This window comes from Phocoena phocoena, chromosome 1, assembly GCF_963924675.1.
Source record: "Phocoena phocoena chromosome 1, mPhoPho1.1, whole genome shotgun sequence".
Taxonomy (NCBI): Eukaryota; Metazoa; Chordata; class Mammalia; order Artiodactyla; family Phocoenidae; genus Phocoena; species Phocoena phocoena.
This window is the reverse complement of record NC_089219.1, coordinates 56045324-56189502: the sequence shown is the minus strand read 5'-3', so window position 1 is coordinate 56189502 and position 144179 is coordinate 56045324. Positions and strand designations below refer to the sequence as shown.

The following is a 144179-nucleotide window of genomic DNA, read 5'->3' as shown; positions in this document are numbered from 1 at the left end:
CCTGTGCGTGGTCCAGGCTGTTCAGAAGATCAAAAGGGAGAACAGGTGGTACTTTGTAAACTAAGTTCTACATAAGTGTAAAGTATAATTATCAACATACTTGGGCACATTAAGAGAACTAATTGCTAGTGTTTACCTGCTCACTATGGCAGCCCGAGAGTCAAATATAGCTATAGAGGGAAAGCCTGTCGTGGCCACTAGGGGTCCTGGAGTTGATTTCTAGCCGCCACAATTTAAAGACTCCCTTAAAGTTTGGGGAAATTTTATTTTGTTTTTGTTCCCATCTTTCCTTGACAGTGGATAATATCCTTATGCATCCTTGACAACTTAAGGCCAATGAGGAAAATCTGCCTTCATTGGAACTCTTCACTGGCCACCAAATGAGGCATGTTAGCCCATAAACCACATCAAAGAAATGGGCATCTCCATCTCCAAGGGCCAAGGCCAGGGCAGCCAAAACGTACCCAGTTAGGAGCACCTTTAGGGGCAGATAGGGTGAAGGAGGGGGCGATGAGAAGACACCATCCGTGTACTCTTTCTTTTTTTTTTTTTTTATGCGTTACGCGGGCCTCTCACTGTCGTGGCCTCTCCCGTTGCGGAGGACAGGCTCCGGACGCGCAGGCTCAGCGGCCATGGCTCACGGGCCCAGCCGCTCCGCGGCATGTGGGATCTTCCCAGACCGGGGCACGAACCCGTGTCCCCTGCATCGGCAGGCGGACTCTCAACCACTGCGCCACCAGGGAAGCCCCCGTGTACTCTTTCATCCAATAAATATTCATTATGCCAGACACTGCTCTGAAGACTGAGAATGACACAGTGCTGAACAAAACATTCTGTCCTCAAAGAGCTTGTGGTCTCAGAACAAGAGGTTTCTACAACGTATGCTGATTTCCTGAGTTAGGCCGAGGACTGGGTCTGAATAGTAGGGCAAGGGCTATAAAGCAGGAGAGACCAGGTTCAAACATGGGCTCTGCCATTTCCTGGCTCCTAGAGTAAGCTGGGATACGTTCCTGCACCTCTCTAAGTCTCTATTTCCTGATCTGTAAGATGAAGATACTGAAGGCACCTACCTCCTAGGGTAGGATGAGGCTCAAATGAGTTAATGCATGTAAAGTACACAGCACAAAGCCTGACACATAAAGGGAGGGCTCCATAAATGCTGTAAGACTAATATTATCACCTACTGACCTGGATCAAGTGTACCCCTCTGCACCTCAGTTTCCTCATAAAATGCAGAAAATAATAACTAGTTTATATGGCTATTGTGAGAATTACATATCAGGAAGAAGATAAAGCCCTGGTGTAAAGGATTAGCTCACCCCCTGCCAGGCTCACTCCAGGCCCTTTTTCATCAAGCAGCCTCCCCAGGAAAAAAGACAAAGTCTGGGAGGAGTGAGGAAGTGGGAGAGAGCCTGCCATTTATGTTAACAAGGAAGCAATTTTCTTACAAGAGTATGATCATTTCTAGGGTTACCTGCATTGTACTCAACACTGTATTTTGAAAAGTTTCAAAATACAAAGAGTTGGAAGAATTGCATGGCAAACATCTTCAAGTACATTTTGCTAAATTTGTTCTGTCACATAGATGTTCATCTTTCTATTCATCCTTAATAGGTTTTTTAAAATTAAGTTGAAAGAGATTTGAAGTCCTCTTCAGATAAGAAGAGCCTTTATTTTCCCTGATACAAATTTTACAGAAGCCTTACACTGGCTGATTTTGTGGCCATTCCAAGCAGGGTCAGGTAAATTCTTAGAAGCCTTGTCTTGCCCACAGTAAACCTCAAGGCCACACCCAGCTGAGGGACAAGGATAGACTCAAGCCTTGGAGCCTTCCAGAACAGAACAAGGCACTGCCTCATGCTTCCAATAAACTGGTACCAACAACCATTATAAACATCCATTAATGGAAATGATGCTCCATCTCAATAACCAGGTTTAGGGAAAGCTTCAGGCAGGCTCCACTGGCCACAAGTCCCTTCACAGCTCTGCACAGTCCTTGTCTTGTTGGATGCCACTTCTGAGTCATTAGACCGGTGAGTCATGCCCAGCAAGGGAGGCCATCTTGAGAGCAAAACCAAAGAGAATTTTCAAGAACAATGAGTGACACCCTGAACTGAAAGAGAATAAGGCTCTTCATTGTCCTAGCAAAACAAAAATGAAAGAAAAAAAACGCTACTGTTAACACTGTGGGTTCAACTTCCCAGCTGTATATTTTACTCCGAAGAAAAACTCAGCAAAAAAGGCTTTTATATTCCCTTGGAAATCTGAGAGCAAAAGAGACTGGGAGGATATTTCTCAAATTGGGCAGACCCAGTGATCTTTCGGTAACTTGCCTGGACCCTCTCTTCTGGATTAGTCATTCATTTCCAAAACATGCCAGGGTGGGGTGACAGGAGAATGACTTCACCTGCACCACCACATTCGGTCTTCCCCCAGCCACGCCTGTCTGGTTTGCTCAGAGCATCCAAGTGGCCGTAAGCGAGATGAACTGGAGTGAGAAAACTGCTGACTGGGGGCTGGGGAGGGGATGGGGCTTTGTGATTAGGGTCACCGCAGAGAAGGGCAGCATGACTATAAGAAAAGCTGGGTGTGCTCCGATGAAGCCAAGCCACAAGGCAAGGGGAAGAGAATTAATACATGGAGTACCCACTGTGTGCAAGGAAATCTTCTTATCATCATCACCATCCTTTTAAAGAACTTATTTGCCAAGCATGGCCTTTAAAGCGAGGACTTTCACAACACACTGCCTGGGTTTGGATCCCAGCTTACTAGTTGCGTAACTCTGGAAACGTTACTTATCCTCTTTGTGTTTCGGTTTTCTCGTTCATAAAATAGAGACTGTAAAACAGGGTTATTGTAAGAATTAAATAAAATATTCACAGGTTTAGGACCATGGCTGGCACACGGTAAGCAATGCGTGCACATTAACGCTTGCCAGTCCGTTTTTTTTAGATGAGAAAAATGAGGCAGAAAGAAGAAAGGAGACTTGCCAAAGGACACATAGCAAAAAAGTAGCAGAGCCAGGATACTGCCTGTCATTTACTTCTCACAACACCCCTGTGACGGAAGTGACATCATTTTCCTTCTATTGATGAGAGCTTGGAAGCCCAAGAGCTTAGTAAACTGCTCATCGCACAAGCTGGCAAATGGGAGAGTTAAGACTGAAAAACTCACATTCACTGTCTTTAAAGCCTTTGCACATCCCACTAGGGCCAACGGTTCTCAAAGGTTAGCACACACCAGAATTACTGCAGGGTTTGGTAAAGCACAGGTTGCTGGGTCCCACCTCCAGAGTCTCTGCTTTGGTAGCTCTGAGGTGGGCTCCAAAAATTTGCATTTCTAGCAAGTTCCAGGAGACACTGTTGCTGCTGGTCTGGAGACAACCCTTGAGAACTACTACTCTACAATCAGGCACTTGTATGCAGAAGAGAGGGTAGGAGAAGGTATGGGGCCTAAAGGGAATAGGTCCCACTCCGGCATAGGGTTGGCTACTTCACAGAGCCTAGCAAATATATTTTGCATTTATGGTCCTTTCATAGTTATGATATCATTTGATCTTTCCAATATCCCTAGGTAGTGACCATTATCTCCATTCAATGTGATTTGTTTTTAGGGACATATGGCCAGAAAATGGCAGTAAGAATAAACCACAGGTCACCTGACAAGTGTCCTGTCCTTTCCTCCAGGTAACTAGTCCTGGAAAGCACTACCTGCGGATAGAGACTGACTCCAGGTCCAACCTGTGTCTTCCCAGGGAATAACTGCAGTTCAGGAAAGGGCACTTCGGCCCACCAGCGTTTGCAGGAGGCTATTTCTGGGGGGAAGAGCTCAGGACTGGTTTTCTACCATCATTTCAAGGACTAGGAAAGCCTACTGCTCACAAAATACTTCCACCAACTATCCGCTCCCATCTCTATAACCTAAAGCTTTGATATTGACGTAAATCTGGTTCTCTGCAAAAGCTGGAAGCAATTTAGGGGCTTAATTTCTACTGGACACAGCTTGTTCATTTAGAACAGCTTGCATGGTTAGATTTTTTTAAGTTGCTTGGACATATAAACAGGTAAATCATTGGTATCCAGAAGATTTCAAGAACTCCTATGAGCAGATTTTAAAAAAAACATGAACCACCGAAAAAAAAAAAAACATAAACAAGCGTTCACACATGTCTTGGTCACACATGGCCAATATTCATGTGAAAAGATCTCCAGCTTCATTATTCGTCAGGGAAATTCAATATAAAAGCACCATGCAGTACCACTTCATACGCATCAAAAAATTCTGACAGTACTGAGTATTAGCAAGGAAGTAAGGAATCAATATATACATCCCAGAGGATTCATTCATTACTTAACCATTCATTCATTATTATCCAATAACTAAATAAACATATTTATTGAATGTCTTCTATATTCAGGATACAATATTAAGCTGAACAGATGCCAGAGGTCCCCAGAAGCTATGCTACTTCTCATCTGTAGCCTCCTGCTGAAAAAAAAAGGAAGGGAGGGTAGAAAGAAGGATACTGATGTAGAAGGCCTTCTGATTGGTCCAGAAGGGATTGCGGCCCCTGAAGAGCTTCCAGCCATGTTTTATTCCCGCCACTCATTAAGCTTTCCATATTTGGGGTGTGATCATATGGTGCAATATCTGGACTAATATTTATAAAAATAACAACCACCACCTTGTGAGCTACTATGTACCAAGCACTTTATATACAATAACCCATATAATCATCACAGGAACATTATAATATAGGAGTATCATCCTTATTTTACGTATGATAGATAACTGAGTTTTAGAAAGATTTAGCACCCTGCCCAAGATCACACAGCTTATTAGTGGGCCACTTACTAGTGGCAGATTCAAATCATCGTCTGTCTGGCACCAAAGCATATGATTGTAGATGCCCCAAGTGACGCTGACATCATCATGAGAAATTCAGGCCACCTTTAAGAAAAATTAAATAAAATTGGGATATGGATTTCATTCACTGCGTAATATTTATTAATTTTACTTCTTCCCTCCATGAGTATAGATACTGGAACATGTTTATTTTGTGCTGATGTGGCAGAAAGGAAGCTGTGTGGGTAGTCAGGCCTGAATTGGCCACACACCAGTCCTATGACCTCTTGCAAGTTACTCTGTCTCTTGCTTCACTTTCCTCATCTACAAAATGGGGGAAATAAATACCATCTGTCCTCCCTCCTTCCAAGGTTAGTTAAGATCTAAACAAGACCTTACAGTTGACCTACTCCATAAACTGTAAAGTATCATATAACATAAGACATTACAATGGCCTCATCTCCAGGTTGTAGGGGGGAAGGGGAAGTAGGGAAATACAGTGATCTGCCAAGATCCTACCTAAGAAAAGAGAGGTGTGGCGTGGCAATGGGCCCCGGGTAAGCCATGGGTGAACTCTACGATGGGAACAAAGAAGAAAAAGAGAGGATGGTTGTGTACACAGTATACACCTGGGTTTAAAAATTATAAAACTAAAAAACTTATTCTAACCCAATTTACTGCAGTGGGAATACCCATTTATTCCTCTTTTGTAAAACATTCACGCAACACCTGGAATAACAGTATGCATGTAAGTATCACTCAAGGAATACTTGTTGCAATTACCAATCTATTCAACTACTCAGGCAAGCTAAAGAAAAGGGGTGGTCAGCCTTTAGACCTACTAAGTTTCCGCAACAGTTCTTGATGCAGTGTGGAAGGAATTTAATTGGCGCATTCACTAAAAGTAATAACACATCCTTTGAAAGCCGGCAAGATGACAATGCCAAGCCACAGAGCCTCCCTAACCATCAACAATAGAAAAGCTTGTTTCTAACACAATAAGTTGTGCTGTTTCTAACACAAATATTTGAAGGATAATTATTTTTGCTCTTTGTCAAATTTCTTTTTAGAATGCTTACTATGTGCCAGCACTTTACAATTATTAACTCATTAATTCATTTAATCTTCGTAACAACCCTGGGGTGGAGATGGGGGTGATGCGGCCCTGTTGCAGTCTAGCTTCTGCCCTGGCTCAGGTCGGCCATTTTAGAACTCAAGGCATGTCAGCCTCTGAAGAATCCTCAGATGATGGAAACAGACGAAAAGGACATGATAGGACACACAGACAGACAGACACACACACACACAAGCAGACAGGTATCTACAAAGTACCCAGCTCTGACTTAGCCTGGTGGGGGATGCAAAGATGAAGTGGATGAGAACCTGCCCACATGGAATCTATAATAGCAGATGAACAGTGACAAATGCCCTATGGATGATGAAATACCAGCAGACAGGTTACAGGTGGCACCTATCCCAGGAAAGGCTTCACACAGGAGATGCATTTGTGCTAGTCCTAACGGATGGGTAGGAATTGGCCAGGCTGAGAAACCAAGGTATGGCCACTGCAGATAGAGAGAAGGCAATGAGCCAGCAGATCATGTCATGTCCCTGTGCTCAGAACATGTTAGTGGCTTCCCAGCTCACTTGGAATAAAATCCAAACTCCTCATCATATACTACCCAGTCCCTGACCCAGGCCCTGCCTGCCTCACTTTCCCCTTGCTTAGCTCAGGCACACTGAGAACCTTTCCACCTGCTATTGCCTCTGGCAGGAAGCTCTCCCCTGGCTCCATGCTGGAGTAACTCTGAATCAGTCTGCAGGCTCAGCTGTAATTGCATGGCCACAGAGACGCCTTCCCTGTCCACCCCCCAAGTAAGCTAGGGCCCCTCTACCTTTTTTCCTCTCCCAGCAGACGATTTGATTCCTTCCAAGCACACAGAGCAATCTGCAATGGAGACTTTTACCTATTTGACGTGTGTAACGTCTGTTTCCCCCTTTAGAAGTAGTTCCATGAGCTGCGGCCTTGCCTATCTCGTTCAATCCTGGGCCCTGACACACAGGGGAGCTCGATAAAAATTATGGAATGAATGAATGCAGTGAGTCAGTGACTGAATAAATGTGAGTTAAGGCCCTGGTGAGGATAGGGTGGAATGTGTTTGGGAAATAGTTAATTGTGACTAGAGCTTACAAGATAACAGATGGGTTGGAAAGAGGGTGGGTCCAATGGGGAGGACCTCCAAGGCATAGTTGGGTGCGGATTAAATCCCCCAACGGGTACTGCATTGCAGGTGCCGGCCGGGTTTTGGGGGGAGGGGGATGCAAACTGTTTTCCAGAGGCACCCCGGATTCCCTCTGTCCAGAGCCAAACGGACAGACAGGGACTTGTGCGGGAAATTAACAAGCTGCAACCACCTGGGCCAAGGGGAGATACGCTTAAAGGGTGGAGGGGGAAGCAGGGACTGTCGTCGAGCGGTCCCGGGGGAGCTTGGGGACTGGTGTAGTCCCCGCGGCCGAGGGTCAGGGAGGAGGGTCGCCCAGGCAGGGCCAGACGTCCAGGCGGCGCGGCCCCCGCCCGCGGGCCCCGGGGGCCGAGAACCCAGCGGGAGATGCCGCCTACGGCAGCAGCCGGAGCCACCGCGGCCCCGCTTCAGCGGGAGGCCGGCGCCCGCCGCTCGTGGTAACAGGTCCCGCGGCCGCGCCCACACTCACCCTGCGCCGCCTTGGAAGCCGAGCGCGTCCGCCACAGCCGCCGGGTTGCCTTCCACGGCCGCAGCGAAGAAAACAGCCTCCGGCTCTTCTTGCCGCTCTTCTCAGTTGCTCCCATCTGTGCGCCCGCGCCCCTCCCCCGCCGCCCGCCGCCGTCCGAGGATGGCCTCCCGCTTCCCCGGCCGCCGCGCTTCTGCCAGGTGCCAGGCAGTCGCCGGGGAGGACGCGGCCGCGGGGGGAGGAGCTTGCGGCCGGATGCGGGGCGGGGAGGGTGGGGACCTGGCTCGCGCTGAGCCTGCGGGTGCGGCCGACCGAGGCGGGGACGCTGCAGGGATGCGCCAGCCGGGGGAGCGCTCAGCCCCTGGCAGCTCACAGGTGAATGCTTTAGTCTTTCCCCCTTCGTTCCGGAGATGTTGACGGAGTGCCCAACTACTGCTAGGCATCATTAATTAACACAAACCCGCCTGGGATGTGCACTGATTTTTATCCCCAAATTACAAATGATAAAATTGAAGCTCCGAAACGTGAAGTAATCTGCCCAGAGATCACACAGCCGCTAAATTATGCCGATATCCAAGTCCTGGGCTCTAGCTATATTTTTTTCATCCCTTTCTACTGCCTCAGAATGATTCCACATTATGTTGGATTTTTTTTTGAAGTTTTGCTTTTTTTATGCTTCTATTTTTTCTTTTTTTTCTTTTTTTTTTTACATCTTTATTGGAGTATAATTGCTTTACAATGGTGTGTTAGTTTCTGCTTTATAACAAAGTGACTCAGTTATACATATACATATGTTCCCATATCTCCTCCCTCCTGCATCTCCCTCCCTTCCACCCTCCCTATCCCACCCCTCCAGGTGGTCACAAAGCACCGGGCTGATCTCCCTGTGCTCTGCGGCTGCCTCCCACTAGCTATCTATCTTACGCTTGGTAGTCTATATATGTCCATGCCACTCTCTCGCCTCGTCACAGCTTACCCTTCCCCCTCCCCATATCCTCAAGTCCATTCTCTAGTAGGTCTGTGTCTTTATTCCTGTCTTACCCCTAGGTTCTTCATGACATTTTTTTTTCTTAAATTCCATATATATGTGTTAGCATACGGTACCTGTCTCTCTCTTTCTGACTTACTTCACTCTGTATGACAGACTCCAGTGGATTTTTTTTTTATTTAAGTCTGATAGATATTCCTGTTTTCCTCATGCAACAGATTTTTTTTTAAAAATTTATTTTTGGCTGCATTGGGTCTTCGTTGCTGCACTGGGGCTTTCTCTAGTTGCTGCGAGGGGGGCTACTCTTCATTGCGGTACGCGGGCTTCTCATTGCGGTGGCTTCTCTTGTTGTGGCACACGGGCTCCAGTAGTTGTGGCTCACGGGCTTCGTTGCTGTGCTGCATGTGGGATCTTCCCAGACCAGGGCTCGAACCCGTGTCCCCTGCGGATTCTTAACCACTGCTCCACCAGGGAAGCCCTTTTTTTTTTTTTCTTCTTTTTTTTAAGAACCTATTCTATGTGCAGGCATTTTTACACATATGCCATGAAACCTCACAGCAACCCTGTGGGGTAGGAGGCGTTTCCCATTCACCAGATGAGGAAACTGAAATGTCAGAGCTGAGGTGGCCCAGCCCCCACCATTTTATCTCTGTCGTGATTTTGCCTGTAGTTGAGAGTCGGAGAGGAAGAGCAAAACCACGATCCCTTAACACTGCCTGACTGAAATAATAATAGCTAACATTTATGGAGTGCCAAATTTTACATACATTACCTTATTTAACTCTCCCAATGATACTCATGGGAGAGAAATTATTAATATCCTCACTTAACAGATGGGGGAAACTGAGTATCAGAGAGGTCAGGTTACCTGCATAAACCCATATAAAGCTTATATGTTAGGTTGAATCATGAAACTACCATTTTTGTAGGTTCAAACAAAAGGTCCAATTCATCATATGACAGTTTCACCAGATGATCAAAATTTAAATCACCAATGGAGGGAGATGATAATCCAGTGCATCCAGATGATACACTGAGAGACACATCACCTTTGTAACATTCTGGCCAAGAATGCACAACCTGAATCTAATCATGGAGATATATAAGTTAAACCCCAAATGAGGACTTTACTATGAAAACTGGGGTACGGGGGAGGGGGCGTCAGGGCAGGGATGTTATATTCGTTAAAAATGTCAATGATATAAAAGATGAAGAGGGACTTCCCTGGTGGTGCAGGGGTTAAGAATCCACCTGCCAATGCAGGGGACACGGGTTCTATCCCTGGTCCGGGAAGATCCCACGTGCCGCGGAGCAACTAAGCCCGTGCGCCATAACTACTGAGCCTGCACTCTAAAGCCCACGTGCCACAACTACTGAAGCCCGCGAGCCACAACTACTGAAGCCTGTGCACCTAGAGCCCATGCTCCGGCAACAAGAGAAGCCACTGCAATGAGAAGTCTGCACACAATGAAGAGTAGCCCCCACTCGCCACAACTAGAGAAAAGCCCACACGCAGCAACAAAGACGCAACACAGCCAAAATTTAAAATAATTAATTAATTTTTTTTTTTTAAAGATGAAGAAAGGCTGTGGAGGTGTTCTAGACTAAAGGAGGCTAAAGAGATATGACAGCTAACAGTAATACCTGACTCTAGAATGGACTGTGTTGGAGTTTGGAAAAAAGACTCCAAGGGACATTACTAGGTCAATTTAAATATATATATATGATTAAATAAGTGTCAGTGATAAACTACTGAAGTTGATAACTATACTGTGGTTATGTAAGAAAATATCCCTATTTTTAGAAAATACACACCAAGGTATTTAGGAGTAAAGGGTCATGATGCATTTATTTTACCTTCAAATGGTTTACAAAAGAAGTTTCATATATATGTTTGGGGAGAGGGGGAAGCAAATGATAAAGCAAATACAGCAAAATTATAGTAATAGGTGTATCTGGACAAAGAATATATGGGTGTGTTTTGTACTATTCTTATTCTTGCAACTTTTCTGTAAGTTTTCAATTTATTTCCAACTGAAAAAGTTATAAAAAAAAACCTTTAAGTTTCATAGAAAAGAGAAAATAAAGTGGGAAGACTGTACCTGATATTAAGGCCTACTATACAGCTATAGTTATCAAAACAGTGTGGTCTTGGCAGAGGGATAGATGCATAGATTAATGAAGAACCCAGAAACAGACCTGCACACATATACCCAGCTGATTTTTGACAAAGGTGCAAAAGCAGTTCAATGGAGGAAAGACAGCTGTTTCAACAAATGATGCTGAAGCAATTGGACATACATTGGCAAAAAAAAAATTAACCTTGACTTAAACCTCACACCTTATACAAAAATCTAGAAAAATGGATTATGTTATTTTATTGTATGTTATTCGACAGAAAATAATAAGAGAAAATCATCTAGGATCTGGAGCTATGCAAAGAGTTGTCACCAAAAGCATGCTCCATAAGAGAAAAAAGTTGATAAATTGGACTTTATCAAAATTAAATACTTTTGCTCTGCAAAAGACCCTTTTAAGAGGATGAAAATACAAGCTACAAAATGGGCAAAAATAGTTATCTGACAAAGGACTAGTATTTATAATATATAAAGAATTCTTAAAACTCAACATTAAAAATAATCCAATTAGAAAATGTGCAAAAGACATGAGCAGATATTTCACTAAAGAGGATGGACATACAGATATCAAATAAGCACACGAAAAGATATTCAGCATCATTAGCTATTAAGGAAGTACAAATTAAAACCACAATGAGATATCACTGCATACCTCAGAATGGCTAAAATGAAAAATAGTGACAACACCAAATGCTGGTGAGAATGCAGAGGGAGAAACTGGATCATTTACACATTGCTGATAGGAATGTAAATGGTACAGCCACGTTAGAAAAGAGTTTAGCAGTTTCTTATAAAACTACCATAAGACCCAACAATGGCACTCTTGGGTACTTATCCCAGAAGAAAATGAAAACTTATGTTCACACAAAAACCTAGACAGCAATGTTTATAGTAGCTTTATTTGTAATAGCCCCAAACTGGAAGCAACCCAGATGTCCTTTGGGTGAATGGTTAAACAAGCCGTGGTATATCCCTACCATAGAGTACTAAACAATAAAAAGTAACAAAGCTATTGCTACAGGCAACAAACTATATGAATCTCCAGGAATTATGTTGAGTGAAAAAAGCCAATCCCAAAAGTTATGTACTATATGATTCCATTTATATAGTATTCTTGAAATGGCAAAAATTATATAAATCAAAAACAGATAGTGGGACTTCCCTGGTGGTCCAGTGGATAAGAATCCACCTTCGAATGCAGGGGACGCGGGTTCGATCCCTGGCGGGGAAACTAAGATCACACATGCCGTGGGGCAACTAAGCCCGTGCGTCACAACTACTAAGCCCGTGCCCACTGGAGCCTGTGCACCACAACTAGAGAGAAACCCACGCACCACAATGAAGATTCCGTGTGCCGCAGCTAAGGCCCGACACAGCCAAATAAATAAAAGATAAATAAATAGACTTATTTAGAAAAAGACAGATAGTGGTTGCCAGGGAGGAGGGAGATGAGCATGGCTATAAAAGTACAACAGGAAAGGCCTGTGGTGATCGAACTGTTCTGTATCTTGTCTGTATCAATGTCTACATACTGGTTGTGATATTAGACTATAGTTTTGCACAATGTTCCCACTAGAGGGAATGTGTAAAGCTGTACGTAGGATCTCTGTATTATTTTTTACAACTGCATGTGGATCTACAGTTATTTTTAAATTAACAGTTTAATTTTTAAAAAGCCACATGTCTGCAATTTCATATAGTTCACTCTAATATCTAAATCGTGCTTGAGCCAAGATTCCACCGAGGCCCACGCCTTCATGGCTACACTCAGCTTTCTTGTGACGGCTGGCTCACTGTGGGAGACCAAGGACCATCTGCCAGGTTCCAGGGCCGAGACATGGAAGACCCGGAAAGGTCACAGGAGCATGGAGACCCAGGTCAGCCAGGGAGTGCTAAACGACTCTCCTGTTTGGAATGAGTCCCTTGGGGGTCTAGATAAGTGACACTCTAAAAGTAATTATGGGCCAGACCTATTTTGTTCTTTCTCTAATCCAAGAAGAATAGGAAGATATAAATATGAAATAAAGAAGGGGAATGAGAGAGACCAGGAAGAGGGTGGAAATTGAGAGGTGTCCTCTCTATCAGCAGTAAGCTGCATTTTCTTCTACACCAGCCTTCATTCTCCATGCCATCTAGACTAACGTCTAAAGAAACAGACCCTTAGAAGAAGCAATCTAATTAACAAAGCTACTCAGAAATACCAACCACATGCCAGCAACTCCTACCCTAGACAAGGGTTGCCCTCTGCTCCTGGGACTTCTTACTTGGCCTTGTGGTTAGGACACCTAAAATCGAATCCTGGTTACCAGGACCACCTGCAAAATATTGGTTATGTCCCTTCCCCTCCTGGCTTACTGTTTTAATCACCACGACCTCCACTCCCATTAATGAATGGGATTTAACCACATGACCTAGAAGTTTCCTTCCAGAGTTTCCCACCATCCTTCCCTGCATGTCCTAACTCTCACTAGTTTTGGAATACTGCTATGTATCAGTAACCCCAGTGCCTGGCTTAGAGACTCACCTTTTCTTCTAGTGTTTGGTATATCCAGTGGATTACAGTAGCTTCTTGGAGGGGCGCATTTGCTCACTGCTTAGACGTCACTGGTCAGGGTGGGATGAGAGAGACATTCTTCAGCTTGCCCTTTTAGTCCAAGCATCATGTGATTTCATGGCACCCCTCCAGCTTGGAGCTGAAACCAGCCAGAAGTCTCTGGCTCCCACGGTTACAGCCTGCTCCAGTCAGATCCAGTGGGAAGCCTTCCCAGCAGTCCCTGGAGCCCATGGGAAAAGAATGCAACCTGAGAGAAGATCTTCCACCCAAGTAGAAACATGCAAGTGCCCTGCGGCACATTCATAAGCACTAGCAACATGGAATTTCTTTTCAAATGTCGAAAGTGCAAAACAAATATTGGGCATAGGACAAAAAAAAGACTCCCCAAACTCTGAATTCCATTCATGTCGTTTTGTTTACAAAGCTAAGTCCAGAAATTCAAAGATGGCAGTGCTCAAAGTCAATGGGATACAAGGCTGTGTGTGTGTGTGTGTGTGTGTGTGTGTGTGTGTGTGAGTCTGCGTGTGTGCAGTGTGCTAGAAAGGAGCTGTGTGAATCCTGGCTCTGTCACTAACTGTGTGACCTTATCCAACTTGCCTAACTTCCCTAAATCTCAGTTTCCCCATCTGTAAAATGGAGATAGTAAATAGTACCTACCTCACAGGGTTGTGATAAGTTTTACTATCACATGTAAAGAATCAAGTAGGCTAAATTAAACAAAGGAGCTTATTATAATACTATGTCCATTTAGAGATACAGATAAAAAAGAATGGCATCTCCTTTCACAATGAATAAATAAATTTTGTGTGTGTGTGTGTGTGTGTGTGTGTGTGTTTGCATGTGTCTCGAGAGAGAAAAATGGGACGGTTGATAATTGGTGAAGATCACATCCTTCAAACTTCATGATTTAATTCCATGTCTGTCTTCTTTTACGCCTGAGGTGTCCTGTTACTCACCCTCCCTTACAGAAAGTTCCAGAATGTAAACTAAACTGTATGACCTAAAGGCAGCTCAGGTGCCTTTGGAACCACTGGATGCTGTTTCACGTTACCCCAATGGCAACGCCAGTAGGACTATCATTAGTACAGGAAACAACTCGGTAGTCTCCACTTTAAACTTATTTTTCAGTCTGAAGTTCTGAAGTTCATATTGTATTGAAAATAAGTGCATAAAAATCTGTCTTTCCTCCACAGACTAGAGCTCCCATTTTTGCATCTGACACCTGGCTTATTAATCACAGGATTCTCTGCACTCGGCACAGACTTGGCAAAGTAGACGTTCTCATTAAATGTATTCTTATTCTGTTTGCGGTTTACATCAGAACAAAGGGACTTTATTGCAGGGGAGTGGTGATCATGAGGCAGTACAGAGAAGAGTCATAGTAAAAAGTCACTACCACTCTAGGCTGGAAGGGCAGAAGGAGAAGGCGTTACAGCAGCCCGGGGGTTGGGGCCACCGGACGGAAGATGGAACCAAGGGGATGGATGCCTAGGAAAAGAAACAGCCTCTGCAGGCATTTCAGAAAATGTTTTCTGACCTGTACCTCAATGTGCAGCCCCACGTAGCCCAAACATCCCTCACTTCCAAGGAGCTTTTCCAGAAATCCTCCTTCCCTGTCTTCCCTTATGTTATCTGGGATTTAGGAGCAGTGGAGAAGAGTGATGAAAGTCACAGAATTGATCACTTCTGGGCAACCCTTGGCAAGTTACTAGCCTCTGTGTGCCTTAGTTTTCTCCTCTGCAAAATAGGGAAATTCATATGTGTCTCGAAGGGGCACGCTGAAGATGAAATGTGAGATTACATTTACAAAGCATCTAGGCTTGTCTGGCATAAAGCAAATGTTCAAATTATGCTAATCCTCTCCCTCTCTTTTTAAATGACACAGAACATGCTGTAACAAAAGGTTTTTGTATTCCTCTCTTTTCTATTAGAGAAGAACTGTTGTGTGGAGCCTGGAAAATCTATCAAAGGGCAAAAGGGATCTTTCTGGAAATGTTGGCCCCATGGCTCAGAGTTTAACTGTAGGCTTTGATGGAGGGGAAATGAAATACAGGGTGAGTGGTTATCTACAGACACATAGTTGGGGAGCCTTCAAAGTAGAGAAGGACAGGGCCATGGGAATGGCTGATGGGGGCTGAGGGAGGGTGATTTGGGGGTCCCTCCTCCTGTCTTCAATCTCCTTGTCAGAGACTTTTTGGAAAATGACAGTCCAATTGTGTAATGATAAATGATTTTTTTCTTCATGTCTTTCTAATTCTTTTTTTTTTTTTCAAGCTTTCTGTGTGTGAATCTTAACTTGTATAATAAGAAAGAAAAAATTAAGTGCCAAGTTTTAGGCCAACTGAAAAAGCTGACTCTGTTGGTGAGGCTTTAAAATGAGTGGTAATAGGAAAATGGAAGAAGGTGGGTTCTACTAGGGACTCAGCTGCAGCCACATGGGAGAGCGGTGGCCATTTCAAACCAGTCTCACCTGCTGGGTCTGCAATCCTCACATCTTTTGTTCTCTTGGAGAGTGCCTTTGCAATACTTAGTATTGCGGTGTAATGCCTTCAGGGAAAGCCGGCATGCTTTTAAACCTTAGAATGTGTACATACTCCCCCCTTTTTTTTTTCCGGTTGAGGTATAATTATAGTTAAAATTGGAGTTTTTAACCCCTCCTTTGTTTGCTATCTATCTCTGTTATCATAGTATTAATTTGCTTTTGTGACAGAGATGGCTGGTGCTCACCAATATCCATGTTTCTCTTCTTCCTGGGCACACAGCTGGACTACTTTCCCAGCCTAACTTGCAGGTGGTCATGGCCATGTAACTGAGTCTGGCCAAGGGAATGGGGAACAATGATGTAAGCCACTCAGAAGCCTGGCCTCTGAAACTTTTCACATAACCCTCCAAGCTCTCTTTCTTCACATATCAGCTGACTGGAAGCTGAAGATCCAGGTACTGATTTTGAAGCCCAGAAGTATGGTGGAGCTTTCAGATGGAGGGAGCCTGGGTCCCTGAATGACTGCATGAAACAAATCTCTCCCGCTCCTGCATCAATCTCATTGGACTACAGTGTGAGCAAGAAACACCTCTGTCATGTCCAGAATTGAGATTCTGCAGTTGTTTGTTACAGCAGTCAGAATACTCTTACTAATACACCTAAAGAGACTGCATACTGGGGCAGAAATATCTAATTCTGAGTGGTATCCCGGGTGACATGATGCCAGAAGGACACTTCCAAGGAAGATTCTTCAACATTGGACTTGAGCATTTTATGCACATGCATGGACTTATAAAGAGGGTCTGCTTGCTGTGCATGTAAGTTAAGAACAAAATCACTGATAAATTAGGGTATAAACATTGGAATCACATCTGCAAATTGTGGTGGCGGTGCTCTACTGAAATTCATAACTGACCCTTTGGGATTTGGTCCTATTTCGTTATCTTAACCTTTGGGGCTTCTAACAAATGCGCAAAGGTTTGTAATTGTTCTTCACTATATATCAGCTATCAAATGCTTTTCAGATCGATGAATGACCACATAAAATTATGTATTACACACAAAATGTTAAAGAATGATTACTTAATAAATGTTAATTTATTAAATGTTAATTTATTGACACACAAAATGTTAATTAAAGAATGATTACTTAATACTTGAATTGTTAATTAAAAATAATGATTCAATATTTTCTTTTTCTTCCAGATTTACGTTGAATATTGTTAATCGACCATAGCTGGAGCTGCATATCAACATCTCCCAAGGGGCCACAAAAAGCAAATAAGATCATTGGATGTAACATCTAAGGACAAATTTCTCTCAATTACATTTGCTGGTTTACGTTTCCCTCTTCCATGAAAAACTACCTCTGCTTCTTATTTTCAACTGTGGGTCATTAATGATGATGGAGAGAACTGAACTGGGTGGATAGTAAAAGGTGTTACAAAATGGAGAAGACTTTTGACAGTTTGAATATTTGAGAGGGTTTGCTTCTGTGAGCTTGGCTTGAAATATTACACTGCCTTATCCTGTGATGCTGACATGCCTCCATGAATTCTTTCTTTTTTTTTTTTTTCATGAATTCTTTCTTTCATTAAACAACTACTCTGAACAAATATCCCGCTAGTCCCTTAGGATATAACTCTGAACAACTGAACAACTGTGGTTCTTTTACTCAAGGAGCTTTTGGTCTAATGGAGGAGAAAGACATTAAATAACCAATTACCCAAACATAATCATGCAAGTGAATAAGTGCTATGAAGGAAAAGCCCAGCGCAGCAGCGCTGTTAGAACATATAATGGCGGAGGTGGAGGAGGGCGGTGACTAAGCTCTCTGAAAGGGAAACGTCTCCCTGAGAAAGTGAATGGACTTCAAGACCTGCAGGATGACCAGTTGCCCAGGCAAAAAATATATAAGATATAGGAAGCAAATCTTAATGCAGGAGGACTATTATTACTGATAATACTAACCAACACTATTATAATACTTATTATATGTCAGGTAGTGATCTAAGTACATTACGTATAGTCACACATTTAATCCTTCCAGCAACCCAATGAGGTAAGTACTATTATTATTTTCATTTTACAAGTGAAAAAACTGAGGCAAAGAAATGTTAATAAGTTACTAATAAACGGCAAAGGAAGGATTTGCACTCCAGCGATCTGGCTCCAGAGTTTGTACTCTTAGTCACAATGGTCTGCTGAGATTTGGTGCATTCTAGGCAGGAACAGAGAAGACCTGCATGGGTGAAGATTGGTGAGCAATGGAAAAGGTGGCACAAAGTGAAACAGGAAAGATATGGATTTGAGATTCCTGTGGGGTTGGGGGAAGCTATGGCATGCACTAAGAGGTCAATAAAGTCCCCTAAAATTCTGCAAGCCATCTTGATCTTTGTTTTCTCCACGTGAATTTGGTGACCCATGAACTTCGGAGGGCACGACCCCAGGGGCATAGAGAGGTTGTCCTGCCCCGTTAGCAGCTTGCACATCCAATCGGCCATGAGTTCTTCCCTATGGAGTTTAGTTTAGTTCTTCCCTCTGGCTGATCTGCCTGGGGGCCACCTGGACATCCTACCAATGGGTTCAAAGTTCCTGCGGCTCTGAGAAGTGAGTTTTGCTGATGCTGCCTGTGACTCCTCAGCCAGCCTGATACACCCCCCGGATGAGCCCAGGGCACGCTGACTACATCTAACTCAGCACAATCATTAGCCTTGTGTACCCTCCTCACGCGGTTCACCCCTCCTGCAGTCAAGTGCAGGAAATGCAAGAAAAATCAGTTTCTAGAATTATGTTGTTCAATACAGTATCCACTAGACACATGTGGCTATTTTCATTTAAATTTAGTTAATAAACTTTAATAGAATAACTTAAAAGTCAGTTCCTCGGTTGAACTAGTCACATTTCAAGTGCTCAATTGCCACATATGGCTAGTGGCTACTATATTGACAGCATAATTGAAGAACAGTTCTATTGTTGCAGAAAATTCGATTGGACAGCGCTGCTCTAGAAACACGCTTCGTGTCTCTTGGGCTCATCTCAAGATCTGTAACCATGGCAGAGTGCATTTTATTCCAAAGCCCATTCTTATTACACAGTGCTTCATTCCCATTCATAGATTACTATTTCTGATTCAACTAACGCACACTGAGCATCAACTGTTGTCAGACTCTCTGCTGGATGTTGAAATAGGCTGAACTATCAATTTGCTAAAAAAGTCTTAGATGACCAGAACAAAAAGTGTTTGAAATACGGATGTACTGGACTATTCCATTTTTTATGGGTTTGTGGGTAGGCAATCAAACCTTGGGCAAGTTACTTAAGCTCTCTCAGCCTCATAGCACTGTTGTGGGTATTAAATGAGATAATATATGAAAAACACTTAGTAAATACTCAATAAATGGTAACCATTATTGTTCACATCATCATCATCTTCCCAGTTGACAGGGAACACAGTGGAAAGGGAACTCAGCCTTACTCATTGTGGGATAGTAATAACTGTTATAGGCCTTCTTTGTATTGATCATAGATCTAACATCTTTATAGCATTTAGTCACCAGTCTTAGCTCTGCCTTGGGCTTCTCATTAGATATCTGAAAAATATGCCCTCTTGTCCCCTCCCCACACTCAGCGCCAGGTCCTTCACCTACCTACCCCCTTTCTGCGGCTTCTCCTTTTCACTCTCTTCTGAATATTTTCTTCTTTCAAAATGGCTTTCTAAAAAGTAGAACCCAGAACCTCCCCAAGTACTTCAGGTATTGCCCAAACACTCTATATTCAGTGTCTATCAAGATACGTGGCCATGCCAAGGGATTCACTTAATAATTTTTTAACATTTAAAAAATTCATTTTGAGACTTCCCTGGTGGCACAGTGGTTAAGAATCTGCCTGCCAATGCAGGGGACACAGGTTCGATCCCTGGTCCAGGAAGATCCCACATGCCACAGAGCAACTAAGCCTGTGTGCCACAACTACTGAACCCATGCACCACAACTACTGAGCCCACACACTGCAACTACTGAAAGCTGCGCACCTAGAGCCTGTGCTCCACAACAAGAGAAGCCACCGCCATGAGGAGCCTGTGCACCGCAACGACGAGTAGCGCCCGCTCACCACAACTAGAGAAAAGCCCACACCCAGCAACAAAGACCCAATGCAGCCAAGGACAAAAAAAACATTTATGAAGGTTTACTTTATAACCTGAAATTTGAAACTGAAATTTGAAAATTAAATATAAGACTTAGTTCATATCCACTACACACATACACACACACGTTTTTTACATAAATAGTATCATAGTCTACATTTTGTTCATAATTTTTGTTAGCAATATATCTGGAAATATTTCCAATACTGAGTACAATATAACTCCTCCATTAATCTGAACACAAAACTATTTTCCTATTATAGGAGCGAAGATCCTATTAGCTGTTTTTTAACGGGTGGAGGAGTTTTAAACCTTGGATTAGGCTAGTGTATAGTTATCTAAAATCTCAGAATTTTTTTTCATAAAATTGTTATCAAGCCAAGTTCCTCCCATTCTATACTCTGCAACTGAATGTTTTAAACCTAAATGTAGGACTTGGCATTCATTTCCATTAAATTGCATTTTGTTGTTTTGACCTAGCCTCAAGGTCTTTTGAATCTTGAGTCTTTTATCCAGAAGGCAATCTCTCCCAGCTATAAATCTAATTAATATAATTTTACTTCCACTAAATCACTGAAGCATCCTAGGCCAAGAACAGAGGCCTATAAACAATAAGACAGGTGTGACCTTTCTCCAAATACATGGATCTGTTTCCCCTTCCACTAATCTTTGCAGGTATTTTGTCCTGGGACTATGTGTTTTATTGGATCCTGACCCTTTGCTTTCCCCCTTCCTCCTTTTAGGTCTTCCTCTTTACATTTGAACCAAAGACTGTGGAGCAGCTTGCAGCTGAGAAGGCATTCGTTTACTTTACTACTCCTTAACAGGTTTGGTGACAAAAACAAAGTTCATCGCAAGAATTTGAAACAACAGAGATAAAATAGGGTTTTGGGGTCCACTAAAGATTCCAACTGGAAATTAAATATAGATCAGAAACTCATTAGATGAATCCATTATTTATTAATCCTATCCATTAGGAGGCGATGAATGAGAGGTGACACCCACTCTGCTTGTAAAGAGTCAGCAAACAAGGAGGGGAAAAAAGGAGTATCTCGTAATGTCACTTTTTCTAAACCTCTAGTTTGGAGTGTGTGGAGTCGTTAGTGGGTTCTCAAATGTCATTCTCTTTCTCCTGTCAGGCATGCAGCAGGGTTGCAGCTCCCTACTCTTCACAGCCTTCCCCAGAGGCAGCAACTGTTAACTGTTTGACATATACCTTTCCAGACCTTTCTTCTACATTTCCACATATGAATAAATATGAGTAAAAAATATCACTAGAAAATATTTAGAGGGACTTACTTACCTGGTGGCGCAGTGGTTAAGAATCTGTCTGCCAGTGCAGGGGACAGGTTCGAGCCCTGGTCCGGGAAGATCCTACATGCCGTGGAGCAACTAAGCCCATGCACCACAACTACTGAGCCCACGTGTTGCAATGACTGAAGCCCACGTGCCTAGAGCCCATACTCCACAACCAGAGAAGCCACCGCAATGAGAAGCCTGCGCACTGCAACAAAGAGCCGCCCCCGCTCACCACAACTAGAGAAAGCCCACACACGGCAATGAAGACCCAACGCAGCCAAAAATTTTACAAAATATAAAAGTAACTTTAAAAAATAAAGAAGATATTTAGAAATATTAACCAAATTCCTTTCTTGCTGTAACTCTCCAATTCAAACACCTTGGCTCTTTTGTGCTCGTTGAGAGAAGGATGAGAAAAAACAAGTATGAGGGCTGTGAGGGTCTTCCCCTGGCTCTGGTTTTCCAAAGTTTGAAACCCCGGGAATGAGGATGAATCTTAGTTTATACATACGATAAGTAAGAAAAGTAGAGGATTTGAGGACAGAGGGATGGCCCACTCATCTTCTCCTCATGCTTGGATGTTTCCCTGGGAGGAGGGGAGCAGGGAGTCTGAAAGAAAGAGGTGAAGATATAGATTTTGGAGTGTCCTGGAATGAGGGGCTTGGCAGCCTGTCTCTGAGGCAGCATCCTGAGACGTTGCCCGTAGACAGTCTCTCAGACATTCCAGTGCCATGGTAGGGAAAGGATCAGCAAAACGAGTCCTGGGCCTGAAGAATGATTTCTGTGCCCATGGGCAAGATGGAGAAGAAGCAGGAAGAACATCTTGAGCTGACAGGATGGAAACACCTATGTGACTGATGACCAAGAATCACGAAGATGGATATCTTGGCAGATGCTTGTGTTGACAGAGGACCTCGAGTATCAGAGGGACCAGTTGCTATCCCATCTCCCAGTTCCTTGGAACTCAGATGCAACCCTGGAGAGAAGGAATGAGAAACTTCAAATTCATTGAGAGTATATCTACAAGGTTGATGTGGTGAGGATTAGAAACAGAAATTAGACCAAATTATAAGAGAAAATTATAAAAAATTTTTAAAGTTCTATTTCGGAATCCCCTGGTGATCCAGTGGTTAGGACTTGGCGCTTTCACCGCCAAGGGCTCGGGTTCAATCCCTGGTTGGGGAACTAAGATAACACAAGCCATGAGGTGGGGGCAAAAAAAAAAAAAAAGTTCTATGTCTTGTACACCTGAGTTATGGACTTACTATCCATCACACACATACACAAACACACACACAATTTTTTACATAAATGGAATCATAAACTACATATTGTTTATATTTTTCATTAAGAATATATCTGACAATTTTTCCAGTACACATTGTTCCACATAAAGATAGAGTATGATTTATGTATTACTTAACCATATCCTTAGTGTAAGATATTTAGGTTGTTTCTAGTTTTTGCTGTTTCAACCAAGACTTCAATGTACATTCTTATGTATATAACTTTGTGCACATATGTATTTCTGTAGGAAGAATTCCTTAAAATAAATAGTATATAGAATCAAAGGACATGTGAATTTTTTTTTTTTTTTTTTTTTTTTGTGGTACGCGGGCCTCTTACTGCTGTGGCCTCTCCCGTTGCGGAGCACAGGCTCCAGACGCGCAGGCTCAGCGGCCATGGCTCATGGGCCCAGCCGCTCCGCGGCATGTGGGATCTTCCCGGACTGGGGCACGAATCCGTGTCCCCCGCATCAGCAGGCGGACTCTCAACCACTGCCCCACCAGGGAAGCCCTGGACATGTGAATTTTTAATATTGATATATACTAGCAACTTGCCCTCCATAGTCACTCTATCAACTTGTATATCCTGTGACAGTATATGTTTCCCTTTACATTATAACCTCACAATGCTGAATATCATCAGTATTTTTAATTCTTGAGAGTTTAATAGTTAAAAATGTTTTTCATCGTTCACTTCAGGGTAATTGTAAAATATGAAATTTTCTTCCTCTTTCCAGCTTTGGCCAACTGGCATATCAGACCTTAGGAACTGAGAAAGTACAAACTTCTAACAAAAAAACAGTGGTTAGCCAAACCAGATTTCGAGTAGAATCTTATGTTAATATATTGCAATGTAATCCTGATTAAAAATCTCATTTTTCTCAGATGCAACACTTAATGAATTTAATAACAGAACTCACTTATAGTTGTCCATAAGTTAAATGCAGATATGCAATAATAGAGAATATGTCTTCTTTTCAAGAATTCATGGAGAGTCACAAAACTTCACAAAAGAATATTCAAAAGTTCCATAAAGTAGAAATCATACCAAAAAATTTTTGACCACAATGCAATACTGCTAGAAATTAATATCAAAATTAAAAATCAAAAGCCCTTCCACATAGAAATTTAAAAGAAAAACTATTAAACAGCCTTTGTGTGAAGAGAATATACAAAGTAAATACTATAATGAAAACACTGCATCTCAGAATTCGTGAGATATTCCTATGACAATAATCAGAGGAAAATTCACAGTCTTAAACATGTATAAAAATAATAGAATGAATATAAATGAATTAAATTCTCAACTTAAACAGCTAGGAAAAAACAACAACAACAACAAACTGAACCAAGAAAGCACAAGGAAGGAGATAATAAAGACAAAAACATAAATCGATGGAATATGACATAGATACATAATTAAAACTTCTTAGGAAAGAATCAATGAAAGGAACATAGCTAACTTTTGAAATGGAGAAAATTTAAGAAGTCTTATTTATGGAGAAACATGAGTCTAAGGCTAGAAACAAGATAAGGTTGCCATTGTCTCCACTACGACTTAACACTGTATTGGAAATATCAGCCAACGCAGTCAGTCAAGAGAAAACAATTGGAACTAAAAAGTGGAAAATAAGTAGAACTATTTCTATGTACAGATATTCTACATGAAAGACCCAACAGAATCAATACTATAACAAAGAAATAATAAAGGAATTCCTTAAGATAGCAGAAAATAAAGCTAACATACAAAAATCAACAGCCAACTGCTAGTGGTCTTCAAGAAAATAAGGAGCTAGAACCAGATGTAAATCAACTAGGCCTCTAGGCACACTATTGAACTGGACTAGCAATTTTTTTAGAAGAAAAACTTCCTAATTTCTGAAGAACAAAATGAGTTGATTTGGGCTTCCCTGGTGGCGCAGTGGTTGAGAGTCCGCCTGCCGATGCAGGGGACACGGGTTTGTGCCCCGGTCCGGGAAGATCCCACATGCCGCGGAGCGGCTGGGCCCATGGGCCGTGGCCGCTGGGCCTGCGCATCCGGAGCCTGTGCTCCGCGGCGGGAGGGGCCGCAGCGGTGAGAGGCCCCTGTACCACAAACAAACAAACAAACAAACAAAATGAGTTGATTTATATAACACTGGGAGTAGCACTGGGATAAAACAAATAAATAAATATATTAATGTGAATAGGAAATAAGATTTTCAGTCGGAGAAGAAAGATATAAAAGAGGGTATGGAAAAATTCTGTAATGATTCAATTGGAATTAGAAATATCAGTATGAACTTATAACTTAAAATGTATATATTTCTTAATTCTATCTAATGTCACCACAGTAACGATGAGCATACATGGTGCCAAGATCTTGGTGGTTTCTAAATACCCTACTACCCCACTAAAAGAGACCAGAGCTCTGTGAAGAAATGACTAATTCCAGGTTTTAGAAGGGAAAGTACAAGATGACACTGTGAACTCTTATGCCAACAATCAAGTAAGTGTTCAGTCACCAATGGAGTCATGTCAAAAAGAAACAAGAACAACTTGAAAAGGATCCTACTTGCCAAATTTGGGATGATTTGAGCGTGAGAAAGAATAATTATTAGAGCTAAAAAAGGCATTTAGCAAGATGTTGGGACACAACATCAATATACAAAAACCAATTGTATAGCTGTACTAGCAAAAAAAATCTGAAAATGAAATTAAGAAAACAATTCCAGTGTTACAGTAACGTTAAGAGAATAAAATACTTAGCAACAATTTTTAAAAAATAGCAAAGGATTTGTACACCAAAAGTTACAAAATATCAGTGAAAGAAATTGGAGAAGAATTAAATAAATAGAAATGCATTACATGGTCATGGATTGGAAGACTTAATATTGTTAAAATGGCCATACTCCCCCAATGGATCTACAGATTGAATACAATCTCTAGCAAAATCCCAGATGTCATTTTTTGCAGAAATTGAAAAGCTGATCCTAAAATTCAAATGGAAATTCAAGGGACCCAGAAGAGCCAAAACATTCCTGAAAGAGAAGATCAAAGTTGGAGACTCATCAACTATACTCCAATAAAAATTAAAGAAACAAACAAAAAAAAGTTTAGAGACTCACATTTTCTATTTCAAAATGTACTGCAAATCTACAGTAATCAAGACTGTGTTGAGGGGCTTCCCTGGTGGTGCAGTGGTTGAGAGTCTGCCTGCTAATGCAGGGGACACGGGTTTGAGCCCTGGTCTGGGAGCATCCCACATGCCGCAGAGCAGCTAGGGCCGTGAGCCGCAACTACTGAGCCTGCGCGTCTGGAGCCTGTGCTCCGCAACAAGAGAGGCCGCGATAGTGAGAGGCCCGTGCACCGTGATCAAGAGTGGCCCCCACTTGCCACAACTAGAGAAAGCCTTCGCACAGAAACGAAGACCCGGCACAGCCAAAATAAATTAAAATAAAAAAAAAAAAAAGACTGTGTTGAACTGGTTTGCCAGGCAGAAATAGAGACAGAGATATAGGGAACAAATGTATGGACACCAATGAGGGAAAGCAGTGGAGGGGGGGGATGAATTGGGAGGTTGGGATTGACATGTATAACTAATATGTATAAAATGGATAATTAATAAGAGCCTGCTGTGTAAAAAAATAAAAAGTTTCTATGACCTGGGAGGAATGGTTCTCAAAACAGAATTTAATTTTAGGTATAGAAAAAAAAAAAGACTGTGTAGTGGGCTTCCCTGGTGGTGCAGTGGTTAAGAATCCGCCTGTCAATGCAGGGGACATGGGTTCAAGCCCTGGTCTGGGAAGATCCCACATGCCGCGGAGCAACTAAGCCCATGTGCCACAACTACTGAGTCTGTGCTCCAGAGCACGCGAGCTACAACTACTGAGCACACACACCACAACCACTACACGCCTATAGCCCATGCTCCGCAACAAGAGAAGCCACCGCAAATGAGAAGCCTGTGCACCACAACAAAGAGTAGCCCCTGCTCACTGCAACTAGAGAAAGCCCATGGGCGGCAACGAAGACCAACACAGCCAAAAATAAACAAAATAAATAAATTTTTTAAAAATTAAAAAAAGACTGTGTAGTACTGGCATAAGGATAGACGTATAGATCAATAGGAGAGAATTGAGTCCAGAAATAAAACCATATATCTATAGTCAGTTGATTTTCAACAAAGGTACGAAGACAACTCAATGAAGAACAGTCATTCCAACAAATGTTGCTGGACAATTGCATATCCACATGCAGAGGAATTGGAGCCCCTACCTTATGCCATATACAAAAATTAACTCATAATATTTAGATCAAAGCACTAAATGTAAGAATTATAAAATTCTTAGAAGAAAACATAGGGATGAATCTTTTAGAACTGTGGATTAGGTAATGGTTTCTTAGATATGACACCAAAACACAAACAACAAAAGAAAAGTTAGGTAAATTGTACTTCATCAAAATTAAAAACTGTTGTGCTTCAAAAGACACTATCAAAAAAGTGAAAAGAACAACCCATACAATGGGAGAAAATATTACAAATCTTATAACTGATTACAGTCTAGTATGCAGTACATAAAGAACTCTTACAACTCAACAATAAGAAGACAAATAACCCAGTTTTTTAATGGGCAAATTATTTAAATAGACATTTCTTCAAAGAAGACGTACAAATGGCCAATAATAAAATATGGAAAGATGTTTGACATCATTAGGGAAATGTGAATCAAAATCACAATAAGATCACATCCACAAGAATAGCTATAATAAAAAATACATAATAGCGAGTGTTGGCAAGAGTGTGAAGAAATTGGAACCCACTGGAACTCATTGCTGGTGAGAATGTAAAATGGTAACAGCCACTTTGGAAAACAGTTTGGCCATTCCTTAAAAAGTTAAACATAGGGTTACCATATGACCCAGGAACTTAATTCTTTTTTTTTATTGGAGTGTAGTTGCTTTACAATATCGTGTTAGTTTATACTGTACAGCAAAGTGAATCAGCTGTACGTATACACATATGCCCTAGTTTTTGGATTTCCTTCTCATTTAGGTCACCACAGAGCACTGAGTAGAGTTCTCTGTGCTATACAGTAGGTTCTCATTAGTTATCTATTTTATACATGTATCAATAATGCATATATGTCAATCCCAATCTCCCAATTCATCCCACCGCCCCCTTTCTCCCTTGGCATCCATACATTTGTCCCAGGAACTTAAGTTTTAAGTATATAAGCAAGGGAATTAAAAACGTATGTCCACACAAAAACGTGTACACAAATGTTCATAGCAGCGTTATTCATAATAGCCAAAAAGTGGAAACAACCCAAGTGATGACTGGATGAACAAAATGTGGTATATCCTATATAATAGAATATTATTCATCCATGAAAAGGAATGAAGTACTGATCCATGCTACAACATGGATGAACCTTAAAAACATGATGCTAAGTGAAAAAGCCAAGCAAAAAAGGCCACATATATTGTTCCATTTATGTGGAATGTCCAGAACAGGCAAATCCATAGACAGAAAGTAGATTAGTGGTTACCAGGGGCTGGGGAGAGGGAGGAATTAAGAAATCAGTAAATACTCAAAATAGTCAATATATTTTTAAAGTTAAAATTTTTTTGCCGCCTAGTAATTAAAATTTTTCCCATCTGTAGAAAAGTTAAAAGAATACTATCCCTGGTGCCCTTCACCCAGAGTCATCAACTATAAACTTTCTTTTTTTTTTTTTTTTTGGCCGCATCTCCTTGATAAGTGAAGGTCAGCTTGGCTAGATATGAAGTCCTTGGTTCACACTTTCTTTCCATGAAAATATTGTGCCATTGTTGGTTTGGTTTGTACATTGAATCACTTGGTCTTTTTGCCTGAAGGCTTAGAGGAGTTTTCCTGGACATACAAGAATATGTCTTAGGGAGATCAGCTCGGTGCTTTGTGACTGCCTGGAGGGGTGGAATAGGGAGAGTGGGAGGGAGGGAGAGACGCAAGAGGGAAGAGATATGGGAACATATGTATATGTATAACTGATTCACTTTGTTATAAAGCAGAAACTAACACACCATTGTAAATCAATTATACTCTAACAAAGATGTAAAAAAAAATATGTCTTAAAGTTGACTATTCTGAATCAATTTTCAAAGTGCCATGGTGTAGCTTTCAATATACAGTGTCCTTTTCAATATATAGATTCAGGATTTATTTATTGCTAAGTTTTTATTGAATTATAGCTTTAAACATTGGCTTTATTATTTGCTTTTCTTCTTTACAGAATCCGTTATAGGTGTATGAGGTCTTCTTTGTCTATCTTCTATAGCCATTATTTTCTTTGAGCTTTTCACTTTTTCTTATTTTGTTTCATCCTCATGGAAATTTTCATTTCACGTTTCCATATCTCCTTCGTATACTTTGTTGAATCTATTCCCTCTTGTACATCTTGTAATTTAGTCCTCATTTTGGAGATCGTTGTCATTTCAATCACTTTCTTTTCTGCATTCAGTCAATTCTTATTCCACACCTCTTTTTGTGCCCACTTCTCTTTTGCATTTGTGAATTACTGATTTGTGATGTTTTTTCATAACTTTATGCCTTGTCTAACAATATATGATTCATGTTGGAGTGTTGTACTACAGTGTCTTCTGGTTGAAGGTTGGGTCTTGGGTGTTTTCATCAGCTGAAGATTTTTGATTCTCTATTTCCTTTTGAAAGTGACTTTGTGTGGATGTTGGCTGCTTTCACCTGTTCATTTTCAAGACTTTTGGATTTTTCTGGATGGACCAGATGTTTCTACGGATAGGGTTGAAGGATTTGAGTGACTTACTAGTTTCTTAGTTCAAGAGTCCCCTCTTCAGTTGGTACAGTGAAATACAATTTCTCTAACGAAGAGGCTCTGTGGGATAAGGGAGGATGATTAGGGAGAGTTTAGAAAAACTAAATTTCCACCAACTTCTTTATTCTTCCCTCTTCATCACTAAATCTCCTAGAGATACCTCCTCCTTCCAAGCTCCTTTTTCTCTCCCAGAAGCTACACCTCTTCATACATGTTCAGAAACATTTAGCCCCATGTACCTTCAAGCCCCTTCCTTCCCCCATTAGTGAGGTCTCTAATCCAGCATGGCTGTTCTCAGTATTTTTCCACTTAATGTGGGACACTCTGGGATGCCACTGCACTCTCCTTTTTCCAAATAATCGCTGCCTCACTCTCCATTTCCACATGGGCTCCATGCTACTAATTACAGATATTTATTTCTCCACTCAAATGCAATGAGAGTTTGCAGTCTTCCGTTTCCTGGTTATGTGGTAGATTTAATTGTGTTATGTGGTGAGTTAATTGTTATTTTGTTTGCTTTCCTCGATCTCTATAGTTTGGGGAAGACATGTAGAAACAGTAAGATTGAGGCATGTCATCTTCAAAGAGTCCTCACCATCTAACCTCTATTGATAAATACCAACATTTATAAATTTTTAGGTAAGGTTTTCATATGAACACTAAAAATTGGGCTGTTTTATTGGCTTCATATGGGGGAAACAGTTTATTTTTATTTATTTATTTTTTAATAAGTTTATTTATTTATTTATGGCTGCATTGGGTGTTGGTTGCGGCGAGTGGGGGCTACTCTTTCTTGCGGTGCGCGTGCTTCTCTTCCTTGCAGTGTGCGTGCTTCTCATTGTGGTGGCTTGTCTTTGTTGTGGAGCAGGGGCTCTAGGCACGCAGGCTCAGTAGTTGTGGCTCATGGGCTCCAGAGCTCAGGCTCAGTAGTTGTGGCACACGGGCTTAGTTGATCCGTGGCATGTGGGATCTTCCTGGACCAGGGCTCGAACCCATGTCCCCTGCATTGGCAGGTGGATTCTCAACCACTGCGCCACCAAGGAAGTCCACAGTTTATTTTTTATATACAGATAAAATATGGAAGATGGCTCATTCAGGACTTTAAGCAATGTTAGCCTGTACCCCCTTCTCCCTGACCCTGCTGGGCTGATAGAAGGCTTCCATATTGTGCTGAGTGCATATGATCAATGTGCCCAGGGTACATCTTGAAGGTCAACATGTCCAGAGTAGTCTGAGATGGTCAGTGCACCCAGGGTGGTTGATGGAATATAACATAGTGGATCTACAGTGGTCAGTGTATTTGGGGCGTTACTGTGAAGAGAGTGGCTGATCTGTCTTGACTAATCTGGATATGGACCACACCTTTTTGTATCCCTGATTCCTCCTCGGCAGGGAATCATTTTCTCAGGGTGCATGGACTTAGAATGGGGGGTGCAAGACCTCTCCATGGGAGGTCTTCTTGCCTTGTTAAAGGGACTGGTGCTAGGATCCTGACTAGGAGAAAAGCTGGTCACAGGAGAAACTCAACACTGCTCAGATCCTAGTCACCTCCAAGTGGCAAGGCTCTCCACCCTGACTCCTGCAAGTCCTGCCCAAGGCCAAAGATGCCTTGATTGCAGGGCCTTTAATTGTGGTCCTTCTGGGTCTTTGGGTAGTAAGAGTCAGAATGAGGAAGAACAGCTGAATAATCGTAAGTGAGCACTGGAGTTGAAGTCTTCATTCTACTACTTACTGAGTAGGTGGTCTTGAGCAAATTATTCAATTTCTCTAAGCCTGAGGTTCATCATCTATAACTGGTATACAATGCTTGGCCCATTGCCTGTCACCACAGAGTAAACCTTCAGTAAACTGTAAATGTTATCTTCTGTAACATAGGCATATATGTACACACATATACATATATAATTCTATTTACACACACATATATAAAATGCATATACAACATAACTAGTTTAGGAAGGTTCCCTCAAGTATGGGTATGGTTTTCATTTAATTATTGGTTGCTTACATATTCAGTGGCTGAAACGGGGAAAATATATGGGGAAAATATGGGGAAAATCATACCCAGTTGAACTCTGGGAGAAAAAACTCAAGTGATTTATTTAAGCAGGTGGTGTTCTCTGATAAAGCAAAATTCTATATAACTATGCATTTCTTTTGGTCATCAAAATTAGAAAATCGTCCCCTTCATAGTGCCTTACCCTTACATATCCTACCCCCTCACTTCATAGATATCTAGACTAAGACCCTCATTCCTACCTCCTGAGTGCCTCTGATCCAGCAGTCCCACACCAGCTTAAAATGATATGCTGTTTGGCCCGTGCAATGCGTTCTAACGTTTAAATTGCCAACATTTAAAAATAAGATTTCAAGGGAATATATGTCTATGTATGGCTGATTCATTTTGCTGTGCAGTAGGAGATAACACGACATTGTAAGGCAACTCTACTCCAATAAAAATTAATTTAAAAAAAAGGTTTCACACAGTGGCTCCCCTTTCAGCAAAAGCAGTGTCCCCCACACCACCTCCCCTCACTCTTGTTTCACTCATTTTTGTTCCTGACTTCTCCCTTGGAGGCATTAAACTCTCCTCTGGAGGCATTCGTTATAATCCAACCATTCCTTTTTGGGGAACCCTACCTCTTAGTTCAGACCTGTAGTACAATTACAATTTTATCATGCAAATCGGATAAGTCACTTCCCAGCAGAGTCTGTACTGTCTATTGCAAATTTTAAGACCAGGTCAATACAACTTGATCTTACATTTATCTCCCCAGTCCTGGCCTCCACCTGGCTTACATGCTTATACGTCGATACACATCCCATCCCCTTGGCCTGCGTTCCCTCTTTCCTGCATCACTCAGCTCAAATATTAACTCTCCCTTGGTCTCTACTTAGCCAGCCAAGAGTCACTCCACCTATATTCTGTCAAGTGTAACCCAGTGATTAACTCCAACAGTTATGTGTAGTTATTTAATCCTGTCCATCCCCTCCAGGAGACTGTAAGGAAGTCAAGGACAAAAACTGGGTCTTATTCATCTTTGCAGCCCCACAGCCTAATAGTGTTGATAAGAGAAAGTTATAACTGGATGACATATTCATCTTGGACCCATTTCTATCAGTCAGCTTGGGATGAATTATGCTATGGTACCAAACTCCACCCAAATCTTAGTGGCTTTTATAAAAATAAAGGTTTTTCATGCACACTACCCGTCCATCACGGATTGGCTGCATCCCTGCTCCAAGTCTCTACCTCAGGATTCAGGTAAAAGAAAAGCCCCATGAGGCTGCCAGTGTCGTTACAGAGATGGGTGCCCATGCTCTGGCTCCTAAGGCTTCTGCTCAGAAGCGGCACCTTCATTTCTGTTCACAGTCCAGTGGCTAAAGCACATCACATACCCAAGCATGAAGCCCATGGGGCAGAGATGTAAAATCCTCCTGAAAGGTGAATGGTTTGAACTTTAAAACGATCTCCCACATTGCCATCATGTCCAGTTCACCTTTCAGGGCCATGGAAGCCTGGAGAACGCGCTCCCCAGGCTCCTGTGTTAGCTGGCTTCTGACCGGCTGCAGCTAACGGAAGGCCCCTTTATAAAGGAGACAGGAGAAGATGAGGTTGGGAGAAGCCAGGGCGTTTGCCCCTCTCCCTGCCACCGGGAGCTTCTCCTGCAGAGGCTGTATTTCCTCCATGCCTCGAGCTCCCACCAGACAGGCCTGGGGGTTCTGCTTCTGCTGAGTAAGCCGGGACTCTAGGACCTTAGAGTCACGTATTCCACGTATTCTGATCCAGTCTCCTAATCTGTAGGATGTGATGATGGGATCTGCTCACATCATCCAGCTGTTTTAAGAATAAACTAAAGAAGGTCCATGGGGCTTCCCTGGTGGCGCAGTGGTTGAGAGTCCGCCTGCCGATGCAGGGGACACGGGTTCGTGCCCTGGTCCAGGAAGATCCCACATGCCACGGAGTGGCTAGGCCCGTAAGCCATGGCCGCTAAGCCTGCGCGTCCAGGGCCTGTTCTCCACAATGGAAGAGGCCACAACAGTGAGAGGCCCGTGTACCGCAAAAAAAAAAAAAAAAAAAGGTGGTCCATGAAAACATGTTAATAAAGTGCTGGAAAATAAGGAGCTTGAGGGTAAACAAAGTAAGGCAACATGATGAACAGACAAGAAAATGAGACTGGGGGTCATAACTCTTGGTTTCAGGGTCTCACTCTGCCACCAACTGTCACCTTATCCAGCGAACACCATGTTCCTTGTTTTCCCCATCTACAAATTGTAGAAAACACTGTTGACGATGGGGTGGCTGCACAGTGGCATAAATGAGAATCTCTGTGAAGATGTGTCTTTTCCCAAGTGTAAAAAGCTACAGAAATGTTAAAGGAACTCACTAGTTATAAGCGGAAAAAAAAACTTTATTTCTATCAAATTAAAAAGTATGAATCAATCTTCAAGCAAGATAAAATCAACAACACAATTAACAGTTAAGAGAGCATGTACAGATTAGACTACAGGTTTAGAATCTTTGAATTAAGCACATACACCGAAATCAAGAGGGGTGACAACTTTCACACTGAGGAAAAGCACTGACTCATCGTAAACACATGACTTCTGGGAAAATGGAGCTGACATCTCACAGGACAGTAAACCAGAGACAAGTTGTCATTCGGTTAGAGAACTGATTTAAGCTCGAGAGGGATCATAGTGAAATGTCTCTGTAACTCAACAATTTCCCAAGATCTATTCATCTCAAAAACAAGAACATATAAAAATCAGTAGTATAAATTCTCATAAAACTAGAAAAGCCCTCTAAGCCCTGACACCCTGTAGCTTACATAAAGACTGAGTTTTTGTTTTTCTTCCCTTTATTCTTCTCTAAATTAAACACAAAACATTGTTTTTATTTAACACATTTCTGACTTTATATCCAAAGTTTTAAATGAAGAAGAGAAAGGTTTTATGAAACGAAGTTAGACACACATCAACCCCAGGGAGAATCTTTAAGGTGCGCTGCTCTTTGACATGTGTTTAAATAGGAAATCTTTTATTTCAAGAATTAACACTGTGCTTTCTGGAATAGCCTAATTATCACCAAAGAAGGAATGAATATTCTCTCTCTCTCTCTCTCTCTCTCTCTCTCTCTCTCTCTCTCTCTCACACACACACACACACACACACACACACACCAATTTAGGGAATTCCCTGAAGCATACAGATAATGGCATTTATTTTGGCAAGAACTGTGCAATTTGTTAAGGTACGGCATTTCTCAACACTTGTAATTACGTCTCAACAGATGCAGGAAGCAGATTTTTCCTCATAGTTGAAATACAGCTTCATGGTTCCCCGACACCTGGGTCTTGCACACTTTTCATCTGGAAACCAGACTGGGTCAGGTATTTATGGAAAGGGAGAATAACTTATGACCAGACCACATTCCCTTATTCAAAGAAGTCTCTGCTACTGGGCTCTTCTTTTGAAACACCAAATAGACAAGGAGTACTGAGAATGGTGGAGAATACAGAGAAAGCAATTCATACTACGAATACACCTCTGTCTTATGAATTGCCTTTCTGGTAAAACTACTGCAGTGAGAAAAGATATCGTCTATTAAATGAAAAGAAATGAAGTTCATCAGGTAGATACGAATGCCTCCCGAGATCCTGTGACCCAGTAGAGTACAGAGACACATGCCCTCTGTATATACAGTGTGCAACTACCACCAGGACCCACCCAGTGCCCATTTCCTGTCTCAGCACCAGAGCCAAAAGCAAGGATTCCAGGTGGGAGCAAATATATTGTTTTACCTATTCATGAGAACAGGGAGCTCAAACTACAGAAACGTACAAAAAAGGCCTTTTTGAATTTCCTGATTAATCCCTATAGGTAAAGGAAAAGGTTAAGTAGACAGGATTATTTCAGTTTTTAAATACAAGGAGGCAAGATCACTGAGATAATACTATCTATTACATAGGGTAATTGTGGAGGATTTAATTACACAATGGATGCAGTACACTTAGCACCAAGTACCAATAAACAGTAACTACCAAGAATATGCTGATACCTTAATATATTTGGAAATCTGCTGACTTTATGATTTGGGCAAAGACACTCCCCACCCCCAGCAGATGGTAAGACCTCTTTAAACAAATAGCCAAAGTCAGATATTGAACTCAGGTCCCAGTGAACTAAATTTTACAAAAACCCTATTCATGGGTTTATATAGGCATCTTTCTATCTAAATTTATCCTGTCAACAATCTAGTAATGGCAGAAAAGGCCACACCATCACCTCTCTCCCAAGAATCCTCTGTCACCTATGCCTATTCTTACCTTTTTCCCTTCCCTACCAAAGAGAGGGGCACAGCCTGGGTGAAGCTGGGCTGCTGGAGGATGCCAGAAGTGACCCCGTGGAAGGAAGGTGAGACGGGAAGCCAATATCCCACTTCTGCCGGAACCGTGCATGATAAGCACTGCCACCACATCAGAGGGTGGACAAAGGTGTGGATTTGGCATTCAGGATCATGTTCACGTGTAATGTCATACAGGGAAGATAGTATGAAAGTCAAGGATGACCCTATATTAGGGGCTCAGTCACCATCTGTTCACCTGCTAGCCCTTTAGGGAAGATCAGTTACTATCAGGGCCTTGTCTCGGGGTGGGAGTGAGGGAGGGATTTGTTCTGATGTCAGGGAAGCAAAGGGAGTAGTGTCTGGTGAATTCGCAGGAGTCCAGGCCTGTGTGTGAGCACCACGGCTGGGGTGGCTCAAGCATAAAGGTCCCTTCAGGGGCACAATGCCATGGACACTGAAAGGGTAGGTGAAGACCTTGAGCTTGCCTCTGCCACAGATTAGCCTGGACCCAAGTCTACTTTGACAGCCTTTCACTTTATTTACAAATGAGTAGTTATGGAGGATCAAGGGCTCAGACTCTCCTCTAGCAGCTTCCTTTGCTTAAGCAAAAGTTAAAAGAAAAAAAAAAAAGGACAGTCCCATACAGAGCTGAATGTCACCATAGTGAACTCTGCTATTTTTGACATGAGACCACTTGGAAATATAAGCAAAATCAAGCAGCTCAGTGCCCTGCCTTGCTTGGGACAGGACGCAGGTAGTTAACATCCAGGAGCAGAGTCAGGAAAACCTGGCTTTGAGTCCTGACTACACTGTGCGCTGGCAGCAGGAGCCAGGGCAAGATGCTTTACTTTTCTGACCCTCGCCTTCTTTGTTTATAAACATGGAATCGTGCCTATCTCAAAGGATGCTGGAAAGAGTAAATGAGATGTTTGTAAAGGTCCTAAAACTGTACATAGCACTCAGTAGGCCTTCGATAAATGGTACCTATTATATGCTTGCTTTAGTGTTAGAGTGTATTAAACACGGCAATATTTTCAAGTTCCGAGTAAGCGGGAAGCCGGTCAGGATAGTGGAAAGCAAACTGAACGCAGAGCTGGCTAGAGTCACAGAAGGTGAGGCCACATAGGAATCTTAGAAACCAGCCAAACTACTCTTTTTGCCTAACTGTAATGGAACCTCATGTGTGGTAGTAGAAGGAAAACTAAAGAAAGATATCCCTTTAATTTGACCTTTGTCAAAATATTTTCAAGAAAATTTTATTTTTTTTACAAAATCACTGAAGGAAAAACGAGACTTTGTTGAAGAAAACCAGAAACAGATTTTTTAGGCCACTGAACATGAAACAAGTATCATCTTTCAAAGCCCACAGAAACAGTATTTGGCTTTTATTGGTCTCACCTAGCAAAGGTGATTGCCCTCAACTGCAGGGCAACCACAGAAACAGCGCAGTGTTGAGACACACTGAGTGGTTCTGACACTGGCACTAAGCATCTATTTTGCTGGAAGGGAGAAGGGAGGGAAGGATGGAGGAGCAGAGTATATGGAATCAGGGGTCACCTAGGCCGTTTCCCATGCCTCTTTGAAAAACTCCAAAGCCAGTGGTTACACTGGAACATCTGCTAAACATTGAAAGAAGTGAAGAAAGAGGTCTGAAGATTTTTCTGCTTCCAAAAAAGCACACACTTTCCTCTTCTGAATGATCCATATAACAACCTTAACTTTCTACTTTTCCCACTTTGTGGAAATTGTCTCTATGGCAGAAGCAATTTTCCTCATAGCAGACTTGTTTTTCTTTGCCCAATTCCCCAGGAAACCTGAGCTGTATCTGCCTGTCTGATTTTCACCCTGTCCCTATCAACTGGCATTCAAACACAAGTCTTCTAAAAAGTCACTATCATGCACTGATGTTTCAAATACCTGAACTGGGCATTTTAAATGCATAAACCTAAAAAGTAAATAATCTTCTTTCACTTTGATTCAGAGGATAAGGAGGAAACTGGTCTGTGTTTCCACTAAGGTAGCCAAAGAACATTCACATGAAGGGACAAAGGGAGAGAGACTGGCAAGAGTGGGGGGCAGTATTTGTAAGGAAGATGTACGGCTACCATACAGAATCCATTGGTCAGTGAATTGACTGTGGATTCACTGCGACATCTTCGGAAAATAAATAATGTGTTTCAACACCACCTATGCTGAAATAGGCTTCTTTTGTTTTCTCACCAGTACGAAGAGTTAGACAAAAGTCACTCCCAGGGATAGTAAAGGACCCTCCCTGGGGACAATCACGATGCATGAGGAGGAATATCTATTTTTAAGGCAACAGGAATAAATTTCATTGTCCTTCCCAGAGGAGAGCAAGAATTATAAAAGATGGCCACCAAGTCTGGAAACCAGGCAAATCTTAAATAAATGGTTTACTGATACTACATTTCAGTGAATGACAAAATGGTATGATCTATATTTCTAGACGTAATGGCCACCCTATAGAAAGCATCTTTGGAATAGAATAAAAAATTACGATTTTTGTCAAATCCCATAATCGTAAACCTGTCATCATCAGTCTAGGCATGGCTAGTGCAACGTTTTCCTCAACCCCACAGGCTCCATTCCCTTCACCATCTATTTATAATATGCTTGGGTCACTCACAGGAGAAAAACACTGTCAGCATCAATATTTAGCAGCATTTTCAAAATACATTTTTTTTGTCTTGACTAAAAAGCTAAACTATTCATTTAGTCCAGTAATTCCATATGGTCTTATTTACTTCCATATGTAAGATATGATATGATCTTTTAACATTTATGGAGGTGAATATTTGCCAGTTTTTCAGGGTTCCCTAAAGACTCTGAGGGTTTTATTTTGCCACAATAAAAGAAAGGAGCAGTGTCAACCCATGAGAGTCAGACCAGCAGTTTAAATAGACCCTCCACATAGCTCAGTTCCTAGTGCATAAAGAGATTCAACACAGTCCCCTAGTTCTCAGCTCTTAGAAAGGAATTTGAGAGGGATAAAAGCAGTAACAATCTGTATTACTTAATAGTCTAGGAAGGGAGAAAACAGATGTCTAATAAAAGTAGTAAAAGCCAAATCCTTTCATTCCAGGATGACTGGAAAGGAGAGATTCTATGGAGTATGGATGCAGAGAGAAGGCGTCATTCCTAAGAGAAAAAATGAACTGTGGAGAGTGACTCAAGGCCGGAGAAGCAACCACTGAGAGCTTAGCTTCAATCCCACTGTCACCAGGAGGACACATACCAGAGAACCTGGGACAAAGGCAGCTACAGCCCTTGGCATTCTCAGGCCTCCTGGTGCTATGGTTCAACAGCCTTTGGGCGCTGGGGAGAACCAGGGACCACCACCATCACGTGTGAAAAGGCCACTATGGCGACAACATGGCTGTCGAAAATCAGCTAGAGCTTGGGTTATACACCACTTGAAATCCAGCCTGTACTTGCTTTCTTTCTTGTGAAGGACTTGAGACATGTGCAGGGACGTCTTAAACATGTGCAGGTAGCCCCTCTTTTAGAAAGGCAGAGAAGAGCCTCTTCATTAACTCTTTCTATTCATTAGTTTTCATAGCAGTTCACCATTTAAACTAGAAAAGATGCTGCAAGCTATCTCAGCTAGCTGCTAATTGGGACATGGCACCAACACTACACATACAATTGAATGGATGACCATATCTTCCTGGTTCTTCCACTGGAGGGCTCAGTAGGCTTCTTTGGACTGAATAGGTGTGATCTTGTTCGAGAAAAGTGTGTAAACATAGGGCCAGATTTTGTTAGTCTCCGTTCCAGAAAATTGGTGGAGTACTCCTCGGCTCCTGAAAAACAAAGTCCAACATACAAAGCATTTTAGGTTTCCTTTTGACATGATATTAGAGCAGAAGAAGATCCTGGGCATACGGTAAGCACAATCTCATTGTCTATATCACACATCACTGAGCGGCAAAACAGCCCCTACAAATGTATCAACACCCCCAGCAATTCTGGCAAGCTTGCCATCGTGCCACCTTTCCTTCTCCCCTTTAAAAACATATTAAAGGGGGGCGTCCCTGGTGGCGCAGTGGTTGAGAGTCCGCCTGCTGATGCAGGGAACATGGGTTTGTGCCCCGGTCCGGGACACTCCGTGCTGCGGAGTGGATGGGCCCGTGAGCCATGGCCGCTGAGCCTGTGCGTCTGGAGCCTGTGCTCTGCAACGGGAGAGGCCACAACAGTGAGAGGCCCGTGTACCAAAAAAAAAAAAAAAAAAAAAAAAAAAAACCATATTAAAGGGGACTTCCCTGGAGGTCCAGTGGTTAAGACTTCGCCTTCCAATGCAGGGGGGTGCAGGTTTGATCCCTGGTCGGGGAGCTAAGATCCCACATGCTTCGGGGCACAAAAACCAAAACGTAATACAGAAGCAATATTGTAACAAAGTCAATAAAGACTTTAAAAATGGTCCACATCAAAAAACAAAAAAAAAAAACCTTAAAAAAATAAACAAAAACATATCCAAGAATAACATTATAGGGACAACCCCAAATCTGCCTCAATATATACATTAAAAAGCAAATCACTGACAATCCTTGCTACTCTAAAACCTTTATTACTTACAACAATAGATCATGAAATACAAGACGTGTCCTAATAATATGATCAGCAACGTCATATCTACAGGGTTGCTAACTTATTCGGGGGGTACAAGGTCAGAAACTGATTATAGCAGAGGCTGTACACTTCTGTCCCGAATGCAGTCCACATATAGGGTTTGTTTGGCTTCCATGCGGTTAAAATTTTTTTAACTTGTTGCCAATATAAAAACTGGGGAGAGCCGGTGCACCACTGATGTCACCGCCGCTGACTGCTTTCAGGTAGGCAGGAGTGGAAGGCCCGCGAGTTGGTCATAATGGCAGGCGAAGAAATTAATGAAGACTATCCTGTAGAAAGTCATGGTATTTATCAACGTTTGAGAATTCCACTGGTGCTGTGGCCGAGACGCTGAAGACCGTGACGTCTGTGTCTAGAAATGAGTTGCGTTGTTGCAGAAGTTGGACCCATTTGAACGAGCGAAAAGTGGATTTAGTTTCTACTTACACATTACATTCAGTGTTTTGGGTTTATTTGGCAACTCAGGGAATCAATCCTAAGGAACATCCAGTAAAGCAAGAATTAGAAAGAATCGGAGTATACATGAACAGAGTCAAGGACATAACAGACGAGAAAGAGGCTGGCAAGCTGGATGGGGGGTGGCTTCAAGATTTGTAAAAAACGCGCTCTGGGAACCAAAACCTAAAAAATGCATCAAAGTTGCCAATAAAGGAACAAGTAAAAAGTAACCTTTTGGTTTTGATGTACACATGTTCATAAAGTACGTAATTTTTATTGTTTTCCACAAAATAGATGATGATTATGTGGCAATGTAGGGTTTAAATGTATTCCTTATTGAATTCATATATAAAATTTGCATTTTAAATCTGTAATGCTAAATACTTTTTTACCCCGAAAGACTAAGTTATCTTTAGAGATTTTCCTATAGAACACTATGAGGTTTTTAACGTTGTGGTATATTTTATATTTATAGTTTACCATCTCTTGACAAGACTCATTTCTTTATACAGGCCAATCTTTCAAGTGCCTTTTTATAAGCAACTATGAAATTTAAGTTAAATTTTCTTTGTAAATATTTGTCTGTTTCTGATGAATAATGATTTTATGAAGTATGCTGAAGTTATAAATATGTCCGTTTTCACTATATAAAATTAAGAAAGCATGAAATGAGTTAAATGTCCTTTTTCTCTGTGTAGTTATTTCATTATGCTTTCATGGTTTTGGGAATCACAGCTTTTTGTGATATTTGAAGTATGAAATTAGGACTTTAAGGTTAGTCTTTAATTCTTGGCACTTTGCCAGTACGTCCCATTTAAAGTAAAATATATTCTCACTTATTTTAGATGGGAAATGAGGTTGTATAATGATGGCTGAATTTTGCATAATGGCTATACCCTATCAATAAAGCTGTAAATGTTGTGTAAAAAAATTTAAAAATAAAATAAAATAATAAAAATTGGGATTTTCTTCCACAGAGAGAGCCTGATTTCTGCTTCTCTTGAAAAACAGGGATCACTGGTCACACTGAGCCTGAGTGTCCCTGGGGTGATAACTGGCTGGAGAAACAGAGGAAGCTGTCCAGTTCAACTGTCACTCAACAGCCCAGCTTGACAAGGTTTGACACTCATTTCCAGTAACTGCCTGGCCTCTGGAGCCATGTGAATTTGCAATCTGTAGTTTTAGCTCTTCTTTGTTTAAACACCCTCCAGACGTGTGGGGGCCAAAAGTCCCTTCTAATCTTCTATCCAAGTCAGATATTTACATATGGGAGTATCAAAATGTAAGCCATTATTTCAGTCCCTTAAGAGAAAAATGAAAAGTCTAGATGCAGTTTTACAGTCAAGCAGACAGAGATGATCAGGTTTTGGTCCTTAAAAGAGTTTCAGCATAAAAGTACCAGGCATTCTCTCCCACGTACAATGCCAGCATTTCATCTGACTTTCATCTGAGAGGTACTGGGCCTTTTGGGTTTATCAAGCTTAAAGAAACACTACCCCACTGCAGCCCAATGTCCTTCCCATGAGGAGCCACACCTTGCTGGCTGGCCATCTGCCATGGAAACACTGAAGCACACTCACTTGTATAATTCAATGACTGGTTTTGCCACATCCTTGTACTGTCTTAGTCTGGCAGCAACTGCTTCAGGTTTGTCATCCTCCTGCTGTACCAATGGTTCACCAGTGATGTCATCGATCCCCTACAAATACCAGAGAAACCAGTTAGTATGGCCAACGGTTGGGCTATTCCATAGGTGAAATAAAACTTTCCTGGGCAAAACCATATATTCACCTTTGATTCCTACCCCGTGATGATTTAGGCCTGGGGTACAATAGTAATGGTGAAGGTAGTTAAAAAAGAAATAGCGTTCATAACAATATGTTAAACTGTTTTCATAGGAGCTGACGTTAAATCTTTATTAACTTCTCAGGTCTTTCCAAACATGTTCCAGTGGTTCTGATAAATGATACCTTCAACTCACAGTTCAAAATTCCATGCTGTCTCCCCCAACACCAAACAGCCATTAGACAATGTCAGTCTAGCCCTCTAAATATTCCTAAAGCTAGCTGCCTTTCCAAAGCTTGAGTTCATAATACGGAAAATAAATATCTCAAAGAACCAAACAGTTTACTTAGGGAAAACACTTCATTGAGGAGGAGGTATTTCAGTCCTGTCTCTGCTAGCTTTCAAATTCTGTCACGTAGCTCTTCTGAGATTAAACTTACTCAGGTTATTTTACTAAATTAAATAATGGCATCTGAAGGGAGACTAGACATGAGTCATTATACCCATGAAAATCAGGAACAAACATTCTGAGAACTGAAAAACTGCAATTTTAGAAAATTTGATTTTCAATATATTTTAACTTCAGGAGCCACACCACCTACTTACAAATAGCAAAATGGACACATGAGAATTGCCTACCAGGGGAGAGAGTAACAAGAAATAAATCTGTCAAAAGGTAGGCTAGAGCTGAAGTGTGGCCCGGGGAAGGATGGAGGCGGCAGAGACTAAGGCGGAGGCTGCTGCCCAAGAGGCCCTGGCCAAGGTGGCAGACATCCTGGAGCCTACAGGTCTTCAGGAGGAGGCAGAACTGCCCGTGCAGATCCTGGCTGAGTTTGTGATGGACTCCCGGAAGAAAGACAAGCTCCTCTGCAGCCAGCTTCAAGTAGCAGACTTCCCGTAGAATTTCTTGGTTCAGGAAGGCACTGCCCAGGACCTGAACCCCTTGGCTTCTGAAGACACGAGCCGGCAGAAGGCAATTGAAGTCAAAGAGCAATGGAAAGAGCTGAAGGCCATCTACCAAGAGCACGTGGAGGCCATCACAAGTTCCCTGACCCAGGCACTGCCCAAGGTGGAGGAGGCCCAAAGGAAGCAGGCCAAGCTCCGGGAGGCCCTTGAACAACTCCAGGCCAAGAAGCAAATGGCCATGGAAAAACTCAGAAGAGTCCAGAAGCAGTGGCAGCTACAACAGGAGAAGCGTCTGCAGCATCTGGCAGTGGTGTCTTCAGAGGTGAGGGAGCGTCAGACAGGAACTCAGCAGGAGCTTGAACAGCTATATCAGGAACTTGGAACCCTGAAGCAGCAGGCAGGGCAGGAGCAGTACAAGCTGCAGAGGCACCAGACCTTCCTCCACCTGCTACACACCCTTCAGGGTAAGCTGCTATTCCATGAGGCTGAGGCAGAGATGCCACAAGAGTTGGATCTTCCTAAGGATAAGCCCCAGCAGCTGACCCAGCCCCAGGAGCAGAACATTCGGGACACCATGGGAAGAGATGAATGTGTGTCCTCCAAGGCCAACAACCCACAGCCTGCTGGAGATACAGGCTTACCATGGCTTCCTGGGAGACAGCAACATGGGGAAGGATCCTAGAGCAGGAGAAAAACTAAAACTGGGATTTCATGTGCCTGAAGGAGTCATTTACTTTAATCATGAAGACACCTGGAAACTACAGGAAACTCATCTCCTTTTGTTGTAATACTGATTGCTATCAACAGTAGTCTTTTTTACCTGAGTATCCTGTTTATTTGTAAAGAAGCTAAATGACAGCCTGGTTCATTTTTAAATTTTGTATTAGGAGCAGAGTTTTCACTTAGGACTGTCTTAGAATTCAAAAGATACTTGCTTCCTGGATGTTTGTCTTAGTTTGACAATATTAAAGTTTTGTGATGAACAGTAAAAAAAAAAAAAAAAAAAAAAAAACGTAGGCTAAAGCAGAATCAAAAGGCTCAGGGAACTCAACGGGATAGTCTGAAACCGGCTGTAAGTCTGAAATGCACTAAAATTTTATTATAGCTCAGGGCCTTCGGTACATAACTTACACTTAGGATTTATTGGTGAGCCGCAATTATCACATGGGTATTCCAGGGCTGTTACCCTAACAAAACATGAGACATGGGCATGGGAGAAAGCTGTACGTCACCTATAGTTCCCTCTCTTTTATTTTACTTACTGCTGCAAAGTTCAGAAGCCATTTCTAGGACTTCAGAGTATCAGGAGATAACAACAACTGCTTCCAGAAAGAGCAGAATAGGACATCAGCATCTCTCCTGGGGCAGCTTGGCCACAACAGCTGGTTGACTCAGGCCAGAGCAGCACTTTTACTGCTATCTTTGGAAATAGCGCTGTAATTGCAGGTGTTCTTTGAGGGATACCCAGTCTTTGGAAAGCAACTCAGTGTTCAAGCTTCTCAAATTTTGGGAGAGTCTGCATCAGCAGGCCTAGGCAGAGTCAAAATATGAAGCTTTTGTGTTAGACTCCAATGCATGTTCAGAACCCTATTTTCCTCCCTATACATTTTTTCTTCCCATACTAGCTTTTGGGGATGGAATGGAGGAAGGGCTCTAATAAAGGACTTCCAGAACTACTTACATTTTAAAAAGAAAACTTGAAAAGGAGACCAGTGCTTAGCCCAAATGAAAAAGACTCATCAGGACTTAATGAAGACTTACAGAGCTAGGAAGGCGTCCTTAACCCCTTGAAGTAGTTTTCTATAGTTATTACCGACTCTATCTATATTCAAGTCTAGCCTATTCCATAAACATGAACCCAATAAGACACAATAGCCACCCCTTCCACATTTGGATAAGAACAATAATAGTATCTACCACCAAATAACTGAAGAATTATCAGATTGAACTAATTCATGTCTTTATCAGAAAGAGCAGTTACTCTTTAAATGAATTTGTCAAAAGTTTCTTTAAACATATACCTTTACATGTATTTAATCTTATGCAGATGCATAGATGTTATATTTTGAACTTCTTAAGGGCAATCTTTCATGCCTTTAGTCCTGCCTAGTCCCTCCTCTGCACTCCCACCACTCACATGACCCCACTCACTCTAACCCTGTTCCTTATTCTGTCCCAGCCTCAACCATTGGCCAGCCCAGGATAGCTCCTTTGTATCTTTATCACTACTCCTATGAAGCTAGAGAGCGCTTACAGACACGTAAACAGATATACATAAAGAACGGTGGTCATAGGGAATTTCCCGGCAGTCCAGTGGTTAGGACTCTGTGCTTTCACTGCTGAGGGGTGGGTTCAATCTCTGTTTGGGGAACTAAGATCCCACAAGCCGTGCAGCGCAAGCCAAAAAAAAAAAAAAAGAAGAAGAAGGGCAGTCACGGTTTCAGAAAAATGTAATCATTCTGCTATTTGCTTTTCTCATTCAACAATACCCAGGGGAAATATTTCTCTGGGCCAAAGAATGTACTACTTTGTCTCTTTGTTTTTTTTAACCTTATACATGATTTTCCAAAATGTAGATATTCTCAAATTTATTTAATCATCCACATAGATGAATATTCGTTCTGTTTTCAAGTTTTGTTTTATTTTTCCCACTACAAACAACATGGAAATAAGCCTCATCATGTACATGACCTGACCTGAAAGTACTTACATTTCCATAGACTGTACTCCCAGAAGTGGGTTGAGTGAAATATGTATTTAAAAGTTTTAATATAGGTTGCTCAGTTGCTCTTCTAAAAGACTCTTAATATTTCATATACCTAATACAGGTAAGAGTATCATTTTTCCAGATCCCAACCAGCAATAAATGTAAACGTTAATTTACATTCCTTCACTACTAGTGAATGAGAATTTTAAAATATTTGCTGGCTATGTATATTTGCTCTTTTTGGAACAGCCTATTCATATCGTTCCCCTGCTTTTCAACTGAAATGTTTTACCTCTTTCTTGTCAATGTGCGAAAGTATTTTGTATATTCTTACATGTACATGAGGCGGGTTGAAGTCCAGGTTATATACCCTCCCACTAGGAGGGTGAATCCAGCGTCGGCTGAGACGATCTTTGAGCGTTTCAAATGGAATGTTCAAAGTGATCACTAGGTCCAGGTCACATATTTTGTCCAAGGCTTCGGCCTGAACTAATGTTCTAGGAAAACCTAAATGCCAAAACAAAACATCAAATGTGAGACACTTCCCAATTCAGTTAGTTGTTTAAATATTTTCAGAGACAGGATAATCAAATCTGCACATACACTACCCAGAAAGGAGATTTAATCAGGAATTTATATCTACTTCTATAAATTTAACACTAGAAGAAAATATGCTACTTTACAACCTAGCTTTAGCATTTGGAATATGAAAGGCTAAGGAGTCACATGATAAAAGCAATAAGTGCTAAACATCACTAGGCTAGTCCCAGCTCTAGTCTCAGCTCTGCTCTTAACTACCTGTGTGACCTTGGGCAAGTTACAACACCTCCATTTCTTCTTCTGTTAAAGAATCAAAGGGGCAAATTTTATTTGTGTCCTTTTAGTTCTAACAGCTTATGAACATATTATTCTTAGGATACCTCTATATATACACACACAAATATTCTTTAAGTCTAAAAAATAAAGTAGGATCCTTCACTCAGACCTTCATTTGAGCCTGCTCCATAGTAACAAGGTGGGCAAAATTCCAATCTCAAAAAGAACTGGTGCTTTTGAAACTATCTGGATACTGCAAAACTGCAAAAATTCACCCTACTTTTCTAAATGTTGGAAAATAAACTGCAGTTGAAATTTGAACTCATGGGTATCACTTTCTTTTTTGCAGTTAGTTGACCCCAAATTTTATATATATATATATATATATATTCCCCCCCCCCAACCAGGGATTGACCTGCTTTAAATGTAACCCCAGGTTTGGCTGGGATGGTACACAGTAGTATCTTGTTCCTAAATAGTTTGTCAAGTTGGTCTGTTTTGTTAAAAACCTTACTGTATCCAATTATCACTTTTTAAAAAAATGTCCTTTAAATCTTAGGTAAAAGAGCTGGGTGGATGGAGAGCAGGAAAGAAAGTATAATAGGAGGTGCAATATTCAGAAGACAAACTTAAATCACTTAACAATCAAAGAACTCCTTTTCCTATTACAGGAAGCCAGTTATTCAAACATGAACGTGCTGCACTCTGTGTTAATCTCCAAGTCGTCTGAATGCCAAGGTGATTTCAGAGTGTGTGTTGCATTCAGTGTGACAAAACCCACCCAACACTGTCTCTGTGCCCCTGCTCCAGGTACCAACCTCTGCTCCCTTCAGTGCCTTCCTTATTGCCTGTGAGGCCAGGCCCTTTTCTCCAAAGCCCATTCCTCCCAGGGTCCTCATCCATCATCTTCTGCACAAGAAATAGGCCCCTCTTCCCCTCCTCTCCATACACCAGGATGATATTTCTGATTTTCCATGGTCTTGCATGTTCCCCAGCTGCAACCCAACTCACCTGTTCCCACAACTTCACCTTTGGGCTACCCATGACACCACTTTCCTTATCTACACTTCCATAATTTATTCTTCTTTTGTTCAGTATCACATGACATGATGCGCAAGGTTGACTTTGGCCACGTCGACTTACTTTCAATACTGCTCTCTTCACTAGCTCCTTTCTATCTGCCTCAGGGCCTTTGCATTTGCTGTCCTCTGCCTAAAATGTTCTTCCTACAGGTCTCTGAATATGACTCCTTATCATTTCAGATATATGCATAAATGTAACTTCCTCAGGGAGACTTCTTACACTAGTATACTTAAAATAGTCCCATTCCCCTTCCACTTATCTATCTCATTACTGCTTATTTTCTATTATTTATTTATGCTTATTTTATGCTTATTTTCTATCCCTATCTCACTCTGAGAAAAGGGACTTTTTCTGTCTTGATCATTGCTATACCCTTCAGCTTCTAAAAAATTAACACAGATGAACAACTTAGTATAGGGCCTTGTAGCTATTTCCAAAGTTTATGCCCTGATGATCTCGCTTACAGTACTTTGTATCTAAGTGTCTTTGCAAGTCCCATCTGAAATTATTCATTCCCTATATCTTACTAAACTCAACATCTGGTCTGCAGTCCAATGTAAGCCCTGGTCACAGTAAGTACAGAAATGAGAAAAAACATTTAGGAATTTTATAGCAATTCCACAGAGTAATTTTAACTCTGTTGAATCTAAAATTTGGGCTTGAATTTATTCGTTTTTTTTCTTTTAATTTTTCCAGTAATTTGTATTTGGCAAAAGAGATTGCTCTGCAGTGGATTGGGGAAACAAATAAAACTGGACTTTCGCTACAGATAATTTGTTCTAGGCTTCCCCTGGAGCTTCTTTTCTAATTTCTCCAGTAAGGAAAATTATCTAATGGCCCAAGTTTCTAAATTTTTTTTAAACTGGGCCAACCTTTATTATTTTTTTTAAACCCCACATTTGTTTATTTATTTATTTTTGGCTGTGTTGGGTCTTTGGTTCTGTGCAAGGGCTTTCTCTAGTTGTGGCAAGCGGGGGCCACTCTTCATCGCGGTGCGCGGGCCTCTCACTATCGCGGCTTCTCTTGTTGCAGAGCACAGGCTCCAGACGCATGGGCTCAGTAGTTGTGGCTCACAGGCCTCCACGGCATGTGGGATCTTCCCAGACCAGGGCTCGAACCCGTGTCCCCTGCATTAGCAGGCAGATTCTCAACCACTGTGCCACCAGGGAAGCCCCCAAGTTTCTAAATTTTGATGTTGTTTATTGCAGAATCTCTTAAGAGATTAAGCGGTATCTCTTTGCAAAGGGATACAAGAACAGAGAGACCCAAACCCAGGGCACATTTCAACTCTATTCTTAGGACAAGGAAAGACAGAGTAAGTTCAAACAGAGGTGAGGAGAGGCTTATCTTGCAGAGCACATCTAAGTTCATCGGCTATCATGTGCCCAACCTAAGCTAAACACACGCTTCCACCAGGCAACACCAGAGCTGTTCCAGCATTACAGCTAACATCAGAAGAAACTGCTTTCACATCCTCATTTGCTGTCCTCTTGTGATCTCTCTTGCATTCAGGCTGGCTTCATCAGAGAAATAGGTATTTCTAATCTTGCAGCCTAGGCTCTTGTGCCAATAGTCACTCAGCTGTATCCCCTCCTTCCTCCCACACTGGCTAAGCATCCCCTTCACATAAAGGCACCTGCATGTTGGGAGATTATGCCTGGAAGTATGCTCAGGGTGCTTCTGCAATGGGAACTGAGATACAGTATCTTCAAAATAGAAAACAATATTGCCTTTAAATAAACTAACTAGATTTTTTTCAAATCTCAACATAATTTCTGTCAGATCAGATTATGACTGCTTGGTATCTGGGGAAGTAAAAGGTCAAATCATACCTGCCTAAGATTAAGTACAATGTAGACACCTTGGCCTTAGCTCTGGAAGGCAGCAACGCCTGGTACACAGTGGGCAAACACTAGGGTAGTTGTCTTCTACTGTTCTTACTTATTTATTTATTTACTTATTTTACTTATTTGGCTGTGTCAGGTCTTAGCTGCGGCACGCGGGATCTTCTCTGCAGTGCGCAGCCTCCTCTCTAGTTGTGGCACGCGGGGTCTAGAGTGCACGGGCTCAGTAGTTGCGGCGTGCGGGCTTAGTTGCACTGCGGCACGTGGGACCTTAGTTCCCCGACCAGGGATTGAACCCGCGTCCTCTGCATTAGAAGGTGGATTTTTAACCACTGGACCACCAGGGGAGTCCCCTTCTAGTTTTCTATTAAGTGAATATACTTCTTTGATTAGTCTGCCTTAGTTGTAAATAATTCCATGAAATTATATGACTCTTGAGCTCTGCAAAGTCTATATGTAACCCTCTATTATGGAATGGCTTGATTACTTTAAAACTGATTCATGAAGCAACTTCTCTTTTGATTATTATGAAGTTCAGAAACAGACTGACTTTTAGAATTGGGGTTTCATAGCATTTGAGTGTACTCTGGAGCCCCATATATGTGACAGTTACCAGGTAAATAACAATGTACTGTTATCTGGGTCACCAAGGAGCAAGATTTGGACCCATGTGGGTGCTCATGGCTCAATTCTATCTACGGCTGCACAGACTGGCGAACAGGGAAGGGGTCTTAGGAGAGTCCAGATAAAACCACACCAAATTCTTTCCCACCAAATTCCCTTTTGAATACTACACACACCCTCAGCCAGGTGCTTTCTTCTGTCCCCCTCCTTCCAACAGCTCACTGCAGGTCAGGCTGGGGATGCTAGAGAGAGCACTTTGGCAGCAGGCCCAGGCACTATGCCAAGTCTTAGTCCACTTCAGCCTACACCACGCTCCAGAGTCTGCCCTAGAAGATGAGCTTCCTGAGGTGGGGACTTAAGACGTGTCTCACTCCCCTTGTTATCTCCTGGTACTGTGCCCGGTACAATCTACATTGACACACCAATAAAGTGAGGGCAGTAAGCCTTCCACATAAAGGCACCTCTCCCACTGATGGCCAGGTCCTGCCTTTCCCTGTATAACCTACACCTCATTGAAGCTTCAAGATGATGACAACTGGAATTAGAAAGATGCCTGCAGCCAAAACAATCCCAAATCAATCTTTGCTCTTTCCTCAAATCCAATTTCAAGGAAAAGCCATCTTCTGAAGCAGTAGCTTCCAAAGAGATCCTCCAGAGTACAGAAAGAAACAGAACCTCTATTGTTTTTTTTTCCTCATCCTTTTTAATCTTCTATTTGGGAGGGCCCATTTTACCAGTTATATATTAATAAAATTGTACTATTTATATATTTATACATAAATATCCATACACTGAAGATGTAGACAACATTTTTATTGATGAGTATGCACAAAGAATTTTAGCAATCACTCAGCCACAGTCCCTGGGGCCTTGTGTTGCAGCATCACTAGTCACTACCCTGACAAGAAAACATTGTTCTTTATCCTTTGGGTAGAGGTTGAGAGCTGAAAAAAGCCGTAGGAGAGAAGAGGCAGCTCTAAAACAGAATATAATAATTCCTTCAACAAATAAAAACTCAAATGTTATTAGTTAAAGTTTCCTTGTCTAATGAGGTTCAGAAGCCCATCAGCTCAGCTCCCCTAGAACTTCTTCTAAACTTTGGGGGCCTCTGGAAGAATGGGTGGGAAATGCAACTGTGTACAAAATAAGCTGAATTCACAAGGAACAGATTTCAAAAATATGCTGGGCAGTGCCAACCTACTGGGCTCTCACATTCAGACCCACATTTAATTCCTTTTCTGAGAGTTTCTAAGAGTTTGCGGGGGTCACTGGTGCTCTTTGCTCTCTGCCACAATTACAGTTCAGCACACAGACTCCACATTCTGGTCCCACCCAGTCACCAGGGAACTCAACCCAAGCATAGCTTAAAGCTCGGGCACAGCATAGCCATGACGGTAATAACCTTCCCACTCTAGTTATCTGTTTGCCCCTTTCATCACCTCATTTTTAGATAATAAAGCCTTTAAATTTACTTTCCTGATCCAGTTCAATACCTTATCATGGGGCTTCCCTGGTGGCGCAGTGGTTGAGAGTCCGCCTGCCGACGCAGGGGACGCGGGTTCGTGCCCTGGTCCGGGAAGATCCCACATGCCGCGGAGCGGCTGGGCCCGTGAGCCATGGCCGCTGAGCCTGCGTGTCCGGAGCCTGTGCTCCGCAACGGGAGAGGCCACAACAGTGAGAGGCCTGCGTACCGCAAAAAAAAAAAAAAAAAAAAAAAACACAAAAAAACCTTATCATGATGAGCCTTAATTTACGTTAAAATTCAGAAGACTGGTAGATTCAGCACAAAGATTCAGCCTCAAGTTGCTGGTAGTACAGGTGTGCCTTGTGGCGGCAATGGGACACAACTTGCAAGGAGCTAATCTACATGCAGGCTACACTAACTGTAACAGAACCCAAACCGAGAAAGGTATGGCTCTGCAGTCCTTTCCACCAGTGTGCACCCCATTTCTAGAAACATTCACACAGACAAGGAAACTCTAGAAGCTGGACTAGATGGTTTCCAGGTTCCAATAATAATTCAGCAAACACAGCCTTTATGCTTCACGTGTATTTTTAGTGTACTGTTTACAAAGTACTTATATAAGTTTACTTATTTCATTCTTCACGTCAACCCTAGGAGGTCGGCAGAGCAGGAATTATCACCCTCTGTTGGATAGATGAGTATGTTTGCTTTCAGTGAGGGTCAACAGAGGAACTTGGATTTAACATCGGGTCTCTGGTCTTTCAAGTGCTCTTTCTATTCTACTATGCTGTTGTTCCAGGGGTATAAAGGGGGGGCGGTACTTAAAAGAATCCTAAATGTCACCCCATCTATCTTTCTTCAACCAGAAGAGCAGAGCATCACAGTAACATCCTCATCATCATGGTTACTATTTGTCGAGCATCCTCAATGTGCCAGATATATTACATGCAACAGAAAAACCAAAACTTTGCAGTAGCCGGCAAAGGCTTGCTGTTGTTCCTGATTCTTCTCTCTCCTCCTCTCTCCTCATCTCCCTGCACATCACTGACATCCTTGCTGTTCTCAAGCAGGCAGGCTCACTCCCGCCTAAGACATTTATAGTTCACGCCCCCTCTGCTTAGAAGGCTCTCACTCCAGATGTCCAGGTATGCCCTCAGCTTCACAAGCCTTGGCTCGAAGCAGGTCTGTTAGTGAGGGCTTCTCTAACCAGCCCACCACTGGTGCCCCATTCACCCTTCATTCTTTTTCTTTTTTTCTCTGCATCACTTTTTGTCTATGACTTATTTTCTGAGTTTTATTTTATTCCCACCAGAATGTAAGCAAAATGAGGGCAGAACTTTTAAAGTTATTTGCTGCCATATCCTTAGTGCCTAAAACAGTGCCTGGCATATAGTAGATGCTGAATAAATATTTGTTGAATGAATTAATAAATATTTCAAAAGTCACAATTCTGCCAGGTGAGCATCATCCACATTTTAAAGTTATAAAAGCTGAGGCTCAGGGCTTCCCTGGGGGCACAGTGGTTGAGAGTCCACCTGCCGATGCAGGGGACACGGGTTTGTGCCCCGGTCCGGGAAGATCCCACATGCCGCGGAGCAGCTGGGCCCGTGAGCCATGGCCGCTGAGCCTGCGCGTCCGGAGCCTGTGCTCCGCAACGGGAGAGGCCACAACAGTGAGAGGCCCGTGTACCATGACCCCCCCCGCCAAAAAAAAGGCTCTATGGGGGGTTCCCTGGTGGCGCACTGGTTGAGAGTCCGCCTGCCGATGCAGGGGATGCGGGTTCGTGCCCCGGTCCGGGAGGATCCCACATGCCGCAGAGTGGCTAGGCCCGTGAGCCATGGCCGCTGAGCCTGCGCGTCCGGAGCCTGTGCTCTGCAACGGGAGAGGCCACAGCAGTGAGAGGCCCGCGTACTGCAAAAAAAAACAAAAAAACAAAAAAAAAAAACCAGAAGAAACAAAAAAATGTAGCATCGTAAGGGGAGACCCAGGTTTTCCTTAAGACAGAAGGTAGACAGAGCATTCTACAAATAGAGGGCACGTGGAAGGTGGAGAAAACTGATAAGGAAACAGGATTCCAGAACGGTGGAAGAGTCAAGAATTAGGGGCAGGAGGAGGGGAATCAGTAACAAAGAGAAGAGGATTTTTAAAAGGTCATGTAAGAGGGATGACTTACATTTCCATTAATAATCAAGCATCACAGTTGGAAGTAACCAGTCTCAAATAGTATAATTTTCAGGGCAGCTGTGGTGTCCTAATCTCTGAAGTGGTCACCAAGGCCCTGGGATGGGTCGGGGCTCCCACTGAAGTTTGGGGTACAATGTCACAGGCCTGAAGGGTCACAGGTCCTGTCACTCTAGATAGGCATGAGGACAAAGGCTCCATGGAGTGAGGAGCAGTGTTTATCTGCTTATAAGATAATTAAGAAATGAATATCCTTCAGCCTACAGATTCTGATTTTAAGACTTCAGGGCAGACGATAGGAAATGGTACTCAAAAAGGCAGCATGGGAGCTTCCCTGGAGGCACAGTGGTTAAGAATCCGCCTGCCAATGCAGAGGACACGGGTTCGATCCCCGGCCCAGGAAAATCCCACATGCCGCGGTGCAAGTAAGCTCATTCGCCACAACTACTGAGCCTGCGCTCTAGAGCCGGAGAGCCACAACTACTGAGCCTGAGAGCCACGATTACTGAAGCCCACATGCCTAGAGCCCACGATCTGCAACAAGAGAAGCCACGACAATGAGAAGTCCACGCACTGCAACAAAGAGTAGCCCCTGCTCGCTGCAACTAGAGAAAACGCACACACAGCGACGAAGACCCAACACAGCCAAAAATAAAAAAATAAAAGGCAGCATGGTAGCTCTAGAATTCCTTGAATTTATTTACACCAGTGTCGCAAGTTGGGCTGAGTAAATCCTCAAAGTAATTCATTTGTTTTTTTCTTTGTTTGTTTTTATAAATGTCTGTTGTTTATTTTATTTATTTATTTATTTTTGGCTGCATTGGGTCTTCGTTGCTGTGCGGGCTTTCTCTAATTTGGGCGAGCGGGGGCTACTCTTCGTTGTGGTGTGCAGGCTTCTCACTGCGGTGGCTTCCTTTGTTGTGAAGCACAGGCTCTAGGTGTGCGGGCTTCAGTAGATGTGGGGCACAGGCTCAGTAGTTGTGGCTCACGGGCCCTAGAGCTCAGGCTCAGTAGTTGTGGCACACAGGCTTAGTTGCTGCCCCGCACGTGGGATCTTCCCGGATGAGGGATTGAACCCGTGTCCCCTGCATTGGCAGGCAGATTCTTAACCACTGCGCCACCAGGGAAGTCCCAAAGTAATTCGTTTGTAATTCTCACATCAATCAGCTGCCAAGAAGAGAATGTCAGAAGAGGTGCAATGCGACCAGCACATTTTAAACCGTTTTTTAAAAAGCGTTGTTATCCAGCCATACATATTTTTTCAAAAGAACATAATGTCAGAGGGGCAGAGTATGAAGACTACTTGAAACCTGTCAAGCAATATGCCCCTGTATCAGGACATGAGATGTTCATATTGACTTGGGGGGCAGGGTAAATGTAGGCATTTTGCTCTAGAATACATTTAGCTACCATTTGATATCCACTGATCCAAGTTCTCTGCTAGAGATCTACTCTTGGTATGAGATTCAACTCGTTGGTATTTTGAACTGCTAGGCTCCTGGGATTTGGAAGGAAACAAATAATTAGCTAATGTATGGAATGTTAAACCATGATCCCATGGAAGTCTTGTAACAGAAAATCTGTATCTAAATAGGAATAGCCATTCTGAACAGGAAAGTATTTCGGTGCATATGCAAAGTATTTAAATACATTCTAACCAAGAGATTATCGTCCCTTAATTAAGTGATTTAGACGAGGCAGGCTATGATTAGACACTGGCAGGCCCAAGGAAAACTTGCCACTCTAGCTGTGGCTATTTCTTCTTCTTTAAATATGCTTGCTCATGGAGCCTATTAAAATTACAAGATCCCTGAGGGCTGGGGCTGTGTTTAATCCTGAAATGCCCGGGATAGTGTCAGATCTCACGTGGATATGGTATTCCTGGCGGGCAGGGATTACTAACCAAGTGGGCTGATGCACACCCAAATTCTGTCAACAGGTGGCAGCATTAATAATTTTTCCACTTAAAGAACTGCAACAATTGTGGTATGCTTTTGGTTTTACTAAAACTAATCCTGAAAGACATGCTTTTAAATGACTAGCAGTATTCCAGCCTCCTTAGACAGCCTATTCCCAGTGAATACATTCCATTGTTGAGGAAACCAGAAAGCCCAACAGGTAAAGTAAAATAAAGATCATATTTAAGCATGGAAAGCTTGCTTTCCTCCCTTTAACTACACATATGACACTGTTCCACTGCATGGTTTCTGATCAGGAGTATGGAAAACCTACCTCATGGTATCCCTATCTCATCTCATAACCTGGCCTGGAAAAGCTGCTCTGTCCTGTTCAAACAGCCAATCCACGTTGAAAGCTGAAATTTTATACAGTCTCCCAGAAGCTATCATGGTGCATCACTACTTATGGTGCCTTACAGGTTGTTTTTAAAAACTCCCCAAAAGATTTACCAGGTGCAGGGAGATGTCACTAAAGTCTTGACTGGTATTATGTTCCCAGCAGTGCTGGCCACTGGGCCTTGGCACCGACTCCTGTCAGCCATGCCAAGAGTCTGAGGGAGGGCAGCTGAAGCAGGAGGTGCCACAACAACAAGCTCAGGCAGTGGAAGGCAAGAGGGAACTAGGACGTTTGTTTTTCTAATTTGGAGTGTATTCACTCCAGAGGAAGGGCACAGAGCCAGAGTCCACCACCACATTCCCAGGCAGAAAAGCAAGCCCTCCACTTGATGGAAATAAAAGGGCAGCTCTGAAGGGCAACTTCCAACATCTGCCTGGGATGGGCAGCTTGTGAAAAGGCCAAGCAACATCAGGCCCCCTTCCTACCAACATTAAGATCTGGGGCCAACGTGGTGGCTTCTGACCACCCATCTCTTCCCAGTTGTTAGAAAAACAAGAACCAGGTTACAGATTGTTCATCACAATTAATCACTGAAGGATTAAAGTTGAAAGCAGTCAGTTATTCTTCCATGGTCTTCCCTAACCCAGTGGGGCATTCAGACCATTCACACCACCCACCAGAATCCTTAGTTATAACTTAAAATTAATCACCATCAAAAATCTGTTTTGTGAAGGCCTTTTCTCTCTTATATCTTATCTGTTTATTCAATATTTATTTCTATGTGTATCTAAGGCCTCCATATTCCTTTTCAGCCAGTTTTTATTAACAGATGGTGAAAAGATTAAGAAGCAGCTGTGTTCCAGATGTTGGCAAACGGATATTATGCTACCTCCTATCACTTTGTGAGCTCCACATTTCCCACTATGCCAAGAGAGCTCGAGGGACTAATTCCTGCTCACTGAAACCTTCCATGGACACTTGGAAATCCTGTCATACATCCTCGAGTTTAAGAGATTTGTAATAAATGGGTACTGCTCTCAAAGAGCTTATATAGGTTAGTAGTAAATGATTTAAAAACCGAGATATGCTATAATCACTACTTCGTGATCCACTGATAAATACAAGACACAGAACATTTGGCTTTAAACCACAAGTTTGGATCTTCAAAATGTCTTATTGAAATTAAAGAATTTCTGTTAGGTAGGCATTCTTGGGGAGATTCCCAAATGGCGTGGACATCCTCTGGTATTAGCTTAAGGATTTTTCCTGTTTAAGGGCATAGAGGACAACTACTAACTTAAAACCTTTGTTCTTAAACAGGTTATTCTAACAGCATGGAGCCCTTTTCCCAGTAAGGGAGAATGGGTATTGCACTGAGGAAGTAGCCATCATCTGCAAATCCTTTGCTGAAAGGCTCTTCTGTTTAAGAATTCTGCTTGGTCATTCTTTGAACATAAGTCTCTAGAAACAAATTAGGGGAAAATTGGCCCCACTGTATCTCAATTGAGACAAAAGGGATTTGGATTTGTAAATGATTTCACCAGGGTCCACATCTTTGCCCCAAGTATCCCGTACGTAGGCTTAGCTACAGGCTGTGGGCCAGACCTCTCTATAATCAGACATATAAGCCTTTTCTTCGCAGCAAACACAGTGTTAGGCAATACAACCATGAACAACACAGATATAATCTCTGCTTTCTGAAGACTTCATTGTGGGTGGGAGCATGAGGAAGGTACACAACACCAAATTTGCAGATAAATATCTAATGTCATGTGATTATAAGGGAAGAAGAAAGAGTGACATGGGTAGATAGGATGGTACACGAAGGATTCACTGAGGAGGGGATACCTGAGTAGAGATGTGAATGCAGCAATCCACATGGATCTCAGGAGCCAGGGCATCGCAGGCAGAGGGCATAGTAAGTGCAAAGGCCCTACAGCATAGCATGCATGGCAACAAAAGGTAAAGAAATTATAAAGTAGTTATGGAATATAAATAAAGTTTTGCTCTCCTCTGCCCTGAACATGTTTGAAGGCAAAAGGAAACACAGCTGTAAGAAAAATTTAAACAAAATACGGTAATGACAAAGAATATTCAACAAAGCATCCAATATAACTGGTATTCTTGAAATAAAAAAACTGAACAGATGGACCAAAAGAACGACATAATACAGGAGAACTTCCCTGAAAGGAAAGAAGTGAATTGGAGATTAAAAGGACACACTATATATAAGAGGAAAAACAAAACCAATAGAGAGATTCTACTTACTTAAAGTATGAAGAAACAATTCGTCAGGAAGTCTATACAGGACAAAATAATTATATTCACAAAAGGGAAAAAAGTCAGACTGGCCTTAGGTTTCTACAGAGCAATAATCCAGGCCAGAAGATGATGAAGCATGGCTGCAAAGGACACAAGGACCACTCAAGAATATCACAGTCAGCTCAACTGTTGAACAATAAGGAGATATTTTCAAACTGAAAAACTCATGGAATATAGCACCTCATGAGCTGTTCTGCAAGGAGGGTGGGAGAGGAGAGGAGAGAGGGATTCAACAAAATCCAGTCAACCAGGTGATGAATGGCAAAGTTGTGTTAAAAAGTAGTACAAATGAAGTTATTTACAAAACAGAAATAGAGTCACAGATGTAGAAAACAAACTTATGGTTACCAGGGGGGATAAGGGGTGGGGGGAATAAATTGGGAGATTGGGATTGACACATACACGCCACTATATATAAAACAGATAACTAATAAGGACCTACTGTATAGCACAGGGAATTCTTCTCAATACTCTGTAATGACCTATATGGAGAAAGAATTTTTAAAGGAGTGCATATACATATATGTATAGCTGATTCACTCTGCTATACAGCAGAAACTAACACAACATTTTAAATCAACTATACTCCGATGAAAAATTTTTAAAAGAGAATGTGGGCGACCCTGCCCGCCGGTTGCTGGGGAGCGGCTGCCGAAGCCCGCGGGGCTGGGGAGCGGGCGGCGCCCAGAGGGACTTGCCGGGGACTCTTGACCATCACGGCTCCCCGCATTGCAGCAGCTGGCTGTATTCCAGCTGGACCACCCCAGCCCGAGGGGGAGCTGCTGCCCTTTCTCTCCTCCGCACCTTGCCCAGCGACGGCTGACCACACATCCCTGACACTGCACGTCGCCGGCAGCTCCAGGAGGAGCCGTCTCCCGGCTCGGCCAGTCTGCCCCCGGGTGTGAGGGCTGGCGCCTGGACTCTGTCATCCAAGTTGGCGAGCCTGGAGCACTCGGAGGCCGCCCAGCGGCATCTGCAGCCTGAAGGCAGGATGCTCAAGGGGCAGCTTCCAAACACTGATGAAGACCTCGCCGCCCGCCCGGGGTCCCCGTCCACTGACCACCGTTGGGGACCCGAGAAGAGCCCAGTGCTCCCTCTGGACACCCCAGCGCAAGTCAGCAACGAGGACCCACAGGCCAGCGGGAGACCCTTCAGTCTGAAGCAGCCGCCGCCGCCGCCGCCGAGGCCCAGGCTGGAGCGAGCACTGTCCCTGGATGAGAAAGGCTGGAGGAAGAGGCGGTTTCAAACCAGCCGTGAGGACCTGGCCGCGAGGAATCGGGCCAGACCCTCCGGGGGCACCCCTTAGGACGAGGCCCCCGGGACCCCGGCCCGCAGTGGCTCCCCGCCCTGCCTGAGCACCTCCCTGCAGGAGATCCCCACAACCCGCAGGGCCCCGGGCAGCGGAGGCCCCTGCTCGCGGGGTAACTGTCTTTCCGGAATGATCAGCACTTCCCTGGACCTCCTGCACCGGGATGGGGCCTCGACCGGGAGCATCCACCGGCTGGCTAGCCTGCTTCCCCGGCGCCCACTGCCCGCCATGGACTGCAACGCCGCCTCCGACGCCCTGCGGACAGCAAACAAGGTGGACTGGGCTCACGCGGACTGCAAGGTGCAGCTACAGGCCAAACTGTTCCAGGCCCACAGCAGCCTGGACCCCGGCAGGCCCCCGAGCCCCCTGGCCCGTGACGTCCCTTCACTGGGCCAGGTCCACCTTCAGCCTCCTGGTGCCCATCCGCACCAAGGATGTCCGCAGCAGGTAGGGCCTCGGGGGCGGGCGGCATCATGGCCTGCTTCTGTGGCCTTCGTTGGCCTTCAGAAGCCCCGTGAGAACCACAGGAAGCTTCCCCTGGAAGCGTGTGATGTGCTGCAGCGCGTCTCCCTCCACTGACCCCCATCTCCCAGGCCCTCCCCAGCTTTTCCTTTGCGTCTCAGCCCCACAGGCACCTATGAAGCAGATGGTGGGGTACACAGGTCCCTCTGCGCACTGGGCGGCCCTGTTTTCCTTCCCGTTTCTTGCTCCGTCGGGGGCAGCCTTCATCCATGTGTGCAGGTCAGCCCAGGACTCCGGGGTGGGTCGTGGAACCCGTGTCCCCGTAGCCGCTTTGATCAGGACCAGCGTTTAGCCAGCTGTGCCCTGTGCACACGCCGGCACTTTTCCAGGACCGAGAGCTGGACAGGGGTAGGGGCCCCAGTGACAGCGGCTGGGCTGCCCCGAGGGGAGGGTCCCCGGGACCCACCTCTGGCAGGGAGGGGCGCAGGCAGAGCCCGACTCGTGCACTTTGCTCTCAGGAGCGCCCGGGGATTTCTCAGTGCTTGGGGCTCGGTCTGCCGAGGGCTGCCCAGCAATCGCCCCACCCCCTGACCCTGCAGGCAAGGAGAGGGGTCTCGCATCTCATAGGACGCCGGGCTTCCGGGCCCCTCAGGGGACTTTAAGAATTAGTCCGTCTTGACTTCTTTATAGTTTAAAGGGGAGGCGGGCGCCGCCCTCCTGCTTAGGTCCCATCTCGCACCTCTGCCCACCTCTCCCGAGCCAGAGCCATGAGGGTTCACCAGGACCCGGGTCCCAGGAGCTTCTGAGTCCAACCCATCCACGCCCACCAGCTCTCTCCTGACCCGTCGTCTCCGGGAGCCTGGTGTCGGGCCACACTGCGGTGCCCACGCTGTGACTCAGAAGGGCCGCCCTGTACGTGCTGGGCCTGGCCACTGACCGCGGGCTCTCACGTCTCCTGCCTCATCGGCCGGGGCTGGGCAGGTTGTTTGAAGCGAACATCGGGCCACGGCCTTGACTTGGGGGCCCCACGCCATCCACTCCCTGCTGGGACGCCCTAGGCCCCGGGGGACGCAGGGAGCTCTGTCACCAGCGCCCCCCGCCGCACCCTCCCATCCAGACCAGGCCTACGCCAACCCTTCCGGACGTGGACTGGGGGAGGGGAGGAGTGAGGCGATCCCTGTTCTGGTGTCCTGGGGCGGCTGCAACAAAGCACCACAGACTGAGAGCCTTAAAACAGGAGTTACTCCGTCCCAGTTCTGAGTCCAGAATTCAGAAATCCAGGTGCGGCAGGACCGCGCTCCCTCCCGAGCCTCCAGCAAGGGTCCTTCCTGCCTCTTCCACCTGCTGGGGGCCCAGGCGTCCCTGGCTTGTGGCTCCATCTTCATGTGGCTTCTCCTCTGTGTCTGTCTCTCCTCTTCCATAAGGACAGCGGTCATTGGACTTAGGGTCACCCTCATCCAGGAGGACCTCATCTCAAGATCCTTAACTAATTACATCTGTCTGCAAAGATCCTTTTCTAAATAAGGTCACATTCGCAGATTCTGGGGGTCAGGGGGCAGATGGAAGGTAATCCTTACCCACCCCCACCCTTGGTGAGCCCAGCAGTGAAAGCCAGGCAGGTGGTTCCTCGGGCCCCCAGGCTCCCTCCTGCACCCTCCATCAGCACCGGGCCTTCTTTTAGGACAAAATAGGTTCCTTTGTTAAAGTAATTCAGCATGTTTCTCATAAAGCGCGAAATCTCTTAGTGCATTTAAAGTATGATTTCACAGGGAATTCCCGGGTTGTCCAGTAGTTAGGACTTGGCGCTCTCACTGCCGTGGCCCTAAGAACTAAGATCCTGCAGGCCGAGCGGCCAAACAGTATTTCACTGTTTAAATTTCATGCAATTTATGTAGACTCGCCTGTTATATAAAAATGAGAAGCACGTCTCAAAATCAGATCCCCAGCTTTGCTCTCACACAAGCAGCCGACAATGGGTTGATGGGCTCCCCACCTCCAGACTCTCCGTGTGTGTCCTAGGACACAGGTCGGCGGACTGGATAGTGACTGTTTCAATTTTGTGAGCCTTGTGGTCTCTGTGGCAGTGCTCACCTCTGCCATGGGGGTGAAAAAGCAGTCCCAGGCCTCGCACCAACAGCGTGGCTGTGTGGCAGGAATGCTTTGTTCAGGGAGGCCGAAGTGTGAATTTCAGGGCATTTTCCCATGTCACGAAATACTATTTTTTCCCAACCATTTAAAAGCACAGGGCACTTCCCTGGTGGTCCAGTGGGTGAGACTCCATGCTCCCAATGCAGGGGGCCCGGGTTTGATCCCTGGTCGGGGAACTATGTCCCACATGCCGCAACTAAGAAGTCCGAATGCCACAACTAAAAGATCCTACGCGCTGCAGCGAAGATCCCGCGTGCCACAACTAAGACCCAGTGCAGCCAAAATAAATAAACATTTAAAAATTAAAAAAATAAAATAAGAGAATGTGTATGTATGTATGTATGTATATATATATATATGTATGTATAACTGAATCACTTTGCTGTACAGCAGAAATTAACACAACATTGTAAATCAACTATACTTCAATACAATAAATTTTTTTAAAAAGTAGGGCAGCCTTACTCATATATAAATCATATACCATACAAGCCACTCATTTAAAGTATACTATTCAATGGTTTCTGGTATATTCAGGGACATAACTAAGATTAATTAAAATAAAATTAACAGAAGTGGTAGTGGGGAAAAAAATGAGTGCACAGAATTCATTAATATTTCTTAACTGTAAGACCAAAAAAATGGGAAACTAAAGTTACAGAGAAATTTATAATAAATTTTAACAATAAAAGCTAAAACAATTGGAAGGAAGGGGAGAGGAGATGGGAGGAAGTATAAGTATATTCTCTAAATTTGAAATGTGAGACTAAAAAAAAAACAGATTTGTCACCTCCTAATGTCTTTCACATTTTTTAAAATAAATTTATTTATTTTATTTTATTTATTTTTGGCTGCGTTGGGTCTTTGTTGCTGCACGTGGGCGGTGAGCGGGGGCTACTCTTTGCTGCGGGTGCACGGACTTCCCATTGCAGTGGCTTCTTCTGTTGCAGAGCACGGGCTCTAGGCACGCGGGCTTTAGTAGTTGTGGCTTGCAGGCTCAGTAGTTGTGGCTTGTGTGCTCTAGAACGCAGGCTCAGTAGTTGTGGCGCACAGGCTTGGTTGCTCCGCGGCATATGGGATCTTCCCAGACCAGGGCTCGAACCCGTGTCCCCTGCGTTGGTAGGTGGATTCTTAACCACTGTGCCACCAGGTAAGTCCCATCTTTCATCTTCTTAAGGGGCTCCCATAGGAATTAATATCCCTGGTGATGAAGAAAGTTTTATCTGAAACTCAGTGATAATTCCTTAGGGTTCACTTTAGCTTTTGCTATATTAAATTTGAGAAAAATTAATTGCCTTTTTTAAAGAATGTAAAGGATGATACCATTCTTACAGATTTTTATCTGCATATGTGCATGGAGAGGTATCTACAATGATGGTTTGCAATTGTTAACCCTGGTTATTTCTGGCTAGTAGGATTTTAGGCAATTTGTTGCCTTTCTTTGCATTTTTCCATATGGCCTGAGTGTTTTATAGTGATCATGTATAATTTCTATAAGAACAGTATAAAAAAGGTGAAGTTAAATCGTCTGTGGGATTCCCTGGCAGTCCAGTGGTTAGGACTTGGCACTTTCACTGCCGAGGGCCTGGGTTCATTCCCTGGTTGGGGAACTAAGATCCCACAAGCCGCACAGCACAGCCCCAAAATAAAATAAATTGTCTGCATTTTTCCACATCACCTTCTACTTTTAACCCTAATCAACTTGTTCTTCTTTCCAAAATCAGAGTTTTCGTATTAGTAATAGGAAAATCAAGAGAGTTTTATCCTGTTTTGTTTTACATTTACTAGGTAAGGTTTAATGGAAGATGACTGACTTTATTTACTTAGGCTTTACGTAAGCCAAGGTTACTTAGTGAGGGGTAAAAGTGATGATCCTTATTTATTAGAATGGCAATATTTTTGTTAAGTTTCTCAACAGTTTATTATTGAAATGTTAAGTTCTAACATCTATATCAGTGTCTATGTATATATTTACATTAATAATAATTATCAATTAAATTTTCTTTACACTGAAAATAAGAACAGACATCTAACACCTGACCAGCTACTGTGTTCCAGAACTCCACTACAAGTTTTACATTTGTTAGCCAATCCTTGCAAACCTATGACATACATACTCCTATTTTACAGATGAGAAAAAAAGAAACCAGGAAAGGTAAATTCACTTGCTAAAGACTACAAGCTAATAAGGCCTGACTCCTAAGTCCATGCTTTTTCCACCACATAACTGTTTTCTTAGTATGGAACTTTGTGCATAGTAAGTGTACAATAATTGTTTTATTATTAAACCAGCAAAGTATACCTCATAAGCTTTGGATGTAGTTTTGCAATGAATTGTCTTAGTTCATCCAATTCCCAAGATACCTGCTTCCTAAATTACGGAAGCAGCCTCTCCTAACATCTAAAATTAGTTTCATCCTGTGCCTCACTTTACAGACTTCTAAGTAAGCAGCATTAGCAAATGAGCTAAGTGCATCTGAAAGTGTACGACACGACAGGTCCAACTACAGGGAAACCATGCTTTAATACCTAAAGTATGTCTGAATTTAAAATTTTTTTAAAATTTAGTAAACTTTTAAATGTTAGTTGAAAGGAAAGTTAAAATATAAATTATTCACTCTTTCAAACTCAGTTTTAAATTTTATTTTTAACTTCCTTCCACCTCATTTATAATATTAACTTTGACACTTAACTCCCTGTTTTTGAATTTCAAGAAGTGTTTAACTTTTGGCCCCATCCACTTTTCCAGCCTCATCTGCTCATACTTTCAGCTCTAGGACTATCCAACTACTTGTGGTTTCCAGAACACACCTTGTTGTTTCATGCCTCTATACCTTTTTTTTTTTAAATTAATTTCTATTGGAGTATAGTTGATTTACAATGTGTTAGTTTCTGCTGTACAGCAAAGTGAATCAGTTATACATAGACATATATCCACTCTTTTTTAGATTCTTTTCTCATGCCTCTGTACCTTTTGTACAGGACGTTTCCTCCATCTAGAATGTGCTTTATTCCCCCTTCCCAAATTTTGCTCTTGGTGTCACCTTCTCCCAGGAACCTTCCTAATAGCTGCCTCCCTTGCCCCCAAGAGAGGGCCAGTCACTTTCTCCTCTGTGCTACCTCTCCCCTCTCACCCCCTTCACTGGTGCTCCCAAGATCCTACACTATGATTGTTTAATGCAGCGTTTGCTCCTCCTGGGCTATGAGGTCGGGAAGTGTGCTACTCCCTCTTCCGATGGATCGATGGGATACACAAATCATGTATACTCAATTTGTTTTTTGAGCTCTGAACCAAGTTTTTCTAGGATGTGTTCAAATATCTGTATACATATGGTTCCCATATGGCCCTTAGTGCTCGCATGTTAAAATCTAGTCATTCCCTGAAAACACAAACCGAATTAAACAAAGTCAGGATTGTCTACTATATTAAGATTGTTCCTGATCCTGGGGTAGCAGTCAGATCAATCAGAAGAAACCCACCTGTGTCCAGAAGAAATGGACACAGGGACAGGGTCTCAGGAGAGAATCCAACAAAATTAAGAAGAGATCCAGAGTTTTACCATGTTTCTCAGTCACATACTCTAAGCTCATTAAGACACCAAGGACACTGAACAAAGGAAGAGTCATGGAATAAAAACCAAGTTCTCTGAACTTATGGTTACTGGGGGGAAGGGTTCTGGAGGTGGGGGTATTTAGGGAGTTTGGGATTGACATGTACACACTGCTATATTTTATTTTATTTTATTTTTTTACATCTTTATTGGAGTATAATTGCTTTACAATGGTGTGTTAGTTTCTCCTTTTAACAAAGTGGATCAGTTATACATATACATATGTTCCCATACCTCTTTCCTCTTGCATCTCCCTCCCTACCACCCTCCCTATCCCACCCCTCCAGGCAGTCACAAATCACCGAGCTGATCTCCCTGCGCTATGTGGCTGCTTCCCACTAGCTATCTACCTTACATTTGGTAGTGTATATATGTCCATGCCTCTCTCTCGCTTTGTCACATCTTACCCTTCCCCCTCCCCATATCCTCAAGTCCATTCTCTAGTAGGTCTGTGTCTTTATTCCTGTCTTACCCCTAGGTTCTTCATGACATTTTTTTTCTTAAATTCCATATATATGTGTTAGCATACGGTATTTGTCTTTCTCTTTCTGACTTACTTCACTCTGTATGACAGACTCTAGGTCTATCCACCTCATTACAAATAGCTCAATTTCATTTCTTTCTATGGCTGAGTAATATTCCATTGTATATATGTGCCACATCTTCTTTATCCATTCATCCGATGATGGACACTCGGTTGTTTCCATCTCCGGGCTACTGTAAATAGAGCTGCAGTGAACATTTTGGTACATGACTCTTTCTGAATTATGCTTTTCTCAGGGTATATGCCCAGTAGTGGGATTGCTGGGTCATATGGTAGTTCTATTTGTAGTTTTTTAAGGAACCTCCATACTGTTCTCCATAGTGGCTGTACCAATTCACATTCCCACCAGCAGTGCAAGAGTGTTCCCTTTTCTCCACACCCTCTCCAGCATTTATTGTTTCTAGATTTTTTGATGATGGCCATTCTGACTGGTGTGAGATGATATCTCATTGTAGTTTTGATTTGCATTTCTCTAATGATTAATGATGTTGAGCATTCTCTCATGTGTTTGTTGGCAGTCTGTATATCTTCTTTGGAGAAATGTCTATTTAGGTCTTCTGCCCAGTTTTGGATTGGGTTGTTTTTTTGTTATTGAACTGCATGAGCTGCTTATAAATTTTGGAGATTAATCCTTTGTCAGTTGCTTCATTTGCAAATATTTTCTCCCATTCTGAGGGCTATCTTTTCGTCTTGTTTATGGTTTCCTTTGCTGTGCAAAAGCTTTGAAGTTTCATTAGGTCCCATTTGTGTATTTTTGTTTTTATGTCTATTTCTCTAGGAGGTGGGTCAAAAAAGATCTTGCTGTGATTTATGTCATAGAGTGTTCTGCCTATGTTTTCCTCTAAGAGTTTGATAGTTTCTGGCCTTATATTTAGGTCTTTAACCCATTTTGAGCTTATTTTTGTGTATGGTGTTAGGGAGTGTTCTAATCTCATACTTTTACATGTACCTGTCCAGTTTTCCCAGCACCATTTATTGAAGAGGCTGTCCTTTCTCCACTGTACATTCCTGCCTCCTTTATCAAAGATAAGGTGACCATATGTCCGTGGGTTTATCTCTGGGCTTTCTATCCTGTTCCATTGATCTATCTTTCTGTTTTTGTGCCAGTACCATAATGGCTTGATTACTGTAGCTTTGTAGTATAGTCTGAAGTCAGAGCTCCGTTTTTCGTTCTCAAGATTGCTTTGGCTATGCGGGGTCTTTTGTGTTTCCATACAAATTGTGAAATTTTTTGTTCTAGTTCTGTGAAAAATGCCAGTGGTAGTTTGGTAGGCATTGCATTGAATCTGTAGATTGCTTTGGGTAGTAGAGTCATTTTCACAATGTTGATTCTTCCAATCCAAGAACATGGTATATCTCTCCATCTATTTGTATCAGCTTTAATTTCTTTCATCAGTGTCTTATAATTTTCTGCATACAGGTCTTTTGTCTCCTTAGGTAGGTTTATTCCTAGATATTTTATTCTTTTTGTTGCAATGGTAAATGGGAGTGTTTTCTTGATTTCACTTTCAGATTTTTCATTATTAGTGTATAAGAATGCCAGAGATTTCTGTGCATTAATTTTGTATCCTGCTACTTTACCAAATTCATTGATTAGCTCTAGTAGTTTTCTGGTAGCATCTTTAGGATTCTCTATGTATAGTATCATGTCATCTGCAGTGACAGCTTTACTTCTTCTTTTCCAATATGGATTCCTTTTATTTCCTTTTCTTCTCTGATTGCTATGGCTACACACTGCTGTATTTTAAATGGATAACCAACAAGAACCTACTGTACAGCACAAGGAACTCTGCTCAATATCATGTAATCACCTAAATGGGAAAAGAATTTGAAAAAGAATAGATACATGTATATGTATAACTGAATCACTTTGCTGTACACCTGAAACTAACATATTGTTAATCAACTATACTCCAATATACAATAAAAAGTCTAAAAAAAAAAGTTCTTATACTGTGATTTAAACCAAGATGACCCTCACAAAGACTTAACATTCTGTTGAATTTTGTTAAATTTCTCAGCAGTTTATTATTGAAATGCTAAGTTCTAATATCTGTATTGGTGTCTGTACATATACATATCTTTTTCATTTTCATATTCATTCCTATACATATGAGCGCGTCAAGAAGGATGAGCCTGGTGAGGCACCAAAGATTACAATTGTTCAGTCCATGCTTAGCAGGCATGAACACTGCCACTGTACCCAATAAAGTTCCATCAAGTCTATGACTCTCCATTCTTTAGCAGTCACTCCAATTGCTTCAAACCTTCTGTTCAAGGTATGACAGTATACATATTGCCTTAACAGTGATCGAAGATACAAATGTTATCTGACAATATTTTTCAGGACTAAACATCTGAAGGTACTCTTACTGTATAACAGAGAACTAAATTAAATACCCTGTGATAAACCATAATGGAAAAGAATATAAAAAAGAGAATGTCTATATGTGTATAACTGAGTCACATTACTGTACAGCTGAGATTGTAAATCAACTACACTTCAATAAAAAAAAAAACACATCTGAAGGTAAATGAGTAAAATAATCTATCACCCTCTTAAATGCACACACACATGTGCACGCACACACACACACACACACACACACACACACACACACGAGAAGAAAGCCTGATTCTGTTTTTCCAAAGAGAATATCTTCAGTGACCTTCCAAACAAACCTATTATACATTTTATTTTTGAAACATACCCTACATTCACAAGGGCAACAGAAAAACATTGCCCTTGGCATTTCTTAAAAGATGTGATTCAAAAGACACGGGATTGTCAGCTTTTTTTTCTGTAGGCATATGTTGCCCAGTGGGATGTAAAACCATTCAGAGGTCTGATTCAGAAAGAAAAATATGAAGGGGATAAGGTCAGAGCAGTTATGTACAGTCCAGTATGGTAAAACACATTTGCAAAATCAGGACAAGATACTGTAGCTCCACCATCTGTAGTCTGGTTTCCCAGCATCCACCTTTTACTTGGATACCAAGGGCTCTGAATGAGCATGTATCCCGGAATATCTTAGGTCTGAGATCATTCACCTCTCAGGGAAAACAAACACATACAAACACGGCACACACTGAAGTGGCTCTGACTTGTGCTAAAAATAAATAAATAAATAAATAAATCCCAGAATTACCCACAGAAAGCACCAGCTAGTGCTCAGAATGAATCAAATGGAATATACAACCATGAACCGAATGATGACTCTCCTTGTAAAGTTATCTTTATCTCCAATGAAAAGGCTTAAATTATATTCCACTTATAATTCCAAAATTTAAGATTGCTTTCTGTCAAACCGAACTTTGACAACAAATTTAAATATTTAGATGACACCTAAAGTCACCTGGCAGACAATTCTGTTACATCTTGAGATAAATTGGGACTGAGCCTGAGAACTTGCAGGTTACTGTTTAAATGCACAGGTTTCGGCAACCAAGTTTAGAAACAAACAAAAAAATCTACTACCTAACACACCTCCCTATGGGCCCCATCTCACGGCCAGCTGCTTTTTAAAAAGTGAAGAATTTGTATTTGAGCTGGTTATTCATAAGAGCTGGTTATTGTTCCCTAGTTACTTCACCTTAAAATCACCTAGTAAGCAGTAAACACCCTCTTTAAAAAACAAAAAAAAAAACCAAAACCATCATAGCAAAATTAGAAGGCTTGTGCATGACATTCCTCTGGTTGAATATTTGTCTTAAAAATTAAAATTATTTTCAGAAAACTGCTCTCACACATTAAACGTCTGAAGAAATTAAAGAAAGAAAAAAGAGGGGAAAAACCACACTTATATACACATATTAACACATAAAAGAGTGTTTCTTATCCAACTAAAAAGCACACTGTGAAGGCAAGGCGGTGCTGAACTGTTTTTAGCAAGGACATAGCTGACCAAACCACAGAGCACTCACCAAGCCCAACCACTGCCACCCCTGGCGTCCCCTTGGTTTGCATCCATGCTACGTGTTTCCACCCACCATTTGCAGGATGCCCGTTTACAGCCACATGGACCAAGACGATGAGTCATCTATCATCCAGAATTCTTTTCTTGACCTTTTCACATGCAATCACCTTTAGCACACTCCATAGGCACGTCCTCCGCAGAACATGTGCCCTGGAACATAAGGAATTTCAAACTGAACACAGAACTTAGCATTCTTGATGGTCCTCACTTTGCCAAATGGATTTATTCCAGAGCTTTAAAGAAAAATCACAACCGAAACCATGACCAGATGTGTTTAGAAAGATACAAACTAAATCAGTTAGGAGACTGACGTCCTTTACTAAAAACAGGCCTATGAGGTAAAAGAACTTCAGTTACTCACCGAGAGGAAGTTATAGCAAAACAAAGCAGTGAAAAGATACATAAAACATTTCACAACTGAAGCTGACTTTTCCAACTTCACATGGCTGAATATTTTTTAAACTATTTTTGAACTTAACACTTCATGTAGTAACCTAAAAACAAAAATTCATGACCTGTACCTTATGTACAACAAATCACAAAATCTCATACAGCACTTACTATATGGCAAATATAAGCACTTTCTGGACATTCACTTACTTCATCCTTTTTGTAATCTCTGTTTTCCATGAGGAAAACAACGCAGAGACCTACAGGTAACTTGCCCAAGGGCACTGACAATGGCAGAGCTGGGATTCAAAGGGGGTAGTCTGGTTCTAACTGGGATCAGTGGTTATTATACTAACCACCTTCCCAAAGGAGTTTAACATAGATGATCCTTTTTTAAAACAGTTAAGTTTACTTAAAACTACACAAGTTTATTTTATAAGGTGAGAAGCCTTACAGTTAAAGAATTTAAACTAGAGAAATTACTGTTAGGTGGTGGCAGAGCTAAAGTTTATCAGTCCCGGCAAACACCCACATAAGAAGAAGTAGTGGGAGACTAACTTTTTTGAGTTAAATATTCAGAGTCTGGAGAAATTAACATAGCTGGAGAAGTGTAGGGAAGGTGATGACAGCCAAGAAACTCCAAAAGCTGGGAAGGCGATCAAAGAAAACCCCAGGGCTACAGTGCCTAACATCAGTCACACTCCTGTTGATTCTTCCTCCTCAATGCAGTCTTTCAGGAATGGTGCCTCCTCGCCATCTCACTGCTGGTGCTTAAATTCAGGCCTTCAGCATCTCTTGGCCCAATTGTGCCAACAATCTCTTACTCAGCTTCTAGTCACCACCTCCTCCCCTACCCCAGCATCTAATAGCTCTGCTGCTAACAGAATAGTCTTTCTGAAACACAAATACATCCGATTATGTTATTCCCCTTTTTAACTCTTCGGTGGTCCCTGTAGCCAAAAATTTCCAGTTCCACCATCTCTGCATAGAATCAAAGTCCATCACCCCAGGATTTCCCCTGTCTCTCTGTTTGCAGGCCCAGGAAAACACTAGGCTAAGTCATTCCTCTCTTACCCAGTTCACATTGCGCCTCTGCTGAAAAAAATCCTTCTTCCCAGCCCCCATTATTCAACCTGCAGGACATCTCTCTATTCATCTCTTTTTCCATAAAGTTGTTCCACTCCTGCCTCCCACCAATAGAACCGACAACTTTCTCCTTTGTGTCTTCAGTGTACCACATGTATATGATTTTATTATACCGTCAATTTTTTACACACCTGACTCCCCTACTGTAATATAAGTCCCGTAAGAATACAGAAAGTGTCTTGTCATTTTATCAACAGCACCTGATAGTGCCTGACACACAGTAGGAGCTTTATTCATTACCACCTGATAAACACATGCCTCCCACGGGCCACTATAGCCTTTCTCTTGACAAAAGTTTTCAGTTCAGTCTCTTGGTTCCCTCCAGCCCCATGAGAACATAGGTCCTGATTTTTTTAAATGGAAGGCATTCTAGAAAGATATGATCTACTCTATAGTCAACTTTTCAGAACACCTCCAAAGTGAAGAATAAATGTTGAATAGTATAGTTCACAAAGAATGGACCATAGAACAAATCCCAGAGGTTATAGGTAGGGTAGGAGATTCTATGGTCATATACATTCAGAACGCCTTGTGACATTTCCTTCTATGAAGAGTTAAATCACATTATCATATTAAAGTCCTAAGAAATTGGTTAACTTTGGACTTACTAACTTTGGATAGGCAAGTGAACCTTCCTTTGCTTCTGTTTTCTCATCAATAAATGGAAATAACAGTCTCTACCTTGATATGGTTATTGTAGGAATTGAATGAGATAATAAATATCAAATGTTCAGAACAATACTTGGCATACAGTAAGTGCTCAGTAAATTCAAGCAACATTTAACATTTAAATTGACATTTTCTTTTTTCTTTTCTTTTCTTTTTTTTGGCGGTACGCGGGCCTCTCACTGTCATGGCCTCTCCCGTTGCAGAGCACAGGCTCCGGACGCACAGGCTCAGTGGCCGTGGCTCACGGGCCCAGCCGCCCCGCGGCATGTGGGATCTTCCCGGACCGGGGCACGAACCCGTGTCCCCTGCATCAGCAGGCGGACTCTCAACCACTGCGCCACCAGGGAAGCCCTAAATTGACATTTTCTAAACACATTTAACTACAAAGTCTGTTTTTTTGGTCTAGCCATTACTAACACTGCACCTATACACTTTGAGAAACACCAATACAGAATAAATACTCTACCACAAGTTGGTCATTATGGAGATTTACGGCTCCAGACTTTAGGAGAAATACAGGCAATCTGATAGTTAAAATGGAGGACAATTCACTCTGGCTTCTCTGTGGCTGGCAAACATCAAAGTTGCAGCTGTCGCAACTTGCTGAGATAAGAAAAAGTGCATTGTGTGAACTGAAGGAAAACTACTCTGCAATGGAAAGAAGTTTCTTATGTGTAAATCTCACTACCCTTTCTGTACCTAGAAAGCAGTATATTCATCAAGTTCTTATCTTCATTGCCAAGGAATCCTGCTATTAAAGAGTAAGACAAATAATCCATCCAGTCCATTTTTTCCCTTTAAAAAATGAAAAGATTTATACTGGTAAAACTTAAAAGTAGATGATTCTTAATTCCAGCTTCCTCGAGTACAAAACTGTGCAGTATTGTGTGTGTGAGCATCTGTATGCATCTTCCTGGGTTAAGTATCATAGGAGTGACTGAGTTTTTTTTAACCATTTTTATAAAATTGAAGTATAGTTAATTTACAATGTTGTGTTAGTTTCAAGTATACAGCAAAGTGATTCAGTTATATGTATAACTGAATATATACACTTTTTCATATTCTTTTCCATTATAGGTTAATACAGGATATTGAATATAGTTCTCTGTGCTATACAGTAGGTCCACGTTGTTTACGTATTTTACATATAGTAGTGTGTATATGTTAATCCCAAACTCCTAATTTATCTCCCCCCCACTGCTATCCCCTTTGGTAACCGTAAGTTTGTTTTCTATGTCTGCGGGTCTATTTCTGTTTTGTAAATAAGTTGATTTTGTATCATTTTTTTAGTCCTACATATAAGTGGTATCACATGATATTTGTCTGAGTTTCTTTTAAAAAATCAGGCCTATGTATCATTTAAATATTAAAAATCAAACAATAGGAATAGGTATATACAGTGAAAGGTAAATCTCTCTCCCAACCCTAATCTTTACCCAGAGCCAACCACTAGTATCAGTTTTTTATAACCTTCCAAAGACAGCTTATGTATGTGTTTGTAAGTATATATAGCAATATTATACTGTCACTCCATTTTTAAGGAGATAATAGTATATGATATTAACTATACTGCAACTAGCTTTTTTCACTCAGCAGTTTACCTTAGAGCTCTATCCATATCAACACAGAGGTACAGATTATTTGGTTAATGGACATACCAAAACTTAAGGCAACCCTATGATAGACTGATAGGTTGTTACCAGTGTCTTGCTATTTACAAATAACACTGAAAACAAACATCCTTTAACATACATCTTTAGGCAAGAAATCAAGCAGGGAATTGCTGAATCAAAAAATATAAAGACTGCTAAACTGCCCTCCAAAGGTTGCCCATTTTATCCTCTCAAGAATACTTACTTCCTATACTCTTATGGTTTTCAGATTTTCTATCTTTTTTAATCTGACAGGTAAAAAATGATAACTAATGCTTTTAATTTATGTGGCCTATTTTGAATGAAAGAACCTCTGATTTAAGATGAGTCATACTTATGACAACTCAGTCATGGAAACAAAGGCACGATCAAAACTGGAACAATAACAGGAATTCGGTGAAGGTTTGCTTCAAGCTGACGGCTCTAGGGATGGTGGTCTGCAGACAGAGTAATTAAAAGGTTTCACCACGGGAGGTTTCTATCACGTTGCCAAACTGGAATATGTCTAAATAGATGACTGAACGTTTAGGGGAAAAGGGCATTTTGCAACCTGTAAGAAACACGGGAGTGTGCAAGGAGACAATGACCCACTATTGGCAGAGGTCCAGCGGACCCACACGTTCAACTCACCATCCAGTAGCCAGTGCTGGCCGCGCCTGTTCTCCAGCTCTGACAGCATGAGGCGTGTGATCACGTGATCTGGAACCAAAAGACTTTTCTCTATGTACTGCTTTGCCATATCACCAACTTCTATTAAAGACAGGAAAAAGACACTCTCAAAAAAGAAGCTTCAAAAAAAAAAAAAAACTTACAAACTCTTTTCTGACAGTTTTGCCTTCTTTCTCATTCCTCCCTGATGGCATGGGGAAGCTGAGAGGCACAACCACTCCTTAGAGACCAAAGGAAAAATTTTCCACTGCTCTTCTAGAAAGAATGCTGGATGACACAAACATCAACCGGTTTATTTCTTTTCACGAGCCTCAGGATAAGCAGATGGCACCTTGCTGACGCAGTTGTAGAAGCAACGCAGTGTTATTAGTGGAATGCCAAGTTCATAAAAAGATGTGAATTTAAAAATTTTTTTCAAAGAAAAAAATGCTCATATCATAATTTAAAATAACAATTTCTTATATGTGGAAATTGTAAGTTGGGTTCAGGAGAACAAATTAGCAGTTTAAATCTGCTAAATTTCTAGGAACTAAATTTCTTTTTTTAACCAAGATGAAGTCCTCTGCTCTCCAGGGGTCTGATAATGAACCATTAAGAAACACATTCTTGACAGGCCAATTAAGTTCTTATAAAAACATATAGCAGAATTATATTACTAGGTTAGAAAGCTCAAGAATCATTTAGCCTCCACCTTCACCTAGAATTTAAGGCAGAGCCCTTCCTTCCCCAGACTGAGCCTATACTCCCAACTCTGACTTCAACACTGAAACGTGGGCTGTGAAGAGTTCCCATCACTGGACAAGGATCTCAAAATTAGGCCCAATGATGTGGATTCGGTAACGTGCAAGAAACAGAACATGTATGTGGCTAAACATGAATGTGAACAAAACACATTCATTCAACAAGGATGTGTTGACTGCATACGATTTAACAGGTAATATTCGACAAATGTAACAGTGACTAAAAGTTGCAGTTACTGATCTCTAAGCAGTATTACTTTCCCTAAGCGCAACAATAACAATCTTAACTGAGAGTACATATTATCCCAGGCACTTATACGTGTTATTTCATTGATTCCTAAGATCCTCAACTTTAGACAGGAGGTAATACCCATATTTTTGAATGACAGCTTTACTGAGATATAATTCACACACCACAACATTCACCGTCTTAAAGTGTACAATTCAGTGGTTTTTTAATGCTTCCTCAGTGCTGTGTAACCATCACCACTACCTAATTTCAGAACATTTATATGACCCCAGAAAGAAACCTTGTACCTATTAGCAGTCACTCCCCATTTCCTCCTCCCTTTAGGCCCTGGCTTTTACTAATCCACTTTTTGTCTATAGATTTGCCTACTCTGCACATTTCACATAAATGGAAGCACACTATGTGGTTTTTTGTGTCTGGTTCCTTTACTTAGCATAATGTTTTCAAGATGCATCCATGTCGTACCACCTACAGTACTTCATTCATTTTCATGGCTGAATATTATGATTCCATTGTATGGACATATATTTTTTGTCACTCTTTGGATATTTTGAATAATGCTGCAGTGTACAAGTTTTTGTGTGAATGCATGCTTTCAGTTCTCTTCGGTAATACCTGTAAGGTATATATGTTTTATATCTGAAAAATCACTGTCAGACAGAACGCTCAGAGTAACTGACAAGCTTGGTGTTTACTCTGCAATGGTCAGGCCAGCCCCAGGGCCCTGTTTTTAGTCCCATCCACCAAACTTTAAGGTACATATAAACAACAAATACACATCTTCCAAGGTGAGAGACCAAGACGTGAACTGGCTCCAAATATCCCATGAGGAAACAGTAATGAATAGGAATTGTCTTGCTTGGAAAAGAGAAGAACCAGAGAAGGCCATGACAATTTACCCATAACCTGATACTTGGCACATGGAAAAGGCATTAATTTATTTAATCCTCAGAGCTTAGAATTAGGACTAGTAGTAGGAATTATAAATGGACAGGAAAAGTTGCCTAAGGAAATTTTTGAATAGAGACTGCCCAGGAAGGGATGGTATAGAGAGATTTTGAAAACTGGATTGGGGATTGGGCTTAATTCATGTTTTAGGTCCCTTCAGATGGAGGATTTATGGTATTAGGATATATCTGAATTCAGTAATTTAATGGAGAACAGTATCAAAAATGATACGTCTAAGGCCTCTGATTATCTCCTGACTCTCCTAAGTGGCTTCCACTGATACCTCTGACACTTATCCTGTCCAAACTCAACATTCCCCTCCCACTCTGCTCTTAACCTAGTGTTTCCCGCCTCCTCAGTAATGGAGTCCCCCATTATCCGCAGTTTTCTTGGATTCAGTTACCCAAGGTCAACCACGGTCTGAAAATATTAAATGGAAAATTCCAGAAATAAGCAACTCGTAAGTTTTAAATCGGGTGCCGTTCTGAGTAGCATGATGAAATCTCTTGCCATCCTACTCCGTCCAGCCTGGGATGTGAATCATCCCTTGGTCCTGAGTATCCCACCTGTTAGTCACTTAGTAGCTGTCTTGGTTATCAGATCAACTGTCTCAGTACCTTCAAGTGACCATATTTTACATAATAATGACACAAAGTGCAAGAGTAGTGATGCTGGCCATTTGGATGTGCTAAAGAGCAGCTGTAAAGTGCTTCTTTTAAGTGAAAAGGTAAACGTTCGACTTAAGGAGGAAGGAAAAACATTGTATGCTGAGGCTGCTAAGGTATATGGTAAGAACAAATCTATCCGTGAAATTGCGAAGAAGGAAAATGAAATTCATGCCAGTTTTGCTGCTGAATCTCAAACTGCGAAAGTTATGGATACAGTGCATGATAAGGGCTTAGTTAAGATGAAAAATGCATTGAATTTGTACAATAAGATACTCTGAGACCACATTCACGTAACTTTTAGTACAGTATATTGTTATAATTGTCCTATTTTATTAATTATTGTTGTTAACCTCTTACCTTACCTAATTTATAAATTACTTTACCATAAAATTACTTTATCAAAATTCCTTTATCCTAGGTATGTATGTATAGAGAAAAAACATAGTGTGTGTATATATATATATATATATATATATATATATATGGTTCAGTACTCTCTGTAGTTTCAGGCATCAACTGGGGGCCTTGGAACCTATTCCCCATGAATAAGGGGATGTCACCTAAGGTTAAGCACAGTTGTCTTGATTTTTCCCATTCTTTTATATCTAACTGAACATGAAGATTTTGAAATTCTACTTCCACAGTGTCTCTCATATCCAAGACAATTGATCAAAACATAATAGTGCAACAGTAACTACTGGTCAACAAATTTGAGCAAGCTGTGGGGATGCTGCAGAACAGGCTATGTCGTTGTGAGGAGAGAGAAGTGCAGCGATGGCCCTGGACCACCCTGGTGGTTAACAGGAGCGCATGGCTTCTCAGAAAGCTGAGCCAAAGGAAGGAAGCAGCTACATACACTCCAAAACCTAATTTAGAAATCTTTATATAGTGAAGAGGAGACAATTGGTCAAAGAACCAACAGACTGATAAGCCGTCTCATAGCTAAGATCAAAGTGGGTCCTTTACCCATACCAATCATTGACCATCTACAAAATCAAAAGATTGCTTCTGGGGTCTTCCACATATCAGTCAACCAAAATAATAAATAATTAGATTACCTAAACAGCCAATTCCCAATTCTTAGCTCACCTGACTTCTCAGCAGCATGCGAGATGGCTCCTTTGCAATAAGTACAGCAGCTAGAGTGATCCTTTTAAAATGCAACCCATCATAACCCTCCAATGACTTCCCATCTCACTGGAAGTATAAGCCAAGCCCTCACCTTGGTCTCCAAGGCCCTGTGTGATTAGGCCCTAGTTCTCTGACCCCATCTCCTACTTCTCTCCTCATTGCCCATCCTATTCCAGACACAACAGCCTCCTTGCACTTTCCTGAAGATCATAAGCATGTGCCCTCGCCAGGACCTTTGCATTTGTTCTTTCCTCTGCCAGGAACACTCTGTCCTCCAGAATTTCACATGGGTCAAGCCCTCATTGCATCCAGATCTCTGATTAAGTATCACCTCAAAATGGGCTTCTCGGGGTTTCCCTGGTGGTGCAGTGGTTGAGAGTCCGCCTGCCGATGCAGTTCGTGCCCCGGTCCGGGAAGATCCCACATGCCGCGGAGCGGCTGGGCCCGTGAGCCATGGCCGCTGAGCCTGCGCGTCCGGAGCCTGTGCTCCGCGACGGGAGACGCCACAACAGTGAGAGGCCCACGTACCGCCAAAAAAAAAGGGCTTCCCACCCTATCTAAACAGCACAAGCACAAACACAGACCCCTATCACCCTCTACTCTCTTATCCTACTGTGCATTATTTTCTAGAACTACAGACTTTACATATTGTATATTGATGTATTTGTGAATTCACTTTCTGTCCACCCCCACCAGAATATTGCTATTAGTTCATTGAAAAAATAATACTACTTTCCTCACTGCCATATCCTCAGTGCTTAGAATATAATCTGGCATGTATAGATAACTCCATAAAATTTTGTTGCACGAATGAATGAACACACTGAAGATTACAGAGAATTCTTTTCCCCTGGCAAAAATCAATGTGATCTTCCTATGCAGTTATTACAGAACCATTTCCCCAAGATCATAGATAGCTCAACTTTGCCAGGTATCAACCTTTTCAAGGGAAATATAGAAAAGTGTGATCAGTACTAACTAGGTGAGATGGCCATGTAGGGTTTCATAGCTCAGTCTTATTTCCTCAGCCTTTCAAACTATGAATAGCAATGAATGAGGTCGGGGAGGGAAAACTGGGGAGAAGGAAACACCAGGACCCAACGTTGCAGAGGCATGGGGCTGCTTGGCATACTTGGAGGAACTTCAGTTAGTGACATCTGACAAAACCACGCCATGAGAGAGAGCTAGACCGGTAGGTTAAGGAGTATGGGCTTCGAGGGACTAAAGGAAAAATGGGTAGTTCCAGAAATGCCATTCCCACAGCTAAAACCAACTATTTAATTTGCAGGGCCCAGCACAAAATGAAAATATGGAGCCTCCTTGTTCAAAAACTAAAAATTTAAAAAAAAAAAAAAAAACTAAAAATTTCTAGATGGCAACAGCAGAGCATTACACTAAGTGCAGGGCCTTGTGTGACTACACAAGTCAATGCCCACGGCGATGTGAAATTTGGACAGGGTTGGCGTGGTGAAAGCCAAGGAGGCTGTGACAATAATCCAAGCACAAACAGGCCTGGTCCAAAGCAGAGGCAACATCAGAAGACCTTCCGGCCCTTGAGAGTACCTTGAGCTAACCCAACGGAGACTGTGCAACTCCAAGTTCAAAATAACCCCGTGGAAGACTTCCAGAACCATCTTAATCCAATTTACTAGTGAAGAGAAAGATCTAAGCAGCATCCTTTCCCATTTTGGGCAGGCTGGGCTCTTCTCTGGAGCAGGACAGACAGCATGCCCTCTAATCTGATACAAAATCAAACTTGCTCCATGTCTCTCACTCCACACCCCACCCCCCCTAAAAACCAGGAAAAGCCAACAGCAGCCAGAGCAAAGTGGCCTTAACATATCTACACCTGAATGAAGACTTCACTACAGCAGCAATCTGAAATAAAACACTAGTTAGAAGACAAGTCCATTCCAGAAAACAGGACCTTCATCTGCCCTTGTCAGTTTCCTTGGAGGAGAAAGCAGTATCATTAAACGCTAATGCCAGCATGTTTGAATAAAACACATACCTGCTCCAATTCCTCAAGCAGTATTCCAAAGAAAGGCTGTACATACACATAGTGTAAGTTGTCTTACACTACTTTTGCATCCTTAGTGTGTACACGTATGTGCACACACACACACACACACACACACACACACACACACTAAAATAATAAACCATAAACCACCAGGAAGGTTTCAAAAATAAACTTAATAAATTAAGAGTAACTCAAAAAAAGACCAACAGCTTTGCATATCTTAAGTGTCACAAAAACCAAAAAATAAAACTAATCATGTGTTTATGAGATTGACCAGAACACCAGTGAATAAGGCCACATTTGGAAAAACTTTCTTCAGAAATGGAAAGTGTCAGATGACAAAATGGTATGTATTATAAAATTATGCATGTATGTATATGTATAGATAGATATTACCATTGTCAATGTTAAATGTATTAGAAGAAAATACACCTCTTTTACAATATAAATTTTGTAGCAATGCATCTTACAAACCTATTCCATTTAATTACTACTAAATATAAATTAAAATAGACATGACCTTGGTTACCTTGAGAAATATATATTTTCAATTTCTAGCCAGATCAGACAACATATAAGTTTTCAGAATTTAACACTACCTATTAAGTTGTATATTTAAAATAACACCAAATAGAAAATTTTAAGATAACACAGAACTTAAGTACCTATTAAATAGGTCATTTCTCCAAAACTCAGGCTTCCAGGCTATGGAAGATATTTTTATTGACCTCAGTTCTTTCACATTAAAGTTGTCCATATTCGCCTTAACAGACCGACATAGATCATTGTATTCTGGGCAGCAAATATGGCAAAACACTGTCCACTGCTAAAAGGGGAGGATTTGGGGCACACGATTTGAATTATCTTGATTAAAAAGAAAACACCAGGACTTCCCTGGTGGTGCAATGGTTAAGAATCCACCTGCCAATGCAGGGGACACGGGTTCGATCCCCGGCCCGGGAAGATCCCACATGCCACAGAGCAACTAAGCCCGTGCACCACAACTACTGAGCCTGTGCTCTAGAGCACACGAGCCACAACTACTGAGCCTGCGTGCCACAACTACTGAGCCCACGTGCCACAACTATTGAAGCCCACGTGCCTAGAGCCCATGCTCCGCAACAAGAGAAGCCACCACAGTGAGAAGCCCATAACGAAGAGTAGCCCCCACTCGCCCCAACTAGAGAAAGCCTGCACGCAGCAACAAAGACCCAAATATAAAATAAATTTTAAAAAGAAAGAAAAGAAAAAAGAAAAAAAAAAACTAGGAGAGCCACTAAGCAAATAACATTTCTTTAGAAAAACCATGAGAAAACACTCGCAGATATGTAGGTGGCACAAAATCCATTCTATAGCCGCCCTAAATATTCACAACTGCCAGCTCAAACATTCCAGAGACTGAATGACTTCCAAAAAGAAATAAATGCATAAAGGTCCAATATGTGAAAGACAGATTACTGAAATGGGCGGTGGGGGGAGATGGTAAACACTTCACTCAGGGGAAACTGGAGAATATGGGACGTGGTTGGTTTTATGGTTTAAATACTCTCTGAATCCACTTAATACTCACTCAGTTGATATTTATTCAGCATCTACCATGGGCCAGGCCCTGTGCCAACCTCAGAGGAGGCCTGTCGCAACCTCAGAGGAGGCCTGTCCCAGAGCTCAGAACCTAAACACGGGGATCAGGTGCCAGCCACAGAAAGCTTTCAATAGCAAAATTTTATGGAATTTTACTCTGTCAGGCAAAAAAATTAAATAGTCGGTAATTATCACATTAAGGTATACAAGCTCTTATGTTGTCAATAAAATTCCGTATAAATACATTTTGAAACAGAAAGAGGCTATTGGTCACAAACTAAATGAGGGTATTTGGTCCAATATTCAACCTGCCAGCTAATTCACCTTTGACTACTGAAGAGTTATCCCTAAAATCCTAGTCCAGAGTTAACAGAAAGTCAACCAGGATCCCTTAATCTCTTGACACTGGAGACAAAACGATTTGTTTTAACAAAGGTGGAGATTAAGAAAGATAATCAACTTTAGTCAGGTAAAATCCACTACTGGAATGGAAGTCTCTTGAAACCAAACCTCAACTACTATTAATACTTTAAGCAAAGGCAAGTGAGGTCTTTTTATTTGATTTGAATATATCTGTCTTTTGTCTTTCTTTGTCAAATACTTTTTTCAGTAACTAGCCCAGAAAGTACCAGCATAAGGACAGCAATGACAAGGGTGTTTTGTGGCATGGGCCTCCAACCAGCTGTGCAATGACCTTGCCAGCATCCTACCAGACACCTCCCCCTTTATCCCTAGTGTATGTGAGTCACTCCAATTACTCAGAACCACAGGTGAAAACTCTCTTCCCCAGGAACATGCCACTTATCTAACCAAAATTTTCTGTGCATCTACTACACGCAAGGCACAAGAGATACAAATATAAGAACACCTCCAAGAATGAGGAGTGGGGACAGACTCATGAACATAATTATTAAAAAGTGTATGCTCGGGCTTCCCTGGTGGCACAGTGGTTGAGAGTCCGCCTGCCAATGCAGGGGACACGGATTCGTGCCCTGGTCTGGGAGGATCCCACATGCCGCGGAGTGGCTGGGCCCGTGAGCCATGGCCGCTGAGCCTGTGCGTCCAGAGCCTGTGCTCCGCAACGGGAGAGGCCACAACAGTGAGAGGCCCGCATACCGCGCAAAAAAAAAAAGTGTATGCTCTGGGACTTGCCTGGTGGTCCAGTGGTAAAGAATCTGCCTTCCAATGCAGGGGATGCAGGTTCGATCCCTGGTCGGGGAACTAAGATCCCACATGACACGGGGCAACTAAGCCCACGCACCACAATTACTGAGCTCGCACGCCTCAATGAGCGAGCCCGCGTGCCACAAACTACAGAGCCCACGTGCCGCAACTAGAGAGAGAACACCTGCATGCCGCAGCTAAAGAGAAGCCCCTGAGCCGCAACGAAGACCCAAAGCAGCCAAAAAAAACTATAATAATAATAAAATAAAATAAATAAAATTTAAAAAGAAGGTACCTGAGATAAATTTATAACCTATTTATTGTAAAATAATGCAAAACCTTGAAACTATAAAGACTAATCCTATTTGTTCTTTGTTCCTTCGGACATCATCAGACTAAGATGCCCAACAGGTTGAGGTCACTGACCACATGTCTCTCCTGATTTCACATGAACTACACCTGTCTTCAAAACCTTTCCTCTGCCATTCAGTCTCAGGGTAAAAAATTTAGCTCATCATGGGGTCAATTATTATTGTGTTTTAACCAAAGGAAATTGCAGCAAAAAATTATTTAAATCCGTGATCTATATAATCAATTACTCCCTACATCAAAAGGAGGTTAACAGTAAAAAAATTTTCTTTTTCTTTTTAGATTTGAACCCAAATTTATGTAAAGTACAAATGTTTATCTCTTTATCACTAATTCTGAGATTAAAATGAAAGAATTTGTAATGTGATTTCTTTTTTTTCTATCGAGATATGACTCACATATAACATTACATTGGTTTCAGGCCTACAACATAATGATTTGATGTTCACATATATTTTGAAATGATCACCACCATCAGTCTAGTTAACATCTGTCATCATACATAGTTACAAACTTCTTTTTTTCTTTTTTTTCTTTCGGCTGTACCACACAGCATGTGGGATTTTAGTTCCCTGAAGAATGGATCGAACCCACACCCCCTGCAGTGGAAGCACGGAGTCTTAACCACTGGATGGCCAGGGAAGTCCCTAAACTTTTTTTCTTATGATGAGAACTTTTAAGATATATTCTCTTAGCAACATTCAAATACGTAATAAAGTATTATTAACTATAGCCGCCATGTTATACATGACATCCCAGGACTCTTATAACTGAAGTTTGTACCTTTTGATCCCCCAAAGCCCCCGCCTCTGGCGACCACCAATCTGTTCTCCATATCTATGAGCTCAAGGTTTTTTTGTTTTGTTTTGTGTGTTTTTTAGATTCCACATAAGTGAGATCATACAGTTTATTTACTCGTGATATCTGCATTTTTATCAAGGGACAATACCCTTTCAAAACTACTGTAACGGCTTCATAATGAGGCAAAGAGCCAATACGCTACAATGAATTACCACCAGGCTGGGAATCTGGAGTCTTGATCTGAAGTTTGCCTCCAAGTCTCTACCCACAGGACTGAACACGTCAATGTCCTTCACTTATCGCGGCCTCAAGTTTCCTCATCTGCGCGAGGGAGGTGGACTCTTCCTCTGCCGTCTCAGAGGTGGAATTTTAATTTCCCGTACCTGGCTTTCGGCTTAGAGGGCTGGCTCCTCAGTACGCCTGAAACCACAGCAGGATCCTTTCCACCACCAAGACTCTACCTCTGAGGTGAGGACAGGGACCCCAGAGACTGAGAGTCTCCCTGCCTTCATGGGCAGCTACGGCGCTGATCTAGATGTGAGGAGTGGCGTCCGGACCAGAACTCGGGCGTGACAGTCTGCCTGGGAATAAGGGCCAATGCTCTGTTTGGCCTCTTTGCTTTTTTTCCTCTCTAGCCAGACTGGATATTTGCATTCACTTAGTCTAATTTTGTACCCTAGGTCCAGAAATATGTTGGCCGTGGGTGTGTTTCTGAAATAGCCAAGATAAAAATATGCATGGACGGAAACCATGACTCTGGATAGGGTAGGGGCTAGCATTACTGAGAAAGAAGGTGATCTAATATCTAAGCACAAGGAATACCCTTAAGCCTTCTCATCCCACTAGCAGGTCAATTATGTGACCGCCCCCCCGCCCCCACACACACAGATTCAAAGAATCAAATTGTACAGTAACTTCATTTTAAGACTTTAAATAAATCGTGAAAAGAAAAAGATACTGGAATTTCATTAAGCCAAAAAAAAATCTGGATGTCCTATGTCGGGAATATCTTCTTGGCCTAGAATAGGAACACATGCATTTATAGACACACCATGAACATCTGGAGAAGGACCACACGCTGCCTTATGTAAGCAGCAAAGGAGAAAAAGCAGATTGGGGTGAACAACAGAATCTGGGCAAGGGAACAAATGGGGAAAGGCAAGTAATAGTAATCCACAAGGTTTACCAAAATCAAGGATGAGTTTTAGACCCAGAGCATTTAACCATCTCCTCAAGCTTGAGTTCTGCAAGTCTGCCTTGGCATCCACCATACCTGGCACTCTCAGCTCCAAGGAGTGGGGTCATACTTCAAATCTTACCAGCTCTCTAGATTTTCTCAGCTCCCCTGTGACCTTATCACAACCCAACTACGAGCCCCATTCAGAGGACAGGGAGGAATTTCACTTTTAAAGCAACATAAAAGGAACTCCTTCCCATTGCAGAAGATCCCGGGTGTGGAATCTGGCTGTACCAGGCGTCTTGTCGGCTGCCTCTCTGGGCAGGATCTTGGCTGCAGATCTGTACAAGGGAAGCTGCTGTTTCCTCCAGTGCCATCTGCTCAAACAGAATGGATTGCTACTGCTGCCCATGGGGGACTTTTTTTTCTCTCTCTCTCTGCCTCCCTCCCTTTTCCCTCCCTTTGTCATAGCTTTCCGGCAATATTCTGGTCAAGCACTACTCCAAGGACACCGAAGATGTACACGTTCCCCAGCCTCCCACGGCTGGTAGGAGAGAGTCCTGCGAACAAAGGGAAAGAGAAGGAGGGAAACAGCTGCCGCTACCACTCTTTTTGCTAGGGCTCCCAGTGGGGTCACATGGTCCACTGAGAAGGCCGACCTGCAATCATCCTTTAACACCAGCAAGGACAACAACAACAACAATAATAATACCAGAGGGCAGTCATATGAAAAACAGTACGGAGGTTCTGCAAACAATCAAAAATAGAACTACCACATGATCCAGCAATTCCACCCTGGGTATTTATCCAAAGAAAATGAAAACACCAACTTGAAGAGACTCATGTAGCCCCATGTTCACTACAGTTCAATAGCCAAGATATGGAAACAACCTAAAGGTCCATAAGTAGATGAATGGATAAAGGAAAGGTGAGAGAGAAATACATACTTACATACATACCTACACACACACTCATATACACACAGACACACACACACACAGCGGAATATTACTCAGCCATAACAAAGAAGGAAATCTTGCCATTTGCCACATGGATAGACCTTCAGGGCATCGTGCTAAGTGAAATAAGTCAGACAGGGACTTCCCTGGTGGTCCAGTGGTTAAGAATCCATCTTCCAATAAAGGGGATGCAGGTTCGATCCCTGTTCCAGGAACTAAGATCCCACGTGCCACGGGGCAACTAAGCCTGTGCGCGCAACTGCTGAACGCCAGAGTCACAACTATAGAGCCCGCGCACCGCAACTACTGAGCCCATGTGCCACAACGAGAGAAGCCCGTGCCTTGCAACGAAGACCCCACATGCTGCAACTAAGACCCAACACAGCCAAAAATTAAATAAATAAATAAAAGTAGAGAAGGAAGTCAGAGAAAGACAAATACCATATGCTCTCTCTTATATGTGGAACCTAAAAAAAACAACAACAAAGAAAACCAACCAAGCTCATGGACACAGAGAACAGACTGGTGGTTGCCAGAGGAAGGGGGTGAGGGATGTGTAAAATGGGTAACGGGGGTCAAAAGGTATAAACTTCCAGCTGTAAAATAAGTCAGTCATGGGGAATGTAATGTGACGGCATGGCAGCCACAGTTGATAATACTGTACTGCATACTGAGAAGCTGCTAAGAGAGTAGATTTTAAAAGTTCTCATCACGAGAGAGATGAGAATTAACAAAATTAATTCTGTTAACTATGTGCCAGATGTTAACGAGACTTACTGTGATCTTTTCTTAAGATATACAAATATCATTATGTTGTACACCTGAAACTAATATAATGTTGTATGCCAACTATACCTCCATAAAAATAAATGAATAAAATAAAAGCAGGTCAATTTAAAATAGATAGATAAGATAGACAGATAGACAGACAGACAGATAGATAGAGTGTAATGGGGGAAAATACCAGAGGCAACAGTCATTAAACACTTAAGTGCTGGACCAGTGGTTGTCAAACTGTTGTCAGTATCACAATTCTGGTTTTGAAATTAAAAAGTATTTTGTACACAAAAAGGGAGAGTATTACAAATTTTTTAAATGTATGTCATTTTATGTATTTGTATGTATATAGTTAATTGCAAGGTCCTACTAATTCCTACTGTTAAAAAAAATGATTAAAGATGACAATTTAGGTGATACAGACAAACTTTAAACACTTCATAAAGGAGACAGTCTCCCTTCGGAGAACTGCAAAATGGGGCAGAAGGCAGGAAGCCCTTTATAGGATAAAGAATAAAGAACAAGGAAGAGACAAGAAAAAGATATCTGATTGGCTGGGGCCACATCGTCGGTCGATCTGGTTTAGGGTTAGAAGACCTAGAGCTGGCTTGGCATTTGGGGACTGGCTGACTGGATGTACCACGTTTACGGTCAAGCAGAACACTGACATGGACATGAAACTTATCTGAGTTTCGGTTTGCTGGTGAGACACACCAAGCAGAAGCAGTTCCGTCTTGGGCCTAGAAATTTATTTCAACCTTATTATGGGTCACATTAAAAAAATTAAACACTGGGCCAAGCCCTACTCAAGCCACTTATATGCATTATCTCATTTGATTTTTACAACAAGGCTAAGACGTAGTACCATTTTTTTTTTTTTTTTTTTTTTTTTTGGCCAGGCCACACAGCATGTGGGATCTTAGTTCCCTCACCAGGGACTGAACCCGTGCCCGCTGCAGTGGAAGAGCAGAGTGCTAACCACTGGACCTCCAGGGAAGTCCCAGAGGTAGTACCATTATTATCCTTGGTTTATAGTTGAAGAAATGGAGATACAAAGTGCTTTAGCTTCCCAGGCGATGCATTCCCAGAGCCTGTATCTTACATGCCCGAAAGTGCTGGATTCCCTGGCCCTGCCTCCAAGCCTTTCTCCACTTCCTCAAGCAACTAGTCTCTTCCTCCCAATTCCTCCCACAGTGCCATCCTTTGTTCAGCCATCTGCCCTCTCCCCTTCTGAACTGAGAACATCTCAACTGCAGGTCTGGTCTAGTTGAGTGACTTAAACTAAGCCTCAGGGAGCAAAGGATGCCTTCAAGAGGTTTTCAAAGTTGGTAAGTAAACAAATAAAAATAGAATTTTTTAAAAAGGAAGAAAAGCAAAATGTAGCAAGAAAAATAAATAAATAAACCCTGACACTTGAGGGTCTGTCCTAGGCAAAGGGAAACTAAGTCTCTTTTTTTAATAAATTTATTTTTTTTGGCTGTGTTGGGTCTTTGTTGCTGCGCACGGGCTTTCTCTAGTTGTGGTGAGCAGGGGCTACTCTTCGTTGTGGTGCGCGGGCTTCTCATTGCAGTGGCTTCTCTTGTTGTGAAGCACGGGCTCTAGGCACACGGGTTTCAGTAGTTGTGGCACGCGAGCTCAGTAGTTGCGGCGCACGGGCTTAGTTGCTCTGCGGCATGTGGGATCTTACCCGGACCAGGGCCTGAATTCGTGTCCCCTGCATTGGCAGGCGGATTCTTAACCACTGTGCCACCAGGGAAGTCTTGGGAAACTGAGTCTTAATAATACTCTTCTCTTTCTTAGAAGTACTTGAGGGGACATAAGAAACTTTCCTCTAAAATTTAATAAGATTTATAAAACACACTAAAGTTGTAAAGCATATGTCTACACTTCATTCAGGGAAAGCAATTTAATGAGTTTTTGGCTCAGCAAAGGTAGGGCTAGGATTTATCTGCGGGGCAGATGCTGAAAAGGTAAACTGCTCTGGATAAGAAAGTAACAACAGGTTTTGTATGACTGAAAGCTGGTAGACAGAAAAAGAGCAAAATTTCCAGAAGGGAAAAGAACAGGAAGGTAAACTGAACTCGAAGGTAGGAGAGGGGCAGCCAGGGCTAAAGGGGTGTGTAGGGAATGGCAGACAGGTTTTCAGACAGTGGTGTCTAATATGCCATGTCGGGACTTCCCTGGCGGTCCAGCGGTTAAGACTCCATGCTTCCACTGCAGGGGGGTCCGGGTTCGATCCCTGGTCGGCTGGGGCACTAAAATCCCACAAGCTGCGTGGCGTGGCCAAAAATAATAATAATATGCCATGTCAAGGCGTTGCTTATGCCAGACTCTAACCTTCATCACCCCCAAACCTTTAATACAACCACCTTAGATTAGGAGTCCTTTGGAAGAAGAAGATTAATATCCAACAAGGAGTGAGGAATGCAGAAGACGGCAGCCCTTATAAGACTGAAAAGCAGAAGTGAAGAATTCCACAGAAGTGTGAAATCTGAAAAAGGAGTGATTAGAGAGTGGCCAGTACCGTAGATGGTGGAGTGAAATGCTGTGTACTGCCCGAGCAGGTGATGGGAACCTGAGTCTTCCTAACTCAACAGATAATGCTGGAGGACCAGCCAAGTGCCACAGACTGTTCCCCAGGGTCGCCCATCACCCACACCACGACAGCACGTCTATGCCAGAGCACAGTCACTACCAGGCCACACATCGTAATGACTCAACACTAACGACCAAGATTTGTGGTTTGCAAATCTCTTTAAAACTCAGTCCAAGCTGGCCCAGAAGCAGAAGTAATGAGGAGGAAGAGAAGAAAGCACTGGATTTCATTCTCTGACTCTGGAAGTCTTACCTCACTAACTAATCTGAAGATGAGCTGGTAAATTACCCAACAGGAAACATAAACCTCCGCCCATTAAACCAAAGGATTGCTTTCAGGCTAGGACAATGTATGCTCAGTTAGCTGCCTCTGTTCCAAAAGGAGTTCCTCAATAACTGAGGATGTTTCTCTTGTAAATGAAAGTGCCACTAGTTTGCTGGCCCCTCGATGAAGCTGAATTCTACACTACACTTGAGTGTGGAATATACACTCAGGTCTCTACATCTTCTGCTAGATATGCATATACATGAAATTGAATGCTCCACCAGATATACAATTTTAGACTCAACTTCAAACTTTCACACTTTCTCCACCCACCAAATGAAAGAAGGAAAACAAAGCAGACATATATAGCTCAGCAGCTGCCACAGCTGTTCTCTAAAAATTGGTACAAAGAAGGTGACATACACTCTTTTGAGACAAGAATTTCTCATCCTTTTCTTTTTTTTTAATGTTAAGCCAGAAGATACCTGGAGTCTCTAAAAGTGATCAAATCCATGCAATAGAGCCACCTCGACACAGCAAAGCAGCACTGTCTGGCAGCAGCCAACAAAATGAAGTTATGTTTTAACTCATTCCACTTCTCAAGTATATAACTGGATTCCACTCTTTGGAACATAAAAACAAAATGAGAAAACCTGCAGGTAAATTTAAACCTAATCAAAGCTAATGATAACTGCTATGGTGATTATTAGTTTATTTAGTTTTATGTATTTTATGCAAAGCATCAACAACACCCAGTTCACGTGACCTTTTTTTTTTGTGGTACGCAGGCCTCTCACTGTTGTGGCCTCTCCCGTTGCGGAGCGCAGGCTCCGGACGCGCAGGCTCGGCGGCCATGGCTCACGGGCCCAGCCGCTCCGCGGCATGTGGGATCTTCCCGGACCGGGGCACGAACCCGCGCTCCCTGCATCAGCAGGCGGACTCTCAACCACTGCGCCACCAGGGAAGCCCCACGTGACCTTTTAAGAACAACTATTTCTCTTACTTTGTGCGAAAAGCAACATTGGATAAATCTGTATAAGGAAAGGAGGAAAGACTACTGCAATAGGGTGGTGCCCAGCAGATAGCTTGCCTTGCCTATGTAACATCTGGACTGTCAAGAACAGTGGTTTAAAACATTCTGCAGCTTTTTTTTTGCCCTTCACTGGTCACTAACTATGAAAAAGATTTGCAGGACATGTTTATAATCAGGTCTGGGGCTTCCCTTGTGGCGCAGTGGTTAAGAATCCGTCTGCCAGTGCAGGGGACAAGGGTTCCAGCCCTGGTCCAGGAAGATCCCACATGCCGCAGAGCAACTAAGCCCATGTGCCACAACTACTGAGCCTGCACTCTAGAGCCCACGAGCCACAACTACTGAGCCCGTGTGCCACAACTACTGAAGCCCACGCGCCTAGAGCCTGTGCTCTGCCACAAGAGAAGCCACCGCAATGAGAAGCTTGCACACCGCGACAGAGTAGCCCTCGCTCGCCGCAACTAGAGAAAGCCCCTGCGCAGCAACCAAGACCCAACGCAGCCAAGAATAAATTAATTTTTAAAAAAAAGCATCAGGCCTGTATAACTAAAGGCAAACTGGAGCAGAACCAGAATTACAGAAAGACTCTATCACCATAATTCAACTTCTAGAAACACCACTTCCCAACCCCCAGTGGGGTCCTGCCTTCTGTCACTTAGAACATCTCCAGCCGACTAACAGTAGTTCCAGCTCCGGCCCAGCCACCCTCTGTGTTTGTCTTTCACAATCCCCACCATTGAGGAGAATCAATGTTGCAGTGCTGTTTGGTTTGGCTGGACAAACATAAGCTCTAGACATAAGCTCAGTGCATGCATTTTTTATTCTCTGGGGTGTGAACTTCAGCAGTGTTTGAAGCATGACATTTGGAAACCTAAAACTGACCTTGATTACGAGATTCGGACGGGCACTCTGAGATAACGTAACAGAAATATCTATGCTGGGGAAAGTAATCCTTCCACAAGGCTCTTAGAATGCATTTCCTCCACAAAACGAACATCCCTGCAATAACTACAAACAGACATCAACACACAACACATTTGCCCTGCAACCAGGGCACTCACCTTGGGCAAAAAATTGGAGAGGGTACAAGAGAAAACAAGCTCTAGCAACCAAGATAGATATTTTAATCCAGTGTTTTCAAATATCAAATTCAGGAAAAAATCCATGATGAAAAACTATGAAAATTTTAAAGAAGATCCAACCCTGCACACAACTCATTCTCACTCACCTCACCCTCATCGCAGTCCTGTCAGATCTGGTCTTTATTTAAAATGTTGGCATTTGTTCATTTTACTGCATTACACCACTACTTATCTTGTTTATTGATTTTTCTGGCACCCCTTTAAATCTTTTACTCAAGGAAAATGCCTGGCTCATCTCATCCTAGCCTCAGCCCTGCCAACTCATATTAACTTAATACGCACAAGGAAACCCTGTGAGGTAGCTCTACCATTACACAAGAAGTTTAGGGTTAGGTTAGCTACTTTACCCAAGTTCATACAGGTAGGGTGGCCAAGTCAGATTCCAAACCCAGCTATGTGGGTCAGAGCCCAAACTCTTAAACACTACGTCTCAGAGCTTTGCATCGCTAAAATATTTAGCATAAGTGAAACTGAGCAGGACCCTGTGGGGAGCTCCTGGGCACAAAAGCCTTTCCAGGTCCCCATTTCTTATTTGCAGGATAAAGGCTTCAGCCTCCTAAACCTTCCCTGAGTTCCAAAGGGAGGATTCAAACAGCTACTAATCGGAGAAATAGGGAATGAAGAAACAAAGGAGGCACAATCAAGAAACTACAGTGCAGGGATTAAAGCAGGATCCAGGTTCCTCCTCAAGGGATATACATAACAATATCTTTGCGTTCTTCTGCAGGAACTAAGGCCCCACACAGGTGGAAGGTGGAGGAACAGTAACTTCAGGCTGAGCTCAAGATTCTTGGAGCACCGCCCTGTTACCTCACCACCAGCCAATCAGAAGAAAGTCACACACCCTGCAGCCCTCACCCCAAATTTTGCCTGTAAAAACCTTTCCCCAGGGCTTCCCTGGTGGCACAGCGGTTGAGAGTCCGCCTGCCGATGCAGGGGGCACGGGTTCGTGCCCCGGTCTGGGAGGATCCCACGTGCAGTGGGGTGGCTGGGCCCGTGAGCCATGGCCGCTGAGCCTGCGCGTCCGGAGCCTGTGCTCTGCAACGGAAGAGGCCACAACAGTGAGAGGCCTGCGTACCACAAAAAACAAAACAAAACAAAACAAAAAAACCTTTCCCCAGAAACCATCAGGAAGTTCAGGGGTTTTTGTGCACAAGCCACCCGTTCTCCATGCTTGACTCTGCAATAAAACTTTGCCTGCTCCAAACTCCGACTTTTCCGTTCATTTGGCCTCACTGTGCAGCAGGCACTCCAACTCTCATTCAGTAACCTAAGTCTCTACAGTCCTGGGTTTCATAAAATAATATGTGGAAAACAATCCAAAGAAACTATAATTAATGACAATCTGGGTAAATTTAGTCATGAGTTGTTCATCGCTGATCCGTGTCCTGCAATCTTTAGACTAAGTGATTAATTCCATCTGGAATTCGTCCTGGAATCTTTCTAATTTGTCCCTAATTTTTTAGCTATTCTAACCTTCAGAAGGAGCCAAGGAAGGGAGAGGATCTCTGGACCCTCACTCAAGGACAGGACTATAGAGTTGAGTAGTCTGGAGTAGCTGGTGTCTGTACTTAGGTCTGAGATGACCCTAGTACATACCCTCAAATACTGTCAGCTTTACAAGGCTACTTGAACTACACTGTGCACTGCAGGACAATGTTCAGAAATACTCCCAAATGACATGTTCATTTAGAGTAGGATACAGAAGTAAATCTATTATAACTGTAAGCAGATAGGTTAGAAGGTCCCGGAGAAAAAGAACTAGGAATGGCTTTCTTGACATGAGAGAACCCATTTTGGCCTAAGCCATTTTGTGATCTAAGCCTTGGCCACAATGCTTGCCCGTGAACAGGTCTCAGTAATCAATGATCTTAGGGGAACAAAGGAATGTAGGAACAGAGAAAAGGCAGTCAAACAATAGTCCAGTGATAAAGCAGAGTCCTATTTCCTCCTCAAGGGATACACAGCACAATATACGTGTTTGAGTTCTGCAGCAACTAAAGCCCCCACCCAGGTGGAGGACAGGATGATGATGTTGACCCACTAGGCTTCAATCAACCAAGACTTAGACCTTTGCCCCGATTCTAAGCTGAATTCTCCTCTGCTCAAGCCCCTTCATGAATATGCATGTCCCCTTAACTTAAAACTTCCCCAGTTTTGCTGTTTGGGGACGCTGCTTTCAGAAAGATCCCAAATTACTTGCTGTAAAGTAATAAGAAGTCCTTCCATCTCCCATTCTTCACCTTGGTTGTGTGTTTTGGCTTGACACCCACCAAGAGGTGAACCTGGCTTTCCGGTAACATAGCTACAATGATCCTGCCACATTTAGCCAGTTGTTCGGAAGGGTGGCCATTGCAGATTAAAAGGGTCATAGTGAAATCAGGCTGCAAAAGAATCTAGAAATGGTATCATGGGAAGAATGGCTGGGGGAACTAGGGCTGTTTCTCTTGGGGGAAAAAAAAAAGGCAACTTAAGTCAGGGAAGCAGTGCCTAGCAACTATTTTCAATTATCTGAAGAGCTAGTGGGTTTAATTTATGTGACACCAAAAGACTGAAGCTGGATAAGTGGATGACAGTTTCAAGGAGTTGGCTTTCATATCAGTATAAGGAAAAAAAAATCTTCCAACAATTAGACCTGTCCAGCAATGAAAGAGCCTGCAAGTTGGCTGTCAGCTTCTATAGAGGGGATCTAGCACAGAATGGCCACTTGGACAGGAGGACTTAAAATCCCTTCCAATTCTAAGATGTTAAGAAATGGAACAAATAATTAAACTAATAGTCATTGTTATGCATAGTGTTTAGTTCCTAAGAACCCTAGAAAACTGAAACAAAACTATGAGCTCAATGAAAAGGTTTTGCACTTTCATCCCAATCCAAGCTGTACCCCTGATTTTTTAAAAAAACTAAGCCCACTGAAGTAGTGCAAGTTGAAAATCAGTCTCCCTCTTGGAAAAAACTAAATTATGTCCTGGGTTGGTATTTATAGTCACCATTTAAGAAAACTGGGAAACTATACTCATATATGCAATCAATATTTTATAGCTCTCCTGCAAACCACATGGGTTATTTTTACCAAGATCTACAGGGGTCATGTAGGAGAAAAACTACAGAAGCAGTTGTGTTAGAATTTAGGAAAACCAAGCAAAGCAAAAGTTGAATCAGATATGTCAGCTACCCTGTATATTAAAAGACCTTGAGAAAAATCTATCCAATCAGACAAACAGGTAAAGTTAGAAAACTGTCCTTTTTAATGATGACACAACTTTTAAAAAGCTATTTTACGTTAAGGGAGTCTTCCAAAAGAGGCACACACGTAACTTTAATGTAAGTATTTTTGTTTGGACAAGAATGGAAACAAGACAAATTCAAAGGAAAACAGAAGGACAACACAATTACTAGAGGTCGAGTCCGAGGTATGCATGACTCCAAAGCCCAACTATATTTCCTCTATGCCATGGAGCCAACCTCCGTGCCAACTACTTGCTATGCCAAACCTACATGGGTACTTCCAAATGAACGTCCCTGAGAAACATCCCATCTAACAGGATGTTATTAGAATACCTTGATTAAACAAGTACTTACTGAAGTTTAAAGTCTACCTATTTGTCTGTGGATACTGTAACAACCTCTTACCGTCTTTGGAAGTTTCACTCTAGAGCCATCCAGTCCAGTTTCCAAACAGCCTGAGTGACCTATTAAAAAATGTGAATCATGTAAAGCAACTATACTCCAATAAAAACTAATTTTTAAAAAATGTGAACCAGATTGTCAATCCCATATTTAAAAACAGTGGCTTCACCTTAGATGAGGCAATGGTATCTTAGCCACAACACCAAAATCACAAGCAGCAAAAGAAGAAAAGAACACAGGTAAACTGGACTTCATCAAAATTCAAAACTTTTATGCTTCCAAGGACACCATTAAGAAAGTAGGACTTCCCTGGTGGCACAGTGGTTAAGAATCGCCTGCCAATGCAGGGGACACAGGTTCGAGCCCTAGTCCCGGAAGATCCCACATGCCACAAAGCTACTAAGCCCATGCACCACAACTACTGAAGCCCATGTGCCTAGAGCTCATGCTCCGCAACAAGGGAAGCCACCACAATGAGAAGCCCGCATACCGCTATGAAGAGTAGCCCCTGCTCACCGCAACTAAGAAAGCCTGCACACAGCGAAGACCCAATGCAGCCAAAAAATAAATATATAAATAAATAAATTTATTTTTAAAAAAAAGAAAGTAAAAAGACAATTCACAGGGAATTCCCTGGCGGTCCAGTGATTAAGACCCAGTGCTTTCACTGACGAGGGCCCAGGTTTGATCCCTGGTCGGGGAACTAAGATCCCAGAAGCCACATGGTGTGGCCCAATAAAAAACAAAAACACAAACAAAAAGATAAAGACAATTCACAGAATGGGACACAATATATGCAAATCATGTATCTAATAAGGGACTTACAACCAAAATATATAAAGAACTCAGCAATACAGGACAAATGAGCCAATCGTAAAAACTGGTAAAGGATTTAAATAGACATTTCTCTAACGAAGACAAGACATACAAAAGGTCAGAAGCACAAGAAAAGATGTTCAACGTCGTTAGTCCTTAAGGAAATGCAAATCAAAACCACAATGAGACACCACTTCACACCCACGAGGGAGGCTAAAAGAAAAAAGAAAAAGACAATCACAAGCACTGATGAGGATGTGAAAACACTGGAAAACTCAATTCATAGGTGGTGGGAATATGAAATGATGCAGCTGCTTTAGAAAATAATTTGGCAGTTGCTCTAAATGTTAAACATAGTGTTACCACATGACTTAGCAATTCCACTGCTAGGTATACACCCAAGGGAGATGAAAACATATGTCCACACAAAAACGTGTATACTAAGGTTCATAGCAGGAAACTACCCAAGTGTCCATCAGCAAATGAGAGAATAAACAACATGTGGTACAGCCATCCAATAGAGTATTATCATGCAACAAAAAGGAATGAAGTACTGACACGTATCATATTACCACACAGTTGAATCTTGAAAACATGCAAAGTTAAAGAAGCCAGCTCCAAAAAAATCACATATTGTATGAGTCCATTTATATGAAACATCAAAAAAGGCAAATGCATACAAACAGAAAGTAGATTAGTGATTATCAGGGCCTGGAGGGAGGGGGGAATGGGGAATGACTGCTAATGGGTACAGGGTTTCTTTCCGGGGTAATGAAAATGTTCTGAAATTAGATAGTGGTGATGGTTGCACAACTTTATAAAATATATTAAAAGGCACTGCTTTGTGCACTCTAAAAGGATAAACTTTACTATATGCAAGTTATATCTCAGTAAAGCTGTTATACGTAAAAAGTGAACAAAAATAACAAAAACAACAACAAACCCCATCACTTCTCATCCAGTTATAATGAAGCCCAAACTCCTGGCCAGCCTGCAAGGCCCTAGGCCTACCTTTCCAGCCTCCTTTTCTGCCATCTCCTCCACACTCACGGTGCTCCTGAGACACCTGCCTCCTCTCCTCTCCACTGATGGAAAGCTCACTCCTATATTACAGTCTTGTCATATGATCTTCCCTCCGCCCAAGTCTACATATACCTGGCTTCCACACGCATGTTCAGAGCTCAGCTTATACATCATCTCCTCAGAGAGCCCTCCTCCAACTTCACACTCCCAAGTGGTCTTCCCAGTCACTGTCCTATTACATTTTCTTCATAGTACTTATAAGGCATGAGGTGTACAATTTACCTTGATTATTTTTCCTTTGTTTGTCCCTCCTGCCCTAATAGGCTATCAAAACATCTGTTGGGCTGAACTGACATTAATGAACTTACTATTCAGATGGTGAAAGACTGTAACTGAGGTTATGAAATAGATCATCTTACAGGGAGGTATTAATAAATGCCATGTTAGAGGTACAGATGGGTATGAGAGAAATTCCAGATTAGAAAATGACAGGTAGCTGCAACAGCTGTGGAAAAGCTTCATGGAAGTGATGGGACTGAAAATAGACTGAGAAATTAATGGGAGTGTGAAAGCCATTATGGGAGAAAGGTACCTCTGCATAACACCCTCCCCGACCGTGTCCGTGACCAACACTTCACCCACATACACCCCACCATGACTCATAGGACTATAGCGTGGAACCGAGAACTTGAATCTTAAACCATAAATGCTTCAAGGGCACTTGTGCATGCCTCCCCCACCTAACGCAGGCATAGAAACATTTGTCAAACAACTAATAAAAAAACAAGTGCAGGTACTATTCCAGAAATCTTACCATTTTGATGAGAAGCAATTTCTGCCTCCTCACAATTACACATGGTTTCTATTTCAGACCTTTTCTGGCCCTTTATTTAGGAGAAAGGAGGACGTTGGTCCTTTTTTAGTTTTTTTTTTTTTTAATGTTTTAAGGACAGAATGATAACAACAAACCACATATCTCTAGGTCACCCTTAAAGCTGAATCTCAGTGGACTTGTGGAGAACTAAGCTGCAAAGGTTCCCTGCCATTCCTGTCCCAGTGTGGCATTTCTAAGACATGAAGTGGATTTTCAGTAGTTACTGGAGTACCTGCATAGCAGCACGACATAATGGGAAGTTTAATCCCAGCCATGTGGTCCCAAGTTTGAATGCTAGCTCCTCTATTTAACTAACTGTTTAACCTAAGGTAAGTAACTCAATCTCTCTGAGGCCATTTCTTTATTTGTAAAATGATGTATTTCAACTGCCCTGTAGATGTGTGTGCAAACTAGAGAATGTGCATACATTAGCCCCTGCAGTGCCTAGCACATGCCTGACCCACTGCAAACGTTAGTGGGTCATGACCCACTAACCAAGTCACAAGAACTACAGTCACAAGAATTACAAAGTGCCAGGGTCACAGGTTGCTGGTCAATAAAAAAAAAGTGCTTTAGTACAGAAAATAGTTGATTTCTAGCTTCTTGGGAATTTGATGAGCAGGACTGACTTTGCACTATTTCAATACCATCAGTCTTTCTGGCTAAGGAAGGGATGCCTGCTCCTGGACCTGTCGTTTAACCAGTACAAGAACTCTTGGAACTTGGAGTGAGACTGTTAAAATATAACATCAGCCATCTAACTGGACTGCAGGAAGCTCTACAAATGAGACCTTTTGTACTATGCCTTAAAGGCCAACCTGAACTAAATATCAAGTGGTAGAGGGAAAAAGGCAGAGTAATCCAAAGCCTCTGCTACCTGCTTTAAAAACATATGAATAAAAATGTGTATTATCTAGTTTGATAAAAGACAATATGTAGTTGATATTATCTGATCCATTGTGAAAGCATACTGTCTAAAACGTTACAAGAAAAACAATTTCTGAATCTTAAATCTTCTCACAACATGGACCACACAGAGTGCTACCGAGCAGACTAGCATAACACCATGTAACAATTTACTTGGCCATTTACTTGTTACATTCCATTCAACAATTTAAGAGGCAACTCTACATGCCCTTCCCAATGGGTGGATTTATAGCTAATAGTCTAGCACCCAGTTTACTAGTTTCATGATCAGTTGCCATCACGTGAGTTCCGGGAAGCCTGAGGCAGAAGACTATAGGTTTCCTGGTACCATATGTGTATGTATCTTTTTTTTTTTTTTTTTTTTTTTGCGGTACGCGGACCTCTCACTGTTGTGGCCTCTCCCATTGCGGAGCACAGGCTCCGGACGCGCAGGCTCAGCGGCCATGGCTCACGGGACCAGCCGCTCCGCGGCACGTGGGATCTTCCCGGACCGGGGCACGAACCCGTGTCCCCTGCATCGGCAGGCGGACTCTCAACCACTGCGCCACCAGGGAAGCCCTGTGTATGTATCTTAAAGGTAAGCACAAGTAATGGAAACTGGAAAAGGTGATCTGGAGCAGGTATAATAATAACCCTTTCCTTTGATAGTACGTACAGCTAAGAGATGAATGAGGTCTGAAACGATATTATACAAGGTGTGATCAAGCCACAAAAGCACACAGAAGATCCCTGTGAACCACAAACAAGCTCTAGAAGGGGAGTTCCAATTCTGTGTGGCAACAACCACCTTTCCTCACCTTGCAGATGGGCTCATTTGTCAAAACTCAGCTCAGGAGTCTCCTCCAGCTCTAAAAAGCCTTCCCAAACCCTACCCCCTCCTAAATGCCAGGTAGGCTGCCTCTTCCCTATGTCCCCAGGACCTACGAACGCACATCTTGCTCCCTTTCACGACTTCATACTTGTTTGCCTGACTGCCTCTCCCAATAAACTTAGCAGCTCCTTCAGGGAATAGACCTTGTCTCACCTCTTTCTGTCCCATAAGCCAACACTGCTTGGCACTCAAACATTTGTTGGAAGACATATTTACAGGACATTCAGCCCAGCATGCTTTGTATACTGAAAGACTATAAATAACCTACCCTCCCATCAACAGGGGACTGCTTAAACCAGCCATTCTCAAAGTATGGTCCAAGGATCCCTGACGGTCCATGAGACCCTTCCAGGAGTCTGTGAGTTCCCCCTTTAACGACATATCTGGGTGAAGACACATATTCTTCCAATACTTTAACCAAAACAAAATAGCACACCGCCTGAGTGAAGAACCAGATGTGAGAATCCAGCTTTCTTCTATTAAGCCAAACTTAAGAGATTTGCAAGTACTCATAACAAAACTACTCTTTCTCATTGCATATGTTCTGGAAAATAGTTATGTTTTTATAGACATATGTTAACATGTAATGGGTTTATTATTGTTAGCTTTAATGAATTAGTAAATATTTTTAAATTTTCTCAGTTTTAATTTCTAATACAGTTAGTATCTACAGGGAGAACCTGTATAAAAAAAGGCTCTTTAGGGACTTCCCTGGTGGCGCAGTGGTTGAGAATCTGCCTGCTAATGCAGGGGACACGGGTTCGAGCCCTGGTCTGGGAAGATCCCACATGCCGCGGAGCAACTAGGCCCGTGAGCCACAACTACTGAGCCTGCGCGTCTGGAGCCTGTGCTCCACAACAAGAGAGGCCGCGATAGTGAGAGGCCCGCGCACCGTGATAAAGAGTGGCCCCGCTTGCCACAACTGGAGAAAGCCCTCGTACAGAAACGAAGACCCAACACAGCAAAAATAAATAAATTAATAAACTCCTACCCCCAACAACAACAACAAAAGGCTCTTTGGGGTTCTCAGTGATTTTTATATGTTAAAAGGTCCGGAGACCAAAACACCTGAGAATGGTTGGTTAAAGAAACAATGATACTGTTGTACAATGAGAGTATGCATCCAGCCTTTTTTTTTAAAGAATGTGGTAGGTTGATAAGTGCTAGTAGAAACCAATGTCGAAGCTATACTTCAAAGTTTTTAAAAAAAGAAGGCAAAACAAAGTATATATGTGTAGATTTTTTTAAAAAGAGGCACCACTATACATACATGAGATATATGTATACACAAATTCTTTGGATGAACATCCAAGAAAAGTAAAAATGTAGGTATCCCTGAGGACAGTAACCGGGGAACCAGGGGGCAGGATGGGAGAGAGATCTCCCACTCCACTCCTAGTGTATTTGAAAATTTTACCATCTGCATGTATTACCTTTTCAAAAAATCAAGAGTGGAATAAAAATTATATTGAAATAGTACAAAGCATTAAACTCACATTAAAGAACAGACTTCAATGACACTATAAATATTAAATGATACATTGTGAAATAAAACAAGCAATTTTTAAAATAGTAATACATAATATATTCTTGAAAAACAGTCTGGAAGATATACTGCATATAAAAAGTATTAACAGTATTTTTTCCTCCCAGTCAGCGTGATTACAAGTTTTTTGCTTCCTTATCTTTCTTGGATTTCTAAACCTTTGATAACTTAATACAAACTATTTCTATAATCAGAAAAACAAGGAAAGAGTTTAAATACATAGGTACAGAGAATTCCCCGGTGGTCCGGTGGTTAGGGCTCCACGCTTTCACTGCTGAGAGCCCGGGGTTCAATCCCTGGTTGCGGAACTAAGATGCCACAAGCCATGCGGCATGGCTGGAAAAAAAAAAACCCATAGGTACAAATGTATGTGTATCTATGTCTGTACTTAAATAAAATATTTAAGTAAGCCAAAAATTACATGAATATAGTAGTAGCACCTATTAGATACCTTTACACCAAAACCTTGTCTGGATGTTTGTAAGCTAAGTTTAAAACTCTTGCGGGACTTCCCTGGCAGTCCAGTGGTTAAGATTTCACCTTCCAATGCAGGGGGTGCAGGTTTGATCCCTGGTCAGGGAGCTAAGTTCCCACATGCCTGGGGCCAAAAAACCAAAGCATAAAACAGAAGCAATATTGTAACAAACCTCTCATCACCCTATGGTTTAAAAACTATTCTGGGGACTTCCCTGGTGGCACAGTGGTTAAGACTCTGCACTCCCAATGCAGGAGCCTGGGTTCGATCCCTGGTCAGGGAACTAGATCCCACATGCATGCCACAACTAAAAATTTGCATGCCACAACTAAGGGGCTGGCGAGCTGCAACTAAGGAGCCTGCGAGCCGCAACTGCCACACCTAGGACCCAGTGAAACTAAACAAATAAAATATTTTTTTTAAAAAACTATTCTGATCCAGTCAGTTTATTCTCAGTAACCTATCCCAAGGAGAGGATATCTGCTCAATGGTTTACATACAATGATGTTCATAAGAGCATTACTAAACAGCAAATAACCCAAATGTTCCATACCACGCTGGTTAGACAGACTCTAGTTCAACCCTAAGGTACATCTGACACAGAGGCTCAGGCCAAAATCCTAGGACTCACGGTGCACTGTTTTGCCTCCATCACCCCTCAGAGCCAACTCATGCCTTCCAGTCAGCCCTGCCTTCATACACCCTAAAGCCCTTCATTTCTCACCGCCACCGCCCTGTCCGAGCCACGGTCCACTCTCTTCATCCACCTGGTACCACTCTTGTCACCTCACACAGAACCCCAAGTCAACTTTTAGAAGGTCAATCCACTCGTGCTGCTGTCCTATAAAACCCTTCAATAGCTTCCCAGTGCCTTTAAAGTCCAATCTTTCCCAGGACCCTCAAGGCTCCACATGACTTCCTTCCACATCCCCCTTGCTCACCAGGCACCAATCATATTCCCTGTCTTTCTGTTCCTCAAACAAGCTATGCTAGTCTCACCTTAGGGCCTTCACACTTGCTGTCCCTTCTCCCTGGAACACTCCACTCTTGGATCATTATATGTTCATCCCTGCAGTTACTCACCTCCCAGAGAGGCACTCCCTAATCACACAACCTAGGATAATCATCTTAGCCTCATCACTAACTCATCACCCTTTCATTTCCTTCATAACAGGCACCTTTATCAAATACTATGCGGCTTATTCCATATGTGCTATCTCCTGTCTCCTCATGCCCGCATCCCCTCACCTTGCTGTGGACTCTCACCTCTAAGAACAAAGGGAGGGACTTCCCTGGTGGTGCAGGGGTTAAGAATCCACCTGCCGATGCAGGGGACACAGGTTCAAGCCCTGGTCTGGGAAGATCCCACATGCCGCAGAGCAACTAAGCCCGTGCGCCACAACTTCTGAGCCTGTGCTCTAGAGCCCGTGAGCCACAACTACTGAGCCTACAAGCCACAACTACTGAAGCCCGCGTGCCTAGAGCCCATGATCTGCAACAAGAGAAGCCACAACAATGAGAAGCCCGCACACTGCAATGAAGAGTAGCCCCTGCTCACTGCAACTAGAAGAAAGCCTGCATGCACCAACGAAGACCCGACACAGACAAAAAAAGAAAAAAAAAAAAAAAAAAAAGGGATATCTGAGCACTCAAAAGATACTCAAAAAAAATCTGCTGAACTGACTATAATACAGAAATTTTAAATGTTTTTGAAGAAGCTTTAAGAACACAGGAAAATGCTTACAATACATATCTAAGTGGGAGGGGGAACGGTTATCAACTAATAGGACACCAAGTTTGTTGGGGGTAGCGGGACAAATACACAGAAAAGAAAAGAAGTAAAATAACTTCTGTTGGAATTTCCAAGTGTTGGGGTGGAATTGTGGGTAATTTTCACTTGTCTTTTCAGTTTCTTCCACAGCTTCACATTTTCCAAATTTTCTACAAGGCATGAGTTTGATCAGAAAAAGCTACTTTTAAAAAATGACCACACCGGAAGGATGCTCAGATTCAGCTCTGAATGTGACACAGTCAGTCTTACTGTCATAGGACACCTTATTCAAGTCAAATAGTTCTCCCGAAGTACACGTGAAAACCCTCAGACAAAGAAACCAGAAAAAATAGGGGGATGTGGAAGTGGACCTGTAGACTGGACAGATGCCTCCAGGCTGGTCAGACCCTTGACCTGGGCTACATTCCGAGTCTCACCAAGCTAGGGGAGAAAAAAAAAAGGAATATACCATACTCCAGATATAGCAGAATAAGCCAAGACTTTGTATGATCTACAAAAAGATGAACTATTTAAAGTTGTTTTAGATACAATGTTGAACATCAGTCTCTTTAATACTTCTCCAATTCTCAGAAGTTTTCATTCTTACATAAGAAAAGACACACATTTATACTTAATGAGTATAAAAAAACAAAAAACAAAAAAACCCTAAGCCCTCTGAACTAGGTCATCTTTTCAGAGGAGAGGCTCAGCCCATTGACTAATTTGAAATGCCAGTCCCATCTGCAAACCTCAGCAAGCGCTGCAGTTAATATTAAGAGCAGAAACAGGTTTGTTCTTGAACATCTTTTCTCAAGTCCAGGATGCTTCCAAATGGAAACTTTCCAATTTTCCTGCACTTGAGATAGTAGATCCAGTACAATCCTTAAAACAGGATTCTCACACCCTTCAGAAGGAAGTTTCAGTCACCCATCACTCAACAAAAGAAGGTACCGCTCGATATACATTTCAATGCAACTCACGACTGAGTGCCAGCTCTGTGTGTTCCTGTGTGCGCATGCACTCGCGCGCACACACAGGCTCACGCATATGTTGGCAAACAACACACGCACACACATAGAGAAAAGCTAATATTCTTTTTTTTTAATAAATGTATTTATTTTTGGCTGCTTTGGGTCTTCGTTGCTGTGCAGGCTTTCTCTAGTTGCAGTGAGTGGGGGCTACTCTTCGTTGCCGTGCGCGGGCTTCTCTCACTGCAGTGGCTTCTCTTGCTGAGGAGCACCAGCTCTAGGCGCACGGGCTTCAGTAGCTGTGGCAGGCGCGCTCAGTAGTTGTGATGCACGGGTTTAGCTGCTCCGTGGCATGAGGGATCTTCCTGGACCAAGGCTCAAACCCATGTCCCCTGCATTGGCAGGCGGATTCTTAACCACTGCGCCACCAGGGAAGCCCCAAAGAAAGCTAATATTCTTTATGACAGACTGTAGGACCCTGCTTCTGGCAGCCTAAGAGAACTCTCCCATCTATTTACTCACTCACTTGCTAAAGAAAATGTAAGCCAAAGACTTGGGGGTGGGTCTTCAAATAAGGTATTTGATAAGTCTCAGCCTGCACTACTCCAGGCAGACTAGGCAAAGCCAACGGGTGACATCTATCATGAGGCTAATCTCAGATCCACAGTAAATACAAACTTTTACCATAAATCATAGAGCTAATTAAGCAAAATGGACTTGATCGCTAGAGGCTGTTTGATTCTCTCTGGGAAACATGTAGATAGAATCCGTGACCCATGCCTTCATCAGACTTGTTGAACTCCTTTTATGCATTAGGCAATTTGTCAGATCCCTGTCCTTTAAGTCTCTCAGTGGAAACTGGAACATGGTGAAGGTAGAAAAAATATCACCCTAGCCCCCAGCCCCTAGAACACTGATATAGAGCAGGTACTCAGTAAGTCTCTACTGGATAAATCAGAAGGCATTTGCTGCACTGCATCGTAACTGTGTGTGACTGCAGCACCAGAATCCACAGGCTGTGTGCAGAGGAAAGAGACAAATTCTGCCAGGGCAGGTGAGGGAAGACTGCCCAAAAGCAATGAGTAGCCAGCCCTTCCCTGGAGAAGCCACCAGGGAGTGGCTGCAGGAGAACCACGTGGACAGGAGTATGCCCCAATCCAGGCTGCAGCAGATGGCCTGAGCTACTTTCCAACTTAAATTCCTACCAAGGTTTTGTTTCCTGGGGTTTTGCTGTGCTTCATCATCTCCTTCAAACCTTCAACTATAAAGGGGTACCGACAGAGGGATCCTTGTGCTTCTCTACCAGGAAATTAGGGAAAAGCAAACAGCAGCTAACAGAAAAAATAAATGCTGTGGAATGTTTTCTTATTTACCAGGCAATGAGCCGGTAAGACTCTTAGACCTTCTGAGAGAGAAAAAATAATCTGAGAACACCCTCCAAGTCCACTAGAAACAGGCCACTTTCAAAACGAATCACTGTCCTTTATTCCTCCTCTTCTTCTTCTTTCCCTGATAAAGCTTTTTAATTGTTCATGCATAAACTACCTGATTTCCAACAGAAAAAGATAATTTAAACATTGCAGAGTCACTTCTTACTCCAGGGAGAAACACTGGGAGGGAAATAAAGCATTTGAAAGAGAATGGAAACTAAAATTCAGAACAAAGGCAAGTTAAAATGAACAAAATAAAGGAAAACAGCAAGTGGAAAGTTTTCAAAACCCCTAAAAAAGTGAAGAAATCAACTACTTCCCATCATATTCTCTTTAAAAATGGAAAGAGCCACTAATCCAGAACCAGGATGGATGGTGTGAAGCCCTTCATGCCAGAAGAAACAAGTTACCAAGTCAGTTGCTATAGAGAATGCAGAAAAATGGGCTCCCACCCAGCAGTTTCCTCCCCTCATTATGCCTATCACGAGAAGCCCCACCTGACCACAAAACCCTTGGGTAGAGAGCCAGCCTTCCCTCTCACAGAGTTCTCACCCCTGCCCAAACTGCATTCCAAACACGGAAGGAATAAAATGCATTTGAATGTGGTATTAAAATTAAAATAGACCCAATCGTGGTAACAATACCCACAAGAGAAAATTCCAGGTGCAATCTGGTACACAGAACTCGGACTTGTGTATGTTGAGGGCGGGTGACAGGATTCTTGAAGATCAAAATAAAAGCTTGCTTTTTTACAACCTGCTTAAGAGATAATGAATAAAACTCCGCCTTTGAGATACATCTTAATTCCCCGCTTTCAGGCTTTCTGTTTTCCAGCACCGTCCTCCACCTACCTCACCAAACTAATCTGTGCTTCTGTAATGAAGATCCCTGGATAATTAGCCCATAATAGGCCATAACCACCTAGGACACTGATGAGAACAGAAGCCACAGTGAAGCACCCCGTCTGCAATAACAAGTTTTCATAAAGGAGTTGCTAATCGTGAGCATCTGCATCCCAGAAGGGCCATGTATATACACCTCGCAGGAGCACCACAGCTACCTCTCGCCTTTGAACGCCAATTCATTATGAACTGGTGTGAACGTGGGGTGGGAGGAGAGGGGAGAAGGGCCGTACTGAAAGGCTAAGAGAGCAGGAGATCTATAGCCCCCAATTCACCACACAAGCCAAAGGAGGCATTCTCAAGAAGCCATTTCCAGGAAAGCTGGATTCAAAATGTAATTTATCAGAACGAGTCTCCTTGTCTCCTAACGGCCAGGCCCCGGCTTGGAGAGGAGGGGGGAGTGAGTGGTGAGAGTTTACCTTAGAAGGCGGCAGGGAACAGACAGGCCTTTCAAAGCCACCCAGGGCTCTGCCCAGAGGTCCCAGGCGGCGCAGAGGGGCTGGAGCGGCGCGCGGCTGCGAGCCCCGCGGCGCCACAGGTTCCCCAGCGCGCGGCCCCGCCAGACTCCCACAGGTGGGCGGTGCTCGGCCCGGGGGGCTCAGGCAAGAGGAGGGGACGCTTCGGGTCACCAGGGACGCGGTAGACGGGGTAGGAGGCGGCCGAGGGACGGGGATGGCTTAGCCTTAAGGAAGCTGGGCGAGAGGGAAGCTCGGGGCTTTCAGCTGCCTGGATCTCCCTCCTCAGCTGGGTGGTAACCGGCTTCTCGCCACGGCAAGAGCAGCCCGCGCGGAGAGAGGGGCCGCGTGCACCTCCCACCCTCCTCCCAACTAGCCTCGGCCTCCTCCCTGGCGCGGTTAAGCCGCACGGCCGCGGGCCACCGGCTGCATGCGCCCCGGCACGTAGGAGCCTGCACTACCACACGCGGGCGGGGGAAGGGCGCCCGGGGACCGAAGAGACCCGGCCCCTCGCCGGTCTTTTGCCTTTGCCTCCCAGCCTCACCCGATCCCGCGTCGGCTCACCCCGCCCCTCGCCTCCGCACGTCCTCACCCGTGTTGGCCTTGATGTTCTCCCGCAAGAAGTGGCCGCTGGAGAGATGCTGGAGGCCAAAGTTCTCGGCGATCCTCTGACACACGGTGCCCTTGCCCGAGCCGGGCGGCCCAAGGATGACCGCGCGCAGGAGTTTGGAAGCCATTGCCTTGGCGAGGAGGGAGAAGCCGAACTGGCAACCCGGACAGCGGCCTCGAAGAAGCCCCGGGAACTTTGCTTCTTCTGCCTCAGCCTCTGACACCCTGAGCTCGCGCGGGGACTTGCCGCCGCCCCTGCAGGGGAAGGAGAGACTTTTGAGACAACCCCTCGCCTCCGCCCCGCGCCGGGGCGGCTAGAAGGCGGAGTAAGCGCCACGCTACACCTCCCCGCCCTCCTCGCCCCACGCTGCGATTCTAGCGAACGTCCGACCGCCCGCCCCTGGCGGGGGCAGCCGTCGGGGGCTCGGAGGTCCACCCGGCCCGCCCCACCTCGATCCCTTCCTAAACCTCGCGCCCCACGCCCCGTCCGAGGAGGGAGTAGGGCATCCCCACGCCAGCCTCCCCCGAGTCGGGGGGCCGGGCTAGGCGGTGACTCCAGGCGCGCCTCCAGTCGCCCACGCCCCGGGAGAACTGGGGGCTGAGCCCCAACCCGGCTCCCCGCACGTGGGCAGCGTCTGGTCCGCGCCTCGGCCCCTCCCGGCGGCTGTCACCTCCCGGGGAGTCGCAGCGGCTGCCGCCCGCGCGGACGGCCCAGCGCCCACCTCCGCCGAGGGCTGACGGATGCGCTCTCCGCTGTAAGGAGCCGGAGTTCGGTGCCTCTCCACCCGGAGCAGTCAAATAAACACACACCTCCGCCAGGACGCGGCGCTCCGCAAGGCTTCCAGCCCGGATCCCGCTGGGCGGTGCCGCCTCCGCCCGCCCCCATTCGGAGCCCCGGCCGGCCGCGCGGGACTCGCGCCTTACGTAAGCGGAGAGAACGGCTCCGCGCTAGCCGCCTGTCAGTCCGCCCGCGCCTCTCCCCGCCTCGTAGCTCCGCTCCCACCCGCCTCCCCGGCCCACTTGCTCCCCAAGACCCCGTGGGGCCCGCGGGGGCGAAGGGAGATGGAGAAGAGGCAAGGAACAAAAACCCCCTTTTGCGGTCGCCTGGGGACCCGGTCTCCTGTGGAGAGGAAGGAAAAACACAACATGTTGAGCGCCTACTGTGCGTCAAGTTCGAGGCTAGTTGATTTCCTTCAGCAACAACCGTTCCAAGTAGGGTATGCACAAGGGAGGAGAGTAGGCTTGGAGTATGGCCATTCATTCATTGATTCATTCATTCAGCAAATGTTTTTTGAGCCCCTACTATGTGCCAGGCACTGTTTTAGTCCCTTAGCATATAGCTGCGAACCAGAGATAGAATCCTGCCCCGGTGGAAGTTACATTCCAGCGGGAATTTTTTTTTTTTTTTTTTTTGCGGTACGCGGGCCTCTCACTGTTACGGCCTCTCCCGTTGCGGAGCACAGGCTCCGGACGCGCAGGCTCAGCGGCCACGGCTCACGGGCCCAGCCGCTCCGCGGCATGTGGGATCCTCCCAGACCAGGGCACGAACCCGTGTCCCCTGAATCGGCAGGCGAACTCTCAACCACTGCGCCACCAGGGAAGCCCCAGCGGGAATTTTGAACTCTCATCTGCCGGACTCCAAAGCCCAGGTTCCTTGGGTTAGGAGGAAAAGGTGGGGCGGGAACGTGGGAGATCATCCAGCCCTCAGGATCTTGTAGCCGACTGGTTCCAGGACTTCAGCAGCCAGGACTTTGGCACTACGTTTACAACTCACTAAGTCCCGGTGGGTGCTATCTCCTCCCTTGCTTCCCAGGCATAACCAAATATCCCAATCCATATTCTCTGAAATCTGTTCCCACACCACACACAGCTTTCATTTCCCACTCGGATTTAGCGTGATAACCGCCTTGCCCACAAGTCTCCGGCTTCCGCCAATCCATCCGTAATGCAGCTGCCAGAGATACTGCTAAAGTGCAAATCAATTTCCATTATTTCCCCACCTCAGATATTATCGTCCCTGCAACATAAAGCAAAAAATCGTCAGTAGGGGCACACAGGTGCCTTCCATACACCTTTGCATCCCACCGGCTCTGGTCCTCTGCCCTCCTTCCACAGGCCTCCAGCCTCCTGCCTTTGGGAAATCCACTGCAGGGTTCTGAGTGTGCCCAACTTGTGGCTCACAGACTCGGAGGGACAGTGTGGAGAAGAGCCTTCTCTAGACTCCTGGCTGCTCTGTCTGTGTTGGACTGGGGGTGGGGAAGCCTGATGGTATCCCAGGTCCCAGCCCTTCTCCTCCACACACTGATGGCCAGACAGCACCTGTCTCTGGCTACCTGGGAGCGCACCCAGGCTGCCAACCCCAGGCCAGTGTTTGTTCCATAGGTTCATCCCCCTGTCTAAAATATCTCAGTGTTCTGTGGATCTCGGGGGGTTGTTACACTGAGCCCCTTCAGTCCTCCTGGGAACAAAGAGGGAGAAGAATTTCTGGGGGTTTGGACGTGATGACAAATCTCCACTGTTCTTCCTGCCATGTGATGATGTATAGTATATAGCAGATACTTTGCAGTCATTCTCAAACCTAAGCATGCATCAGAATGACTCGGAAGGCTTGTTAAAACAGAGTGCTGAGCTCCACCTCCACCGTCTCTGATTCTGTGGTTCTGAGGTGGGCATTTCTAACAAGTTCCCAGGTAGTGCTAGGGCTGCTGATCTGGAGAGCACACTGAAAACCACTGCTCTTGGGAAATGAGCATTGAGACAGGGGAGCTGTGCGGTCTCATTCCTCTGCCTGCTGTGGGACCTTTGGCCGTTAACTTCTCTTTCTAAATTGAGGAGATTGCATTTACCAAGAATTGATTCTGTAAGTTCCCACAGGAAAGAGAGCCTGTAGCCCCCGCAAACTAGATGTAGATAGCCTACCTTGCCCTCTCACCCAGTTCTTCTGCCTGGTTTTGAGATGTCTTCACCAATATCACCTTATGGTGTCATGCAGCCATATTAGCCACTCACATGGTCCTAGGACTTGGTCCTTTAAGAGTTTAGGAACATATATTATGAAACAAAAGAGGAGTTGTGACATAGTAAACTTAGAGAAGCCCAGCTGAGATTAGAACCTAACATTTCAAGAGCCCTGAATGGACCTTCCTTGTGCACAGCCATCCTCAGTCCCACAACTCAGCCACTGATTGGAAGCCGTAGAATTGGAAGAAATGGGTTTTGCAATCAAACGACACCCCAGGATTAAACTGCAACGGCACCATTCACTAACTGCAAGCCTCTTGATCTCTGTGAGTCTTAGTTTGCTTATCTGTAAAAGGGAGATAGGACTTACCTCACAGGCTTGTGATAAGGCTTAAATGAAGTAATGTATAAGAGAATTTAGCACAGGACTGGGCATATAATAAATATTTATTCATGAACATCACCATGATTAACCATGGAACAATTATTTAGCCTCTCTGATCTCAGTTCCTGAGTTATGAGCTAGTATGACAAAGTACCTAACAGACTCCCTAGCCCTTGGAAGGGCCATAATGGTAGCTATTCTTATCACAAACGCTCATGTAATCAGCTTCTTCCTATTTCCTTTGCCTAGGGTTTTAAACCCATTTATAATATGTATCACAGTCTACAGAATAATACACATCTATGTGTTAGTCCATAGACAAACAGTAAACTCTGAGGGCTAAGGCCAAATTGAATTCATTTTTCTACTTTCAAAAATCTACAGCATTTTGCCCATAGTAAGTACTCTGTAAATGTTGGCAAATCTCCCTCCCCATCCTGACACACTCACCATCAAGCCATGTTGCCTCTCTGCAGCTTCACATAATATAAAGTCAACATTTGTTCACACTTTACACCTTCCTTCATCAGATTCTCACAAGCTTGCAAAGAAGGTCATGTAGAGATTCTTCTTCCTATTTTACAGATGAGAATACTAAGGTTCTGAGAGATTAGGTGAACTTCCCAAGGTCACAGAGCTAGTTGGTGGTATTGCAGGGACTCAAACCCAGATTGTCTCATTCCAGGCATAGTGCTCTTATTTACTAAACTTCCGTCACTTCCATACTACTTTCACAATTTTGCCATAACCTTGTGCCACCTTGGTTCTAATCTGCTTATCATGTTTCTTTATATCGACTCAATTTGTTTAAATAATTTATTTGGAAAAGAAACTGTATATAACTCACTAACCATAAATAAAAGGATACACTAAAATAAATGCAAGAAAAATAAAGTTACCAAATTCCAGATGAAATCTACCTCTTGAGTTTCTGAGCTTAACCTTTGTTTAAAAAAAAAAAAAGTAAGTGTGTTGTTTACCAAGTGTTAGCCAAAACAAAAAACAAAAATAAAGACATGCAGCATGTAAATGAGACTTTCTGTTTGTCTATAAACATACAGCTCAAAATAGAAAGGGGGACTTCCCTGGTGGTCCAGTGGCTAAGTCTCCACGCTCCCAATGCAGGGGGCCCAGGTTCGATCCCTGGTCAGGGAACTAGATCCCATGTGCTGCAATATCCCACATGCCACAGCTGAAGATCCCACACGTGGCAATGAAGATGCCACGTGCTGCAACTAAGACCCGGCACAGACAAATAAATATATAAATATATTTTAAAAATAGGATGAGAAAGGAAATACTTTCTTAACATTTAGTTTATTATTGTCTAAAGCCAGATCCATGTACCACCTAGAATCAGCTCTAGCTCCACATCAAATTATCTCTTGCTTCATCAGGGATGCTTTCACATACTTCAAAGTGTACCCTTGAAATGTAATTTAATATAACCTCACCAGGATTTTTTTAAATGATGTGACCACTTCAACCATAGTTCACAGATATTATGCTGCTCTCACTTCAAACATTAACCCTCACGACCCTGCCCCCTCCCCATATCCTCAAGTCCATTCTCTAGCAGGTCTGTGTCTTTATTCCCATCTTGCCCCTAGGTTCTTCATGACCTTTTTTTTTTTTTTCTTAGATTCCATATATATGTGATGGACCTAGAGTCTGTCATACAGAGTGAGGTAAATCAGAAAGAGAAAAACAAATACCGTATGCTAACACATATATGTGGAATCTGTCTATAGCTTTAAGCATACAAAATGGCCTGCTTTGGGGAACCTGCCCCTCTGCCTGCATGTTAAACTAAAGTGCCTTTGTTCAGCTCTCAGGGAAACATTCTGACCCTGTCCACCTGTGAATGGCTGTAAGGAAGAAGAAATTAACACATCCCCTCCCTGAGGCTGACCAAACCAGGAGGTATTTTGCAAGACTTCTGGCCTTTTTACTTTTACTTTACCTCCTCACCTCCTCCCGCTCTCTGTTCTATAAAAGAAACTATCATCCAGACCCTGATAAGATGGTACTCTAGGACACTAGTCTACCATCTTCTCAGATGCCCGGCTTTCTGAATAAAGTCACTATTCCTTGCCTCAACACCTCGTCTCCCGATTTATTGGCCTGTCATGTGGCGAGTAGAGTGAGCTTGTACTCAGTAACAATTGTATTGAGAGAAGAATAAATGCTGAGGACTAACATGGCATTATGTGTGACAGTAGCACATTCTTACAAGTGAAAGAATCATCTTATCTCCAAATTTTACTAGTTAACATGGTTATTAACCTATAACATCTTAACAGTTATTGAAAAGAGGCAGCAGCATTTTTTTTACAAGCTTCCTCTCAGACCAAAAAAAAAAAAAAAAGTTCCCAAGCAGTTAAGAAAAAGAACTGGGAGGAGAGAAATCAACATTCTTCATGTTTACCTGGCATGACCCATTATTCTCCATGAGCAAAAGACTACTTACAAATTGCTCCTGGAATAACAGTCTATAATAGAGGTGCTTCCTCGGGAGATGAAGGTGTTGAACTCCCACCCTAGGTTTTTTCACTGTGAAACACTAAAAAGCAAGGTAACAATCTGTTAAGCTCTACCCTCCAAATGTAGTGATATAATGATGATATCTTGCTCAGAACTTTTCTCTGATTTGCACATCTGGTAGTAGGGATGAACAAACTGTGCCATTCTCACTCTTCACGCCACCTTCCTAACCACAATCACTCCTTCTTAGAGTTGCCTTGGGATTAGTAGGCAAGTCTCTACTTTGGATGCCTTTGACTGTGTCTTTCCTCTGTTTCAATTTGACTGCCAGGGGGAGTGCAACTTTCTTCCTTCTCCAACTGGATGAAGGGACTGGAACTGAACACTGAGTTTATTCTGCCCAAGTATTGCTCATCAGGTTCGATGGGTAAAGGGGATCCTGCTTGTGGGAGCCTTCTGAGTTTGGTCTTCTGATATGGGCAGTATAGACTATAATTAACATTTATTGAGTATTTGCTATGTGCCAGTGTTTTTCTCTCTCTATCTCTCTCTGTATGTGTGTGTGTGTGTGTATATATAGATATTATATAATTATATTATTATGTTATATATAATATTAATTCTTGTCACAGCCCTATGTCATAAGTGCCTAAAATTTGTGTCCATTTTATAGACCTTAAACCTGGAGGAAGACATCTGCCTGAGGTCCCACAGACATAAGTGGAAGATTAAGGACATAAATCAAGCATTCTGACTCCAGAGACAGTGTTCTTTAATCACTATGCTATGCTGATTCAGAAGTAACACTGTTATCTTTTTAGTTTATAGATGAAGAAACTAAGACACTAAGAGGTTAGGTAATTTATCCCCCAGTGTCACTGAGCCAGAGCTGGGATTTGAATCCAGGCATCAGAGTCAAGGAACATAACCACTACCCAGTCTCCCCAGTACTTGAGTGAAGAGGGTCCTAAGACTATCAGGAGGGCTTTGCACCAGATTGCTTCTCTGTAGAGAAATACTAACAGCAAGGAGAAAGTCACTTATGTTCAACCTGGCTTTACTTGCTAAACAGCTAGGTGAGGCCAGCAGGGTCCTATGAAAGGTTCTTCCCACTAGGCCCTCCGTCTCAGGAATCTCTGCAGGTTTCAACTTACATCCTTCCTGAACCTGCCAGTTCATCTGTCAGCCTCCCGCTGCCAGCCTGTTGCCAAATCATTGCTGTGCCCCAGATCTTGCTGCCAGACCCCTTTGACTGGAGCTTGGCTCACTGTGGATCTGGTTCTCAAATGGCATTCTCACTTTGTTCTCCACCCCATAACCACAGGCCAGCCTACCAACTCCAGAGTCAAGTTCTAGCTGCCCTCCCCCACCACCACTGCCACCTCTATACCACACCAATTCCAAACTTGGCTCCCAGCTCTCCAGCCTCCGTCATAGACCCCCCCAACCGTGTGAGATGTCATTCTGAGCGACAAACCAAATGGGTAGAAATTGAGTATAATTTAAAAGGTGTGTCTTACCTACGGACTGGGAGAAAATATTTGCAAACAATGGGACTGACAAGGGGCTAATTTCCAAAATATATAAACAGCTCATACAACTCAATATCAAAACAGCAAACAACCCAATCAAAAAATGGGCAGAACACCTAAATAGACATTTCTCCACAGAAGACCCACAGACGGCCACCAGGTGCATGTAAAGATGCTCAATATCGCTAATTATTAGAGAAATGCAAATCAAGACTACAGTGAGGTATCACCTCACACCGTTCAGAGTGGCCATCGTCAAAAGGTCTACATGGGACTTCCCTGGTGGTGCAGTGGTTAAGAATCCACCTGCCAATGCAGCGGACACGGGTTCCAGCCCTGGTCCAGGAAGATCCCACATGCTGTAGATCAACAAAGCCCGTGTGCCACAACTACTGAAGCCCACACGCCTAGAGCCCGTGCTCCCAACAAGAGAAGCCACTGCAATGAGAAGCCCGAGCGCCGCAACGAAGAGTAGCCCCCACTCACAGCAACTAGAGAAAGCCCGCGTGGAAACAAAGACCCAATGCAGCCAAAAATAAATAAATAAATAAAAAATTTAAAAGGTCTACAAACAGTAAATGCTGGAGAGGGTGTGGAGAAAAGGGAACACTCTTGCACTGTTGGTGGGAATGTAAATTGGTGCAGCCACCATGGAGAACAGTGTGGAGGTTCCTTAAAAAACTAAAAATAGGCAATTCCCTGGCGGTCCAGTGGTTAGAACTCCGTGCTCTCATGGCTGAGGGCCCATGTTCAATCCCTGGTCAGGGAACTAAGATCTCACAAGCTGTGGGGCACGGCCAAAAAACAAAAGAACACTAAAAATTGAGCTACCCTATGATCCAGCGATCCCACTCCTGGGCATACACCTGAAAAAGATGAAAAAATCTAATTTGAAAAGATACATGCACCCCAATGTTCATAGTGGAATTATTTACAGTAGCCAAGACATGGAAGCAACTTAAGTGTCCATTAACAGATGAATGGATAAAGAAGATGTGGTATATATATACAATGGAATATTACTCAACCATAAAAGAATGAAATCTTGCCATTTGCAGCAACATGGATGGACCTAGAGAATATCATATTAACTGAAGTAAGTCAGACAGAGAAAGACAAATATTATATAACATCACTGGAATCTAAAAGATAATACAAATGAATTTATTTACAAAACAGAAACAGTCCCACAGACATAGAAAACAAACTTATGGTTACCAAAGGGGAAAGGGGAGTGGATAAATTAAGAGTATGGTGTTAACAGATATACACTACTATACATAAAATAGATTAACAAAAAGGCTCTACTGTATAGTACAGGGAACTATATTCAGTATCTTGTAATAACCTATAATGGAAAAGAATCTGAAAAAAAAAAAATATATATATATAAAACTGAATCACTTTGCTGTACACCTGAAACACAATACTGTATATCAACTGTTCTTCAACCTTTTTTTTAAAGTGTCTTGTTGTAGAGTTGCACAGAAGACCCAGAGGCGAAACAAAGATCACAAATTCGATGACCAGTTATAAGACTGATTAAATAAGGCTTTCCAAGTGAATTCCAACTATACAAAGGGGATGTAGCGCAAGGGTTAAGAGGGTGGACCCTAGAGACAGACTGGCAAGTTCAATCATTGGCTCTACCACTTACAGATGTGTGACTTTAGCAGTTCCTTAATCTGTACTTCATTTTTTTCCACCTGAAAAATGGGAACATAATAGTTCCTATCTCATAGGATTGTTTTGAGCTTAAATTAGTATATGTAAAGACTTGGACCAATGCCTGGCATATACTAAGGACTATATAAGCGTAAGTTTCATTATTATTGGTTCTTCAACCACCACGAAGCTCATTGTGCTTCATGACACTATAGGCAGGTTCTTGGAAGAATTAAGCCTGCCAGACAAATTTATTCCACTACCTGAGCTGTCTCCCAAGGACCCGCACGTTGTTCGTGTAATTTGTTTTCACATAAAGACTTTCATATATTTGAAGACAGCCATATTGTCCCACCTGTGGCTTCTCTTCCTCGAGCTGAATATTCTGAATTACTCAACCATTCCTTATGTAATACGGTATCTTGCTGGAGACTAGCACACCAGTGTGTCTTTTGCTGTTCAAACAAGAAATACCAGAGAAATAGACTCACAGACATAGAAAACAAATTTATAGTTACCAAAGGGGTTAGCAGAGGTAAGGGGGGGAGAAATAAATTGGCAGTTTGGGATTAACCTATACACACTACTATATATAAAATGGATAAGCAGTGACCTACTGTATAGCACAGAGAACTATACTTAATGTCCTGTAACAACCTATAATGGAAAAGAATCTGAAAAATAATATATATACATAAATAACTGAATCATTTTGTTGTGCACTTGAAAGTAACACAACATTGTAAATTAACTATACTTCAATTAAAAAAAAAAACCAGAAATTTCTCCTGTTCATCCTCAAAAGATTTATATGTAGGTAACATATAGAATGTTCCCTTCTTAATGAAATATTAATAATAATAACAATGACAGCTAATATATATTAAATATTACTATGCCTTGTATGAGACCTCATTTTGAACCATGTAAATCCCTGGGGGTTCTTAGATGATCCACAGAGGACCCCCAAAGAAGATGATACAGGACTTCCTACATGGTAGATTATATAACTGTCCATGAAGTATTCTGATTTCCCATCATGAAATAGCCCTCCTCATTTTGCCATCTCAGGCCATGTGATTTACCTTAGCAAATATTTGCAATTGCTTTAAGAGTCAGGGTTCCCCTTGTCCATTTCCTCTTGGCCAAAATGGTGTGTGTTCCAGAGTAAAGCTGACTCCATCTCCCTAGAAAAGAATGAAATGTGATGGGCATGTAACAGGAGCAAGAAATAAATTTTTAATTTTGTAAGTCACCAAGATTTTTTAGGGTTTTTTTGTTTGTTTGTTACTTTGTTTTCCAGTGACACTCCCACCCTCATTATCAAGGTTTTCAGAGCCAGGACAGAGGAGATTGCAATGGGGATATCGACAGCTCCTTCTCTCCTGACCATTAGACCCACAGGATTACTCTAGCCAGGGGCAGAGGGTTGAATTCCTGCCTTTTGGGAAACCTGGCCCATACCCCACCTCCCTCACTCAAGTCTCCCTAAGGTCTCAGGCCAAGCCAGATCCCAGGGCTGAGCCAGCGGGTGTGACAATACCCAGTCCTCAGACAGCTCTCTTGGAGCCCCAGGAGCACTGCCCGTGTGGATGGGCCCTCCTGAGCATCCTTCCTGATTTGAAGTATAGGTCCCTGGAGACCACAGGGGTGGGACTGGTCCCCAGGATTATGGAGAACATGACATCACCAAAGAGGCTGGCCCCCCTTCCCAGCAGGTTGGATGACACATTGGGAAGATATGAGCCTGGGACCTCCTAGGAGCGACAGGGGAGCCACGTGGCACAGTGAGACTCCCAGGGCCGGTGGGCAGCCAGGGACTGGGGATTCCAGGGTCACGTCTTCTTGGCACGATCTGCTGCGTCCAAGGCAGCCATGTTGCAGGCGGCTGTGATCAGGTGGTGATCCAGAGGCACATTCAGAAAAGACCCACAAAGCCAACTAAAGGTCCCTGAGAGATCACAGGGGTGGGACCGGTCCCCAGGATTACAGAGAACATGACGGAGGAGAAGGCAGTAGAAGGGCTCATTTCCAGCACCCAGGATAAATAGAGCAGGTCTGGAGGTGTAGAGGATGCAAAGCACTGGATTTCCAGACAGGTTAATCACCTTGTGGCTTTCACTGCCTCGGACCACAGAACTGTGGAGGTGCAGCCAGTGGCTGGCCACATCCAAGCTCACGCTGAGCTGGAAGAGAAGGGTGGCGTGAGGGTACAGTAGGGCCAGGTTGACCAGCAGACACATTGTGGAGCAGCAGTCTGCCCACATGGCCAGCATGGCCCCAAACCCGGTCCCTTGATTAAGGACTCGAGCAGCGTGTCCATCAAAAGCATCCAGAAATCCACTGAGCAGGTAGAAGGAGGAGGCCGTGAGGGGGCAGCAGAGCATGAAGTAGAAAGAAATGATGGTGAAGACAATCTGTGCATAACCGATGAGGTTAGGCGCAGACAGGAAGATATTTTTGCCTGGCACCGGAGGTCCCCTGGCCGCCCTGGGCCTTATCTGGAGGTGTCGGCTATGTCCCACCCCGGGCACAAGGCTCACCCTCCAGCCCGGTGCATTGGCCGTGCCCACTGCACGCAGGTCCCCGCTGCCCCAGTCGGGTCCCAGATGTTAAAGCTCGCTGCCAGCCGGAGCATGGGCCAACCCAGCTGTGCGTGGAGCAGAGGTCATTTACTATCACAGCATAAACTAGCCTATCTTGACTGTTACATCCTCAGCCTTGGATGCTAAATGTTGTATAGAAGTCTTATTGATTAGATACTTATATAATGTGATTCAGAATCCCTTTACCTCCCTGGATCTTTGCGGATAAATATATTCTTTCTAAGATGAGATACACAGCAACATACGAGACATTGCCTGTGTAGTCTGATGAATGCTCCCTTGTTCTGGACACTATATTTCTTCTATAGCAGGATAACATCTTCCCCTATTTCACCCCATGATCCTTCTCCCTTTTCATGCAACAGCTCAGGAATGTTATGCCCATCATCTTAAGAGAGGTAATGCATCAGAAAGAGAGAAGCCAAGAGTCTTTTCTTGGCTTTGAGTTTGGGGCTAGGGTCCCAGAAGAAGTGGGAAAAAATGCTTGTGCTTAGTAAATACAATTGATTTGGAAGTCTGCAAATGATAGAAAGCTTTCTGCTTCCCATATCCTGAAATTGGAAAAATCCCCTGGGTTAGGAAGATGAGAGAGTCAGAGGAGAATTTAAGTGAAAATGATTTCCTGGAAAGAAGAGGTTACCTGACTACCTGTTTACTTCCCAGGACTGAGCCCAGCGGGATGAAAGAGACAACAGAGACTGGGACGATCCAAAGGCAGGGAAGGTGTGTATCCACTTCCCCAGGTAGGACCTAGAGAAATGGCAAAACCCCAGAGTGAAGTGCATCACAGAATGAATCTTGCCCACAAGCAGGTCTTGTTTGGCAAGCACAGGGTTTTTAAACAATGTGATTTTGAATGACTTTGAGTGGAGCATGCCCTTCCTAGGTTCACCAGTCCTCACTCCCTATTATCTTGTTCCTGGTCTACTATACTGACTTTCCCCTACAGGCACTGAGTTTATGTTTTGTTTTTTTTTTTAATTTTTAAAATTTATTTACTTATTTATTTATTTTTTGGCTGAGTTGGGTCTTCGTTGCTGTGCGTGGGCTTTCTCTAGCTGCAGCGAGCGGGGGCTACTCTTCGTTGTGGTGCACGGGCTTCTCATTGCGGTGGCTTCTCTTATGTTGCAGAGCACAGGCTCTAGGCACGCGGGCTGCAGTAGTTGTGGCTCACGGGCTCTAGCGTGCAGGCTCATGTGGCACATGGGCTTAGTTGCTCCGCGGCACGTGGGATCTTCCCGGACCAGGGCTCGAACCCCTGTCCTCTGCATTGGCGGGCGGATTCTTGACCACTGCGCCACCAGGGAAGTCCCCAGGCATTGAGTTTAAAATCCCTGACTAGACAGACAGACATGAAAATACTCCACACAGTTCCCAACATGCCTCAGCCGAGTATTTCTGTTTACTCAAAAGAGAGTGGTGCGAGAGGAAGAGAAAGAGGACGGGTCAGCTGTGGTTGAAAACCAGATGTAAACACGAGAATTCCCAGGCAGTCCAGTGGTTAGGACACTGCACTCTCAGTGCTGAGGGCCCAGGGGTTCAAGCCCTGGTCTGGGAACTAAGATCCCACCAAAAAAAAAAAAAAAAACAAGAACAGGTGTGGATGGGTGACAACTAGACCAGGATGCTTCCTCGAAGTTATGGCACTTCCAAAGTCCCACTCTTCACCAAAACTGCAGCAAAGCATAGCAACACTGAATTGACTGAGATGAAGCTTTTACAACCTAGGTATAAGCTAGGGTTGGGTTAGACATTTTGTTTGACTCCCTGGTAGCTATTCCCTCTCTCTCTAATTGAGGACCAGCAATGAAACTTGAGAAACTGATCCTGACTCAAGTGATATACCTGATTGGTACAAGGGCATTTCAATTGCCCCCTGCCATTAGTTAATTCAAGAATGATAAGTGACTCAATTCTGAGCAATTACGAGTTAAAGCAATTTATGGAAGTTTCTGGGAAAGTTTAGAGTCAGCAATGGGAGCCAATCTATCTTTCTTTGAAACAAGACATCTTTGTAGCCCAACTGCTGTTGAGAGCCAACCTGCAGTCATGAGGGGGAGCAGAATGAGTCTGAAGCCAACAGCATGAATGACAGAGCAGAAAGATGAAAAGAATTTGGTCCTTGATGATGTAATTCAACCAATAGACCAACCCTGAATTCTTCCCTACTTTTGGATGTCCTCTTACATTAGCCAATAAATTCTTTATTGTTTAAGTCAATTTGAGTTATATTTTCTATTGCCCACAGTTAAAGCATCCTGACATAGATTCATAATAAATATTAATTTTAGTCATAGAAAAATTTAAAAGTACAATTTTCACATCATAGTTGAAGCACTAACATTCGTTTTGCTAAAATTTCACATTATCTAAAATTGAAGTTGGGACTTCCCTGGTGGCGCAGTGGTTAAGAATCCTCCTGCCAATGCAGGGGACACAGGTTTGAGCTCTGGTCCAGGAAGCTCCCAGATGCCACAGAGCAACTAAGCCCATGAGCCGCAACTACTGAGCCTGCACTCTAGAGCCTGCAAGCCACAACTACTGAGCCCACCTGCCACAACTACCGAAGCTCTCACGCCTAGAGCCCATGTTCCACAACAAGAGAAGCCACTGCAATGAGAAGCCCATGCACGGCAACGAAGAGCAGCCCCCACTCGCCACAACTAGAGAAAGCCCACATGCATCAACGAAGACCCAACGCAGCCAAAAAAATAAATTAAATTTATAAATAAATAATAAATAAATAAATAAATTTGAAGTTGCTCTTTTCACAAACCCAGTAAGTATTAACTTATGTAAAGCATTGAAGATATACATATTTTTTAATTGTTCATGGATAATCACTGGAAACTAGACAATTTCCACTCTCTACTTCTGCCTCATTCATTCATTTAACAGCATTTATTGAGTGCCAACTGCATGCCAGGCACTTAATACAATAATGGTCAAAAGAGTCCCATTTTCATTGACTTACAGATTATTGGATACAAGGAATTCAGGTTCAGAAGTGGTTTAAATATCTCTGCCAGGAAACCTCTAAATGAAAGAAAGAGATATGGGTTAAATTCTTAGATGAAGGAAAATTCAACAAGGAAGTCAGCTCCAAACACTAGCTAAAATAGACTCCAGGTTGAATTGGTGGTGGAATCAAAAATCTCAGGCTAGGGCTTCCCTGGTGGTCCAGTGGTTAAGACTCCGAGCTTCCACTGCAGGAGGTGTGGGTTCCATCCCTGGTTGGGAAAGTTCCCCATGCCACAGGGTGCGGTCAAGGGAAAAACAAAATCTCAGGGGAGTTTTTTTTGTTTTTTTTTAAATAAATTTATTTACTTTATTTATTTTTATTTTTGTCTGTGTTGGTTCTTCGTTGCTGCACACGGGCTTTCTCTAGTTGTGGCAAGAAGGGGTTACTCTTTGTTGCAGTGCGTGGGCTTCTCATTGCGGTGGCTTCTCTTGTTGTGGAGCACAGGCTCTAGGCTCGCAGGCTCAGTAGTTGTGGCACGTGGGCTCAGTAGTTGTGGCTCGTGGGCTCTAGAGCGCAGGCTCGGTAGTTGTGGCACATGGGCTTAGCTGCTCTGCAGCATGTGGAATCTTCCCAGACAGGGTTTGAACCCGTGTCCCCTGCATTGGCAGGCAGATTCTTAGCCACCGCACCACCAGGGAATCCCCTCAGGGGAGTTTTAAATAGCAGAATCCTAAAAATGCCTTGTCTTAAAGTAGACCATATCTCAGGTTATATTCAAGGCTTTTCTCCAGTTGGATCCAGAATACATCCTTTTCCTTTCTTCCTCAACATAGATATGTATAAATAAGCCACTATTCGTTTTATTCATTCAACAAACATTACTGAGCTCCTACTTTATTCCAGCTTCTAAGCTAGGTGTTGGGGATACAGAGTTGAATAGGGACCCTACCTTTCATAAAAGTTAAGACCAATGGAGGAGTCAGACATATAACAACAACAAAAACAAAACAAAGCAAAAACAAAAAATTAGAAAAGAACGGGGTCCAGTATCAAAGGGACCTTAGTTAGAAACCAGGATCCACAATTTAAAAGATGGGTGCTATGGATCCATTGTTTATCCTTAATTCCTTTATATCCAAAAGGGGAATAATAATAATAATAATAGCTATATCATAAGTTATTTTTGATGATTAAATGCTTTCTGAAAAAATCATATATCAAGCACATACTAAGCACTCAATAAATATTAGCTATTACTACTACTCATTAAACGCTATGATTCAAGCACGGTTCTAGATGTTTGTGATATATCAGTGAATAAAACAGACAAAAATCTCTGTCCTTGTGTAGTTTACATTACTATTTTCATGCAATATAATACATATAATGAAATACATATAATGAAAGCTCACTGTTGTATCCTTAGAATCTGACTTTCTTAACTTGGGATTCTCCCAGATCCTGAGTAAAGGAATTGGGCATAAGTCTTTTTTTGAGAGGTGATCCTGGAAAGCATGGTAAGGGAGAGAAGCGAAAAAGGGAAAGAGAAAAAAGCCTGATACGTGAATTAGTGAATCACCTCAAAGGCAACTGGAGCTCATCCTCACAGGGACTTTTTGAATGACTGTGTAGAACACAGCTCAGAACTGTCCTGGGTTATTAGTCCACCAGCTTGTTTTCATTGGTAGAAGGTTGCTCCTGAGGCATCCCTCAAGCAGAAAAACACAGGAAGCCATCTGCATGATAGGAATTGTCTGCCGGTGATCTCATGGGAGGGTTAAGGGGATATGGGTGAGGGACAACAGCTCTGCTGTACTAATAAAATTAATATTTTATTATAAATGCCTCTCTTACTAAGATAAATTATACTTTAAAAAATTACCTCATATAAATGTTACTGCTAGGCTGAGATAATGTTCAGCATTAATTCCACTCTATTTTCCGTTTTATAGACATAAGTGTTAAGAAAACTTTTCCACACAAATCAGGATGGGAATAGGGTTTTGTTGCAGCAGTATCATTCAGTTCTTTGAGCTCCTTCCAAGTTATATTCCAAAAACTGCAGAATGATCTATCATTAAAATGCATTTTATCTATTAGCTGAAACTCTATTCTTCCCTCAATTCTGTTGCAAGCAAAGAATTAGAAAATACTTGACTTGCAAAAGCATTTGTTATCCAGTCGGGAAAGCCAATGACTTTCTGGATTTCTGGGAAGTTTATCAAAAGGGCTTTCTCAAGAATTATCAGACAATTATTAAATCAGACTTGTTACTTTTCCACCTAGAGGCATTTTGATTGACCTGGTGTGTTCAGAAAGGTGTAGAAAATGAAAATACCATTAATTTCAAAATACCTTAGGTAATAAAAACTTTGACAAGGAATTTTTCTCGCTTAAACGGTGTGATTTAAATATATTTTATTCAAAAATCTTGGTGCTGTATTTTTAGCTCATGGAAATATCTGCCTAACATCTAACTGGAAAAGTCAGCCCTCACTGTCAAACCAACCAGCCAAATCAGATTGTTTTTCTGTCAAAAAAGATCTGACTACATTTTTCTATCCAAATAAATATATTAAGACACATCCTCATGACAACCATCTCACTTCTGAATTCAAAGAGAGAGAATCTTGCTGAGAAATTTGTTCCTGAATGAAATAAAGTATATAAAGTGCCATTCAGTTTTTGAATTTTTGATCAATACTCCCCACCCCTCCCCCACCCCCATTTATTTGTTTATTGTCACAAGACTGTAAGAGGTGATAGATTCTTTTTTGGCCATGCCGCAAGGCATGCAGGATCTTAGTTCCCCTGACCAGGGGTCGAAACCATGCCCCCTGCAGTGGAAGTGCGGAGTCCTAACCACTGGGCCGCCAGGGAATTTCCAGAAGTGATAGATTCTTTGACAATAGTCAGGGGACGGAAAGGTTGAGGTTGTTAAATAAAAAAATGCCATCGTGTCCCTACCCTACAGTGTAACTGGATTCAAAACATCTAACAGGGGCCAAAATAGTCCATCCCAGAGGCCACATTTCCTTCTTCACAGGTTGTGGCATAAGTCAAGAAAAAACACAAGCCCGACTTTGGGTGCAGGCAGCCTGGATTAGAAGAGGCTTAGCCTACCCTAGTATTTTAAATAGTCTCTTTGGAGGCCTGGAGGATTTTACACCCAGTGCAAGTTACCATAATAAGATGGGGACAACTATGTCTTTTTATTTTATCAAATGGGATAAAGATGATTATGCACGGGGAGTTGGGAAGAGAAAACCGGCATAACACCTCAATGCTCATCATTTCCTCAGATAAATCCTTTCTAGCAGAATTACTTATGGGAACCAAGATCCAGAAACTAATTCCCTTAACACTATCTGTATTGTCAGATTTCTTGGAAAGTCCTTGTATCTGCCTTTGAAAACTATTAGATTTATACCATTTACATCATTTGATCCTCATAACAGCTCTGTGAGTTTAGTACTTAAGAAAGCTATTAATATGACTCTCACTTAACAGATGAGGAAACTAAGGTGCAGAAACATCACATCAATTACCTAAAGTCACTTGAACCCAGCTGAATCAACACCCTGGGTTCATTTAGCAGAGACCCCTGCTTCTGCTCCAACCAAGTGGACCAACACACCACCGCAGCACCACTGTTTCCTACCAGGGAGGCCTCTACTGCTCCTCTCTGGCCCCTCATAGGATACTGGACTAAATGACACTCAGGTTTCTGTCAGTTTCTCATTGAGACTCAATTATCATGTTTTAGCTTTGATTCAAGCTAATTTTTCTCCAACATTTTATTAAGAAAAAGTTTGAAAACATCTAAATTGAAAACTTTTATACACCCACCTGTATACCTAGATTCTACCATTAATATTTTACCGTATCAGCCAGACTTTTTTTTTTTTTTTTTTTTTTTTTTTGCGGTACGCGGGCCTCTCACTGTTGTGCCCTCTCCCATTGCGGAGTGCAGGCTCAGCGGCCATGGCTCACGGGCCCAGCCGCTCCGCAGCATGTGGAATCTTCCCGGACAGGGGCTCGAACCCGTGTCCCCTGCATCAGCAGGCGGACTCTCAACCACTGCGCCACCAGGGAAGCCCTGGACTTATTTTTTAAACAAATCTTTGGCAGCTTACATTTCCCCCCTGTATAAAACAGGAAAATACCATTGTACCTTCACCCAAAACGTTTTCGAGGAGTAAGGCTTCTGACCCACAGAAAACTAGGAAGATAAATTTTCTCAGCTCCACTGGTTCTGGTCATTCATTCAGTTCAGTACCAAACTTGGAAGTACATTAGAAACACCTGGGGAGTTTTTCAAACATACCAGTGCCCCAGCCCTCTCCCTGATCAGTCAAGTCAGAATCACCGGAAGCAGGTACCTGTTTTAGCATTCAATTAGCCAACAGGTAATTAATGAGTACCAACCATGTGTCAGACACCATCTGAAGCATCAGAGTGAACAAGGAAATTCCCTGCCATCATGGCACTGCATCCTCTTGCCTGCCCACCAAATTCCTTCCTGCACGTTGTGTCTCAGCCCCTTCCATCTAACTCTCCTTCCCTCTCTTCAGATCTTTGCTCAGATCCCGGAATATTCTACTTCCTCTTCTCTAACTAGGACACACCTACTTATGCCTCAAGGTCCAGTTTGCATGCGGCCTCCTCTGGAGTTTCGCTTGGCCCTAGAGCTCGCTCCTTCTCAGGAGTCCTACAGCTGGCTTTTCATATCATCATTATGGTAGGATACAGCTCATTGTGCAAGGGTTTCTGGTTTCACCTGTGGGACTCTGCGTGCTGTGAAGAGGCAGAGACTACTGTATTTGACCTGATATGCTCATCATGTAGGAAAGCACCTGTAACATGGCACCATTTCAAAATTTAAAACAAGCAAACAAACAGAAGGCCAGTGTCGATATTGTATCGAACCTAAGGCAATACCACCTCCATGTATGGCACGTTTCCTGAGACTTATTCTGAGTTCCTTCCTTACGACTTGTTTGATGCTCTCTTTTATCCAAAGGGACAGAAGCTAGACTTGGCAGTGGACAGACCGGATAATGAAGAGCTCTGGAGGTTTACAAATTGTGTTCTTGGATTTTTCTACATCCCGCATTGAAAAATCTTTCAAACTCCTGCCCCCACCAATGGAATTTGTAAAGGGGAATGTCCGGGAGAAGACAGGCCATGAAAGAGTCCACTCGGTTAGACAGAAATAGTTGAGCACGCAGGCTTTGAAGTCTGATGGAACAGAGGACTTCACCCTACTATTTGACTTAGGCAGTTTACTTAACCTCTCTGAACCTCAGTTTCTTTACCTGTAAAATGCAGACCAGTATTCTCTCCCCCATTCTCTCCACATCAGCCTCAAGCTTCATGAAGAATCACATTAATAGGTAAATTTTACTGAGTGTTTACTGTGTGACAGGCACGTTGCCAGCTCCTTTACAATGCAAAACAGCGACCCTCTGAGGTACTGTTATGAGCCATGTTTTGCAGGTCATGAAACTGAGACAAATTAAATAAGTTGTCAATGATTATACAACGAGTAAAGAGTGGATTCAAATCCAGACAATCTGGCTTCAAAAGCCCACTCTTATCCATGTTCTAGGGACCTTGTTTACCTTATTCAGCCCCTATCTGCAGGTCCTAGAATAGTGACAGACACATGGGTGCTAAAAATAACTGTTGAATGAATCAATCAATACCTTCTTGAAGCATTGTTGTAAGGAGGAAGGAAGTTCTATTTATTTATTATCTACCCTGTTCCACACTCTTTTATGTGTCTTATTTCACTTAATTCTCCTACAAGGATTGCATACACAGAGGAGGAAACTGAACACAGGCAAAGTAACTCGCCCAAGGACACACAATTGACAAACAGCCTCTATGCCTCCTCACAGCAAAGCCTCTGTGCTCTTATCTCTATACCTGTGGACTTTAAGTATTTTTATTCACCTTGTACCTTTTCATGTTGACATCTAGAAGGTTTTTTCATTAGTTGAAGTAATTGCAAAGGCTGTAATTTCCTATTTTTAAAATGTCGGGTACTACTACCACAATGTGTAAATCAGGGCAACATGCCTGATGCAATAAAAAGAAAAGGAAAAAGCTACAACCGTTAAAAGATCTCAGGAATGTACATCTAATTGACACTACATTGCATTAGTCATTAATTGTCCTTTGTGCCAACTGACTATGACAGCCCTAAACAAGAAGGGTTTCCTATTTAAGCTGCAGTAACTTTTCTGACTATGGATGATCGTCATTAATTATTCCTTTTGTGGCAGATTTCTGTAGTTCCTCTAATGCATTTGGGACGACTGTCTCAAAGTAATCCGCAACTTTCCTGACAACTCCTTGTGTTCTCTCCTGCTAAAACTGTAGCCCTTTTATGCCAAGTGCTTAGAACCTTCTGCTACCATATCCACTACTTCTACCACTACGTTCATATCCATAAGCACCACCATAGAGAATGCCCCCCTTTGTTGGTCTATAATTTGACTGCTGTTGTCCATTATAATTTCCAAAATCATAGTTCCCACCACCACCATAGTTACCACTGCCAAAATTTTCTCCTTCATTGCAGCCATTATATACTCCACCACTGCCACCATATCCTCCACCTTGGTTTCCACATCCTGGTCCACTCCCCCCTCTATTACCATCTGCCATAGTTGCCACCATCACCTACAAATCTCCATATCTACCATTATGCCCTTCATAACTACCTGTGCTGCCACCACTTCTATTATCATAGTTGCCTCCCCTGAAATTACCACTATAGCTGAAGTTCCTCCATGACCCCTAAAGTTGCCACATCTTCTCCATGACCTCTTTGTAATCCAGCAGACTGTGCTTCTTGTTAAGAAAAAGCCTTTTTCACTTCAAAATTATGCTCATTAATAGTGTAGTCTCGGGCTTCCCTGGTGGCGCAGTGGTTGAGAGTCCGCCTGCCGATGCAGGGTACACGGGTTCGTGCCCCGGTCCGGGAAGATCCCACATGCTGCTGAGCAGCTGGGCCCGTGAGCCATGCCTGCTGAGCCTGCGCGTCCGGAGCCTGTGCTCCGCAACGGGAGAGGCCACAGCAGTGAGAGGCCCACGTACCGCAAAAAAAAAAAAAAAAATAGTGTAGTCTCGGGACTTCCCTAGTGGCGCAGTGGTTAAGAATCTGCCTGCCAATGCAGGGGATACGGGTTCAAGCCCCGGTCCCGGAAGATTCCACATGCTGTGGAGCAACTAAGCCTGTGCGCCACAACTACTGAGCCTGTGCTCCAGAGCCCGCGAGCCACAACTACTGAAGCCCGCGCGCCTAGAGCCCATGCTCTGCAACAGGAGAAACCACCGCAATGAGAAGCCTGCACACCGCAACAAAGAGTAGCCCCCGCTCATGGCAACTAGAGAAAGCCCGCATGCAGCAACAGAGACTCAATGCAGCCTAAATAAATAAAATAAAAAAAATTTTTAAATGCATATTGAACTTTTGATAAATAATTATTACATATTAAAAGCAAGTTGTATTGGAAATCCATCTTTCAATGAGCTGGTTGTGTTTTTGTTTTTTCAATTAGTTCATGAATCCATGGATTAATATAAACTATTGCTAGAATAGAGAAGACTGTATTCCAATTTCATTCCTATTTTTTGATTTTATGGATATAAGAGCTGAGAAAGCTGTTCATAAAATATAGATGGGAATGGATGTCACTGAGCATGTCACTGAGTTCTCTGAACTCTTGAGTTGCATACCTGTTACCGAACTCAGGTTCAGCTACTTACCACTCCAAAGCCAATGCTCGAGAGCCAAGTGTTGGTTGGAAAGGAAGGGCTGCTTTATTCAGGAGGCTGACAACCTGGGGAGAAGGCAGACTCATGTCCAAAAACCAACTCCAGGGATTTCCCTGGTGGCTCAGTGGTTAAGACCCCACACTCCCAATGCTGGGGGCCCGGGTTTGATCCCTGGCCAGGGAACTAGATCTCACATGCATGCCACAACTAAGAGTTCGCATACCACAACTAAGGAGTTGGTGAGCTGCAACTAAGGATCCCACGTGCCGCAACTAAGGAGCCTGTGAACTGTAACTAAGGAGCCTGCCTGCTGCAACTAAGACACGGAGCAACCAAATTAATTAATTAATTAAAACAAAAACAAAACCAACTCCAAATATTCTGCTTGACCATGAAAGTTTTTAAAGGGAAAATCATTTAAGGAGGGCTTCAGAGTCTTTGTTATCTTCCACTGTGTGCAGACTTTCTTCTGATTGGTTGGTGGTGAGGTAACAGGGTGGCATTCCAGAAATCTTGTACTCAGCCTGAAGTCACCATGCTCCACCTGGGTGGGGGCCTTATTTCCTGCAGAACTCAAAGATATATTATTATGTGTATCCATCCCTAGAGGAGGAACTAGGACTCTTGCTTTATCACTGCATTGTTGTTTGCCTTTTCTCTGTTCCTACATTCCTTTATTTCCTTAAGATCTTTGATTACTGAGACCTGTTCAAGAGCAAACATTATGGGGACTCCTCTGGTGGTGCAGTAGTTAAGACTCTGAGGGGCTTCCCTGGTGGTGCAGTGGTTAGGAATCCATCTGTCAATGCAGGGGACATGGGTTGGAGCCCTGGTCCAGGAAGATCCCACATGCCACGGAGCAACTAAGCCCGTGTGCCACAACTACTGAAGCCCACGCACCTAGAGCCTGTGCTCCGCAACGGGAGAGCCCACTGCAATGAGAAGCCCACACACTGCAACGAGGAGTAGCCCCCACTCACTACAACTAGAGAAAGCCTGCACGCAGTAACAAGGACCCAACACAGCCATAAATAAATAAATAAATAAATTTTAAAAAAGACTCCAAGCTAGCAATGTAGGGGGCCTGGGTTCCACCCCTGGTCAGGGAACTAGATTCCACATGCATGCTGCAAATAAGAGTTCACATCCCACAACTAAGGAGCCTGCAAGCCAGAACTAGGGATCCTGCCTACCACAACTAAGACCCAGTGCAACCAAATTAATTAATTAATTAATTAATTTTTTTTTAAAGAGCAAGCTTTATGGCCAGGCTTAGATCACAAAATGTCTTAGGCCAAAATGGGTTCTCTCACGTCAAGAAAGCCATTGCTGGTTCTCTTTCTCTGGGGACCCCCTAACCTATCTGTTTACACTGGTAAACTTCTATTCCATAAACTTAATCTTACCAGCCTCTTGTCACTGCCCATCCTCCTGGCTATTGCTGTGTTAGGTACTTCTCTGTGTTCCCTTTGTACTTGCACCCATTCCCTTATGATTTTAAGTCTACTGATTTTTCTTCCCCTTATTTGTGAGCTCTTTGAGGCCAGGGTCAGTGTCTTTCCTCTTTGTCCCCAAAGCATAGGTTAGGGTCTAGCCCACAGGAAGCATTCAATAAGTGCACTTTTGAAGGGCCAAGGGAGGAAGAAAGAAATAACCAAACACAACTGTGTTAAGAAGAAATGTAGAAACTGGAACAACATGAGTCCAGATACATTGGGAAGAGCAGAGCAGATGACACAAGGCCCCTTCCAACCTTGAGCTCTGATGTGTCTGGGATGAGAAAACTCAAAAATAATAATGAAAGAGGACTTTTATTGTGATTCATCTCATTCTTCTCACTCCCACTCTCCTCTGGTCTGCAAAGAGAAGAAAGATATGTTGAGACCCTGAACAAGGAATAAGGCAATGATTTTGCAGGTGCCATCATTAACTATTTGCCTATTAAAGCCCAGCAATGCACAATCTTTCCCTGCCTCCTGTTTCTTATTATCTGCCTTTTCATGAAGAAAAACGGAACAAAAGACTTACTAGAGGAATATGCAGTTGTTTAATTTGGGTTTCTCTTGTATCCTCTAATAGCCCAGCAAACTGGTAATTCTTATTCCTTGATGAATTACAAAGGATATATTATCCCTGCTCATTCTACTGCAGGAGAATAATGCTGCGGGGAAGGAAGAGAAAGGGACATTATTTTTCTAGGCCTCTTTCCCAACAAAGAGGAAAAAGCTGCTGCCAAAGGGCTATGTGTTTTGCTAGGCACTGAATCCTTCCCTCTGGTAATATCTAAAATCTTCAGGTGAACCCAGAAATTTGAAATCTCTTCTACTAAACTAAAAGTATGAATACATAAGAAGATAGATACATGAATATTTTATGCAAAATGTTATTTGAAGTGGCAAAAGACAAAAACACTAGAAACCACTTGGGCATTTATTCTAGGGGAATATATAAATAAAATATGGTATATCCAAACTATGGATATTATGCATAAAAATATGTTCAATCTATATGTACTTACCTGGAGGGGTTTGAATGAAATATAGGTGAAAAAAGCAAGTGATTTTTCTGAGTTTATAAGTCCCGTTTTAAAAGAGTGTGACAAAAATCTCTAAATCGGTGAATATATATGCATATACAGACATACATACGTACAGTGTATGTATGTGTGTATACATATATATATATATATATATATATGATATGCATAGATAAGGATGTGAAAAGATATGTACCAAAATGTTCACATTTGTTATGATGGGAGGTAGGGGACTGGCAGATTAAGCAGAAGGGGATATTGCTGACTCTTTTCCACAGTGGTATTGTTTGATTTGTTGCCTCAAGCTGTCATTACTTTCGTACTTCAAAATGAAAACCTAAAATTTTCAAGCACACACACATACACACACTTTAAAGTCCTCAACTGGTGCTTTAAACCTAAAAAACTGTTTAACAAGCAGGATCCCTTTGACTTCTCCTAAAGTCTCCCTGGTTAGCTTGTTATAACAGTTCACCTGGACAAGAAAGGAAAATAGAGGCTAAAACCCTCTGGCTGGGCTGCATACGTCTTTTTTTTAAATTGACCAGCCTGCTGAGTGAGGGCACTGAGGACTGTGGAAGCCCAAGCTCCGGAATGGCCCATCAAACTCTATGTCCTAGGGAAGGAGAAAAGTAGAAAAAGGCAGCCCGATTGCCTCTTGGCTCTTTGCCAAAGCAGTTGCTAGTGGTGGGAGTGGAATTTTTCCATGGCAAAGGAAGAGGAAAAATCAGATCACATTTCCTACAGGGAGAGCCCTATTTATTCAGGAAGATCTTGGGGCCCTTGCTGTTCACAACAGGAGCGTGTTCATTGGGTCATGCCTTGATTTTCACCATTAGAAATCTTCTCTTCTTTTCTTTTCTCTTTCTTTCTTTCTCTTCTCTTTTTCGCCTTCAAGTTTGAAGGTGTTTCTCCCTAAAATGCAAATGACCTAGAGAAGTGCCACAAGTGACCATTGTTAGATAAAGTGCAAAAGAAAGTCAGGGCAAAAGAGCTATTGGTTCAGCAAGGAAACTTACATCCTCCCAAAGAACTAGACCTTCCTCTCTGTTACCTCACTAAATGAACTGGATCAGCAGCTTTTGGGGGACTTGAGAGCCCACAAGAAGAGGTTCCTGCCCTTACCTTTTCTACCACTCTCTCCCAGCCAGGGTACTTGAATAGGAATCATGGACCTTCAGAAATCATTTTTGTAAAATTTCACTTGGGAGCATATTCTATGGTAAACATGGAAACACAGAATCAGTACACTTGGAAGGCACTAAATGGCCACCTACTTGCACCTCTACTGATATACTTACTCCTAATACTACTTGACACCATTTCTGAGGGCTTATTATCAGCTATGTGCTCTTCATTGGATATAATCCCCACAACATCCCTAGGAAGAAGGGGCTTCATTTTCCCAGCCTACAGATGTAGAAACAGGCTAAGGAAATTTCCAAAGTCACACTGCCAATAAATTTTTATGACCAGGCCACCAACCTCCAGATTCTATGCTGTTTGTCCCAGATACACTGCCTCTCCTTATGATGTCACTGAAATATGATCACAATCTCTGCTTGGACACCTCCAGTAATGGGAGGCTCACTATTTTTAGAGGCAGTCCATTGCTAATTATGGTGACATTCTTTTTTTTTTTTTTTTTAAATGCTGGCTGTTGTCTGTTTATGGTGGTCATGTTTATCCCTTCAAGCGCTGCTCAGAATATATCTAATCTCTACTTCTTCTCTGTTATCTCTTCTTAGTTCTTTCAGCTATTCCTTCCTGTTTCTTACTATCCTGGTTTTTTTTGTTTTTGTTTTTGCAGTACGCGGGCCTCTCACTGTTGTGGCCTCTCCCATTGCAGAGCACAGGCCCTGGACGCACAGGCTCAGCGGCCATGGCTCACGGGGCCAGCCGCTCTGCGACATGTGGGATCTTCTCAGACCGGGGCACAAACCCGTGTGCCCTGCATCAGCAGGCGGACTCTCAACCACTGTGCCACCAGGGAAGCCCACTATCCTGGTTTTTACACTCTCTTGCTTGTCAGCTTCCCAATTAATTCTCATGGCCAGAACTGAAAAAAAAAAAAAAAAAGCCAGAAAACAATCTACCCAGTTGTGAACTCCAGATGGCTGAGAATGTATCTGTCTTGCTCACCAAACAGAGCAAGACTCTCATCTCACACTGGATGCTGTCAAAGTTGGCTAACGCCCTCTAGTTCACTGCTAGCTTTCTGGCAGTCGCCCCAGGCCCAACCCTGACAACTTACCCGGAGTTCACTGTCCCTCAAATCACTGAGGATTTCAGAAAAATTTCCTGGCATGGACTCCCCTGGCGGTCCAGTCCAGTGGTTAAGACCCCACTCTTCCACTGCAGGGGGCGCAGGCTCGGGGAAGATGATCCCGCATGCTGCACGGCACGGCAAAAAAAAAAAAGTAAGAAAGTACTGACGGGGCTTCCCTGGTGGCACAGTGGTTAAGAATCCGCCTGCCAATGCAGGGGACACGGGTTCGAGCCCTAGTCTGGGAAGATTCCACATGCCGCGGAGCAACTAAGCCTGTGCGCCACAACTCCTGAACCTGTGCTCTAGAGTCCACGAGCCACAACTACTGAGCCCGCATGCCACAACTACTGAAGCCCGTGCACCTAGAGCCCGTGCTCCGCGACAAGAGAAGCCACAGCAATAGAAGCCTGCGCATAGCAATGAAGTGAGTAGCCCCTGCTCGCCGCAACTAGAGAAAGCCCGCTCACAGCAATGAAGATCCAATGCCGCCAAAAATAAATAACTAAATAAATTTTAAAAAATAAAAATAATAAAATGAAACTGAAATACTGTATTTAAAAAAAAATAAAGTAATGCGTGATAGACTGTTAATTTACTCAAAATAAATTTCTATTTTAAGTTCTTACATTACATACACAACTTAGTCACTCAAGGACACTGCATTTAGTCTGAAAAACAGAGACCAAGAATATATGAAACTCTTGGTGCTTCTATGAATAAAAAAAAACCTAAGAACTAAAACACCTGGAAAGATAGAAGATCAAGACTGCTCTGCTGACCAGCTATCAATGAGATACCTCCTGGCATAGGGCCAGGCCCAGAACAAGAAACACACAGCCTGCAATCATGAAACACTGATGGCACAGAGAGCCAGCGGGTAAGGCAGGTGACATCCAGATACCTCCAGGCTTCCACAGTCTCAGAAAGATAAATCCAAGGCAACAAAGCACCAGTAGTCAGGAAAGAATTAGGTGGATTTTCTGGGATTTAGTCCATTCACTTATTCAATAAATGTTATAGAGCATTTCATATAAACCGGGTGCTACACTCAGTGCTGTCCACACGGAAATGAGAAAGACATAGTAGCTGCCCGCCAGCAGCTTGAAGTCTGGTATACTCACAGGACAATGGCATAAGTGCACCAATGGTATTTGCAGTCTGGGAGAGCCACAAAGGACAGCAGAGGACATCACAGAAATGACCCAACTGTTTCTAAAATCTTAACATGTGAGCAATGGGCAAGATGCTACACTTAAAAAGCAGTAAGCTGGGGCTTCCCGGGTGGCACAGTGGTCGAGAGTCCGCCTGCCAATGCAGGGGACAGGGGTTCGTGCCCCGGTCCGGGAAGATCCCACATGCCGCGGAAAGGCTGGGGCTGTGAGCTATGGCCGCTGAGCCTGCGCGTTCGGAGCCCGTGCTCCACAACGGGAGAGGCCACAACAGTGAGAGGCCCGCATACCGCAAAAAAAAAAAAGAAGATTCATGTTTCTCTTTCCCTGTGATCAATAAAATAAATTGAGACAATACAAAAGGTTTTTCTATGTGACTTTCAACAGGAATTGAATGCGCAACCTACGCCACAGCAAGAGAAGGAGGCCGTACGGAGCTAACCAACTTAAGCACAAAGACCAACAAACAAGACAGAGAGCAAAGAGGGGAGAGAGAGAGAGAGAAGAGTCAGGGAGAAAGGAAGGAAGGGAGAGAAGGAAAGAGAGGAAGAAAGGGAGGAACAGAAACAGTCTCCATTTTCTGCATCTTCTCAGGGCTGTTGTGAGGACAAAATTAGTTTGACTGATAGATGCAGGTATGGATATAGATCAGGATATAGATAGAGATACAGAGATATTCAAGAAATACTAGTTCCCTTCTCAGCCTGCTTTTCCCTCATCTCAGCTTTGGGTGTTATGTCCGTTGCTTCTGGCCTTCTTGAGTCTCCATGAAAGCATTAATTTCCCATACTGTAAACGGATAAGTTAGGGGGTCCCTGGAAAAAGAGAACCAGGAATGGCTTTCTTTTCTTTCTTTTTTAAAAAATATTTATTTATTTATTTTGGCTGTGCCGGGTCTTAGTTGCTGCATGTGGGATCTTCGTTGTGGCGTGCATGCAGGAACTAATTCTCCAACCCGGGATCAAACCCAGGCCCCCTGCATTGGGAGCGTGGAGTCTCACCCACTGGACCACCAGGGAAGTCCCAGGAATGGCTTCCTTGACATAAGAGAACCCATTTTGGCCTAAGCCATTTTGTGATCTATGCCTGGCCAACATGCTTGCCCTTGAACAGATCTCAGTAATTAATAATATTAAGGGAAGAGAGGGAATGCAGGAACAAGGGAGGAGCTGTCAAGAAACAATAGTGCAGGCTTGGGGCAGGGTCTTGGATCCTCAAGGGATAGACATAATAATATATCTTTGAGTTCTGCAGGAACTAAGGCCCCCACCCAGTTGGAGGACGGAATGGTGATGTTGACCCTCCTGACTTCAATCAACTAAAGCGTGGAATCTGTCGACTTTTGCCCCAGTTCTATGCTGAATTCTCCTCTGCTCAAGCCCCTTCATGAATATGCTTAAAACTTCTCCAATTTTGCTGTTGGGAGACACCACTTTAGGAAAGATCCACAGTGTTCTCCTTACTTGCTGCAAGTAATAACAAATCTTTCCTTCTCTCAGTCTTTGGCTTGGTTGTGTTTATTGGCTCAACACCCACCAAGAGGTGAACCCAGTTTTTGGTAACAATACCCTCACAGACAGTCCTGTGTGTCCACCAGTGCCATGCCATCCCCTCTCCCCTATCTTCCCCCCGAGCATGCGCACTGAGGTCCCTGCTTGCACCGGGGCAGAGCCAACATAGCTCTCAACACTTGCACCTGTCTGGATCATCTTCCCTTCTTCCTGTCTTCTTTCCTATCTCCAAACTCTTACTTGGTGCTCAGCGTTCAGTCTGAGGGCCAGAAGGAGAAGTACCACCGGGGGCTTGTCAGGAATGCAGAGTGCGGTACCCCTCTCCTCAGACCTGCTGAATCATTGTATTTTAACAAGATCCCCAGATGACTCATAAATGCACTACAGTTTGAAAAGCACTGCACCCGATTATTCTTTAGGGCCTAACTCAGTCATCACTTCTATCAAAATATCATTGACCCTCCCATCCAACTTGTCCACTTACCTCCAAGGGGGCGCCGTTACTTACTCATTCCTCCATGCTCCCATCTACCCACCACTCATCCATCCAACCATCTACTCCTCCATCCATCTTGGAATCTGCAAACATTTAATGAGTATTTATCTTAGCAAGACCTCTCCTCATTGATGGAGATAAAAACTAAATCCTACAAGTTCCTTTCTTTCAGAGAGATCACAGTCTTATGGAGAAGATAACTAGTCTATAGGCAATTACAAGATATTGATAAGTGCTGCTTATTCAGCAGTCACAAATATATTTGCTGGAATAAGGGTTTGAACCAGAGGCTAAACGGTACAAAAAAGGCACACCTCACTCAGCCAATGAGGTCAGGAAAACTAATCAGAGACATTGACATCCAAGCTGAATGTTAGTCCTTTAAGTCCCAGCCTACACATTCCTCCTTCTCCAGGAAGCCTAATCTGATGTCCCTCTACTAGGTTAGGGCTTCCTGCTCTATGCTCTATCCCACAGGAATCAGCCTGCCAAAATGCCAAGGAAACACATTCTCGGCCCTGGGAACGACATATGCAAAAATCTATAGGATAAAAACATCGTGGAGCATGATATATATAGATGATATATATACATCCCCTGCATTGCAATGATCTCTGTTCTTATCTGTCTCCCCTACTCATCTGTGAGCCCCCAAAGGGCAGGACTACGATTTGTTGATCTCTGTATTTCCATCCCCCAGCATAGTGCCTGGTGTGTAGTAGGTGTTCAGTAAGTAAACAGACAGGACAGCAACAAGAAGATAGGCTTGGAGAGGGGTTTCTCCTGGGTTTAGCTCATTGTCCTTCAAACTGCTATCTTGGATGCCGTTCTAGAGCTGCAGGATAAGACCACTAGGGAAAACAGTTTTTTTTAATTTAAGAAAAAATTACAGACCATGACAGGTATATGAGTCCTGTGTAAGCTAAAATTATCATTAAAAAATCTCATTCACTAGAAACAGTCAAAAGGGTGGAGAAAAAAGTTCAGAGGTGGCTGCATAGTAAAGCATGAGCACAGGTTTTTGGTTTCACTGCCTCACCAGTTTCAGGTCCAAGGGCACATATGTCCTTTTCTGCAGACTCATGTATGTGACTTAGTTATAGCCCCTGTGTTACATTTCTTCTGCATATAACGCAGAGGTGTGTGCCTCTTTTGCTCATTGCTGAGAAGGGAGCCAGACGTTAGCTGGCTTGTTCTGGTTACACAAGCTGAAGTTGAGAGAGCCTTAACTCTCACCCTGTTTTTCAATTTCTACTGGGATTATGAGCTTTAGAGTCAAACAGACATTAAAAGTCTTCTAGTCCACCAGTCTCCAACTTTCAGCCCTTGTCTCCATTAGAGTTATGGCAAGAGGTCTGCGAATCTATCCTGGCACCTCGCACTGCGTTCGTCCTGAATTATAGTTACACATGTGTACACGTATATACTATATTTTTCAGATCATAGTATAGTGATTTAGAACACTGACTCTGGAGCCAGACTGTCTGGGTTTGAATCTCAGCTCCACCTTTACAAGCCATGTGCCTTGAGGTAAGGCACTTTCTGTGCCTCAGTTTCCCCATCTGTAAAATGGGTATAATAACTATACCTCTCTCACAGGATTAAATAAGCTAATATTCATTTAGTGCCTAGCATAGCTTCTGGGACATAACAAGGAGTATATAAATGTTGGTTAAACAAAACGAAAAGAAAGCTGGTAGTAGCATTTATTACAACTCTAATAAATAATTATTGTGTGTATATTTAACACTGTCTCTCCGTAGCTTGTAAGAGCATAGGAAGGCCAAGTTGGCCTTTTTATTTTTCTTTTTTAAAAAAATTTTTATTGGGGTATCGTTGATATACAATGTTGTGCTAGTTTCAGGTGTAAAGCAAAGTGAATCGATTATACATGTACATATATCATGTATATGTATATCATATACATGTACATATATCCACTCTTTTTTAGATTCTTTCCCCATATAGGCCATTACAGAGTACTGAGTAGAGTTCCCTGTGCTATACAGTAGGTCCTTATTAGTTATCTATTTTATGTATAGTAGTGTGTATATGTCAATCCTTACCTTTTTCTTAATGATATCTACAATGTGGGCAAAGAAGCTGGCACACAGTGTTTGATAGATACTGTTACGTATGGTAGGCTCTTTACTTCTTTCCTCACTCCATCTCCCCTGCTCAAGAACCTACTATGGCTCCCTATTGCTTACTGCACCAAATCCAGTTTCTTTGCCTGAATTTCAAGGCCTAGGAAACCTGGCCACATTTAGTCTCTCTAAACAATTTAGCCAGGCATTCTAAACAAGGGCAATATCGCCCCCAAGGGGGCAAATATTGGTTCTTGGAGGTTGAAAAAAATCTTACTCTTTTTATGTGTATAGCATATGAACAGACGTATAGTACATAACAGATATACAAATACCTGTGGTATTAAGATTTCATTGGAGGAGGCAATTAGGAAAAATGTCTACAATGGTTCCTGGGCTTTAATGAAAAAGGGTTGAAGAAACATTGATCTAGCCTATTTCTCTCAAGAGGAAGAACACTCAGAGCATAAAGGACCAAGGAAATCATTTTCTCTTCTTTGGTCCTCAGTTTTCAGGGAAGTCGAATGAGGGAGATCTGCCTGTGACCTCTGAGGCCCTTCTCAGCCCTGAGAGTTAATGACCCCAAGAATCAGGCGCTCACCAAGCTCACATGTATGTACTCACCCAGAGCCTTTGCCCGTTGCAGAAGTGAATTTCATTCCCACCCACTGGCCTTCGTTTACTCATGTCATTTGCCAACCCCTCCTCCCCGCCCCGACAGATTCCCAGAACCTCTGTCTTCTCCTCCCCTTTTTGAGCCCCTACCTCTTTCACATGAAGCCTCTCCGGGTACCACTCCCACCTCCAATCCAGGTAGTGCTGGCCTGGGTGTGTGAGCTAGGATGTGGGTGATGGATGATTCCTCAGAGCCCTAGGAGGTGAGATTTCCAGCTGGCCCCCAACATGGTGCTTGGCACGAGATCAATGCTTAATAAGTACTTGCTGGGCTTCCCTGGTGGCGCAGTGGTTGAGCATCTGCCCGCCAATGCAGGGGACACGGGTTCGAGCCCTGGTCTGGGAAGATCCCACATGCCGTGGAGCAACTGGGCCCGTGAGCCACAACTACTGAGCCTGAGTGTCTGGAGCCTGTGCTCCGCAACAAGAGAGGCCGCGACAGTGAGAGGCCCGCACACCACGGTGAAGAGTGGCCTCCGCTCGCCGCAACTAGAGAAAGCCCAGGCACAGAAACGAAGACCCAACACAGCCAAAAATAAATAAATTAATTAATTAAAAAAAAAAAAGTACTTGCTGAGTGAAGAACGCATGAATGAATGAATGATTTGTCTGTATCTCCCTAGCTTGTAAGGGCATAGGAAGGCCATCCCCTTTCACAGTGTCCAAAGCAGCAAAAAACTCATTGGACAGGGAGCATGGTCCTCGCTGGGTTTCCCCAGAAGCAAACCATGAGACAAGGATCGGAGTGCAAGTGGTCCGTTTGGAAGGTGACTCTTGGAGACACTGGTAGAGGAGTGGGGAAGTGAGATAGGAAAGGAACAGACACCAGTAACTGTTGTGATATTAAGCAAGTCACCACTATGGACAACCAGAGCTTCATTCGACTGGAGATCTCTGGGAGTCAGTGTAGTTACCGCACAAGAGAGGAAGGAGCTGGGGTGCTTATTCACCAGATCACATCACACTATGGGGGAGAGCTGCTTCCAGGAGGCATGAATTCCCTGGGAGTCCCAGCCTGCGGCCGGTGAAGGCACAGTGGTCACCGGCATCTGGAGAATGCCCTCTTCCAAAGAGACCCAGGCACTGGCAGCTGATATTCAGGCCAGAACTATGGAAACAGTTAAACCAAGGGACATGGTGGGTAGGAGAACCTACACCTTTGCTACACGCATGCAGGCAAAGAGTGAAGGAGAAATGACTGCTCAGAACCTTTCCTTCTCCCCTTTCCGGGGTCCTAAACACAATCCATTCCAAATAGATAAGAAGACTCTCTTGCATTTGTAAAACACCTAGCACATTTTTACTGTTCTTTCACCTTTCTAGCACATCAACCCTAAGGGGATTCCCCTGCCATGTTGCACAATGTCCATCCCTGGATGGGGTCCCTGGAGTTAAAAACGTCCTGCCTGAGAGGCAGGCAGGGCAGGAGCGCTGGCGGTGTGGGCACCATTACTCTTGTCTCCGTTTGAACGAAAACACCCTTTCATTAGAGACAGAGTGAGTGAGAGGATGAGCAGAGGTCAGCGCTCTTGTCTCCGCCCTAGGAGGTGGTGTGTTAGGATTCTGTGGAGCTCTACTCCAGCTCCTTCCTGTCCGGTGGGACCCACCAAACCTGGGCTGCTCTGTCCCCAGGCTGCCCTGCGTGCAGGGCAAAGACAGAGACAAGGAAGCATAAGCTGCGCTCGACGAAGGGCCCTCTGACCCCCGCATCCCACTTGGACTTGGGAAGAAAGAGCCCTGAGCTTTAGATTCGACTCTGCCACTAACTTCCTGTAAAGCTGCAGCCAAGCCATTTAGCCTCTCAACCCTCATGTGTATGAAATGGTTCAATTCT

At 43.2% G+C, this 144179-nt stretch overlaps 3 protein-coding genes and 3 pseudogenes across 3 annotated transcripts in view; 3 read left to right on the top strand and 3 right to left on the bottom strand.

Moving 5' to 3' along the window:
• DNAJC6 (DnaJ heat shock protein family (Hsp40) member C6) overlaps nt 1-7684 on the bottom strand; it is a 152417-nt gene extending 144733 nt beyond the window's left edge. Inside the window, exon 1 of the mRNA XM_065875317.1 lies at nt 7558-7684. Coding sequence (XP_065731389.1) covers nt 7558-7672 — 115 coding nt within the window. The 5' untranslated portion in view covers nt 7673-7684. The remainder of the gene's footprint in view (nt 1-7557) is intronic.
• Nucleotides 7685-37991: 30307 nt separating this feature from the next.
• On the bottom strand, nt 37992-110019 carry AK4 (adenylate kinase 4). The gene is made up of 6 exons (XM_065877173.1): nt 109942-110019; nt 109203-109474; nt 75264-75383; nt 46430-46602; nt 42278-42396; nt 37992-39433 (listed from the first exon to the last, which is right to left on the bottom strand). The coding sequence occupies exons 2-6, from the start codon at nt 109345-109347 to the stop codon at nt 39319-39321; spliced, it is 672 nt and encodes a 223-aa protein (XP_065733245.1). The 5' UTR covers nt 109348-109474; nt 109942-110019; the 3' UTR covers nt 37992-39318.
• LOC136130928 (nuclear nucleic acid-binding protein C1D pseudogene) lies at nt 40498-40927 on the top strand (annotated as a pseudogene).
• Nucleotides 43192-44070, top strand: LOC136135591 (ZW10 interactor pseudogene; annotated as a pseudogene).
• Nucleotides 51851-60485, top strand: LOC136130880 (phosphatidylinositol polyphosphate 5-phosphatase type IV-like; annotated as a pseudogene).
• A 10145-nt stretch (nt 110020-120164) lies between the features above and the next one.
• On the bottom strand, nt 120165-120633 carry LOC136132091 (CDP-diacylglycerol--inositol 3-phosphatidyltransferase-like). Its single transcript, XM_065888968.1, has 2 exons — nt 120244-120633; nt 120165-120206 (listed from the first exon to the last, which is right to left on the bottom strand). Exons 1-2 carry the CDS (start codon nt 120631-120633, stop codon nt 120165-120167), a joined length of 432 nt encoding a protein of 143 aa, XP_065745040.1.
• Nucleotides 120634-144179: the final 23546 nt, after the last annotated feature.

Bases quoted from the DNA above. Each gene is read 5' to 3' on its own strand.
- AK4 (XM_065877173.1), bottom strand. From the start codon at position 109,347: ATGGCTTCCAAACTCCTGCGCGCGGTCATCCTTGGGCCGCCCGGCTCG. The intron at 75,384-109,202 runs GTGAGGACGTGC...TGTCTTTAATAG, and splicing joins GAACATCAAGGCCAACACGG to AAGTTGGTGATATGGCAAAG. The intron at 42,397-46,429 runs GTAAGAATATAC...TGGTATTTGTAG, and splicing joins TCAACCCGCCTCATGTACAT to GGGATCGATGACATCACTGG.
- LOC136132091 (XM_065888968.1), bottom strand. From the start codon at position 120,633: ATGCTCTGCTGCCCCCTCACGGCCTCCTCCTTCTACCTGCTCAGTGGA. The intron at 120,207-120,243 runs GTTCTCTGTAAT...CCCACCCCTGTG, and splicing joins ACTGCCTTCTCCTCCGTCAT to ATCTCTCAGGGACCTTTAGT.